Source organism: Marmota flaviventris, chromosome 8 (genome assembly GCF_047511675.1).
Source record: "Marmota flaviventris isolate mMarFla1 chromosome 8, mMarFla1.hap1, whole genome shotgun sequence".
NCBI lineage: Eukaryota > Metazoa > Chordata > Mammalia > Rodentia > Sciuridae > Marmota > Marmota flaviventris.
The window spans coordinates 11429342-11573520 of record NC_092505.1 but is presented as its reverse complement, the minus strand read 5'-3'; the positions used below and the strand labels follow the sequence as shown (position 1 = coordinate 11573520).

The 144179-nt window shown below is 46.0% G+C and overlaps 1 protein-coding gene across 1 annotated transcript; it reads left to right on the top strand.

Moving 5' to 3' along the window:
- The first annotated feature begins 23258 nt into the window (after positions 1-23258).
- Positions 23259-120422, top strand: Hunk (hormonally up-regulated Neu-associated kinase). Its single transcript, XM_027929314.2, has 11 exons — positions 23259-23519; positions 62326-62618; positions 74202-74257; positions 79949-80084; positions 89672-89799; positions 97931-98066; positions 103216-103378; positions 107283-107366; positions 112141-112188; positions 117168-117348; positions 119764-120422. Exons 1-11 carry the CDS (start codon positions 23259-23261, stop codon positions 120420-120422), a joined length of 2145 nt encoding a protein of 714 aa, XP_027785115.1.
- Positions 120423-144179: the final 23757 nt, after the last annotated feature.

The following is a 144179-nucleotide window of genomic DNA, read 5'->3' as shown; positions in this document are numbered from 1 at the left end:
TACACTACTGCTTGAGCCAAATCCCCAGCCTCCACTTATTTTTATTTTTTAAAAATACATTTATTAATTGTAGGTGGACACAGTATTTTAATTTTATTTTATGTGGTGCTGAGGATCAAACCCAGGGTTTCACGCATGCTAGGCAAGTGCTCTACCACTGAGCCACAGGCTCAGCCCAGCTATTGTTTTTTGGAAAACTAGAATTAATTTATAACTCCTCTCTTTGCTTGGTGGATATTATTTTTATTTATCTGAAAGCATTTTCAAATTTCCTGTGTGAATTCTCCTTTGAGCCATTGATTCAGTAGGAATGTGTAGTTAAATTTTCACATTTTTTTGTGAATTCCCCATGTCCTTCTGTAATTGATGTCTAACTTCATCGTGTTATGGTTAGAAAACAGACTTGTATGATTTACATCCTTTTAGGCATATGAGGTTTGTCTTGTAGCCTAACATGTTGTCTTTCCTGGAGAATTTGCCATGTGCACCCAAGAACAATGTGTGGTGTTCTCTCGTTGGGTGTGGTATTCTGTTGATGTCTATAAGGTCTAATTGTGGCATGATGTTGTTCAAGTCTTCCGTTTCCTCATCTCTTATTTTCCCTGTTTTTGCTTCACATATTTTGGGGTTCTGTTGCTAGGTGCATATATGTTTATCATTGTTATGTTTTAGTCATTACAGTGGCAGAAGCCTGTTACTCAGGAGGCCGAGGTAGGGAGATTCCAAGTCTGAAGCCAGCTACACCAATTTAGCAAGACCTTGTCTCAAAACAAAAAATAAATAAATAAATAAAAAGTGCTGGTGATATAGCTCAGTGGTAGAGTGTCCTTAAATTCAATCCCTAGTACTTCCCCTGCCCACACAAAACTGTTGTGTTTTCTTGAAGGATTGTTGCAAAACTTTGCTTAATTTCTAAGCTTCTGAAAATTTGATTTTGACTGTTTTTGCCAGTGTTCTTGTTGCTTTTGTGGGGGAGTGGTTTCCATCGATCCTTATACTGCCTTTCACAGTGATGTCTCTCTGTAGTTTAATAAGAGAAAGTCCTTGAAATTTTCAAAGAATACTGCAATATAAGTATATGTTATGTGTTCTTGGAAATAGTTTTTTCCCCTTGACTATTACTTTTAAATAAAATCTGAAGACAGAAAACACTGGGTCAAAATAAACTTTGACATGATTAAGAGCTACTAACCCGGCCATTTTTTACATGAACAGGAGGTGTGTCATGATCTGAAATGTCAGATGTCACGTGTCCCTGGAAGATTCAATCCAATGATTCTGTATAAACGTTTATTATCTTCACCACTTTTACATTTTGGGTGCTATTTATTGATTGGCAGTTCTTTGGATCCATCTCACAGAGTTCTGATGCTAAGACTAAGACACTCTGTCCTCTCCAATGGCTACGATCGTGGCCCTTTTAATAGCAGAGATGTTTGAGGGAGATTTACATTTACCATGTGTTATCCATATAGATATTCCCCATAAGTGGAGTGCTCACTTGGATTTTTTTTTTCTAGGACTACTTAAACCCTACAAAGACTAACAATGAATAATGGAGAATAATTACTCACTAAAATACTAAACACATGGGAGGACATGAAAATGGAAGTCCAGATGAAATCCAAGAGGCTGCAAATAAAGTCAACAAATGCTAAAAACTGTCAGTGATGTTGCAATAGTAACATTAACCTTTCTTCCCAAATAACTAGTAGATGCTTATATTTCTTTTAAAAGCATTAGCCTGAAATTCCAAATCAGCTGACTTTCCCTTGTACTTTTCCCCTCCCTGGTGGACCTTGCCACTTTTTAGGAAATGTTATTTTCTTAGGCTGCACGGGCTTTAGTAGCGAGGCCTAGGGCTGGGGTACACTCAGGGTGGGATGATTGCCAGGATTCATGATGCTTGGTTCCATCTCTGGCCTGGAAAGGAAAAATCAGTACTATGGCCTGTGCCAGCCATCTGTTTTCCTCCTAGAACACCAAGCTAAACCTCTGGTACCAAATAGGCATTAAACAAAAATCAGGTCTTACGTTCAGGAAATTGCACACTAAAGACAAGAAAGCCTGGTGGGAAAAACAGGGCTAGGCGTGGCCTACTCAGAACCACAAACTTTGTAACAGGAGCACTAGTGACGGCCAACCTGAGAGTAAAACTACTAACAAGGGAAGAAATGCCCCAGTGAGTAGAGTCATGCACCGGTGGTAGTATGACTTCCTTTTCAAACTGCTCTTTGGGTCAAGAGGTAAATTTTTTTTCTGATATGCTGGTTAGGGACTGAATGTTTTTTGCCGCCCACTCCCTGTTCGTGTTGGAGTTTAATTCCCAATGAGATGGTCTTTGGAGGTGGGGCCCTGGGGAGGCCATCTAGGACATGGGGGTGGAGTCCTAATGAGTGAGATTTGAGTCCTTTTGAAATGGATCCCCGAGAGCTCCCTCCACCTCCTCCCTCTCTCTGACAGTGCAGCTCCACCTGCCAGGGTTAGTTCTTCCATCTTCGTCTGGCCCAGGACCTGGACAACCGTCTCCACAAGAGCTCTGAGGCCCAGCGGCCTCTACCTGCAGCGTCAGCTCTCAGGCCAGCTCCCAGCCGTCTCCTCCGTGTGGCCGCCTTTGGGATTTCTTCTTTCTGTCATGTGAGCTCAACTGTACATTTTCAAAGAATTTCTGAAAGGCCCTGTTTAAGACAGTGTGTCAAGAAGTTTGATGAGGGGGTTTTGGAGGTTCTCTCTTACCTTAGTCTGCCATCTGGCAGGCAGAATCCCCCACCCTTGTTATTATTTTAAAAGTAAGAATAACGGGAATCTTGAGGGCTGGGGATAGAGCTCAGTTGGTAGAGTGCTCACCTTGCATGCACTTGGCCCTGGGTTCAATCCCCAGCGCCGCCAAGAATAAATAAACAAACAACAGGAGTCTTGGGCTTATATTTAGCAGGTCACAGTTAAGGGAAGGTGGGAAGGACATAAATTCTTTTCACATTGAAAGTAAAATTTTCTGCCAGTTCTTACCGGTGTTTCAGCATCTTCCCTTACAATCTAGACACAGAGGGTTGAATGGTGGCTTTAGGACTAATTATCCAACGTGTCAATTATTAGATATCTTGCCCTTTCCCTCTTCTGTATTCATCAGCGCCTCCACAGTTGGCTGGGTCTTGGGAAAAGACGTCTAAGGAAACACTGAACAAAACCATTTCAGTAATAACCATTAACATCTCCGATAGACCAGTGGGTGCAGAGATGTAGGAACAATCGGTTGGAGAAAGACCTGAATCTTTACAGTCTCTGCACTTGTCCTCTTGTTCTCTACCTATGAATAGGACAGCCACATCTGTGGCCTACAGGGACCTTCCTGTCACGAAAGGAAATTTTAAATTCTCTCCTGTGGAACTCGAGGTTTTTGTTCAGAGGGTCCTCAAAGAATTCGGCAAGAAACAACATATCTGTTTATTTATTCAACAAATATTCACCGAGGGCTGGCCAGATGTCTGGCACTGGGCTGTGTATGGTCCTTGGGGAGATGGATCTGCCAAGTTTCTTGTCCTCACTCCTTTTACCAGATCTGCTGGTGTCTGCATTATAGTTGAGTTCTGCGTAAGGGGGATTCTGATGCTGAAGGAAAGTCGGAAAGCTTTTGTGGCATATGCGAAGCCTGAATTTAAAAAGGAGTTTATATTAAGCAAAGCTCTTTGGGGGCCATGATCGAATAGGTGCAATGGTAAATGAATTACAGGCCAGCATACCGATAGCACATACTCGTCATGGGTGTTATTCAGGGCAGGCTGACTTTGGCTGCTGTAACAAATACCTCCAAACCTCAGAGACTTATGACCATCGCATGCTCATTGCTGTGATCTAAATGTTTAAATGTTTCAACTCTTTTGAAATCTAGTTGCCATCCTAAGAGTGATGAGGTGACTTTTAGGAAGTGATTAGGTCACGGGGGTTCCACCCTCATGAATGGAATCATGGCGTCGTTGGGAGAGTGGGTCAGTTATCATGAGAGTGGGTTTTTATAAAGTAAGATTGATCCCTTATGCTCTGCTTTCTTCTCTGCCAACCCCCTCCCTCCCCTGTTACCCCGGTACTAGGGATTGAACCCAGGGACACTCTACCCCTGAGCTACATCTTGAGTCTTTTCATGTATTTTTTTTTGGGGGGGGACAGGGTCTTGCTAAGTTACAGAGGCTGCCTCCAACTTGCGATCCTCCTGCCTCAGCCTCCCGAATAGCTGGGATTACAGATGTGGACCACTGTACTTTGTTTTTTTGCACGTGCTCACCTATTCTTCCACCCTGGCATGATCAAGCTTGAAAGGCCCTCACCAGATGGAACACCTTGACCTTGAACTTCCCAGGCTCCGGACCATGAGCTAAATACACTTCAGATCATTATAAATACCCTGGTTCTGTTTCTGTTGCAGCAACAAAGAACACAGAATAACACACTCCTAAATCCATTGTGCATTTTCTCTGGCTCCACTTCATGTTCTATGGAACTTGGGGGCTCAAGACGCCGGAGTCAGCCTTTACCTGGAACGGTGCTCGTCCTTGGCACAAGGACATGGGGACTTTCACATTGGCGTTTACAACTTCTGCCTGGGAGTTACACATGTCATTGTTATTGACTCCTCATTGGATAAATAAGCTAAGTGGTTTCCCCTGATATCCCTGGCACAGAGAGATTCATAATCTTTCCACAGGGAGGGGGCAGCAAATATTTGGTAACAGTAACGCAAAGTGCCATAGCACTTCGTAAATATTTGTCCATTAAACATCTCTAAGCAATAAATCCTCAAGTCCCAAAGCATTATCTGAGTCCAACTTTATAAAGTAAGCTCTCGGAGTAGATATATGTGATTGAGTGCTTTTTATGGCACTGAAAGAACTGAAATGACCTTAAAATAATCTCAAGATTTTTACTGCCACACCTAAGTCACAACTACCCTTGGACATTCCCCACCCTTGGGTAAGGAGAGCACAACCCCCAATTCCCCAACCTTGTATCTATTCTGCCTGTTTGAAATGTGTTGTGAAATGTTAGAAGGAAAAAGATCTGGAGCTTCTAAGGATTAAGAAGAAATTCGCATCAGCAGAAAGTCAGGCTATAAACCCCCCAGGAGTTGAAGAGCTTAGTTCCAGAGCCAGATTGTATAAAATGGGGCTTTAAAAGTAATCTGGAGCCGTCCTATGTAAAACAAATTGCCCGCCAACAGGAAGCCTCCAAGGGGGGCGCAGAGCATGAAGGAATGAAATGGATTCCAGACAACCACGAGGATTTTCTTGATTGAAACAAGACCAGCTTGTGGAATCCTTCCTTCTGGGAGTCCATCATTTCCCCTTTTGCTGCAAAAAGCATGAAAGGAAGCATGTGAAATTTTTGGAGTGGCTGAGTTGCATAGAGGAAAGATGCTTCTTGTGCAAAAAAAAAAAAAAAAAATACAGAAGGGAAAGCTGAGGGTGGACTCTGCAGCGTAAATAAAAAAAACTCCACTCAAGCCAACCTTAGCAAAAGGGAATGATGCTGGTTCTCGGAGCTGAAAAACTTGGAGGTAGATTTGGCTTTAGGTATGGCTGGATCCAGGAGTTCCTGGAATATTATGTGCATTCTGTCTCTTGTTGCCTGTTCAAGTTTGTGCTCCAGGCTGGGTTGACTACATCCAGATTTTCTCCACCTGTGTTGGCTGAACTTTCAAACATCTCTGGAGCTACCTGCAACAGAAGTCAGTCTACCACTGGCTGCTGGCCTGGGTTCGTTTTTCCTTTGCTGCTGATAGGGTCTCTTTGTGAGCTCCTATCCAGATCTCCTGGCTCCCATCCTGGGCCATGCTGGTGATCAGCCACCAGTCTTTCATGATCTTTCCACAGGGTGTCAGTGGGACAGCATTACTCAGCCAACCCGGCTGTCGTTCTAGGCCTTGTTTTCCTCCTGCCTCTGCTCTTTCAAACACCCACGCCATCACACCTGCCATTGCATTCCCTCCCGCTGGACATTTTCCCAGGCCACCACTGGTCACCTTTAGCAATTGAGCCATTACTTGTGACAGGGGTCATACTTGCTGCGCCTTCCAACCCAGACACCATCCTCTTTGCCCAACCGACTGTAGATAAAGGAGTCTTAAATTACTGGTTTGCTGCCTGTGCCGTCTGCCCTCTCTCGTGGCCATGTAAGCCTGTGGGTCCTCGAGGAAGCAGGCAGTGAAATGGGATTAAGTAGGCAGGGATTTTAAGTTTTTTAATTGGTGCATTATAGTTGCACATCATAGTGAGACTGTGCTCTGTTATCCACTCATGCACATAGCCTGATTTGATCAGTTCCATTCCTCAGGACCTCTCCTTGCCAGTCTTTGGAGGTCCACGATGCACATTCTCGAGGCCTCCACAGATGGAATTTGTGTGTGTGTGTGGTTTTTGCTTTCTCCCCCACCCGCTTCCTACAGTTCTTGGGGTTGAACCCAGGGCCTTGAGCATACTCAGCAAGCACTAGACCCCTGAGTTACATTTCCCCGTCCTTCTGGTCTTTTAAGAAAGCTGAGGATATACACATGACCTTCTATTTCTAGTTCATACTTTTAAAAATGTTTGGGGGAATAGCTGGGAGCGGTGATACACATCTGTAATCCCCAGGACTTTGGAGGATCACAAGTTCAAGGGCAGCCCTGGCAAATTAAAGAGACTCTGTCTCAAAATAAAACAAACATATAATTAAAGAAGAAGGTCTGGGAGTGTGGCTCAGTGGCAGGGCACCCCAGGTCTCATCCCTAGTACTGATGATTCGAATCCTCATGGGCCTTATCTGTACTAGACAGAGATAGTACTTATCTGTACTAGTGGTGTGAAATCAGGAGTTACTCAGCCATCAGTTGATATATGTATGTCCCACCATCATTCATTGAACAGCTGGTCTTTCCCTTCTGATTTATTATTATTGTTATTATCATTACTTGTGGTACCGGGGATTGAACTCAGGGCCTTGGGCAGGCAAGGCAAGCACTCTACCAACTGAGCTGTATCCCCTTCTAATTTAAGTGCCCAATGTGTCAAATATCAGATCCCCATACACATAGGCATGGCAGGAAGTGACGAATGAAGCTATTTTGGTCCTATTTCAGTTGACTCCCCACAAGAGCAGGTGTCGTGGCTCACATTCTGTGTGGAGGCACCATGGAGGATTGGAGAATGGATGTCTCAACGTGGGAACCCTTAAAAAGACAGGGTGTATAAAAGAACGAGGATTGGAGTTAGAGGAGGATTTTCCTTAGAGAGAGCGATTGGTGAAGTGAGTCCTGACCCCCAAACGGTGGTTGGGCTGCTTGTTCTTCCTCCCAGGTCTGGGAAAGAGGCTCCCTTAGAAGCACTTAGAGAACTCCCATATGATCCTGCAGCTGGGGAAACTGTCTCCTGGGGTTGGAAGGATGCCAGAAAAGACTTCAGTGCGAGAGTCACCTTGGCTTACTGCTCTACATAGCAGGGGCAGGTGACCATGACCCTCAGTTCCCCCATGCCTCCTCCAGGTTTGCCCTAAACATCACTCATCTGCTCTGGGCTTCACGGGGGCCGGCCTCACAGCAGCCACAGCTGGGCTCCCTGTCCTTGGGATCCCCACTGGCCTTGGCCATTGGGAGACCACAGCCAGAGCTGCGGTGGACAGAAGAGATGGCCCTGCTGCCTACCTCCCCACTGGGGGTTGTAGGCGCAATAGCTGCCGTTCTCTGCCGGGGGGCCACGGCTTGCACTGGACCCCGCTCCCTCCCTCCTCAGCTCCTTCAAGCCCAGGGAGTGAGGTGCTCCTCGGAGGACTTCCTCTCCCCTGCTTCCCTCAACCCTGCCGCCTTTTATTGCTCGGCCTCTCTCCATTGAATCATCATGCATTTCCCTTCCTAGCGTGCCATCTGTTTGCAATGGGAAGGAACCTCAATGTGACGCCCTTTCATTTTTTTAGATGACATTTTGGCTTCTTTTTTTTTTTCCTTCCCCTAATTCAAACTGTAACATATGATGACCACAGAAAACTTGGAAATTAGAGGCACACAGCAGGAAATTGGGAGGGATTGCTCTGAGTGTTCCTCTTTTCTGCTAAATGCCCAGCCCCTGGGTGGTCTCCTCCAGGTCCCGAGCTTCACCTCCCTGTGTTTGCTGTGAACACCCAAATGAATACCTTCAGCCACTCTTCTGAGTTCCAGTTTTGTGTGACCAAAGCCTCATGCATGCTGGATGAGGGCTCTGCCGTGAAGCTACACCCCCAACTCCCAACCCCCAGAGCCTTTTGGCTGTGTCTACCTCGTCTCCTTTCACCTCGATGTCCCCTGTTCAAAACTCCATTCCTCCTTCAGACGGCTTCTCTTAGGGCACCTGGTGCAGAAGGCTGCCTGAGTTCCAAACTTGGAGCCCCTGGTAACCATTTTCCCATTACTCCCTAACAGGCTGACTGTCTCCTCCTAAACTCATTTTGATCTTCTTACCCCACCTGATGGTGTAGGATGTAGGCTTTGGGAGGTGATTAGGTTATGAGGGAAGGCCACTCGTGAGTGGAATCAGTGTCCTTAGAAGGGAGTTTGGAGAGGTCTCTTGGGCCATTTGAAGACATGCAGAGAAAGGTGCCATCATAGGATGGGGGCCCTCACCAGACACTGAATCAGCCAGTGGGTTGATCCTGGAATCCTAGCCTCCAGAACTGGTGAGAAATAAATATTGTTTAAGGCACCCAGTCTGGGAATTTTTTTGTTACAGCAGCTCAAACTGACTAAGACACTCTCTTTTGATTCACCTCCCATATAATAAAAGCTATGTGAATGTGGTCTTCCTCCCTCAAAATCTTACTGTACTGGAGTGATTTGAGCTGATACAATCCTTACACGATGAGTGATATTGACGTCAATGACATAGGCTTGGTGACAGGCTATGACTGATTTTCTGACCAGGCATCAAAAGGAGGATGAACTACTTTGGGTGATCCTGAATCATTTCCATTTAATATTTTCAGATTGCCATTGACTATGGGAGCCTGAAACCTTAGAAATTGACAAGGGGGCCTGTTGTATTTGTGTGCATGTCTTTGTACTTTTTTTTTTTTTTGGTACCAAGAAGTGAATCCAGGGGCATTTAACCACCGAGCCACATCACCAGCCCCTTTGTATTTTTTATTTGGAAACAGAGTTTGCTAAGTTGCTTAGGGTCTTGCTAAGCTGCTGAGGCTGGCTTTGAACTTGTGATCCTCTTGTTTCAGCCTCCTGAGCTACTGGGATTACAGATGTGTTCCACTGCTCCTGGCTCTTTGCACACTTTTGAAGGAATTCTTTTAAAGATAAATACCTAGAAATAAGGTTTCTGGGTTAAGAAAGATTTATAAAATCTTTTATATTTTTTAATACAGTGTGAGTTTCTCATTTCTGAGGAACCAAAGTTGAACATTCAACAAAATTCTCCTTGTATATCTTATATTTATTTTTCCTTAACACAATAAAGAATAAATGTATTCTAAATATCTACCTTTATGGATTTTGCTTTGTTATAGTTGGTATTTCAATAAAATCAGAGTGCTTCTGAAAAATATCAGGAGGTTTTCTAAAAATATCACATCATGGCAAAAATGTTCAGATTCAAAAATGAAATGTGTCCATCGTAATTGAATCCCAACTGCAAACCAATTCATCTCAGTTCCAAGGAGCAGAGAACATTGCACAGTGAGAGTCGTGACTGTAGCACATTACCTGTGACTTGGAAACTTGCTTTATCAAAAATCAGGAGGCTAGAGGTACATAAAGAGAAAATTCAAGCTTTAGAGCAATGCGGGGATGCCATACTTCATCTCTATATACTATATACAATGGCATACTTTAGGTCTTAGTTTTTTTAGGGAGCATCTTGTTTGCTATGGCCTGGATATAGTGGAGTTCATGTACTGGAAGCGCAGTCTCCGGTGTGGCCGTGTTGAGGTGGTGGAATCTTTAAGCGTGAGCCCTGTTGGAGGAGAGTCAGGTCACTGAGGACACTGAACCCTGGTGAGTGACCCTGAGAGAAAGTTGTTGTATAGTAACTATAGAATCTGTCTTGCTTCCTGTCTTATCATGTGACTACTTTCTCCCTTTCTCATGGGATCCAGTGTGATAGTCTGCATTTCTGTGGTACAGTTAGAAGGCCCTCACCAGAGATTGAACTAATGTAACTTGATCTTGAACGTTCAGCCTCCAAACTGTGAGCCATATAAACCTCTTTTTGTTACAGAACTCAGCCTCAGGCATTTTGTCATAGCAACAGAAAGCAGACTAATTCATTGTCTTTGCATTTTTGCACAACTTTAGTTTTATATTAATGATGGGTGTTGAACTGATACACAAACTAATTTTTATAGTTTAACTAAACTTGTAAAGAAGCATGGTATCACATTAGATTGGATAGAGAGAAAGGATGGGAGAGAAAAGGAGGAGTAGGGGGGATAGGAAGGGCAGCAGAATAGAATAGACATTATGATTGATGTATGTACATTCCATGTATGTATTATATGTCAAAATACATTCTGCTGTCATGTATGACTAAAAAAATAAAAATAAATCGTATGGTAAAAAAAAGGAAGCATGGTATGATATAATACAATATAATATTATACATATAATAAATCTGATTTACAATGTATGGTTTTTGTATAATTTCTAACTTTGTGTTTTAAATTCTACATGCTTAAAAGTACACATTCCATGTTTGGTTTCATGGCATTTAATATTTAGTCTTTTCAGTGTGATGGCTACTTCAGGAAGATAACCATATAACAACTATGTATGTACGTGTCTTTAATATGTCTATCTATTCTCTTTAGAGTCAATATCAGTAGAGCAAAATGCCAAAGGCTTCAAGTGATTTAATAAGAAACAAACATGATTTATAGTGATTTTCTTCTGCAGTACTGTAGCAGCATCTTGGAGCAGGGTTCATCTTTAATGACACTGTTGCTATTACTGATGGCAGCCTAAAATGAACACTCATTAGATCTTTGCTCTTGACTTTTCAAGTTCTTGACTTTTTTCCTGTCTCTTTCCTGCATTAGTTAAGTGAGCTGGCATTGTGAGGAATTCTTTGAAACAGCTTTGATCTTGTTCAAGCCACAGCTTTGTCTACTTGAGTAGGTGACTATGGGCTCAAACCTGGCTTCTTTGTTTTCTCCCCTAGCACCTGGGGGACATTGGCACTCTCTCTCTGGGATCTGGAAGAAGATGAAAATTAGCACATGAAGACTTTGAAAGTTTGAAAAGATGAAATAACTAGTGATTTAAGGTCCTTTTATCCTTCTTAAGTCAATTCGATTTTTTTTTTCAGATGTGCAATAGGATGTATAAGTTTACTCAACAGATTTGGCAATACTTATTTTTTTTTTCTTAGAGCAAGAAAATTTCTGTTATATCAAGGTATGTGTACTTCATTTCAACTAGGATTTTGAGGGCTTCAATTATTCATGCACTTTGAACATGATGGGTCAGGTTGACTGGTAGGGTGCGTAGGGCATCTGGATTTTGAAGGACAACAGAGAGAACTGAGAAGTGTCTATCTTATTCATCTTATTCTCTTTCTCCCTCTTCCCTCTCCTCTCTCTCTTTTTGTGGGGCCAGAGTCCCTTAGGAAAGAATCTGACTCCTATTAATAGGCTCAATTCATAAGTCATGGTGGCATGAGACACTATCTCAGCATCTCCCCCAGCTGTGAAGAATTCCATAGTGTTCATGCTCAGGTTCATGACAGTGTTCGATGGTCCTATTTAGAGTCCATAGAAATTGTAAAAAAAAAATGCTCTTTAGATGTCTGAATTATTAACTAAAATTTCTGAAAGTTCAGAGGAACGTGGATATCTTAAGTAAATCAAAATGGAAATAGTCCACTATCTCAATTCACAAAAGCATTTCTTTCCTACATTTCTTTTTTCCTGAGGATTAAGTTATTTCTTTTTTTAAAAAATTTTTTTTAGTTGTTGATAGACCTTTATTTCATTAATTTATATGTGGTGCTGAGAATCGAACTCAGTGCCTCACACATGCTAGGCAAGTGCTCTAACACTGAGCCACAACCCCAGCCCTTAAGTTATTTCTTTTGAACATATTTCCACCGAGTGGCTTTTACCAAGGTGCCTGGCCATCTTCAGTTTCTCTTGGAGGTAAATACACACCGTAGGTTGGTGTCAAACTTCATTTTTATGCTTGTTTTCTTTTGTACTGTACACTGCACCACCAAAAGCTACAATTTTGATTTTAATTAAGGTGGACCTCATTGAAATCTTTTATTCCATTTTTGACACAAGGCTGGACTCTGAATTTTCTGTAATGCATCCTGATTTCTGTTGGTTGGACCTTAAATGTGGATACCTTTATTTGATTCTGAGATGGGTTTGTATTTTGAATAGTGTGCTTTTGCTCTAAACAGAGGATTTGGTTTCCACATTTATTTTACTTTTCATGTCCACGTTTCCTTGGAGCACTCGTTTATCTTCACTGGTGTAGGCTTGACTCCTTGCTTCATTTCCCTCCCAGGACTATTTCTCACCATTTGCACAAGCTCCATCTTCCCTGGGGAGGACAGCCCCTCCTACTCTTTCCTCAAAGCTCTCATCTCTGACAGACTGACTTAAGAAGGACAAAAGGATCTTATCCATCCACGAGGGCACAGAATCATCACCTCCTGCAGGCTCCACCTCTTACTACTGCTGCATTGGGGGTTGGATTTCAACATGGATTTTGGAGGGGATACAAACATTCACATTATAGCAGCAATGAGTTATATTCCACATGAAGATGCAGAGGACCTTCCATTTTTCTTAACACTAAGGAGTGTGCTGGTGAGAGGACACTTCTGCGATGAGAAGCTCTGTGGTGGCAGTTCCAGGGCTGCAGGAGGACATGCCATTGCAGAATTGGCTTATGGGATTAGGCATCAATAAGTTTCATGGGATTGTGAACTAACAGAGACCAGGAGGCAGTCCTTGGCTACCAGAAGCCAAGAAGATCAGTTATTGTGGGGAAAACTAAAGTGGAGAGGCGGCCGGGGAGTGCTCTCCACAGAGCCCTGTGGAATGTGATGTGAGGGGCAAGACAGATGGCAAGCAAACAAGGACATTATTTCATTTATGCAAATAGAAGAAGTCAAGGATGAATGATCAGGAGGCTGAGGGCAGCTGTCCAATCACCAAACCATGATCCTTTGTTCCATTTCCAGACTTACACTAGTTTTTCAGCCTGTAAACTGATGACTAAAGGAAAGTCCAGGTCTTTAGGAAGCAGGACTTTACCATATTACAGCTAGCATGTACAGTAATGATCCAGCCAATCTGTCACCAGAGAGACCTGTGGCCACTCACTTGGAGAATACAAAAGAGAAAGGTGTGGGGCAGCTGACCTTCAAAATGGAATCTGTGGTTCTAACCTCCTAGACTGCACACCTCTGTGTGGTCCTTGTCCATGCTAAATAAGGCTGAGCTGTGTCACCAACAGACAATGTGGAAGCAAGAGAGTGTGCCTTCTAATACTAAGCCATAAATACATGATGGCTTCTCCCTTGCTCTTTCTTAAAGATCAATGCATCTGGGAAAGGCCAATGGACATCTCATAAGGACACTCACATCAGCCTTTCCAACGGTTCAAGTGTTCTGGTCTCCTGGCAGCAGCCAGCATGAAGTTGCCAGTGCCAACTCTTGGAATGGGATGATTGAACCTCAGTAAAACTTTCAACTGGCAGCAATCTCATGAGAGATCCCTGAGCAGAACAACCCAGGAAAGTCATTCCCAAATTCCTGACCCATAGAAACTCTGTGAAGATAATGTTTATCGCTATTTGAAGCTCCTATATTGGAGAAAATTTGTTATACATTGATAAACAATTAATATAGGGAAATACCCAAACACTTCAATGACTATTAGGCCTGAATTGATACCCAAAGACCTGAAACCTCATCATGAATCCCCTGATGAAGTGGGGGTGGATAGGGGTGAGCAATGGAGTTTCGACCCAGGTCAAGGCCACTGAATCTATGGATTCATGGGGTGGTTTTCCCCACAGTTTCCAAATATACAATTTGTAATGGTCAGTTTGAATTGTCAACTTGGTTGCATTAAGAGATGCCAATGATCAAGAGGTTTATGGGTGTGTCAATGAGGGTGTGTCTAGGAGTGATTGGCATGTGGGATGGCCAACTGAAATGGAGACCCTCCCTAAGCATGAGCAGCACCGTCCAATAGGATGATGGCTTGGATGGAATAAAAGTTGGAATAACAAGGAAGCAGCAGCAGATGCAAGCTTGATTCTTCTCGGGTTCTTGATTGCTGCTGTGATCATCTGAGGATATTGACTCTTGATTCTTCACTCTTCCAAGGAGGACTCTGCCAGTGCTTCTCCGGAAGCCTTCTGTGTCAGACTAGGGTGGCACCATTGATCCCTCTTGTTCTGAGGCTTCAGCCTCTTGTACTGTGCAGCTGCTACTTCATCCAGCTCTCCAGCCTGCAGATGGCCACTGTGAACTATCCAGCTTCTGGTTATGTAAGCCAACCTAATAAATCCCCTTTTTATAATTATACTTCCTGTTGATTTTGTTCCTCTACAGAACCCTAACTAATACACAAATGGAATGGACATATCTGGTACCTGTTAACAATTGCTGCATTGATTATCTGGAGTAAAAGATATTGTAGGGAGGAAGGCCAAGTGGAAGACCCTAAAACTGAAAGACAATTGCACATCTCACGAGAAATGCCAGAGATTAGTACCACGCTTAAATACTTAAAGAATACAGGTGTGATTATCCCCAGCATATCTCCACGTCATTCAGCAGCCTGGCCTCTGCAAAAAAACACTGGATCCAGGACAATGAGAGTGACAATTGCAAATTCCAATAGAAGTAGTCCAAATCGCAACTGCCAAAGCAGCACTGTTACTAAAATAGGTGAATGCAGACTTTAATATGTGGTATGTGACTATCAATCTGGTGAATGCTTCCTTTTCTAGTATCATCAGAAAGGAGAAAAATTAAGTTTGCCATCACTCAGGTCAGATAATAGTATCTGCCCTCTCTCATGTATAGTCCAAAGACCAACTGGGCATCCTGTAGGACATTACCTGGTCCCCTGTTTCAATGCCTCACGTCAATGGGATGGATGAGTAAGCAGAAGCAAGTGGACTGGAGGTTTTAGAGAGACACATGGGCTCTGAATCCTGTGTTTCAGAAGCCTGTCACTTCAGCCCTATGAGTCTAGTGTTCTAAGGCAAGCTGGGCATTCACTTCGAGGTCAAGCACAAATGATTGCATCTTGCAGTTCCCATGATGAAGAAGAAAGCACAACATTGGTAGGTCTCCTCGTTTCTGGGAGCACCTATTTTATATGTGAGAATACTCTTTTGACACATAGACTGGGATACAAAGAAGGCTGCCAGTGGTAAGGTGTAGAAGAGAGAGATCTGTTGAGGATCCAGGCTATTGTGCAAACAGCCCTGCTGCTTGGGCCAAACGATTCCGCAGACCTTGGGTAATTAGTGACATCAGTGGCATGAAAAAGCTGCCAGGTGTGGCTTACTGTAAGCCTCACTGGGAGAATCAGAGCAGATCCCTAAGATTCTGCAGCAAGGTCCTGCCACCTAAAGTGGAAAACCTCACACTCTTCAGGGAAGAGCTGTCGGTGTTCTGCCACTGGCCTCTGGTAGAAAGGGAGCAGGTGGCAATGAACACCAAGTAGCCACTCTTCCTGCTCAGCACGGGCTGGGTCCTTCAGACTCACCAGGTTGTGAGGCTGGGAATGCTCAGCAGCATCCACTGCCAAGACAGAAAGACGCCAAGGAGAGGCCTGAGCAGGACCTGAGGGCCAAGTCAGATGCCCAAGCAGCCAGCCCAGGCTGCCCAGCCCCTGCCACTGCTGCCCCAAGGGCTGTCCCTCAGCTCAGTCTTGTGGCTGCATCCAGGAAGAGCCACTGATGACCCACTGATGAGGTGGAAGAGGCATGAGCTTGGATCTCGGATGGTGTGTGTGGGTAAGAGCCACAGTGCCTGCACTACAGCTGCACTGGGGTGGGCCTTAAAGACAGTGGGGGAAGCCCTGTGGATGGAGCTTCCGTGTGCACTGGGTCATCTTCCTGGTGTAGGTACAGAATATCCATTCCCTCCCTCCCTCCCAGTCTCTCTCTCTCTTCCTTCCTTCTTGTTCTAGTTTATCATCACCCATATATTTATCTATTTTCCCATCTATCTATATAGCTACTAAGTACCATCTAACTTTCTATTTCTTTATTCTTATCATCTATTTTCATCTGTCATCTATCTGTTGGTCTATGTATCTCTCTATAATCTACCAATTGTCTATATATCACCTATTATATCTATGATTCTATAATCATCTATTAACCTCTGTCAATCACCTATCATCTGTCAATCATCCATCATAGATAGATCTCCCTTCTACCTTTCTACACACGCAGAATGAACAACAGCAACAAATGGCTTGTCCAGAGGATCATGGGCCTGAAAGGGGAAAAGCTGCAAAGTCAGGGATCAGGGGTGGAGGCATGCATGTGGCTGTAGGCACAAATATAACGCTCACCAGAAAGCCCCCACCAAATAGGCGCTGAACAGCCATGTCTGTTTTATTTTATTTTTTATTCTTTAAATTTTTTTTCTTAGTTGTAGTTGAAAACAATACCTTTACTTTATTATTTATTTGTATGTGGTGCTGAGGATCAAACCCAGCTGGCACATGTCAGGTGAGCGCTCTACCGCTGAGCCACAACCCCAGCCCCCTCTGTTTTATTTTAAATGTATCATTTTCTGATTTACGTCGTAGACGCTTTCCACTCTGATGTAAGACTGTTGTGCTAAGAACAATAACCAAAATAGCTTCTATTTTTGTAGTATATTTACATAGATTTGCCTCATTTTGTCCTGGCAACCATCATGGGACTTCAGAATGACAGGAAAGTTCTTCCCTTTCCAGATGAAGAAAGATGACGCTCAGAGATGATGAGCACCCTGCCCAGGGCAGTGGGGCCAACTGGTGAGCGAGATTCTGATCTGAGCATAAGACCTGCTTCGTGGTTCCTGGGGCTGCCTCTCTGTGCTGTGGAGGAGTCGACCAGCAGGGGGCGCCTGCCTCTTGTCCGCATCCGTCTATCTGTGCTAGGCAGGCTGCTATGATCAGGTCAGCTGGGGTGCCTTCCCTGAATAGGGAATGGGGAGTGGGCTCCGGCCCAGAGTGCTCTTCCTCTGTGTCTCTGTCTGCGGGTCACATGGTAGAGTTGCCCGGTGGGTGTGCTGACTCTCTAGGTCAACTACTGCAGGCTGTGCCCAGTCCCCAGTAAGAAATGGACAGCACCCTGCCAGCCACCACCAATAAGCTTAGGGCTAACACTAAGCCTTCCTTTCCTTCAAATTTCCTATAAATATGGATCTCGCCATGGAGTCGCACCTTTGTGGCATGAATACTGCTTTCCAGTCTGCCCTTAGGTTGCATACTTCTCTGGCAGGACCCAGTTTTGTTGTGTTTCTGTCTTTTGCCTTCTCATTCATTGTGGTGAATTACAAATTCATAACCACCACAACATTGTATTGAATTCCTCCCAGGGGTCAGCACCATGCATAGTGCACATAACCAAAATCCCAGCCCTCATGGACATTCTGGAAAAGAAGACAAACAATAATCAAAATAAACAAACTATATGATTTGTGAGATGGCTGTAAGTGCCATGAAGAAAAACAAAGCAACCAAGGGGAAGAGGAAGGTGGGGTGCAGGGGGTGGGGAGAAGTCTGGGGATATCTGCATTGTAGAGCAAAGGTCAGAGAAAAGGCACACAGAGAAGGTAACATATGAGTAAAGACTAGAAGTTGGTGAGAGAGCAGCACTGTAGTTATTTGGAGGAAAGATACTCCAAGGATGTGAATATGTATTGCACCCACTGGGGGAGCAGCCAGTGTGGCTGGAGTAGAGTGGGTGGGAGGGGGAGGGGGAAGGGAGGGGAAAACCATGATGGGGGAGAGAAGCAAGTGGGGTGCAGATCCTGGGACCTTGTAGAGTCAGGGGAAGACGTTGGAGTTGATGTAAGATGGCACATTGCTTCCAGAGGAGAAATGCATGCAGGGGAGACTGTGTGATGGTGTCTTCCCCATAGAATATTCTAGATTTTATTCTTCCTCAATAGCCTCTACCAGGGATTTGGAGTCAGGGACCAAACACCAAGATGTGAAGTCCTAAAGACTTAGGCTGCCTTATAGTGGAATGTCGGGGTACACTCTTCTTCCTGAAATAGCCATTCCATTCAGCTCTGAGGGACTGAAGGAGGCACATCCATGGTGAGTGGTGCTTTCCTGGCGGGGAGGGGGGAAGCTATGGATATCCCTCCACATTTGCTGGAGCTGAGCATCTACAATGTGCCACACAGGCACAGGTGCTGGGATATAAGTCCCTGCCTTCTTGGACCTTAAATCCAAGAAGGAGCAACAGCGAACACATAGACAGCTGATGTGCATTCTTCTAGTGCCTAAGGATGAATAGCAATGGCAGAATGAGCAGGATGTGGGACACAGAGTGGTGACCAGGAAACCCAGGACAGTCTCCCAACTTCTTATGGAGAGACCAGGGACCTGTGTGAAGTGAGGAACTTCAGAAGGTGTACAAGAGCTGTGTTGCTGGCAGAGTATTATGGACTCAATATTTGTATCCCCATACTCCAAATTTTTATGTTTAAGCCTTAATCTGCAATGTGATGGTTTTTGGAGGTGAGTTTTTGGGAGGTAACTAGGATTAGTTGAGGTCATAAGAATGGTACCCTCATGACTCATGAAGGCTGCCTAGTCTAGTTATTCTGTTATGGAAGCCTGAGCTGATGGAGACACAGGTCCAAGGCTCAACAACACACAGGCAGCAAGGCCCAAGGCTCTGAGTAGGGAAGCGCTTGGTAGCTCTCAGGAGGAGCAGGAGGGTGGTTGATTTGCTCTCAGAATGTGAAAAACTGGAGGCAGGCAGGGGCCCCAGCAGGATAATGCAATTGGGGTATCTTTTCTGCAGGGGTCAACTGAACAGTTAAGGGGGCAGGGAGATAATGTGATCTGTTTCCCAATTTTAAGGGGTGGTTTTGGCTTGTTGTGGAGGAAGCAAGGGACATTGATTAGGAGGTGAGAGGATGGTGACTTGAATAGTGTGATACAGGTGGGAGTCTGAGATGTAGGATTTGCTGATGGAGGAGGGAGCAAAGGATGACTGCTAGATTTTTGGTGAACTTAGGTGAAGCCCTAGGACAGGAGCAAGAAGTAGGGTGTGTGTGTCTATGTGTGTGTGTGTGTGTGTGTGTGTGTGTGTGTGTGTGTTCCTAGGTGAAATCAGACAATGATGAAGCTTAGCCACAGGACTCTGGATTCAGGGAAGAAATCCATCCTGGAGGTCATGTTTGCAATTTATTAGTAACAGGGACTTCTGGGACATTCTTCAGTGACTTCTGTGTTGTGATGATGACTGTAGTATGGATGGAAGAAGTGAACTAAACACTTTAGATGCATGATCTCACTCAATCCCCACAATCCCCTGATATTTCAGCAGATTAATGAAACTGAGGCACAGAGAGGTGCGTTGTCATGATTCATTTTTGAGAAGTGCTTCATTGCAGGGTACTGGTGACAGCCTGTTCCCCAACATGACAGGCTGCCTACATATACTTTATGAACGAGGAATCCTATCTTCCTCAGCCTCAGCGCTGTGCACATTCCACTGCTGGGTCTCGTGATGGGAATCATGGTGGACATGAGCTCTGGGGACATGGGTTCGAGTCCAGAGTCTGTTCTATGAGATAGACGCTTTATTTAGGACAATGAACGTACAGAGTGCTCAGGATGTCATCCGGGTGCTTTTTTCTCATGCCTGCTGTCTTTGGTTTCTGTCTGTTCCTTAGCCAGTTACCAGGCAGCTTCTGCCAGCCTAACCCCTTCTAGCCAACTCTCATTTCCTGGCCGTGCCAGCCTGATTACTTCTAATTGTCTCTGACTGCTTCCAGCTGGGTCTTCTAGCTGGCGTTCTGTGGGAGCACACAGACAGCCCCTCAGCCATATGGAAGGAGATGGGGAAGGAGAAGAGGAAGACGGAAGCAGCTGGTCCCAGTCAACCGAGACGGCTCTGCAAGGTTCTGCGGCCCTCTCTGATCGGTCATGTTTTTTAAAGGGTTAACTCATCCAAGTTGGAGAATGGCCCTTCTTTGACAAATGATTATATTTGTTGGTCCCCAAAGACAACCAACAACGTAACTAAAGATGCTCTTAGAGTTATTAGTAACGTCTCCCCCAGGATAGATGGGGTCTTGCTACCACGAGCAAGAAAACTTCACTTGAGAGTTAGTGAATGATTGTTTTCATTCATTCAACAAATATTGATTGAATAAGGACCATGTCTCAGGCACTGTGATTTAGGCATTGTAGGGCAAATAAAAATAAAATCACACATAGCCCCATGCCCTTAATTATTCTAAAAGTGAAGAAAGACATTCACAATAAATACTATGTGAGACACGAGAAGCAGATGAAATGCATGCTATGGAGTAAGAGAAGAAAAGGGTGATTAGTTTCTTGCAGCTCATTGGTTGGAGAGGAGAATACCTGTGGGGAATACCTGTGCCAGGTGAGAATGGGTCAGAGACAGCAGACTGGTGGTGAGTATAGCATGGGTAAAGGTGTGGAAGTAGAGAAATCCAAACCTGCACGAAGATAGCTGGTATGTAATGCCCAGAGAGATCCCAAAGGTGGAGAAAGCCAGAATTGAGTTTGGGCTAGTTCTAGTCAATCAGATATTTCCTGCATCTCTAATATTAGGGCAATGCAATGTTCTGTGTACCAATTCCGGAGTCATTCCTTATTAAACATGCCCATTTCGGAAATCAGGACCTGTAGTTCAAAATGCAGTGGCTAAGCCTAGGCAGAGTAGGATTTGGACTTCTCTTTGGCATCCATCCCAGTTGATGGAATTAGCAGTGAACTTGAATCAAACCCAAGCAGCAGGCTTGAAAAAGATTTAATAGGCCTGGATTTTCTCTCCTTTTCACCCCTTTCCTGACCTCCACCTTGAAAGGATAATTGAAACATTTTAGGAAAGAAGATCTCTATTTCATTGTGTCTTCCACAATTTGCATGGAGTTTTGTTTTTGCCATAAAGATACTTTGATGAACAATCTCTGAAATTTGCCTTAAACTGTAATAAATAAATCTCTAAATTTTCATAGTTATGTCATAAAATTAAATTCTTTAAAAATGAATACAACATTGGAGAGACTCCAAAACCTTTTCTGATGGAAGATTTAGAATGGTTTTGATCCTAAAGTAACCTCCATATTCCTCATTCATTAAACATTTGTTGAACATCTACTCTGCCGCTGGTCACCATCTCTCTCCCACGTTGCTTGTCCTCTTAAAATCTGATTACTAAATTAGAAACGCGAAAGCCTGCAGAAATTGTAGGTGTAGACCAGGGATTAAAAAAAAAAAAGTCCCTTAAACACAGCAAGAGAAAAAATTAAAGTGTATCTTTAATATAGGAAAATGGGAACAACCGAGCGAACCAACAGAAACCACAAAATGCTCCATCATAATAACAAGGTTGGTGATATGTGGCACGAGTGGTTCAAAGTACCATATTCGAAATCATATCTATTTAAAATAGAAAATTGGTGTTTCTCTGGGTTACTTTTCAGATGGTCTGGGAGCCCCCAAGCCTGGATTAACGATGGCTCTATGCCCCTCCCCCAGTTTCCCAGCACTGAGGTGGATTGATGTCATACTTGTTTACTGAGGAGTAAACAATGAAAGGAACTTTGTTAGGACCAAATCCGAGGTTAAGTTTGCATTAAACGCGGGCACCTCAACAGGTAGCATTTTACAAATGTCTCCCTCCTACCTACTCTGCAGCTTCTCCCTTAGAGAATTCCTCATTTTTCGGTTCAGGAAGATGTTGGAGATCCTGAAGAGGGTCTGTGTCGTCAGAGCAGCTGCAATTGTTTATGCGAGATGAACATAGCCCCAGCGCTCTTAGAACAAAAGCTCCGAGGTGCGGCGTGCGCACGTCCAGCTCAACCTGCACTCAAAGGCAGCATTTCAACCCGAGGCAAAGAAGGTGTAAACGTACACGTAGAGGCAGCAGACGCCCTGATTCCTACGTTGCAGCCGCTACTATTACGCTGGCGGCTGCTCCTCCTTCAATACAGCAATCGGGTCTGCGTGTGAACAGGGGCACTCGTCCTGCCACCTCCCCCATCCTCTCTTGGACCCATCCATCTAGCCATCCATCCAGGGTCCAGCGGGTCCTGTCGTGCGCCAGGCTCTGAGCTGAGCACTCAACCCAATCCACAGTTCACAGGGTTCCCTCCCTTCCCCACTTCCCGGGTGGGTGCGGCTGGTGGGCGGGGGTGGGTATTTCACTGCCCAAAGGTCCAGAAAACCCAAACCCAGAATCTGGGTAAGCCGCAGAGAGGAAGACTGCCCGACTTGGGCGGTCCGGGAGCGCGCGTCTCCGAGGCCGCGCAGGGTCCCCCAGTCTGGTGCTCAGGTGGCTCCGCCGCCCACTTCGGCGCTCCCCTCCCCTTTCCAGCTAGGGGCGAGTTTGGCTGTTGCGCGCGGGGAAGGAGGGGCTACGAGGGATTTGAAAGTGCACAGGCTGCGGAGTGGAGCTCGCATCTGTTCCCGCCGCCCGCGACCGGATTAAATTTCTGCAAATTCAAACTGAATGGGGCTTTCTTCTACTGCCTTCCAGAGGGCGCTTGCAGCCCGCCGCGAGTTCCTCTCGGGCGGGAGCGTCTGCCCAGCGCACGGCTAGGAGCAAACCAGCCGGACCCGAGCCTGTGAGGGCCAGACGGCTGCTGCTAGGGCGGAGGCGGAGGCGGCGCCCGGGCTCCGGGACCCAGCCACCGACCGCACCTCTTCCCGGGCGTGCAGATCCCTGCGAACCCGAGTAGGGGGACTGTCATCAACCCCCTGGACGGTATCGGGGGCGGGATCGCGGGTCCTGAAAGGAGCCCGGGCGACCCTCGGAGGAAGAACTTCTTGGGGGCGGGTCCCGGATCGCCCCGTCGCCTGGGCGGCCGCTATTGTCTGCGCGCTGCTCTCGGTGGCGCGGGGGGCGTGAGCGCGGCGGCCCCAGGAGCTGGGCACCGAGACCCGGGCCGGGCGGGGCCGTGGTTGGGGTGGCGGCGGGAGGAGCTGGGGCAGCTTGGGAGCCGGAGAAGGAGGAGCTGCACGCGCGGGAGCCTAGTCCGAGCGGCGCGGGCTGCGGGCAGGCGGGATGCCGGCGGCGGCGGGAGATGGGCTCCTGGGCGAGCCGGCGGCGCCGGGTAGTGGCGGCGGCGCGGAGGAGGCGGCCAGGCCGGCGGCGGCCTGTGAGGGAAGTTTCCTGCCGGCCTGGGTGAGCGGCGTGCCCCGCGAGCGGCTCCGCGACTTCCAGCACCACAAACGCGTGGGCAACTACCTCATCGGCAGCAGGAAGCTGGGCGAGGGCTCCTTCGCCAAGGTGCGCGAGGGGCTGCACGTGCTGACCGGAGAGAAGGTGAGCTTCCTGGGCGCCGGCCTCTGGCCCGCGGGTTACGGGCTCCGGGAGGGAGCGGACGGCCGGACCCTGCAGAGAGCATGGCACCGGGAGTACCAAAGCATCGTCCCGGGCCAGGCGCCCCCCACTCCACCTGGCTTTTCTCTCTGGCCAAAAGAGGGGTCGAGCTAAACGCGCACTCAGCCCTCTCCGTAGGGGGTCATCTGGCACCCACTGATGGGTGGTCTGGGGTCATTTTCCTGGGGCGGGGTGGGGGGTGGCGACCGACTCACCGCGAAGTGGTCCCACGTATCCTTTTTGCTTTTCGAAAGGCGCCACCTGGCGGACACCAGAGCAGGAGGGTCAGGGCGCAGGAGTTCGGGGACTCTGCGCTCTCTGTGGGTAGGGGAGACAGATCCTTGGAGAGGCAAGAATAAGAGATAGAGGACCTGACTCTTACGTGCGAGGCGGAAGGGCCGATGTAGCCGGCCTTAGGGGTGGCTTAAGGTTTGATCCCTTTCTAGGCTCTGGGGAGGAGCTGGGGAAAGGCTGAAACCCTACAGATATTCCTCTTCACCTCTGGGCTGGGGCAGCTAGGGGATTTTTGTGCACAGAAGATTTCACATACCCTCCCGACACTCCACCAGTCTGTTCCTCAATCTGCATTTCTCTCCATTTGCCCCTCCCACATCTGCATCCCATGAGCACCAGCCAATGCTCACCCCTACCACTTTCTCCCCTCCCCACCCATCCCTGGATCCCTCCCATCCCTGGGTGGCAGCTTTCTTGCAGACCCTGCTTCTTGCAGGTATAGATCCACACAGACACCCCCCAGACTTTAGAGGTTGGGAGTTGTGTTCTTATCTTTTTAGAAAAGGGGCAAGTAAAGGAAGCCCTCCTCAAGACACGGAGGGACACCTCTCTGGCCAAGTCAGAGTGGGATGAGGTGATCCCTTTCCAGGCCAGGTGTAACTTGAGAAGAAACCCTAGAGACCACTTAGTTTTGAGGCTGGGTCAACCCCGGCTGTGAGGCGTCCCAGGCACGGGAGTTGTCCCAGACTTGGAGCTATTCCAGGCTGCTCAGCTTATAGTCATCTAAGACTCAAGATTCCCCCCAGGCTGGGACTTGCTCACACTAAAGGGGAGCAGCCCCTCTTGGAGGGAGGAGAGAAGCTCAGGGCTTCCTAACTGGGCAAGTAGCCAGAGAGCCAAACCCTTCTGGCCTCAGAAGTGGATCCTCCATCCAGACTGCTGTGAACCTGGTGGCCAGGCAAGCTGCCCTGCCTGCCTTCCTGCCCCAGCCGCTCCTCACCTTTAGTTCCCCTCCCTATTCCCCACCTTGTCCTGGAGCCCCTTGCATTTGAGTGCACACCCCCATCATCCTTGTAAATTGTCGTTTATTTCTGTAGCCATTTCAATTGGGGGACCCCTTTATTTTGGGTGAGTGGGGTAAGAATGAGGAGTTTTAAAACGTGCTTCTGGACTTCTATGCAAATGTGAGGGTCCAGTATGAACTCACTACAGTAATCTTCAAAGAAAAAAATAAAAAAGCAAAACCAAAAAACCAAAGCCCTCCGAATTTCATTCTAGTCCAAAGGGAGCAAGGAACACCTTACTTCTTGGTTCGAGTGGGCTGTCCTCCTTACATGTGGTGGGTCTGTTCAGGGCACATGGATGTCGCGCTAATTGGTGAGCTCACTTCTGTCCCTGTGTAAATGGGTGGTAGCATTTTATCTCATTTGGAACGTATAGGATTCTGTCTGGTCCTGATGTTTCCTCTCTAAATGTAGCAAAAAAAAAAAAAAAAAAAAAAAAAAAAAAGAGGTGAGTCCCATGCAAACCAGGTAGTGGCAAACATTACGAGTTCACTTTGGGAGTACACTCATCTCCCTGCCCTGCCCGCAGCTTCCCTGGCTACTCTCCACTTTCCCTTGTTGGGCTGTGCCTCTGCTCCTCACCGGTACATTTTTGCTTCATAACATAAAGCTCTTGGCCTTGCTGAAGTGCCTGGGGATGTATTCAGAGCTCAGCCGCTACTCTGCTACTCACTACTCTGCTACTCGGAGTGATTGGGTTCTGGAGCCTGTTGCTGGGCCCCCTGGAATGCAGGGAATTACAGCCCAAATGAGTTCCAAATGAGGAGCTGGGTGACACCCCCAGTGTTCCGCTCCTCCCCCTCCCATTTTATCTTTCTTAATTGATGATTCTCACTTCATCTTTGCAATGAGAGGAGGTATTAATTGGATGTGAAATTATTTCCCTGGACCAATTGATTTGATCTAGTTAAGGACAGTGGTTCCTAGTGGGGAGGCAGAGGCCAGGGAGGGATGTTCATGTTGAAAAACTTGGTTTTCCAGCTCTGTTTCTCTCCAGCGTGAGAACCAGTGCTTCTGTGGCTGTAAGCAAGCATTAGGAGAAATCTGGATTTTAGTACACTCTGTTGCTGGCTTTAAAGAAACAATGGTGTCATTCATAGCATTTATCTCCCAAATTCAGCACCTTTAATGCTTAACTAATAGATGTGGAGTTTAGCAGATTGTAGAGATTAAAATGTGTGGTGGTTTTGTGTGTGTGTGTGTGTGTGTGTGTGTGTGTGGGCACAGAGCTCTTGCATGCATGACTCTGCTTGGGAAGGATCACAGAGTTAATGAGTCTCCATTCCCACTCTTGTTTTGGGTATTGCCTTACTAAGTTCCGACCAAAACAAAGGTGAAAGCAACCTCAGGCTATTTGCAACCACAAGTCCTTTTTAGAAGGAGCAGGCTTCACCTGGGAAGCTGTACTAAAGTGAGCAGACCAATCAATCAGTGGCAGACCTTGATATGAAGGGAACCTGGAAGGCAACCCCCTTCCCCTACTTTTTCCTCCTTTCTTGGGGTGCATACTTTTTAGATAAAGTACTTTTCTCCTTTTCTGGGGGGGAGGGGTACCAGGGATTGAACTCAGGGGCACTCAACCATTGAGGCACATCCCCAGCCCTATTTTGTATTTTATTTAGAGACAGGGTCTCACTGAGTTGCTTGGCTTGCGAGGCTGGCTTTGAACACGCGATCCTCCTGCCTCAGCCTCTGAGCCGCTGGGATTACAGGCATGTGCCACGGTGCCTGGCTTCTACTTCTTTTTTAAAGGAAACAGGCTATATGGAAAGGGAAATGAAATCATGAACATGATTTAGAAATAGATGTATCCTGCTCACCCACCCCGAATGGAAGGATTCAGGGCAGGTTATCTTGGAAAATCAGTTCATGAAACAGGATAGGGAAAGAGAAGATGAGGGGGTGCCCTGGGTTTCTCCTGTAGCTATGATCTCAAACTGTGTACTTTGTGTTGGGTGATTTCTGCCAAAATCTGGAGTACTGGTGGTCGAAGGCATCTGGGGAGGTGGTGATGGTGGTGATGTTTGTGTGCCTTTTCAGTGTGAAGCACATTTCCAAAACGCTGTGAGTGAAATTCTCTGTGTTTTGCCTGGAATTACTGTGAGTCTGGATGACAAAGGAACCACTTTTTCCTGCCTTTCTTTCAGGCTTTGATCCTATCTTATGCAGAGGCCTCTGTTGCTACTGGTGCTTGCAGGACAGTCTTTTACCTGCTCTGTCCTCTGAAGTTTGGAAGTAATTTGAATCTAGATGGCCCTTTGACTGCTTGAAAAGAAAGGATGGCTTTAGGCTGAGACCTGATTTTGCCCCCTCTGGTTTTGAGTTAATGTAACCTCTGTAAAATCTGGCTTTAAAAATGAAAATTCGCTGGATCCTATGAAATTGTTAATTGGTACATTCTCATTCAGGGCTGAACTGAGTTGATGTTTAGATCAGGAAAATGATCATAGAATTAGATTCTGAAAAGTATCTCAATGACTTTGAGACGGAGAACCAAGTTGCAGAGCAGGAGCTTGGAGTGAGGACTTGGGAAATCCCGGAGCACGTGTGCTTCCTGCCCCTGGTATTGGTAACTGACACCTAATGCACAGTCTCTGGTCCATAATAGATTATTATTACATTTGACAAAATTGATAAAATATAGCTAGACAAGCATTATTGAGCAAAGTGTAAATGTGTATCGAGAGTAGAGCTGATTTGAAAGGCAGGCAAACTCATTATAAGGGCAACCAGAGTCACCCATTACCTTCTTTTGAGATTAAGAGACAAAATTGGGTACATAATGACTGCTTAGGATGTTTAAATATCTTGTTCTAACCTTTGGTTAAAGAAAAAAAAAGCCTGTTTATCACTTCATTATCTATTTGGGGCTAAAAATAAGGATTGTGCGCTTAGTAAGTTGCCAATAATCAGCATAGAGCATGACAGTGACAGATACCTGGAGTGAAGGAGTTACTAAAAATACAATTTACTATGTTTTGCAGAGCAGGAAATATGACTAATTTTAGAGTTGGCCTTTTGGCAGATCTCTTTTTAGCAAGTATTTCTGAAACAAACAGGTGTTAAACCCTGTATTTCTTTTTAAGTGCTAGAAATTTAAGGGGTAATAGCTCTGGGAACAAGAAATGCTTAGAGAACTGGAAATTCCTATTAATCCTCAGCAGGGACTTCTTGGCAAGAAGGAGGCGTTTGCAAAAGCACCTGCTCAGTGTGTCCTGGGTGACAAGGCAGTGCCTATAATTTCCCAGATTGCATGCTGCAGTTGCCGGCACATTCTTTTGAACTTTCTGCCTGCCTCATCTTTTTGAAGTACTTAGGAATGGTGGAAATTGGCACATAGAGCTGGGTTCCTAGTGTTCATTGATACAGGTCCCAGGGACTTCAAAGGGTGCTTCGAGTCAGCGTAACAGTGCAGAACGGTGCCCACGAAGAGGAGTACAACCCTACATTTTCTCTGCAGGAGTTGGTTCCCGTACCTAACAATCAGACTCGGGTCTGCAAGAATAGAGAATTGTGCATGCTGCCCATTGTCCCTGAGCAGCGTGGCAATCATCCATCCCAGAGCTTACCCTCCCAGGAGGGGTTGGGAGTGGCCAGACTTGCCCACCCAAAGACATGGGCAGGCTGAGTGTTCTCTGTAGGAAGGCAGTTTGGACTTGAAGTATCATTTCTCTTGGAATATACACCCTGTCTCGGTTATTCATGGAAACCTAGAGACTTACTCTCTCAGCTAATTGCAACCCAGTAGTCAAGACTTATTTTATCTAAGTGCTGCAGACACTTCATTTGCTCAGCGAGGGCGCTGGCCACTTTCAACTGCCGACCTGCACTGAATTTCACGCCTTCTGATGGGGGTGCTACTGACTGGTAAGGTCCTAGCAGGAAGGAGGGAGTAACTCATGGCCTGAATGCTACCTGTGCAGTTTGATGCCTTGGCAAACCTGAGGGAGCTTTCACCTCTCCTTTATCATCCAGTGGTATTGAGTTTTATGGCTTATTGAGAATGTGCCTTGCAGTTTCTCATTAGATGCTGGCAGCAACCTTGGGCAGGTGAGAACCAATTTGCTGGTGTTTTAACTTGCATTGCCCAAGGAGAGGGATGCTATTTTGGTTAGCCTTGTGTCACTGTGACCAAAAGACTTGACAAGAACAATTAGAAGAGGAAAAGTTTGTTTGGCTCATGATTTCAGAGATCTCAGTCCAAAGATGGCCGACTGTTGCCCTGGGCTCGAGGTGAGGCAGAACATCCTGGCAGATGGGTGTAGTGGAGGAAAGCAGCTCAGGTCACGGCAATCAAGAAGCAGCAAGAGCTTTGCTCACCAGGGTCATAATATATACCCCCAAAGGCATGTCCCTAGTGACCTACCTCCTCCAGCCACGTCTTACCTGTCTACAGTAACCACCTAGCTAACTTAATGCACTGGGTAGGTTAGAATTCTCATAACCCAATCATTTCACCTCTAAACTTTCTTGCATTATCTCATACCTGGGCTTTTGGGGGATACCTCATATCTAAACCGTAACAGATGCTCTGAGTAGATTTACTCTCTGACTTTCTTTGTTAGTTTGCCAGGATGACTATAACAAATGATCACCAACAGTGAGGTTTAAACCGCAGAAATTTATACTCACAGTTCTGGAGGCCAGAAGTCCACAATGAATGCCTGGAAACTGCTCTAGGGGAGAATCCTTCCTTGCCTCTTCTGGCTTTTCTGGTGCTTGCTAGCAGTCCTTGGAATCCCTAGTTAGTAGCTTCAATGCTCCAATCTGTGTTATCTCCTATGGTTTTTTCCTCTGGGTGTCTCCTCTGTTTCCAAATTTCCTTATCCATCTCCTTATAAGGACACCAGCCATAGGATTTAGGGTCTACCCTCATAGTATCATCTCATCTTAATTTGATTAACTGTACAAAGATCCTATTTGCAAGTAAGATCGCATTCACAGGTACTTGAAGATATCTCTTGGGGCTAGGGGGGAGCACAGTTTAACCCACGACCCCTTAGATCATTAGTATGGTGTTGCAGGTGACTTCCTGGCAAACTGACCTTGGGAAGGAAATGAATGTGCTTTCAGGGAGTACACAGCAGGACCAATACCTGTGAGGGAGAGGGTGAGGGGAGTGGGTAGGGGAGGGGGTGGAAGGGACAGAGCAGCAGTGTGCAGAAGGAGAAGCCAGACTCTCATGCAGTCTGGAGCAAAGCTCTGCCTATGCTGTTGTGAGCCCTAGAGCCCAGCTGGCCCTGGTCCAAGTTGGACCTTTATTACAATTCAGGAATCAGGCCCTGAGAAGGCAGCATAACCCTGGACACATAGATGTTAAGGGCAGTTCCTGGGAAGGTCTCACAGCTGAGAGTAGGAAGCTGGGCGAGTCATCTACCGCCTGCTGAGAGGGACTGGGCTGGAGCCTGGCTCTTCATCTCCAGCACAGCGGGGCAGTTTCCTCACTTCTTGCTCCAGTAAGGTGGCTGATGGGCAGGCTCCGCGTTCCACACGCTCTGATCTAAACTTGGCCTCTCCTTTCTCTTCAGTTTCAGTGTTCAAGACTCGTTCCTGTTCTTTGGTCCTTGTAGGTTGAAGTCTCCCTTTGCTCTGTGTATTTTCTCTGGAGAACTTTGTGGCAACAGACCTGGCTGACTTGTCACCTGTGTGCCTGATCCAGAGATGGTATCGCCCTTCCGTGGGAGAGACCCTTCTCCTCTCATCATGAGTTGGGCCAAAGTCGTTGAGGGGGTGGTGGGAAATGGGTTTTGACAACTAGAGTACCAATTCAGACCTTCTGATGGACACCGAGACGGCTCAGGGCAGAACCACCTTTGATGTCCTCTTATCGCCTTACTGTGCCCACTCTGCCCTAGCACGCAGTTCTAATTCCTGAGTTCTTTTTGTTTTGAGATCATTTTTTTGTGTTTTTATGATGCATTTGGTGACGTTTTGGGGTAGGTCATACAGATTCATGGTCTGGAATTCAAAGTCTTTGCGGGAGCTCACCGTGAGAAATAGCTGCCTCTTATATATGCGCCTCTGTTCCCAGGTCCTGTGTCCCCAGAGGTGACCCCAGGTTCTAGTTTCTCATGCATCCTTCTGGAGGTGCCCCATATACACACATGCCCATGTGCATGTCTGTAAACGTGTGAGTGTGGACAGATGTGTCTTTACACCGTACATGCTGTTCAGTACCCCATTTTTTTTAAACTTAGCAATACGTCTTCTCTAGAACTACTACAGAATTGCCTCATCCTTTTTAAACGCTACATAATATTCAGTATATGGAGATAATATACTGACTTAACCATTCCATGTTAATGGGTATTTAGATTTTAAACATTTTGGGAATTGTTATTTCCACATTATGCTGCAATACATATATCTATGCCCATTTGTTATTTCGTAAATGTTTTCAGTTTATCTGAGGGGTATTTTCTGTATATCTTAGTATTAGGCCAAATCACATGTCTGTTTTAACTGTTGATACATAGTGCCAAATTGTCTTCCATTGAGGATGTCCCAATTTATACTCATAACAACTTGGTTTAGGGGTGTCTGCTTTTTTGTGCATTTTTGCGAGCACAGGATATTTTTATACTTTTTGATCTTTTCCAATGTGGTAGATTAAACATGGTATCTTGTTTATTGTTTCTCTTATTTACAAGGGAATTGAGTATATTTTCCACATGTCCTTGGCAATTTACATTTCATTTCTGTTCACTTTTCATGTTTAGTCCTCATTTTTTCTCTTGGGTGTTTGGTCTTTTTCTTAGTGATTTGTCAGGCCTCTTTGTATATTAAGGAAATTAGTTCTCTTTGAGTGATATGGTTTGCAGGCTGCTTCATCTTTCCCTGTTCCTCATTTATTCTTTGTCTTTGTGTCTTGGTGGTTCTTGGTACCTGCAGCGGTTACTTCCTTGGATTATACTAACTAGAAAGGACCACTGATGGGTTGGGTGTCCATGAACCTCTAAAGATTGTATATGTAATCATATTTATGGGGAGAGGATTTATGAGGAGTTACTTGCTTCCAAAATGTTAAGAGCTACTGCTTCATTGTCAGCTGTACTGACTGCAGAGAGGTTTGTGGGTTACTGGGACAACGGTTTGGGTCTCCTTGATTTGTTAGCATTAGTGTCATTGGGCTAAAGTTGTAGATCATATTCAGGTTAGGTGGGTTGGTGGCACAAGCAGGACCCTAAACTAAGCATGTCTGATTATTGCCCCAGCCCTGCCATGATTGGCTTTCAGGGGAGAGACATGATCAAGAGTGGACATTGGCATATTTGACCCTAGCTGGGATAAGCCAAAGAGGCACCTATGTCTCATCACCTCTTCATAAAACAGGCAATACAGTTTATGGTGGATTGTTGCTTTGGTTGTCTGGAGATGTGATGGTCTTTGGAGATGGGGCCTTTGGCGGGTAATTAGATCTGCTTCCTATCTGTAATTAGTGTCCCTCCACTGTGTGTGGACAAAACAAGAAACCATTTCTATGAGCCAGGAAACAAACTCACCAGACACCAAATCTTCCAAAGCCTTGATCTTGGACTTCACAGCATCCAGAACTGTGAGAGAGAAATTTCTGCTATTGCCAAACCACTCACTCTATGGTATTTTGTTATAACATCCCAAAGGGACAAAGACAAAGAAAAAGGGGGAATGTAGAGGGAAGTGACTTTTTAAGGAGCAAGAACCACCATGGAATTTGGACACTGAATGCACTAAGTCAGCCGTGTGCACACGTGTTAAAATATGCCTTGGCACTCTGAATTCTTCCTACCAAGAGTCCTCCGAGGAGCAGCAGTGGTGGGGAAATCACTGGGTCCGCTGGTCGGAATCAGCATCAGCGTGGCCTCACTCTGGCAGCTGTCCCTGAAATGCCCGTGTCCTCTGTCACCCCTGCTCTCCTCAGAGCGTTTCTCACTGCTGCTTGGGCTGCAGTAAATAACTGCCTCAGACAGGGTGTCTGCAACAGCAGAGGCTGTGGGTTCCCTGGGGGTTAGAAGTCCAAGGTCAAGGTTGTGGGCGGAGGGCCCGTCCTCTGAAATCCTTGAAGGAGGGTGGTTCCAACCTCTTCCCATTCTCAATGGCGACTTCTGCCTGTGTCTTTTCACATTTTCTTCCCTGGAGGCCTGTCTGACTCTGTCATAACAAGTGTCCCCTTGTATGAGGACACTAGTCCTACTACATCAGGGCCCACCATAATGACCTCACTTCAACTTGGTAACTTCTGTAAAGACTCTGTTTCCAAATAAAGTCATTCTGAGGTATGGAGGGCTAGGATTCCTATTTATGAATTGAGGGGGCACAATTTGACTCTTACCTTCACTTGACCCTGTGTATATTTTATGGTTTGGATATGAGTTGTCCCCTCAAAAGCTCCTGTGTGAATGCAGGAATATCCAGAGGAGAAATGGTTGGATTGTGAGAGTTGTGACCTAATCAGTTCATCCTAGTTTGAATGGACTGACTGGGTGGTGATTGTAGGCAGGTGGGGCGTGGCTGGAGGAGTGGGGCGTGGCTGGAGGAGTGGGGCGTGGCTGGAGGAGGGGGCGTGGCTAGAGGAGGTGGGGCGTGGCTGGAGGAGGTGGGGCGTGGCTGGAGGAGGTAGGGACATTGGGGCATGCCCTGGAAGGGTGCATCTTCCTTGTGGCCCCTTCCCCCTCGTTCTCTGTGCTTCCTTGCTGCCTTGAGGGGAGCAGCTTTCCTCTGCTGGGTTCTTTCCCCATGATGTGCTACCTCCCTTTGGGCCCAGAGCCATGGACTGGCCGCCTGTGGACTGAGACCCCTGAAACCGTGAGCCCCAAATAAACTTTTTCTCCTCTAAGTTGTTCTTGTCAGATATTTTTGGTCACAGTGACACAAAAGCTGACTAACACAGTATGTATTTCTGTGTCGATGTGCTTTTCGTTCATCCCCCCACTAGACTGTAAACCTGGTGAAAGTGGACCACGGCTCTATCCCTGGTACCTAGAGTAGTACCTGGCACAGAGAAGGCGTTGGGTAAATAGTTTTGGGATGGATCTAAGCAAACCTTCCATCTTCCAGGACATGCGTACAGCCTCCTGGATGGCAATATGTAAGTTGGCAGGCTATGGATCTGCAGGCGCTTTCTGTTTCTCTTGCTCCTTGCTGCTTCTGGGAACGAGTGCCTGAGGTTGAATGGGTTGCTTGGCTGGAGCTCTGTAGAAAATGTTGTCCTGGAAATAACCATGCTTTCTGCACAGATTTGTTAAGGTAGGCACCTGAGGATCTGAGTGACAGGTGATCAACAAGAAGCAGACAAATATTTTGCAGTGTCACAGGACTGCTAATGGACCCTCAGCTCTTTCCTGAGAAATGTACCAACACTGCAACAGATGGGAGAAGCTGCTATTTGCAAACATACATTTCTTTGGATGTTTCCCATGGAGATATATGTAGGTTTGGCGTCTGTCTCTTTGACTATATTTTTTTTTTATAAGTTTATTAGTCTCCAAAGTCAAGTTCCTGCCAAAACATTTTATAATCCTGCTTGCTTCTCTTGCCCATTTTCTGAGCCATTGGATTCATTTTGATCCCCCTGCCTGCGGTACCTCTGCTCTAATCCCCTGCTCGAGTTGTAATTGTCTTACATCCTCCCTCATGGCTTTGGGTAAGTTGTCAGGCCATCTTCCTGACCCTGTTTGGACATTTTTGTTCCATGAGGCCTTTCTCTTGGTTATCTGCTCTTTGCCAGAGCTCTGTGTGCAGCAAGAATGGGTGTCCACCAAGCTCAGAGTGTCCCCACAGAGTCTGCTGTCCCAGTGAGGGATGATAGGAGAAAGTCCAGATTCATCTTCCTGGAGCAGGATCACCAAACACTGAACCAAGGAAAACCTTCCATGAACAAATGAGCTGAGGCTCTTTTCTTTGACCATGAGGCGGTAACAGCACTGATAACACGAATAATGATTAACCTTTATAGGTTGCATATCATCTGCTGGGCCTCGTCCTGGATGTTTGGCTGCAAAAGACAATATATGCCTCACACAGCCTTTTGTGGTAGGTCCTGTTGTCCTTATTTTGCAGAATAGATTGACCAGTGTCCTGATTTGCCCAGGACTATCTCAAGTTTAATACAGAAAGCCCCACATTTTAGGAAAACCAACAGATAATGGCAAAACCAGAGTCTTAACAAAGAGTTTCCAAATGAAAGAATTAGTCAGCAGCTAATTAGGTCACTAATCAGTGATGAATGAAAGCTCAAAGCCCTGGACATAACTGCTGGGATGGGTGTTGTAGGCAGTAACCTCCACATGGTCTGGGGACTGAGAGAGACTTTCCTGCACCTGCAGTTCTGGTCTGCTATTTATTTACTTTTGTGTGTTTACTATGAGATGAAGAGCTTGAGCCAATATGTATTTCTCTCTCTGGGTACACACCCACAAAGGTATCTGTGTGTAGCATACGTATGCACAAATGCATATGCACTTGTATGTATACTATTAAATATAAGTTACAGAATACCATGCAAAGTTTATCATGCCATAAATTTGTTGCAGGAGACTTTCTCAATGAAGGAAGCAGGGGAGACTGAGTCGCTCAAGTTAGCGTTCAGTCTAAATTTAGTTTTTCTTTTTCATTGGAGGGAGAAAAACCTAGGATAGGAGGGAGGTTTTTGAATCCAGTGGTAAGTGTGTGTCTTTAAGTGCAAGTGTGTGTCTTAAGTAGCACAATGTACAGGCCCTTCGAGTCTGTTTGTTCAACCCTCCTCTACAAGAATGGACACAGAATGTTCATTGAAAGCAAAATAGAATACCTGGTGCGTCTCCTAGTTTAATATACAGACCATCTGGAACTAGACCAGCTTTTTCAAGCCTTTGCATAGTTCTCATTTGAGCTGAGAGGGGACATCAGAGGCAAATGGAATGAGGAAGTGCCTGGGGTGAGAGTAAAACTTTAGGAAAGTTGGCTGTAGAGTCTGGGATCTGAATATTTTAGTGTTTTATCTGAGCCCTGCTTCAGTGAAGCCAAATGGATGAAGATAAGTGTTATCACTTATGTAATCGGGGTATTCATTGGAATTCCTGCTGCTCTGATATAGAAGTCTAGCTTTCCAAGTGCATTCTTTGTTCCAGATTAAAAATTTAATTAGAGAAACTAGTCTATGACTCAGTTCTCCGTTGAACATTTACATTTAATAATGCGAATAAAGAAAGCTTGTTTTGAAAACACTTCTGCAGGTTTGTAATGTGTCATTCCCATAGGATGACATTTTATTCTATTAAAAACTAACATTTGTGAGCAGTAGTTGCAGTTTCAAGGCCAATTTGATGTAATAAAACTTGAATTTCCCTCTGGAGGGCAAGTGCTATGTGACTATTGTGCTCCTATCTAATTCATTACTCTGAGATGCTTTTTCTTAGATCAGGAATGGAGTGTTGAAGTATTGTTTTTTTTTTTTTTTTTAATCTTTCTTTCTCGCTTTTTTTTTTTTTTTAAATCATAGAGGGCCATTAAAGCAGCTGATAAAGTACCTAAGAGTGTTTGGAATAAAAAAAATTTGTTTTTAAATTCTAATAATCAGATGAAGAATGTCTTCCAGATTTTGAAGGGATTTATTATTCAACAGCATATGTACTTAAACACAGATAAATTGTCCAATATATCAGTGTTGTTCCTATGATCAACTGTGATTTTTTTTCCCTTTGCTGTGGTGCAGGTAGAACCCAAAGCCTTGTGTATGCCCCACCTGCTGTTCTTCCACTGAGCCCTCCACCTAAATGTTTTAAAATAATGTTTAAAAAAGTATTTTTGACCAATTATTTAGCAATATAAGATTCCTTTAATCATTCAGTCACAGGTGCATTTTAGAATAGTTGAGGTTTTTAAACACATTCAAATGAATCCTGGGCTGATATTTGTTCCATGAGGCCTAATATTTGGTAATTGTAATGTGCTTTTTAAAAATACCCCCTACACCTACTCTTGGCTTGCCGTGCGCTTTACCCATCCTGCTTCACTATTGACTCCCCCTCTGTGTTAGATGACTTACAAAAAAATGTTAATTTTCTTTCTGGTGAATTAAATAGGACCCCTCCCCCTAAACCCCTGTTCCTTGTGGAAAATAAACAGGAACACAAATAAGAAAATAAAAATCATCCATAATCACACATTCCTTTGTAGACCACTTGATTTTTCTTTTTCCCCCTTTGAATTCATATGCTCCAAAATTGGAATACACTGTTCACATTGTGTTGCAAGTATTCTTTATTTCACTGATAATAGAACATTTCCCCATGTTCCTTTATAGTCTTTAAAAATTTGATTTTGATAGCATTCCATTCTTTGAAGTTACTGTTAAACCAGTAGAGTAGGGACTTTTTGCCTGTGTTCTCTAATCTGTTGCATAATGGTGACATGTACTAAAATATAGGCTTTAGGGATGACAGTTTTGGTTCCCATCTTTTTGCTCCTTAGCATTTGGGTACTCTTGGGCACAGCATTCAAAACTCTTTTTTTTTTTTTTGTATTGGGGATTGAACTCAGAGGCACTTTAGCACCTCCAACTCTTTATTTATTTAATTTCTGTTTTGAGTCAGGGTCTCTCTAAGTTGCTCAGGCTGGCCTTGAGCTTGTGATCCTCTTGCTTCAGCCTCAGTGGCTAAGATTACAGAGATGCCCCACCAGGTTTGACTTCAAATACTCTTAACTTTAGTTTCTGTATCTGTACAGTGGTGTTAATCATGGATCTTCAGTGGGTATTTGGTTAAAAAACAAAGCACACACACAGAGTTAGCTTGAAAACATTCATTATTGTTTTAGTGAACAAATGGCAGTGGGTTATTCTCTTAATCTCACAGCTATGTTTAAAATTTAAAGGTGTAAATTAGGCTCTTTCACATAGCAAGAAACAGATCTGCAATTTATCAGGGGTGATGGAGTTTCACTTTCGGGATAAAGGGGAGGAAGCTGATGGGGCCCTTCTGTTTTAATCACCCCCCTGAGGCCTGGAAGGCTTCTGGGGACCCCCAGAGGGGCCAGATGTCTGCATTCCTCAGATTCCACTTCCCTCCTATCTGCCTCTGCCTTGGAGCTGCCTTGGCAGCTTCTTTGGCTCCTAGAAATTATTCCTCCAACCAGCCTGCCCTCTGCCTCTTGGCTTCTCACTGTCCCTGACATTTCTGGGGTTGACGAGATAGTGCTGGGAGGCTATGATAACTGAACACTTAGCGGCCTCACCTCCTCCTTATCTTCTTAGCACTGCATGCCCTTGGATGGCAGAGTCATTTTCACAGTGGAAGAAAGAATACACCTATAGGCGATGCTCCACGAGTTCCCAAATTGGTATGGTTTGGACAACTTCCTTCCCCATGTTCTTGTTTTGGTAGCTGCCTCTTTGCTCCACAGTCACATTCCTCCACATTTATGATTTTGGGGGTACCTAGCTGCATCTGTTATCTAACCTATGATTCGCGTGATCTAAGTTCGAGTGATCTAAGATCTCTTTAGAGGTTGGGACTGGGTTGAGAGAATTTTGTCTTGCATTACGATGGCCAGATTTTCTGTGTTTCAATTCCTACCATGTCCCCAAGCCTCCCATCCCGCAAGGCTACTTTATTCCTGTACCTTTTCAGCTACATTTGGCCACCAATTGTTGTATGATGTGGATAGCGATTGTTTCCTGTTGCCCGTGGGACAGGAATGCTTCTTGAATTAGAACTAATTCTGGAGTTTAAAGTATTAAATGTCAAACTGAAAGAAAGCATGTCTGAGACTTCTTTGTTGCAGAGGGAAGGGCATCCCAGGCCTAGGGGAAGGGAAAGGAAGACAGGAAAGGGAAAAAGAGAGAAACACTGATGACTCCATCCTTTTCCGTGTCATTCCCTCTACCCTCCTGGGAAACTCTTTCTGTTTCTGTAGAGGTCATCTTAAAGTTTATTTCTTAATCTAAAGCCATTTGCTAAATGGACTGTGAGGTCAGGCTTCTCCTTACTGGGAAATTTCCCAGTTATAACTAGTTTTAAAACAAACTAAAACAGGACTGGGGATGTAGCTCAGTGGTCCAGCACGCGCTTTGCATGAGTGAGGGCCCGGATTCCGTCCCCAGCGCTGCAGAAAGAAACAACAAAAACCAAAAAAGTACCAAAACATATTACCTTTCCCTGACTATCAAGATGACAATTTATTTTTCATTCAAACGTGATTGCCTTCTTCTTGGGGAGCTGCTGATAACCTGTATAGGACTTTTGTACAGATCAGTAAAGCTATACCTAGGCAAACCAATTAGAAAGGGCATCACCCTGGGAAGACCAATTAGAAAAAGGCATCCTTTCTGAATAGGCTGATTAAAAGAAGGTATATCCTCAAGTGGACCAATTAGAAGTCTCCTCTTCTGGATGGACCAGTTGGAGAAATGCTTCCTCTTTGAGTGGATCCAGTTGTATGGTGCATGGTTTAGCAAGCAGCCCCATTTCAGGAGAAAAATCTGCCCTTTCCTCCAGGCACAGAAGCTGGCAAGCCAAGAGGGGTCTGGGTTTCTGTGCCCAGTAGTATTTTCTAATGGGTGCCGGCATCTAAAGCACCAAAGACTCTATAAATAGGTCCAAAAATCAGATGTGCTCTCATTGGAACCTGCCTTGTAGAATGGGAGCTGGGCATGAATCACAGACAGAACTCATGCTGTCACAGTGCAAAAGGAAATGTTTCCTACTAGAGTGACAGATTAAATACTCCAGGACTTCAGGATATCTTAAGTAAAAATCTGCAAAACTGGTCCTGGTCTGTCTTTGGCAGTCTACTTTGCTGCTTGCTTTAGAAGAGAAGGAGAAAAGCAAGACGAAGAATCTGGGTGAGAAATAAATTCACTGTGTCTGTGTCAGTCGCTACCAGGGAGACACAAGACATCTTGCGGCATATATAACAATCAGGGTCTTGGGGAAATGCCCTGCACTGGACCCTCAAGACCTATCACCTTCTGTCTCCGGAGCCATCACTCAACCTGATGCAGGGCCCAGGGCTCAGACTTCCTGTGTGTTAAGAGCCGAAGCAGCTGTTCAATCTGGCCTGAGAGACCCCTGGCTACAAGTTCAGGGAGAAAAATCTCAAAGTGCCGATTGCTCATGGGCCCCCCTCTGTGCTGTTTCTTTCTTGGATGAGCAAACAGTGTGACAATTTAATAAGGGACCTGTGACAATTACATGCAAATGGAGAGAATGGAAAGTCAGAGCCTTTGAACAGGGATTTTTTTTTTTCTCTCTGGGAAAGGAATGTGGCAGTTTTGGGTTTCTCTGTGTGTAATCCGAGAGGCACATCCATCTCTCTGTGACAGAGGAAAAATTTCAGCATTAGGAAAGGAACTTATGATTTATAACAAACAGCTGGGTGGGCCATGCCTCACTGGTGCCTAGGCAAAAGTAACCTTTTAAAAATAGCTGCTCAGCATGGCTTCCGCTTCTAGAAAGACTCCTAGACTGGTACTTAGTTTATTGCAGTGACCCTAGAGATGCTGTCATTCTGAGCATATGCACATGGAGGCCCAGGTTGAGCCAGGGTCATCCTAGACCTAACAAGTCTTGCATATGTCAAGGTGTTTGCCTTGCTGAATTGTGTCCCCCTAAAATGCAAAAGTTGAAGATCTACCTCCCAGGACCTTGGAATGTGATTTTTTTGTAGATACAGTCTTTAAAGAGGTAATTAAGATGAAGTGAGGTCATATGTATGGGCCTTAATTGATATGACTGTTGTTCCTGTAAGAAGAGGAAATTTGGCCACACATGGGGGCAGTGGGGGTGGAGTGTTCCTATGAAGACACATGGAGAAGGTGGCCATCTACAAGCCCAGGAGAGGCCTCAGGAGAAACCAGTGCTGTCCATGTCTTGATCGTGGGCTTCTGATCTCCAGAAGTATGAGGAAATACATTTCTGTTGCATAAGCCACCCTGTCTTTGGTGCTTTGTGATGGCAAGCACCAAACAAGCCAATGCCACGTTTATAGATCCAAATTCTCGGGGTGTACTGAATGCTCAGGCGAAGGCTTCCAGAATGAGGCTGGGAAACTGCAGTTAATTATTAAGACCTCTGGTGAGATCCTTTTCCTTCTTCAGTGACTTTTTTCCTGTGGGAAAGAACCTGGGGTCTGCCTCTCACGCCCTTGCTCGTTCATTTCTGCTTCGTACTGAACCACATTATGTCTAGACCCAGGACACCTGTACCGGAAGCAACCTCCTTGGAGTCAGGAATGGATCTTGCTGGCAGACTGCTGGTTTGCTGTGTGGTGTGGTGCCCTGTGCTGTCTGATTAAGTGGAAGGGGGATGGGGGGCACAAAATTCCTCCTTGAAAATATTTAGTTCCAGAAGTAGTTTCTTGATTTCTCTGGCATATTTCTACAACCATCAGAAAAAGAAAAAGGAAAAAGAAGTGTTTTAAGTTTATTGGAATTTCTTAAGGGACACAGTTTAGATATACGAAATTATTAGAATGGCCCATAAAGGCATTGATGTTAATTGTTTATGGGATATTTACATGTGATTAGTTTGCATATAATTTGCATGAATCTAAAAGGCTATGCTATGTGGCTCCTGAAGTGTTCACACTAAATAAAGTTGTCATTACCAGTAGCATGGTGTCATGGGTGATCATTCTCTGGGGTTCCTGTAACCAGCTACCACTGACTGTGTGGCTTAAACAACAGGAACTGATTGTCTCCCAGTTTGGAGTCCAGAAGTCTAAGATCAGGGGTTTGCATGGTTGGTTTCTCCTGAAGATTGGGAGGAAGGGTCTCTCCAGGCCTCTCTCCCAGCTCTGGTGGCCTCAGGTGTTCCTTGGCTTGGCATGGCATTCTGCCTGAGTCTTCACGTTGCCTTCTGACTGCGTGTATCTGCCTTTTATAACAGTTACATTGGATTAAGGCCTGTTCTGATGACCTCATCTTAACTAGATCATTTGAAAAGACCCTATTTCCAAATAAGGGCATATTCACAGATAGTGGAGATTAGGACCCCTGTGTCTGTTTTTGGATGAGGGACACAATTCAACCCATAGCATTATGCTGTGTTTTTTCTTACTATCTCCAAGAAGGATTGCCGGCCCCTCAAATCAAAGAGCAAGAGACAGGCAAGGTCCAGGGGCAGTGGAAGGGATGGGGTCTTAGGGCTCAGAGATACACAGTTGTTCCTCGGTATCTGCAGAGGGTTAGTTCCAAGATCCCCTTAGAGACCAAAGTCTCTTAAATACAGCAAAATAGTGTTGCATTTGTATATAACCTGTGCTCATCCTTTTACATACTTCAAATCATCTCTAGATAGCTTTTAATACAATTTAAATGCTTTGTAAATAGTTGTATTGTTTAAGGAATAATAACAAGGAAAAAGGTCTGTCTATATTCAGTACAGATGTGATATTTTCTATCCATGAATGGTTGAATTGTGGACGTACAACTGTGGATACGGCCTGACTGTCCTGTCCGGGCATTGGTATTCCTTGGACTTGGAGAAAGAGCTGTGCCTGGACCCCCAGGTAGCTGAGTTGCCCTCTGTTCCCTGTGTTCCAGAAGTATGGCAAGGATGACTGATGTCAGACTGCCTCTGCCTGAAGTGAAGTATTTGGAAAGTTTGAGAAAAGACAGGTTTTGTAAAAACTAAGAGATCTGATATTTAAGTGGAGCCTTCACCATCCGTGAAGCTTCCCATTGACCTGCCTAAATAGTTTGTGAGGAGCCTCATAAAGAAGACCGTTTATGGGCTGGGGCTGGGGCTCAGGGGTAGAGTGCCTGCCTTGCACGTGTGAGGCACTAGGTTCGATCCTCAGCACCACATAAAAATAAATGAATAAATATTTGTGTCCATCTACAACTAAAAAATTTTAAAAATAAAAAGAACACCATTGGTGAGCCTCTTGTCTTTTGTGGTTGAGTGTTATGAGCATTTCTAATGTATGTTATTGTGGAATCAGTTTTAATGATTCCAAGTGGCTCCTGTTATCACCCCCTTGCATGGTTCCCAACAAATATTTAAGTATAAGAGGAAAAAAGCTCATTCTGTCCTTGGCTCCATGGAGGAAAGGATTTTAAAAGTCAAGGCTGGCGACAATTCCCTGCTGGACCGACCTCACTACATTCTGTATTAATTTCCTGGGGCCACTGTGAGAAAGTCCAACAGATGAGGGGTATGGTTGGGCTTAAGGCCATGGAGATGGTGGAGACGTTTGCTCACCGTTTTGAAGGCCAGAAGTAGGAAATCAAGCTGCGCTCCCTCTAAACCTAGAGGGAGGCTTTTTGCCTGGTTTCTGGGGGTGGCCTGTGTATGTAGCCTTTGGTCGCCTTCGGCGTTAGCTACTGGGGGTGGTTTGCATATGTTCCTTGGAACTCACATCCTGGAAAATTAGTCCCCAGTGTACAGAACTGAGAGGTGGGACTCCAGGTGTTCAGTCATGGGGCTCCACCCATGAATGGATGATGCTGTTCACATGGGACCTGGGTGGTTAGCAGTGGGGTGTGGCCCTCTGTCTTCTGCACGCATCTGCTGGCCCTTCTGATTTTCTGCCATGTTATGACATAGTACAAGGCCCTCACCAGAAGCCAGGCAGAAGCCAGCTCCTTGCTCTTGGATTTCTCTAGGAACCATGAGCTAAAACAATTTCTTCCCTTTCTAAATTACGCAGTGTATTACAGCAACAGAAAGCCGATCGAGACCCTCGTCACTCTATCTCTGCCTCTGTCTGCACGCGGCCTTTCCTCTGTCTGTCTGCGTCTCCTCCTCCAGCCACATCAGATTAGGGGTCCACCTAAGTGACCTCTCTTAACTGATTATATCTGCAACCCTATTTCCAAGTGAGGTCACATTTGGAGGTCCTGGGGGTTAAGACTTGGTCATATATGTTGGGGGGAACCCAGTTCATCCCACAGTATGCTCTAAATCCAATCCGCTGTCCTTACCCCTGAGCATTCCATCTCCCCATTTCCCTCTTGGCCATTTTCTGCTTCTCCAGGCCTCTGTCTCACTTCCTCCATCCTCCCCAGGCCTCTGTCTCACTCCTCCATCCTCCCCAGGCCTCTGGGAGTTCCACCTCTGGCTCTCTTTGGATTTCTCTCCTGTTGCTCAATGACTCTGCCATGGTCTGGTCTACCCTCCTTCACCCTCTCCCCTAGTTGGCAGAATCCATCCTGTCTAGAACAAACCTTTGTCATGCCACAGTCCCGCCAAGAAAACCATGACCAGTTCCTTGATAATCGACAGAGCAAAGTCTGAATGAGTCCTGTGTCCGGGGCTCCCGAGGCAGTGCCTGTGCCACTTCAGAGTTTCTCCCCCAGCGCCGTTGGCTTGGGGCCGGTGAGGTGGGTTCTCCGCTCTCTGTGGGGACCCGTGGCTGCCCCTGCTCTCTGCTGTGCCTTTCCAGCCCCGTCTGCTGAAATGCTGTGTGCACCATGGACCCTGCCCCCATCCGCCCAGCCTGGAGCACTTTGTCCGTCTCCTTGCTCTGCCTCCTGCATCCCCCCTCACGTTCCTCATGGCATCTGGGCATTCATGAGTATTGTAGGATTGCTTAGGGTAGAACCAGTCTCAGTGATTAAAACAAACAAGCAGAACAACCACAATGATCCAGAGCACAACGGTGCTGTGCCTGTCATGATTTCTCACCGACAGTGGCTACTTAGACAATCTCGGGGTAGGAAGATCTATGTGGAAGCTCTGGCTGCACTTTTGAGGTTTCATCATGGTCCAAAGGTTTCCTCTTTGAGTTTGCCTCTCATAATAAGGCCCTCCTGAGCCCTGCGTGCACAGGGCAAAGTCAGTCCAGGGGTTATTGTGGTTTATTTTTTAACTTCCTGATGGCCTGGATGCAGAGGGGTTGGAAAGAATTTCCCAGACAGGTTTCAGGACAGACCAGCTGCCATAATCCTCAAGTGCTGCATTAGATTCCAGGCACTGCCATTAACAATGTACCAAGACGTGGGTGGCTTAGAACAACAGAAATGTACAGTCACACAGTTCTGGAGCCTAAAAGTCCCAGATGGAGGTGGTGACAGGGCCACATGCCTTTGAAGGTGCAGGGAAGCATCCTTCCCAGGCCTCTCTCCCGGCTTCCCATGGTTCCTCGACATGGCAGCAGAACTTCAGGCTTCCCAGAGTTCTCCCTGTGCATCAGCATCTAAATTTCCTCTTTTTGTAAGGATACCAGTCATTCTGGATTAGGCTCTGCCCTAATGACCTCATCTTCACTAATTGTCTGCAGTAGCCCTGTTTGCAAATAGAGTCACATTCTGAGGCCCTGGGGGCTGCACTTTAACAGGAGCTCTTTCAGGAGACACTATTGAACCCATAGCAAGTACTGGCCAGGGCTCTCCTGAGGGTCTGGGAGTGTCTGCTGGGTGATTTGTGCAGGGCACTGAAGTTCCTCAGGTCAGAGGGATACTCCCTCGGAGGTGAGGGGAAGAGGGTGACCATCTCCATCCACCCATCCTCTGCTCCTTGGGAAGACAACTTGGGGATTATATATCTGGTTGCTGGTACATAGCCGGCAGTTCTGGATGTGGAGGCCCCAGGCTGGTGACCAAGAGTGACAGGCCTGGACAGAGGGTGTAGGCAGTGGTCGGCCTGCTCTTCCAGCAGCCAAGAATAGTAGGCCCTCTTGGAAGGAGACTTCAGGATCTCAGACTTAAGAACTGAGCATCAGACACATCTGTCTTAGCTAAGTTTGTCAGTTCCCCTTTTCTGTGGGCCCTGACCCACCCATGCTGTCTCTTCCTCTGTAAACCAAGTTCTGATAACAAGTGACTAAAACAGATAGTTATCTCCTAGGATGCAGTGTATATAGGTTTGGGAATTATGCTTTTTAAGATAGTGCTGTTTTTCCTGCTTACACTGAATTATCCGATGTAACTACCTACAGTGACCTAGGGCCCCTGGGATGTCCAGCTCAGGCCTGACCCAGATCCGATCACACTGCTAGATGTCAAGAATCAGCTTGGCCATGCGTTGAGAGTCAAATCCAGGCCCAGTCATGTCCCAGCTGGGCGACCCTAGGGCAAGTTTCTTGCTCTGTGTAAACCAAAGAGGGAAAGTACTAGAATCTTCATTAGGTGGCACAGAGTTGACACGAGACATATAAAATGGGTCTTGCTTGTCAAATGCTTACTAAGTGGGACCAGTCTCAATTTGAGCTTTACAGGGTATGATGAGTGTGGCCCCAATGTGCTTCTTTTTGTTTTCATGCTATGTGGTTGACAAAGAAGTGTCCAAATCAATGTTATGCCCATTGACAGCTCCACCAGATAAGTTAGACCAGTTTGAATACAGTCATCCCTCGGTATTCATGAAGCATGGGTTCTAGGATCTCCCCAGCCTCAGTGGATACCAAAGTCTGTGGATGCTCATGTCTTTGAAGTCAAATGGCATAGGATTTGCATATAATCTACACACACCTTCCCTTATAGTTTAGATCATCTCTAGATTACTCATAATACCTAATACAATGTCAATGCTCTATAAGTAATTGTTGTACTATATTATTGGGAGATAAAGACAAAGAAAACAAAGTTTCTACCTGTTCAGTGCAGAGCAGCTGTAGTCTTAACTACAGAGGATGTGAATGAGACTCTAGGCCAGGGATGGGATTCAATGGTGGGAGACTATAGCAGGGAGTGGCTGCATGTCATTCTCATGGGTTTATTGTAGTGCTCGGTGTGTAGAGAATTCAAATTTTGCTTTTTGGAACTTTCTAGAATTCTCCCCACCTCCACCAACAAACATAGTATTTTCTATCTCAAATTGGTTTACTATTTGGAGGTGGAATCCAGGGATATGAAGGACTATTTACAAAGTTTAAGTTATATTGCTTGAGTGGTTCATTGATCTGTACCATGGATGGTGCTTAATTATATTGTTTATGCGATGATGAAAATAAAAATGTGTTCAGTATCATGAGATCCATACTACTGATCCATTTTTTAAAAAAATCATACAAATCAAAGTATCTAATTTTTCTTTCTTACTTTCTTTTTTTGATGGAGAGGGAGAGGTTAGATTTGCAACCAGTACATCTTATTTCCCATGAAAGCAACATTAAAATCTTTCCAACCTTATTTTGACATAACAAAGCTCCACTAATTGTGATGAAAGAAATGGATAACTGATGCTTGACCCAAATTCGCAGAGTGGGACCAATAGGATAGGAGATCACAGACTGAGAAGAAAAACTCTAATCACAGCTATTCCTCCACTTAGAATTTTTTAAAAATCTCAGAATTTAGAATGTGTTTTCATAGTTGGTGATCACATTCTTTTAAATGGGAAACATCCCTTTGAAGTCTGTGATAGTCTGCTTTCTTGAAATGATTCTTTCATCGGACTTGACTATATACATATTCATGTTGTTGTCTGTTTTTATTTCATATCATTTTACTAGTTTTTTTAACCATAGGAATAGTTTTAAAAAGTTTTCTAGGCACTGAAAATACTATTGAGTTGAAATTAATTCTTGCCCACTCAGGTTAATTTATTCTTGGAAAAAAATTACCTTTATAGGGAGGTGGTTGATTAAATGTTGAATTAGAATTCTAACATTTTAAATAGAGTTCTGAACATTAATTTCTTGGATAGAATTAAATGTATTTCAATCTTGGAGTAGCCATGGTGCCTTGTGTGACGCTATGTGAGTCCCCAGACCTCCATTAGAGAAAGCTTGCCCCTCCCATTAGTGGGGAAAAAAAAAAAAAAACCCAAAACCAACCAAACAAACAAACAACACTAAAAGCATCTAACACTAACAGCATCACTAAAAGCACTAGTCCTTCCTAAAATGGTCACGTTTTCAGAGGGATTGTTCCATTCTGCATGTTCAATGAGATGAGATTCAGAGGTGTTTGGAGAATGTAAGTGCACTGTTTCAAGTTAATCTTCCTAAAACATTCTCAGATTGTGTCTAATAGGATGAACAATATTGGTTTAACATGGTTGGTTTCCCTCTTTTTGTTTTCTGCTAGCTGATTTAGGTGATGTTACTCTTAAGTCATATACCATTTAAGAAAACTAAACAAAGTCAGTTAAAAAAAATTGCTTATCTGGTTGCTTATTTGGGTGAAGACTATGCATTTCTCATTCAATGGTTTCCTTACTGAACTTACAGAAAGGGTTTTAAAGGCCTCTTTATGGGATTTGTTACTAGTTTTTTTTTTTTTTTAACTGCTTTAATGGTTAAAATTGTTTCTTCCTATTATCAGCTTTGTCTGTCCAGTATTCAAATCATGGCCATACACCAATGAATTGCCTTTTAATGTTCCAGTGTGAAATCCAAGATGCTTTTCTTTTTCTTTTTTTTAATTTTCTCAATTGTTTTTTATTTTCAGTACCATAGATTTTTTTGCTCATCTTTATTCTTCCTTCTGCTTGCTTTAGATTTATTTCACTCTTTCTAAATTCTTGAGTAATAGTTTAGATTTTTTATTTGAGATTTTCTTCTTTTTTTTTAATTTTTATTGTTGGTTGTTCAAAACATTACATAGTTCTTGGTATATCATATTTCACACTCTGATTCAAGTGGGTTATGAACTCCCATTTTTACCCCGTATACAGATTGCAGAATCACATCAGTTACACATCCATTGATTTACATATTGCCATACTGGTGTCTGTTGTATTCTGCTGCCTTTCCTATCCTCTACTATCCCCCCTCCCCTCCCCTCCCCTCCCCTCTTCTCTCTCTACCCCCTCTACTGTAATTCATTTCTCTCCCTTGTATTTTTTTTCCCTTTCCCCTCACTTCCTCTTGTATGTAATTTTGTATAACCCTGAGGGTCTCCTTCCATTTCCATGCAATTTCCAAGATGCTTTTCGACATGGATTTGCTTTAGGAAATCTTCTTTTGGAGTCTACTCTTTTGGCCCCTTTCAGTGTCTTTATGTTTTTACTAAATTTTGTATGGTAAAGAGTAAAAAGGGCATTTATTTGATGTTTCCTAAACTTTGAGCATCACTAAAAGCAGATGATTAAAGGAAAACTCATGTGATGAAGGCAAATCAAGAGACGGTGGCTTCCTTTTTCAAAGATGAGCTGGAAGCATACTTGTGCAGAGTTGAGATACAAAAGATACATTTATTTGTGGAAAAGTTAATAACTTAAAATAGTAAGTTTGTTGAAATTCACAAGCTGGGAAAACGTGGGACAGAAAAGCCCCGGGTGTTGTGTTTGCTTGGAGATTCCTTGACAACTCGTTGGAGCTGAGTTTGCTCGAGTCACATGACTTTCTGTAGGCGCTTGGGCTTCTGTCCTGTAGATCTGTTGCTTCCTTTCTTATCACTAAAGTCATTGACAAGTTTAACTGGAGGTTATGGGCTGAGTTGTGTCCACCCCCCCACAAATTCATACCTTGAAGTCCTAACCCTGAGTACCACAAGATGTGACTGTGTTTGGAGATATGCTCTTGAAAGAATTAAGTAAATTTAAATGAAGTTGTGAGATTGGGCCCTGATCCCATGATGGGTGTCTTCATAAGAGGAAATCTGGGACAGACACACACAGAAGTCCATGTGACAGCGTGGCGAGAAGATGCTACAAGCCAAGGAGAGAGGCCTCAGAAGAAACCAACTCCGTTGGTGTCTTGTTCTCAGACACTCTGCCTTCAGATTAGTGGAACCGTGGATTTCTGTGCGTTTAGCCACCCAGTGTGTGCACCTTTGTCATGGCGGCCCTAGCCAACGAATACATGGGAGATACTAATGAAAGTGACCGAAAGAGCAACCTGGGTTAAAAGAAGAAAAAGGAATCAGGACCTGAGTCGGGATCTCAGGCATTCTCCCCGGCAGCCCCCGCCCTGTGCACACACAAGTGCAAGCACATGCCCACCTCCCACTGAGTGCCTTTGTTATCTGCTTGTGCATTCCATGCTCTTCCTGAGAGCCATTATCTGCTGTGGGTGGAAGCAGAGCTTCTGAATTCCCATCAAGCGGAAAGGAGGCCCGGAGGATTCATGGAGTCCTTGCAGGAACACAAATTTTGCTTTATTCAGACTGACACAATAAAGGCATATGAATAAATCAGTGCTGAGGGGAAAAAAGGCCTAGTTTTCCCTTTTTGATGAACACAGCATGGAGGCTGGCCCTGACACTGAGCGTGGGATTTAGGCGGAGGGGAGGGAATTCTCCTGTTCCTGTGACATAGTGGAGCACCTGCAGAGGTGTGCTGAGGACCTCCTCTGAATGGCAGCCAGTGGCTCGGACTGGGGGTCAGGCGCCATGGGAAGGACTCCTGTGCTCAGTGTAGTGCACAACTGTTATTCCAGCTTTCCTTTTCTGGAGCCACCACGTCTGTCCCTCCTTGGGGTTTTGTCCGTCCAGCCTCGCAGCACCACCTCCCTTCCTTTCCTCCTTCCCTTTCCTCCTCCTCTCTCTTTCTTTCCTTCCTTCCCTCTTAGCACCATCTGCTGATACCCACGGTATCATGATCCCACTGTGCTGTCAGAAGGTCCCCGTGTGCTAAGCGCCTTGTGTGATTCACCTTGGCTGCCATTTTTAATCCCCAGGTTGCTGATGAACAATCTGAGGTTTGATTGAGATGGTAGGGATTTCTCAGCACTGGAACTCTGACGGCAGGTGTGTTCTAAAAGGCATGATTTAATTTCACATGGCTTTGCCTGATGAGAAAATGGAGCACATCTTCATTTCTTTACTGGACTTTTTAGTTGAGTGCGAGGTATTAGGCAGGTAGTGTGCTGGGTCCCAGCACTTAGCGGGTAAGTGATCTGGATAAAGTCATGTGGCTAGAGCTTAGCTCTCTACTTACATTCACTTCTTGCCACAGGTGGCTGTAGAAAACTTGGAGTGTGCCTAAATGTAAAAGATGTGGGCTTGGGGATGCAGCTCAGTTGTAGGACACTTGCCTAATGTGTGCACAGTCCTGGGTTTGATCCCTAGCACTGGGGAAAAAAAAATTTGCTGCAGGTATATAAATGCACATCAAACTTCAAAGACCTAGTACGAAAAAGAGCTTATAAAATCACATGCTGAGATGATCATGTTTTGGATAAATTAGGTTACAGAAAATATGTTAATTGATTTCATCTGTTTCTCTTTACCTTTTTTATGTGGCTACTAGAAAATGTAAAATTATATATGTGGCAGGCATATTTTGATCAGACAGCACTGGACATGTGGCTGAGCTATGATTTTAATATATATATACATATTTTGGTACTGGGGATTGAACTCAGGAACACTCAACCACTGAGCCACATTTCCAGCCCTATTTTATATTTTGTTTAGAGAGAGGATCTCACTGAGTTGCTTAGTGCCTCGCTTTTGCTGAGGCTGGCTTTGAACTTGCCATCTTCCTGTCTCAGCCTCCCGAGCTGCTAATATTATAGGCATGTGCACCACCGTGCCCAGCCATGATTTCAATCTTTTTTTTTAATACTTTATTTTTTAGTTGTAGTTGCACACAATACCTTTATTTTATTTATTTTTATGTGGTGCTGAGGATCGAATCCAGGGTCCTGCATGTGCTAGGCGAGCGCTCTACCGCTGAGCCACATCCCCAGCCCCGTGATTTCAATCTTAATTCAAATGTTGTACCTGGAACTCCAGGGGCTTCTCATGTATCATTCTGATGGAGGAACATCGGGTTGCTCAGAGGTGATAGTGATTCCTCCTGATCAGTAATTGACTCCATAGTTCTGGGCTGGAGGTGAATCAGAACATCATGGCGGAGGGTGTGAAGGAGGAAAACAGCTCAGGACATGGCAGGCAGGAAGCAGAGAGCACTCCTCTAAACAAGCAAAAAATATATACCCCAAAGGTGCACCTCCAAGGACCTACCTCCTCCAGCCACTCCCTACATGTCTACAGTTACCACCCAGTTAATCCAAATAGGTGGATGAATCCACAGATTAAAAACTCTTATAATCCAGTCATTTCACCTCTGAACATTCTTGTGTGTCCCACAGTTGGCTTTTGGGGGACACCTCATATCTAAACCATAACAGGGTACATTGAAATTTGGTGTGGTGTTATAACAAGGTGAGCCTAGTTAACACTAGTGAAATTGCTGAAGATGGTAACTTTTAAATTATGCATTTTTTTTTAAACTGCAGTAAAAAAGTAAAAAAAAAAAAAAAAAAAAAACGATGAACAGAAATGTAAGGAGTGTCTTCTGGGACTCATATAAAAGTATTTAAAGAATGATAAGGGTTTGACCAATAGCAACAGGACTAAAGTAAAAATGGATAGAATATAAGGTAATCAGAATAAAATCTGTTTCCAGAACAAGAAAAGTGGAGGGGGAGGGGAGAGGGCCTGGGGCCAGATCATGAAGGACATTTATGTCTCATCAAGGAATCTGGCCTTCAGATTTGCTAGCACCAGTTGGTGCTATAACTATCCTTAGGAAGAAACCCTGGGGCCTTGACTTGAGAGGGAAGGGAAAGGGCAGAGGGCTACCTGGAGAGACAGGCTATGAGGAGGGGAGGGGATGAGGTACCAGGTGGGGATGGCAAGGCCCGAACTGCAGGTGGTAGGGAGGGCTGGGGTGTGGGCTGCCTGCTTGGGGTGTCCCCCACACAGTGGGGCCGCCTCTCTGAGTTCACTGTGGCTGGTGGGGGGCAGTCGTGCAAAACCAACCCCTTATCTTTTGGATTCCTTGCCTCTGTGTGCTTTTAGATTGTGTAAGTAGGTGCTTCCTGTCCCTTGTCACTGACTGACTTTGGAGAATTAGAAATGGGGCCCAGTTGGGAAAAAGTGGCGCAGAAAGAGCTGCTGGAGGAGCAAATGAGAATTTAAAGAGATTCATTCTGATTTTTAGCTAATACATTAATCAGTTGGCTTCAGAGACCAAGCGTGGTGGAGACTTCCTAACATGAATGACACAGGGTCTCTGGAAACTTGAAATCTGTTGTCTTCTGGGCCTTTTGCACTATTCCAAAAGCCAAAGAAAAAGGAGGTTTGCATTGCTGTTTTAATTAGTACCTCATCTTCCATTGCGATTACTGAGTTTTGGTGAACTCTGACCCGGAAGCAATTTGGGTTTTACTTGGCCTCACTTTTTCCTTCTGGATCGTGAATTCGTGTTGTTGACGACAAAGGAAGAAACATGTTGTATCCGAGTCATCGCGGGCTTTCTGGTAAGAGTTCCAGCGACCTGCAGACCGCCCTGGGATGTCAACCCGCCTCCTACCTGCTCCCTTTCACATTCTCTCCTCTCCTGCAGGAACATCCCACCAGCAGGATGTGTTTCCAGGGTGATTTGTTTAGTGACTTGGAGCTGGAGCAGGGCAGGCCCAGAGTGTCCCTGGGAAAGTGGCTTCACAACTCCACAGGGTGGGCGTGGGAGGGTTTCCCAGCCCTGCCCCGGGAGCCGGCTTTACCCAGCCCCAGGTAATGTCCGTGTGGACAAGATGGGTCCTAATCAGCTCTGAGATTTCAACTGGGGAAGAAAGCTTTTTTCCCTTCTTTTCCCAAAATGGGGAAAGGGTACTTTCTCCCTTCCTCATTTACAGAAGGAGAGATTTGAGCTCTCAGCAGGAAGGAGGCCCGTGGGGAACCAGGGGTCAGAAACAGATGAGCTTGACGATATAAATAGCAGCAATTAATGGGCCCCTATAACAGACAGCCCTGTGTGTTTGCTGTCTACCATCGTTTCTCTGCGAATCGGAGCAACACCGAAATTAATTATGAAGCCAGCAAAGGATATTTTCTGCTTCCTGTTAAATAAGTATCATCCACACAGGGGCACGTTCCACCCCGATGGTTTTGCACACATCTTCTTTGGAAGAAGGCGTGAAACCAATTTATTTTCAAAACGTCCCACCGGGTCACACTAATTAGCACAGTTTTCAGCCCTTTTACACTGAATTCGGGCTTAGGCTGCAGCGCAGAGCTCTTGGTCTCTTGCATTTTCTTCCTGGCTTTGGGGGCTTCCCTTTTTGCCCACCCTGCCCAATCCATTTCACCCAGCCTGGTCAACCAGATTTTCCTGTTTATAATGAGATTTACTAAGCAAGCTATACGAATAACTTGGTTAGTCTGCTCAGGCTGCCGTAACAAGATACCCGGAGACTCTGCCGTTGTAAACCACAGGAGTTTATTTATTTTCTCACAGTCTGGAGGCTCAAGTCCCAGATCAAGATGCCAGCAGGCTTGCTGTCTCCTAAGGCCCCTCTTTGTCCTGCATGTATTTCATCTTCTTGCTGTGTCCTGGCATGGCCTTATCTCTGCGTGCACACCACTGGTGACTCTCTTCTTATAAAGTCACCCGTCCTATTGGATGGGGGACTCACTCTGACATGACCTTAATTAAGACCTTATTTAACCTTAGTTCTTTTCAGATGCTTTTTTCAAATACATTCACGTTGAGGGTTAGGAGTTTGACCTATAAATTTGGTAGGGGATATAACTCAGCCCAGACAAGTTCTAGTTAATAGAATCTTTTTTTTTTTTTTAAATCCAAGTATACTCGGATTCTTTCATTTATTTAAGAAATATTCCTTGAGTCCTGTCTTTGTGCGGTGCTGTTCAGGATGCCACGTACACCGTCAGTAAACAGGACAGGACCATCCCTTCCTTCCTGGGGTCAGAAAGACCCCCACATCCAGTCATTGAGTTCTGAAGGATCTTAGAGGTGCTAAGTGGCTCTGGGAAAAGAGACTAGAGCCAGGGGACTGTGAGTGCAGGTTGTGTGGTTGGAAGTAGGGCCTGGGAAGCCTCTGTCTGAGAGGGGACATTTCCACAATGTCTTGCAGGTGAGCGAGAGAGTGTGTGGCTGAGGCTCCAGGTGGCAATGCACCTGTGTCACCCGAGGGCCAGTGAGGAGGTCAGCAGGGAGAGCTGGAGGGGAGGAGGACAGAAACAGTGAGGGGATCAGACAGCATCTTCAGGACTTTGGCTCTTGGGTGTGTTTTCATGGATCTGGGGAGTTTTCCTGCCCTCCTAGATTAGCTGCTCTGGAGAAGGTGGCAGATGGCTCAGACAAGTTTGGGAGGGAGAAAGTGTATCGGGCAGGAGCTCCACCCAGATTTAGCCGTTGGAGTGGGAGGGACTTTAGAGGGGCAGGAGGGGTTAAGGGTGAAGAATGAAGGTCCCTTGGCCATGGAACCCTGGGTCCCCCGACAGCCTGCTTTAACACAGGTGATGTAAGCTCTCCCCTAACCCCCAGCTCTTAGCCAAGTCTTTAGGAAGCGAGAAACTGCTTCCTACAGTTGAAAGGCTTGAACTTGGCAGCGATCTTAAATTTCTTTCTGGGCTCAGACTCATCCAGAGCCATGCAGGCTCCTGTTATCCACTTTCTAGCGTTGGCATTTAGCCAATGGCTGCTGTCCAGTCCAGTGTGGAACCCACCAGACACCCACATAATTGGGGAAGAGCGGGAGTGGAGCCATCCATCCATCCATCCATCCATCCATGCACATATCCATCCACCCATCCAATCCTCCACCCTTCCTCTCTTCCTCCACCCTCCTTCCTCTCCTCTTCCCTTCACCTGTATGCATTGGCTCTGTCATCATCCAGAGCATGTTCACTGAGCTCCATCTCTGTCCTGACACTGCCAGGCACTGGGCATCTGAGGGTGAGCCACCTTTTGGAATATCACAAGGACTGGTGCCAGAGGGGAGTCTGGAAGTGTGTTCTAGGGAAAGAATAAATGCCTTGAAGGGTGAGAAGGACTGAATCCAACAGGCCTAACCCCAGAGTCTGGGTGGGGTGGGGGTCTGGAGTGGGGAGAATTTTGTGCTGTGAAAAAATAATATAGTAAAAAAAATCCTTACTATAATCTGGTGAGGGATGGGGAAAAACTGAAGAGGGTAAGAGGATTGTGGATGCTGGGGTGGGCCACACTGTTGTAAGGCTCTCTCAGAAAGTGGCGGATTTCGGAGGGGGCTCCGTAAACTCTGCATCACAGTCACTCACTGGCTCAATCCATGTCCACAGGTGGCGTTGACATTTGAGCATTTCAGAGGTGGAAGGGAATCTTTGGTCTACCTATCTTGTAGTTGAGGAAGCTGAGGACTTAAGTAGGCAGAGGTGTCCAGGAACTTACACCGACCCCCCTGGGGGACTGGTAGCTTTTTCTACTCGGTCATTCATTCCTTCCCTCCCTCTTTGCTCTTGACCTGCTAGGTGCTGGGAGGCCAGATGCAATTCCTGCCTTTTGGAAAGTACAGGGGAGGGTGTCACAAACAGCCACGTGTGGGTGATGGATGTAACAGTGGGGGAGGAGTTGCAGGGGGAAGCAACATGTAACCGGAGTCCAGAGAGAAGGAGTGAGAGTTGGGAGCTCTTGTGGAAGGAAATTCCAGGCAGGGGTGGGTGGGAGTCAGAGGACATTAAAGGAGTATAACCCAGGTCTGTGCAGCAGTCAGGAAGGAACAGAAGAGGGGTGGTTAGGAGGTGGAGGGGACAGGGGCAACCCGGGAATGGGGTGGTAGAGGAGAGGAGGGGTTAGGGTTGAGGAGGGCAGCACGTTGGACCCACCTGAGCATGCCCTTCCTGCGGCCCCTGTGAGGCGCAGGGGGACATGGCCACAAGCATATTGGAGCTCAGGAAAGAGGTGTGAGCAGGACAGGTGTTTGATGGTGTTGGGAGTCAGGGCAATGGAGGAGGTGGACATGCACCTCCCTGATGGGAGGAGCGAAGAGGCCTGGGACAGACCTACCAGGCTGTTGCGCCATGTTGCTTTGCTGGGACACCCTGGACTTGCTGCAATGGGGACAGCAGGATGAGGTCGGGAGTGGAATCATGACGTCTGACCCCAGCCCTCAGTGAACGATGTCCAGCCCCCTGTTCCCGTTCCTGTAGGTAATCCTGTAGAATCATAAGATGCCTGATGGTCCATTAGTTCTGCTTGGTGAGACTATAGAGTAGCTTAAATAGCAGGCATTTGTTTTCTTGTGGTCCTGGAGGCTGGGTGTCTGAGATCCAGGTGCTGGAAGGGCTGGTTTTTCCTGAGACCCCTTTCCTTAGCATTCAAGTGGCCATCTTCTAGCTGGATTAGGACCCTCTTGGATTAGGACCCACCTTTAGCACATAATGTACATTAATTGCTTCTTTAAAGGCCCTATCTCCAAATACAGTCACACTGGGGTTAGGGCTTCAATAGATGCATTTTAAGGGAGACACAATTTATTTGAAAAGAAATAAATCTTGAACCACTACAAAGAATCAGAATCATCCCCCACAAATGGTCCTGAAGAGCCATGTGTTTTCCTAGCACATACTTGTTACCTAGAACAGGATTGGGTGAACTTTAAGTGCTTAATAAAAGTTTGTTGAAGAAGGGGGGGAAATTCTTTTCAGTTTAGCACACACTAGTCATTAAGAAACCAAAGTGTTCTGGAAAGAAAGCTCTTTTTTTGGCTCCTTTCCATGTAGAAAAAAAAAATTCAGTTGAACAGGACCTCCCATTCCCTGTGCATTTTGATTATTTAAAACATTACGGTATAAAAGTGCTTTGATGAAAGGATGAGCTTTCTAAAGTGCAGCATACATTGTATAATGCGTAAAACATGCATGTGTATTTTTGAGATATTAAAAAGGAGTCTCTTTGATCAGTACTTTTTTCTTCCTCTCAGTCATACGGAAGGTTCGTTTTACATCTGACTTTTCCTTTTGGAGATTGGACACATTGACAATTCTCGGTGTGGCTCAGAGTAATGAATTTTAAAGGCAAGGAAGGGTGATCCAGGGCGAAAGGATGAATTTAAAATCCTGTTAACTCGGATCCTATGTAGACAGTCTCCCCTAAGTCAATATTTAAAGAAGATGGGAGACTGGATGGTTAGGAGACCACTGTTGTGGGATTTAAATGCACTTTTACTCCAGAGTAAAAAAATAAAACCACTGGAATGTGGTTCAGGTTCTTGTTTCATATGCTACAACTGTGAGTCAAGGAAATGTACCATTTTTCCTCAGCTGACTCAAGCTTGGAGGCCTTTCCACTTTCTGTACAGGTTGATTCATTGAAAGTACAAAAGTAATGACAATAATGGCATCCATTTAAGGAGCATTTACCATGTGCCAGACCCTGTACTCGGAGCTTTATGTGCATCGTCTTGGGGACCAGTTGGTTTATGGAAGTGTGTGCCAGTACTGCTTCCCAGGGATTTTGTGTGTTCCTCATTCTTTTCTCCTAGTGTGTGACAAAGCCTTGGAGCATGAATCCGTTTGTTTTCCTCTGGCCCCTGTCCTCGTGGATTGGGACCCCTCTGCATCCTTTCTTCTTCCTCTCTCTTGGTAGAGCGATGCTCCCATTCCATCCCGTCTGCTCCTTTTCTTCCTCTGGGTTGTGACATCTCTCATATCTTTTATTTCTCCACCCTGTGGCTGCTGCCTAGTGATGGAGTTCTACTCTTTGTTTTTTTTTTTTTAAGCTTTGGAGGATTTCCATTTCTTTCTTATGAGCTTAGCCAATTTATTTAAAAGTTGATTTTGCTGGTTTTATTCATCATTGGAAGGCTTTTTTTTTTTTTTTTTGATGGAGAAAGGGGCACCATGGTGGACAGTTGCCATATTATGAGACATCCTATTCCTTAATTAATGAATGAAGTTGGTGGATAGTCTGTTGTTTTCTCCTGTCACATGTCAGAACCATGCAAGACATTGCTGCTTAGTTTGTTGGGCGTTTGGGGGCAATCTTGAAAACAGATTCCACTGTAGAATTCTGGGAGGCTTTGTAGCTTGGATCCATTGAAGAGCCAGGGTTATCATTTCACAGGAAATTGTTCTGCTAGGTGTGCACAGGATGGCATTGAGGCTTAGATATTGCCCTGAGCCCCCTTCCCCTGTACACACACACTCACACCCCCCAGACCAGACTGGAGTTCCGAGACAGCATTGCCCGTGACAGTCCCCCATCACGTCAGGGAATCTGCAGAGCTGGTATCAACCATAGGTGTTCTCTCTCCTGTTGTCTGAAACATGCTAAACTTGCTTATTTTACTGCCATTTGAGAACAGATTTATTTTTCCTTTAAAAAACTCTCCTGTCCACAGCCTATTTTAGTCCCCTCGTTGTACTGGGCTTTTACCCTGATAGAATCAGTGTTGGACCTGTGTTGCCTGCAAACCTGATTGCTGTCAAATTAAATTCCGTGTCTCCCTTGGCCTGCCATTGATGTTCTTAATTTCCCACTTATCCCCTCCCCTCCCCACTTTCAGTTGTTGTAGACGAAGCTGATAAGCGGTGTTGTGTCATCCAAGTGCCCTTGTGTTTTTCCCGGGTGTGGAGCTTGTGAGTGTAGAGGTGGATGGAAACAAGTAGGTGCCCAACTGGTTTCTGAAAATGGAGAGGGAGCTTAGGTGACACCTCCTCCCGGGGGGAGTGGCTGCCAGTTCAGGGTTTTCCCTGGGGGCCTCTCAACCAGTAGAACTTGGGACCTGGATATCAAATGATGGTGGGGCGCAGGCCTGGTATGTTGGCTTCCTGGGACAGCTGTGGCATATTACCATCAACTTGGTGGCATAATTACTCTCTCAGGGTCTGGAGTCAGGAAGTCCAAAATCACCGAATTGGGCCAAAACCAAGATGTGCACAGGACCACGCTCCCTGCGGAGACTTCAGGGCGATGTAGACTTTGCCCTCTCAGCTTCCGGCCGCAACTGGCATTTCTGGGCTCGTGGCCACACCAGTCTTTGTCTTCAAATGGCCTTCTCCTCTATTTGTACAAGATCTCCCTCTGCCTCTATTTTGTAAGGACACTTGTGAGGACATGTAGAACCCACCAGGGAATCCAATTTAATCTTACCTGGAAGTCCTTCACTGAAACCCGCATCTGCAAGACCTCTTTTCCCAAACAAAGTCCCACTGATAGGTTCCAAGGATTAGCACTTCCTATCTTTGGATGGCCATTATTCAACCTAGTACAGGCAATTAACGAGCTAAATAAATTATCCTGACCATAATCGTGTGCTCTGTTAAAAAAGGTGGATCGTATTCCCGCCTGGCGTAGTACTTTGTAAGATTTCATTGCCAAGGGGTGTAATTTTTAAAACATTGCAACACAGAGTCAAGCAGAGACAGAACTTAATTGTACTCTTCAGCATCTTTCTCTCCATCCCCCCTAAGATGATGGCAAAATATACTTGTGTGTGTGTATGGGGCGGGGGCTACAGGAAGAAGTGAAGTTTATAAGGCTTCTTTTATCTAGCATTCATGCAGCGAGTTGGGGCCCATCTGCGGCTGGAGTGTAACTTTAACTTCTGTGGGCTGGAAGTGTTGGCCTCTAGGACTTGGGGTGTTGCAGGTGCCCCTCTGTGTGGTGCATGCAGAGGGGGGCTCCCTAGCTAATTTGTTTCCCTCTGCTGATTGTCCTTGGCCTTGGCTGTTTTTAGGTCTTTGGATTAAGGGCCTGAGGTTCCCTAGTAAGATGAAACTTTGTTCTCCGGATGAGATAACAGGCGAAGCTGTTTATAGCTGTTTTTGCTCTGCTGGATCCAACCGTTAGTAAGCTGTTGGTCACCTATTGTGTACTGTGGCGAAAGGGGAGTGGGCCCCTGGGCCCTGTGTTAAAGTGGCTAGTGCTGTGCATCTTGAAATGCCTGTGTGCAGGGCAGTGGGCAAACAGGTGGCAAGGGGACCTGGAGAATGACGGACGTGTCCTGGGGGAGCACGAGACCCTCCCCTGCAGACAACCTGGAGACTCAGTGAGTCCATGGTGGTGCTGACTGGAGAGGTGGGGTGCTCCTGGGGCCGCAGAGAGCCCCGAAGTGTTTCAGCCTGAAATCAGGTTCCAGGCCCACGGATTTCGAGGCAGAGGGCAGGGTGAGTTCAGGAGGCCAGGATGGGTCACCGAAAAGAGGAAGGACATCCATGTGCTAGTCCAGGCTGACGGGTGGTGGCTTTATTAACTTATTTGACTTAAAGTTTGCCTCTGATTTGCACTTTTTTTTCCATTTTCTTTTTTAAAAAGTCTATTTGACAGCTTTATCAAGATTTAATTAACAGGTAAAAGTGCATATATTTCCTGCGAGTTGTGTGATGCTTTGATATGTGTAGACATTGTGAACTGGTTACCAAAATCAAACTCATTAACATGACCTTCACCTCATTTATCATCCTCCTCCTCCTCCTCCTCCTCATCATCATTATTATTTTTTTTGTGTGTGTTTAGAACATTTGAAACCTACTCTTTTAGCAGTATGAAGTATGCAACAGACACTGGGTATCCCTGGATACAATGGCCCCGGAGTTCTCTTAGACATAGTAGCCCTGGGTGTCCCTTGAACAGAGACCATGGGCATCCCTTAGACACAAGGGCCCTGGGCATTCCTTAGACACAGTGGCCCTGGGGTCCTTTGGACATAAGGGCCCTGGGCATCCATTAGACACAGTAGCCCTGGGGTTCCCTTGGACACAGGGACCCTGGGCGTCCTTTGGACACAAGGGCCCTGGGTGTCCCTTGGATACAGTGGCCCTAGGATTCCCTTAGACACAGTGGCCTTGGGCGTCCCTTGGATGCAGTGGCCCTGGGAGTCTCTTGGATGCAGGGGCCCTGAGGGTTCCTTGGACGCAGTGGCCCTGGGGGTCCCTTGGATGCAGTAGCCCTGGGCGTCCTTTGGATGCAGTGACCCCAGCCCGGGAGGCAAGGTGCCTAATCGACAGAAAGGAAGTGGGTATGGAGGAATTGACATTATGTCAGTGGCTGGTCACATGAGAGAGGAACAGCAGGATGTCTTGGGCCTGGAGGGTGAAGAGATGATACCCCAAAAGGAACAAGGAGAGTTGGGGTAGAAAAGACGTCTTCCCTCCCTGTCCTTCTCCTTCCCTGTGTCCCTGCCTCCCACTGTTTAGGACGACTTGCTGGTGGGGAAACTGCGCCAGAGCAGCTTCCTACAGGAGGCTGAGCTGTGGGGCTGGTCCTGACTGGGCGTGGGTTCACCTTAGTGACACACTAAGGGAGAGAGGTCAGTGTGGGAGGCCAGGGACAACCTGGGGGTGCAGGGCTCAGAGAGGGCCAGGAGGCCAGAGCTGCATCCTTGGACAGCACCTCCTGCTGCTGCCTAACTGCACCTAGAACTGGAAACTGGGGGCAGAGTTAGGTGTTTCTGAAGTGGGCTGGAGTGGGGGGAACCAGACCCAGGGGGATGATGGAGAGTCCTGAGAAGTAGTGGGGACCTTTACTCCAGAAGTTGGTATTCAGCTCCTGATACCCTCCCTGCAGACAGCGAAATTTGACATCAACCCTTTCCTGATCCTTCCAGGCTACCGTTCAAGTTTGCTTAAGTAAATTCCCTTCTCTCCTTTAATAAATGGATCTTTTTTTCCCCCCGATGATCTCCTTTTTTTCCCTTTGATGGCATTTAATTGATTAAATTAAATTTAATCAATTAAATTGATTGATCACAGGGCTGCGCTTGCTAGGCAGGTGTTCCCCAATGAGCGGGACCCCAGTCCTGATGGTTTGGGATCCAGTGTTTCTCCTGGTGCAGAGAAGTAGCTTGTGTTTCCCTAGAGATCCCGAGAGTAGTCGAGGAGTCTCCTTTGCCCGCAGCGTCTCTTAACACCCAAGCTCTTGGTTTGTCCTCAGGTGGCCATAAAAGTCATCGATAAGAAGAGAGCTAAAAAGGACACTTATGTCACCAAAAATCTGCGGCGAGAGGGGCAGATCCAGCAGATGATTCGCCACCCCAACATCACGCAGCTCCTTGATATCTTAGAGACAGAAAACAGCTACTACCTGGTCATGGAGCTGTGCCCAGGCGGCAACCTGATGCACAAGATCTACGAGAAGAAGCGGCTGGAGGAGTCCGAGGCCCGCAGATACATCCGGCAGCTCATCTCTGCAGTGGAACACCTGCACCGCGCTGGGGTGGTCCACAGGTAAGGTCCCTGAGAGGCTGAGATGGCTGAATCTGTGCTGAGTGGACGCTCCAAGAAATGCTAAGCGACCCATCCTGTTTTGCAATTTTTCTTCCATTGGATTGTTTTATGAGTTGAGTTCAAGCCAGTATCGGGGTTCAAAGAGAGTCCAAAGGCAGAGTACCTTTTCTTGTATCCTGGCGCTGCCTTTGAATGGTTGTTTGACCTTGCACAAAATATTTAACCGCCCTGAACTTCAGTCTCTTCATCTGTAAAATGAGAATAATAATACTTCACTTTCCATTGATGTGGTGGTCAGTGAGTTCTTATGTAGAAAGAGCTTGAATGGTGTTCGGTGCACGGTTAGTACTGTATAAACGTTAGCTGCTGTTCTTGTTATTTATGAAGTCATGAGACCAACCATAGAGGTGCCTGAAAGAAAACTCAGTGATAGATGATTTTTCAGCTAGGGAGAGGGCTTTCACGGTATTATTTGCTTTCAGATGGTAGCTGCTCAATAGTTGTCTTAGTCAACTGAATTGAATCACCAAATCATGGACTTGCCCTTGAAACCAAGGGGTATTCCCCATAAATCAAACCAACCTTGTGAATAATTATGAAAATCGAACTTGCCTAGCAACTTGTTCCCTCTGGGGAGGAGGCTTCCAAGAAAGTGAATGGAAATGATGTTCTTAGCAATCTTGTGGGTGCTTACGTTGACAATAAAATACATTTTAAAAAGTTAAAAAATTTTCTAAGAAACTGTTGGCTCCACCCATAAATGCATAGTTCTTTCTTCATGGAATTATAATCAATAATTACAATGATAATTGTAATTATTGAGAAAAATCAATAATTACAGATAAAAATAAAAAATCATGTTTAATTAATTCTCACTTAAAAAGTCAGCTGATGGCATGAAGTATGCATGCACACACGTATTTGAATATTTTTAAATGGAGATATAACTCACATCCTCTAAGATCTACTTTATGAAAGTGTATAATCCAACGTTTTTAGTGTATCCAGAGTTATTCAATCATTACCACAGTCTAATTTGGGAATAATTTTATTACCCCCACAAAGAAACCCTGTTCCCATTAGACACTCCCCATGCTTCCTTGTGCCATTCCTTGGCAACCATTAGTTGACTTTATGTCTCTATGGATCGGCCTATTCTGGATTTTTCATATAAATGGAATCATATAATATATGGTCTTTTGGGATTAAGGTCTTTTGTTTAGCATGATGGTTTTCAGATTCTGTCATATCAAGTATCAGTACTTCCTTCCTTTTTATGGCTGAATAACATTCCACCGTATGGATATACCACAGTCTGTGAATCTCTTCATCAACTGATGGACATTTGGGTCATTCCAGTTTTTTTGGCTGTTATGAATCATGCTTAGATGAGTGTTTATGGACAAGTTTTTGGGTGAACACATGTTTTCACTTCTCTTGTTTCTTTTGGAGAATTACATGCTTAGGGTGGAATTGCTGGGCAATTCTCAGTTTTGCCTTTTGAGGAAACACGTATTTTTTTTTAAAAGTGCACATCTAAGCCGGGCACGGTGGTGCACTCCTATAATCCCAGCGCCTCAGGAGGCTGAGGCAGGAGGATCACGAGTTCAAAGCCAGTCTCGGCACTGGTGAGGCACTAAGCAACTCAGTGAGACCTTGTCTCTAAATTAAATACAAAATAGGGCTGGGGATGTGGCTCAGTGTTTGAGTGCCCCTGAGTTCAATCCCTAGTACCAAAAAAAAAAAAAATTGAACATCTAATGGTACCTTCTCTCTGTCCAAAAGTCATTCATTTTCTGATCAGTGAGGGAAGCAGCTAGAGACCTTTACTTAATAGAGCTCTCTGTAGGAGCTCTGTAGGAGCTTTGCAAATGGAGAGGGCTGTCTCCTCCTTGGGAGCCCTGGGGAGTCTAAACCCAGGGGCGCTGTGGGGATATCCTTTGCTCGGGGCTTTTCCAGAGCCAGCCCTGGCCGGGCACTGTTCCCATTAGTCACTTCCTCCTCACTGAGGTGCGAGACCCTCTTCACAGACATATTCTTAGTCTCCCAGGCTGTCATGGTATCATCATGCTTTATTACAAGTCTTTGTGTTTCCATCAGCGAGGCAGGGAACACTCAGAAACTGGAGGTGAAGAACACTATTTTTGGCTCTTCCCCACAATACCCTCTTGTGGCCTGTGGTGTCACGGCTCTGCCATTATCAGGAAAATGATGGTCGTGAGGGTGCCTGGCACTGTCTTTGTTTATTAAGATGACAAAGCCAGAAACCTCATGAATGAATCAGCCTGGAATATTGACTCTGTGGGTCACAGCAGAAAATAGAAGCGGGGTGGAGCAGGGGGGCAAGTGGCAGAGCTTTCTGTGGGACTTGGGGTGTTTTTCCAAGGGTTTTGTGCTGTCAAAAATAAGATGGGAGAGGAGTTTCTCAGGATGTTGAGGACAGCAAAGCAAAACCAGGTGAAAGCCGGCATTGCACTCTGGTTTTCTCCCGCAGGAAATTCTCAACAACCCTTTTAAAGTAATTTTAACAAAATCCAATCCTTCTCAGTGCAATTACTGTCAGAATGTCAAAGGAATGAATTTAATAATGTTTTGATAGCAAAGACAGGACGCTTTTTCTTTCATCTCCAGCTTCTCCTTCTTACTCTCTCTCCTTGGAAATATATTCATAATCCAATAATGGTGAGGGCTCAGATCTTTCAAAGTTAGAAGAGATTGGAATCTAGATAAATATAGATTTAGGAGGATTTCTTTGCTTTTCTCTGTAGAAATCATGTTAATGTGTGTATAGCACCTGAACATAGGTGATCAGGTAGCTGAGACATTGCATTAAAATGTTTTCATAGGATACATTCATGGGTAGCTTCATCTGAAGATCTTGACTATCGGAGATTGTGATTTGGCTGGCTGCTGGTATTTTTTTATTTTTATTTTTTTACTGTAGCCTTCTCCAGTGATGGGGAATTTTCTTTGTGCTGCAGAGGAGGAATGAATTTCATAAATTATTTTGAGGTTAGATTTTTCAAATGAATAAGAGAGCCTAGCATTTCAGAGAAACCCTGGAGTCCCTGGTGGGGAAATTTCTGAGCAAATAGATTGGATTATTCAAAAGGAGCTAGAACGATTTTTGTTTTGTTTTGTTTTTTGTTTTTCCAGCGGCAGGGATGGAACCCAGGGCCTTGTGCATGCTAGGCAAATGCTCTCCAACCAAGCCACATCCCTAACCCTTTGGAATGAGTTTTTTTCTGGCTACGTAATGCAGTCACGTAAAGGCTTTTGGTTCTGAGTGTTAGAGGATGCTTTAAAACTCAGTTCTTGATTAGGCTGATACTGTGTGTGCTGTTAGGTCCTAATCAGCCTAATACGAGCAGAGCCCTCATTTCTTCTGACATTAAATCTAAATATTTAATTATCTACCCAGAAGTTCTCAATATCGTTTAAAAGAAGCACATCTTTAAAAGTCACGTGACTATTACAGGTAGACTTGGAAACAAGGAAACTAAGCCGCATGAAAACAGATTCCCAGCTTTACAGGAACCTGGACTTGTCTGGAGTCTGCATCTTTTGCTTCTGGGGGGCTCTTAGGAACTTTCACGCGAGCAGAGTGTGGTCTAACTTCACGACTCCAGTTTCAGGACTGCCCGAGATACTACACGTTTACAATATAAAGAGTTTGTTTATTTATTTTTCCCTTCCCATCCAGCGTGCTCTCCCAGCAGGATGCCCAGATCTGATGATTTGCCTATTGTATACAGAGAGTTGACTCTTACCATGAATCAATAAGACCCGCTGATTCTGCTAAGAGCTAATTTGAGATTCATCTGTTCATTCGAAATGACAAAGACCAATCAAACTGTACAGACAAAACATTGCAGGGTAATACAATATCCTTGTCCCTAAGCAGGAAGAGACAAGCCAGGGAGCCTCCGGACTAGGAGAAAGGGACCTCTGATCAAAGGGAGCCGGTGACTTGCTTGGATGTGTGTCAGCGCCACCGTCCCCCAGGGCTGTGACCTTACTCATTCATCAATGTTGGAAAAGGGTCCCCACACTTGGGAGGACAAGGAGCAGGCATAACCTGTGCTAGGAGGGGATTAAGAAGTTTTTTTTTAACTTTTAGGAGCCTCCCCCACTCCCCACAAAGGGAGGGTTGGGGAAGGCAGACGAGGGGGGAATAGTTTCTGCTCACATCCAGGAGCTGCTTGGGATCCTAGGCCTTCTGCTAAGAGCAAGCACGTATCTGGAGGTGCTGGTTCTCGAGCCCAGACTCTGCAAGGGTGGGGTTAGGTGTAATATTATGGATCCAGGTCCTGGGTGCTCCCAGGACCCATAGTCGTCCTCTGCTTCTGCCCACCTGGCCATCTTCGTTGGTTGAATTCTGCTTGTCTTCCAGGTTCCAGCTCCAAGCTCATCTTCTCCAGGAAGCCCTCCAGGCTGGGCCTTGGCCATGTGCCCCCAGGGCACCCTCCCATTGCCTTCTAAATATCTCTCAGATGATACTAACCTGGTTGTCGTCTCCTGCCCTTTGTTTAGCCCAGGGCCAAGGCCAGTGGGCACTGGTAAGACTTTGTGAAATGAAGGAAGGAAAATCGAATAAATACAGCCAGTGTCGGAGTTGGTACAGGGATGGAGGCTTTCTGGTAGGCAGACCCAGGTTCTTTCTGGAATATTCCATATTCTCCTTGGAATTTCAAGGGAGTTTTTTTCACTGACTTAGTGCCAATTGTTTGTTTTTCAGGTCACAGTCTACAGAGTGGCATCTCTTTAGTGACTCGCACTTTGATTTTATAAACAGAACTTGTTTCTAGAACACTTTAGGAACCAAATAAAGGTTTTGCTTTGAATAAATAAATCAGGTCCATGCTTGTGTTTTACCAACACAAGAATTTACCAAATGGTAAACAAATAAGAGATTTACAAATCACTTGGTTGTAATACAGTGCTTTTGAAGATAAGACCTAAAAAATCCCTCTCATTCACTACTAAATGTCTACTGCTTTGGGGAGTTACAGGCTTTTCTTGAATGCTATATTCTTAGTTTGTAACCAAAAATCCATCTTGTAGCCTCCCCACAGGCAAAACTCGCCCCCCACCACCCAAACGTGATCTGTGTGTTTGGTCTAGCCCTCGGTGGGCCCACCCCTCGGACCTTCCCCTTGAGGGCTGTGCCCCCAGCCCGGTTGGCTTATTGCCAAGTTAATCCCTCTTTACCTCTACTCTGGAGACTTCCCTCCCCACCTCATCCTAGAATTGCCCCCCCCCCCCCCCCCCCCCCCCCCCCGTGGTGCCCGGGGCCTCGTGCATGTCATCCTAGAGCCCTGACCACCAGCCTCTCGCCTGTCACCATTGGTGCTCATGTCCTCCTGGAAGGACACGTAGGCAGACGTCCTTTTCCTCCGCCATGGCCTGGCATGGGGTCCCTGGTATGATGCCATGTTTCAAGGAATAATCGGACTCAGGAGTCTGGATGACCTGCGCAGGGCGGGTGCACTGACCAGGCCCAGGAGGCGGCCTAAGCTGGTCTGTTCACTTCCCCAGGCTGCTGCGTCTTGCTCCTGGTCTCTGCTCTGCTCCCCGGTTCCAGGGATGCACTGCTCCCCAGGTCTTCTCGCTGGTCCTGGACTCCTTGCTGCTGCCATGGTGTTCTGTCACTCACTTCTTTACTTTCATCTGGGGTATCAACTTTGGTGGCTCCCTGGGCTCTTCTTGTCCCTGAGTCTAGGCCTCCTGTTTGATGGGGGCCTGGCCTGACCCTCATGGCTGGGTTGGGCACAGCATGCGAAGGCCCCGGAGAAATCTCACTCATTCCCATCTCACTGTCTTAAATGAACGCGCGCACGCGCGCACACACACACGCGCACACACAAAAAAACCATATTCACTGTGTTGCCACACTGCCACAAATGATTCCAACATGCATGTATGCATGCAGCACACGTGTGTATTTACAAAATGTGTGCACTCACACACACACATGCACACTCATGCTCTTCCCACACGCGCACTCACAGACATGCACACCCACATGAATGTGGGCTTGCACCTACTGTGTGCACTCACACACTCAGGTGTGTACCCAGCAGACACGTGCACATTCTCCGCCCCAGCTGTTCCCCTCCCCAGCATAGCTCTGGCTGCCTCTGCTCTGCAGGATGTGAGCAGCTGCCTCCCTGCACGATCCACCAGGACCCGGTGTTGGTTAGAGCAAGAGTCTTCCCTGAATCCCCTTATACCCCTCTGTCTGCCCGGGAGGGCAACCACTGGAGGTCAAGGTGGCCTTTCTCCAAACCTTTGAGATGACCATCTTTAAAGAAAGGTGGGCAGAGCTGGGTGGGTGGAGGAGAGAGGAAGGTCACCTAACAGCCTGTGGGTGAACTTCCAGTGGTTAGTGGTGACCTGTTGGTGCTAGTTCTTTCAAAAGAACAAAGGGACAAAGATTAGGTGGTGCCTGGGTGGGTGTGGAAGAGCCCTCCGCCCTTGGGTCCTCTCTGCATCTCTGGACCCCCCACATTCCTCAACTCAATGTTAGGTCTTCCCAGGGGCATCTCTCCCCGAATCCCGCCAATTAGCAGAGGAGCCAGAAGCCTGTTCTGTTCTGGTGTCCACTGTCTGGCCACCTCCTCCTGCTGGGCTCCCTCGTGCTTTGCCAGAGGGGTGCTCCAGGGGCTTCTCCCTCTGTGTGCCCTGGTACTTTCCTTTTTCTGATGACACCTGGTCCCCTCCAGTGCTGTCCTACAGACCTGCCTCCTGAAGCCACCTTCTCCTGTGGCCCGCCCCACCCCCTTTTTAAGTTTTAAAAGTTCTTTATTTTTCTTTATTTACATTGATTTTTAATCGGCACATAATTGTACCTATTTATTGGGGTGCAGTGTGCAGTGTGGACACGTGTGCAGTGTGGAAAGACCAGATGAGGGTAACTGCCATATCCGTCATCTCCACGTTTCTCATTTCCTGTGGTAAGAAAATTCAAAATCCTGTCTTCTGGGTATTTTTAAATCTGCCGCAAATTATTGTTAACTGGCGTCGCCCCACGCTGCTGTGCAACACCAGCCTCACATCTCACTGTGGCTTTGTTCCCTTCCCTGGTAGCTACTATTCTTTGTATTTCTATGAGGTCAGCTTATTTAGCTTCCACAAATGCTTGTGAACATGCAGTATTTAGCTTGTTTAAGGAAAGGAAATCAGCACGTCGAGGAGATGCCAGCACTCCCGTGTTTACTGTGGCACTGGCCACAGCTGGGGAATCAACCTAGGCGTCCATCAACAGGTGAATGAGTAAGGAAAAGGTATATGTACATATCAGGACACGACTCGACCATAAGAAGAAGGGACTCCTGTCATTGGTGGCAATAGGCATGAACCCAGAGGACGTTGTATTTAGTGAAATATGACTTGCTCCTCTTTTGAAGCCTGTAGGGCCAAGAAAAAGCTATTTTTCATCCATCCTGGGGCCCTTCCCTTTGTTTCCAGTTAGAAATTCACCCTGAGCTTCACGTTTACCTCCCATGGGGAGGAACTCTTCAGATTGCAAGACTGAAGGAAGAGCCTCCTAGGTCTCTCTCCCCTCTGCAGAGCGGTTGATGGGAAGATTGGTGTGACATGGGCGCTCCTCCCAGCTCCTATCACCAAGCGTGCACTGGTCTGCCATTCCTGCCTTCTGTCCCACAGAGCAGATCTGACACATAACGGAGCCAAATATTTTGCCCTTGGGATGGAGCTAGAGGAAATACCACACTTTCCACTTGGACCGCAGCAGGTTTTCTGATGGAGCAGTTTCCTGGATAATAGAGTCCTGCTAGTATTTTCTAAAGGTATATTGTAATACACTAACACCGAAACATGATGAATAACTTCCTTTTGTATTCAAGATGTCTCTTATTATGTGATCCCTTGGGATCATTTGATCGTTGTTGAATAGCTGGGCAGAGGGTCTGGGTGGCCCACTGTGCTGAAGAGACTCAGGTAATAACTTCAGGCACTAAGGATGCCCCACGGTGGGCAGCTCGTGGTAGCCACAGCATTCTTCATCTGGATTTCTTACAAAAGGGAAAAATTTCTAAGTAGCTTTGCAGGTCTCGCCCACTGATTGCCCTTTCCCATAAACTAGCTTCAGGCAGACAGACAGGTGATGGGAAACCTTAGACTCCTGGACACAGTGTGATTGGGTAAGTGCCCTGGTTACCCGGGCTTGTTCTCTCCACTTTTTCCTAGGGGTTGGGGTTGGTAACTTTGGGAAGCCGAGTGGGAAGGTAGTGGCTTTGAACTGATTTTATTTTTCTCATTTTTGCCTAATAATCATGTTTTTATACATCCTCCCCTGGTTTATGGCCTTTCCTGGATTTTAAAAATGGGTGCTTTTCCTGTTGTTGCTGCCTTATCTCTTCTTTTGAGTTTCCCATTCATACCATTCTTCTGATCATTGTTCTGGTTCTCTGGACTTTTTGCCGCCCCAGAATGACCCAGCTGACTTTTATTATTCTTGGCAATTATTTGCGTTTACCTATTCTCTTTAAGATGTTTTTCTCCTCCCTATTTGTTTTGAACCAAATTTTTCCTTGTGACTTAGTGTGCCTTCCATTCTTCCCAGGCAAAGAGGTTAAATTTCACTCAAAACACACTGTAGTCTCTCTTCAGACTTAAACAGCGCTGCTGCTATATAATCAATTTTCACAGAATTACAGTTTGGGCTGACACTCTTGTGTGTGTGTGTGTGTGTTTTAAAGTTACTGTTTGAGTAGAAGCCAGGCTTCTATCATGTCTTAATTATCTTTGGGAAAGAGGAAGCATGCTCATGAACCTCTCATGTTATTAATTAATTAATTAATTAATTCATTCATTCATTTATTTGGTACCAGAGATTGAACCCTGGGGCTTTTAGCCACCAAGCCACATCCCCAACCCTTTTTAAATATTTTACTGGAGACAGGGTCTCGCTGAGTTGCTTAGGGTCTTACTAAGTTCCTAAGGCCATCCTCCTGCCTCAACCTCCCAAACTGCTGGGATTACAGGCGTGAACCACCACGTCCAGCTCTCATATTATTTTATTATGAAATTATTTTTTCCTTAATAATGCAGTACTAGTTGGAGAAGACACATCGGCCTTGATTGGATTCTTTGATGACTTTGGATGCTCTAGATGTCACCCGAGAAATCTGGTAGGAAGAGAGGCGCTGGGTGGCTTTAATCACAGCTTCTAGAGGTATGGCCTCACGGGGGCAACGGTTTGAGACCCTGCTATAACAACATTTCCCTGAGTGGTTCATTTACATCAAATTTAAGTGGCCGTTTATGGACTGGGATCAGATTTCTAGCAAGTGTATCAGACTCAGACTCCAGAAATGCTTTATTGCAAACTTCTAGTCAAGAGAAAGATCACTTTCCACCAGAAACATCGTCCAGTGACTGAGGGAGCCACTTTTATTCTGCCTTGACAAATTTGAATAACATTATTTCATGAAACATGAGGGTATGTGGAAATAGTATTTTGAAAATTAAATTCTGCTAATAGCAGATAATCTAAATATGATGGTGTAGCTTCATAAATAATAGCAATAGTCCCCTGATGATTTCATTCCATTCCTAAAATTACGTATCTCTGTTTTCCAACCCACCCTCCACCACATTCTAGGGGGCAAGGTCTTCCTATTGGCAAAAGGAATAGGGGTCACTTTATATTTGGGTCACATTGTATTTGGACATTTGTGACACCTTTTAAAGGCAGCCGTGGTTTCGATGTACACTGTGTACTGTTTTCCTTGAAGCTGGTGAAGTAGACAGTCCTTTCCACTTGTGAGTGCATTTAGATGGGAATAATCCATTATAATCCTGAGCCGGGCATTTTTAACAGAGATCTTTCCTCTCATCCACGTATCCAACCCAAGGCAGCCTTCCAATTTCAAATCCTTTGGACACTTTGTAGAGCTTAGCTTTTTTCTCCATTTGACTCCTTAAATCGTCCTCCTGTCTTGAAATCCCACCCTTGATGGTTCCTTCCAGAACAGCCTGGCCAGCTGCTGTCCTGCCTCCCTGACTGTGGATGGCCCTGCCCTCCAGGTCACCTGTGGTTCTTGGTCCTTTTCTCTCATTCTTTCTCCTCTTCCTGGGCAACCACAAGTCCTTTCAAAACTTCAGCTTCTACCCATGTGAAGGTTGGGAATTGGTATTTGGCAGGCCACATCTTGCCTGCGAGGTTGGCTCACATAGTGTTGTTATTGTTTTAAATGTGAGTTTGTTGCCAAGATTTAAAAATTGAAACCAAATCCACAAATCTGGCTTCTCTTTTAAAGTGGGATAAGCTGGCAGTACTGGGACAGGCCTTTGAGCAACTGTCCCTATTAAATGGGACACCGTTTGTCCTGTTTACCACAGACAGCCCTAGTTACTATTCTCTTTGGTTTCTAGACATTGAAGCCTCATATCAGCTGCCATTTTCATTTTATCATGATTATGATACTCAGTTCCATACAACAGAGATAAGAAGAAAAGGAGTCCCCACCACCCCTGTCTCGCTATTCAAATGTAAAAACAAAAGCTGGACCAAGAGTGGACTGTTTCAAAACAATGGGGAAAGAGAATGTGTGCGTACGTGTGTTATGAAAGGGAAAAATATTCTTACATCATTAACATTCAGGGTGTGTCTGAGTTGGTAGGCTACAGTTTAAGGTGCCAGAGTTTATAATTGACATAGATTTTTTTTTTTGTACCTGGATTGAACCCAGAGGCCCTTACCCACTGAGCCACACCTCAGCCCTTTTCATTTTTTAATTTTGAGACAGGGTCTTGCTAAATTGCTGAGGCTGGCCTTGAACTTGCAATCCTCCTGCCTCAGTTTCCCCAATAGCTGGGATTACAGGTGTGGGCCACAGCTCTGATGAACAATCTTTATTCTGTCTGCAAACTCAGTTGCCTTTGACCATGTCAGGTTTGACATATCCTCAGGCAGAACACCAGGGATTAGAGCGCTGATCTCTCTGGACTCCATTATTCTGCCCCGTGATAATATTGACTTGCTAAATAGATTAATATTAATCTAGTTTCACTTGCCAATTTGTCCTGACACTTAGGCTGTAATCTGGGCGGTTGTCATACTGATAAGTCAGCTTTCTATCATTATTTTTATTATTGTGATGATGATGATGATGATGATGATGATGATGTACCTGCTTCTCCAAATTTATTCCTGCCTCTGGCTAAGGTTGCTCACTGTCACAAACCCACAGCCACGTTTTTATTCCCGACTGCTCAGATAGCCCCTGTCTGGAATGGTGTCTGGAATGGTGCGTTCTGGTTTCTACTCATTCTGGTTGTATTTAGCTTCCAGGTTCTAGTTGAGGCCCTACTTCTGGAAACTTCATGATTTCTTTTATGCTCTTGGCTTCTCTGAAATCCTTTAGCGTTTATAGTCAGTGGCAATGAATTGTGTCATGTTTTATAAATATTTACCTGAGTGAGTGAGTTTTGGCAGAAAGCTTTATGGGTTGGTTGGAAGGGACCCTAAAACAGTTCATTGCCCTTCAGAAGCAAAATGTCTTTCCACTATTTCAAATGCTTATCTGAAATATTGTGTGGTTTTGTTTATTTCAGAGACTTGAAGATAGAAAATTTGCTTCTAGATGAAGACAATAATATCAAGCTGATTGGTATGGCTTTTTTTTTTTTTTTTTTTTAAGCAACATTATCTTTTAAGGGTTGTGTTGTGAATTCTCAACTTTGAAAATTATCCATGTTCTATGTGTAATCCCTAGGTAAGAATTCTAGATTACCTTCTTTTATGTTTAAAAATATTTAATAATAGTTTTGAAAATGAAAATTAATTTTATAGTAATTCAACAATTCATTTAAATAATAGTTTAAACATAATTAGTAAGATAAAAATACCGTAATTTGTGTTGTGAAAATGAATTTCATCGTCCCAAATAAGTATTTGTTGGCCATGTGTTTCTTTGGATTATTCAAGGTTCAGCCTCTTCTGAAATTGAGATGGAGCTGAACTTTTATGAATGTTATTTTTATTCAGATTAATAAGCAAGCATCTTGAAAACAGTTGAAAGGGGGCTGGGGTTGTAGCTCAGTGGTAGAGAGCTTGCCTCACACATGTGAGGCACTGGGTTCGATCCTCAGTACCACATAAAAAATAAATAAATAAAATAATGATATTGTGTCCATCTACAACTAAAAAAAATTTTAAAAAATTGAAATTAGTTTGGCTCAGAAATGTAGCCTGTGACTTTGCCATGTTTCATTCCACTTTTCATTGAATCTAGGGATTTCCAAGATAAGCAGAGGTGAAACTTGCTTCTCTTTTGATATAATCTTTATCCAAGCCTCCAAGCCCCATGATACAGTGGTGGCCGTGCAGATGGATGATTAGAATCTGTACCAATTGCAAGGAGATTCCAGGACAGTGCGGGTCAGCACTGGTTCATAATTCAGGATCCACAAGGGAATTTGCTCTGTTGCTCCTTCTCTAGAAGAGTCAAGGCACTTTTGTCTGTTTGTTCAGGTGGTTTGCCGGTGTGGTTGCTCTTGTTTACTTTTGCACCCAGATGTTAGCACCATCTTTTTTCCTCTGTTTTCTCTTTTCCCACCTCAAGTAATTTCGCCTACCCCAATGGCTTGAAAAAGCTTTATGTTAAGAGGAAAGAGAAGGATCGATAGAACTTTGTGAATTTGGGTATTTTTGTACCTAAGATTTTTGTTAAGAAAATGTTGAAAATCATCTCAAGACTCTCCAAAATATATCACTGAAATGACTTGTTAGATACCTTGGGATCACAGCCAGCTCCAACAGAAGCAGGCAGAGGCTGCAGGGACTCCAGCCCCCTTGGCTGGGTGATTGAGCACCATTGATAGCGGTTGATGGATATACCCATTATTAGGAGATTAACAGTTAAAAGGAAACCAATCCTTTTTCCCCCAAAGCATTTGAAAGCATCTATTCTTAGCAGATTCATAAACCATCCTAAGGATTTTCATTTTGTTAAGTTGTTTTATTATTGCATTTAATTTTCCTGAGGACCAAACAGAAACAGTGAAATAAGACAAGGCCAAATGTCTGCAGGATGTTGTTCTGATCCTGCTCTTGGGGACCCTCAGCCCTAAACAAAGGACCCTCCTGGAGGGAGGTAAGGAATGGAGGAAAGAAGATTTTTAAAAAGGTTTTCTGGAAGGCTGACCTGTATTTTGGAAAATGTGGAGGTGAGAGTACAGAGTTATTGTAACAGCAGAGATTGTGAAGAAAACAGGCTTGGTAAATGCTGGATTTAGATTACAGTAAAAGATTGAGTCACTTCCACTGGGCACTGCTGGGCATCACGGACACCAGGCTGGTGAACCAAGTGAGGAGCAGTCTACCTGTGGGTAGTTTCCAGATCCCAATTGAACATTGCTTGTTCTGTGTCTTTCCTTCACTTTGCCCCCTCTTTCTTCTCCTCAAATAATAGCCCTAGATGACCATGTAAAAAAAACACCACCCCGTGGGATAAGCAATGTTGAAAAGCACAGACCTTTTTATTGATTAGAAGGTTGCTCTGATGTTTCTGGAAGAACCAATCAGCGTAAATTGCAAATGCATTTACAAGTAGCTTGCAGATTGGCTGAATAAGAAAACCTCTTAGAGGAAACCTGTACAGTAATATGAAGTAATTATGTACCTAAATCAGAGCCAGCAGTTCCCGTTTTAGTGAGTTGCTTTTTGGAGACCAGGAACTACTTTACTCGGATCCTTCAGAGGTATCACCTCTCCGCTGGCAACCCCTGGATGGGAACTTAAGCATGTATTCCAGGTCATTGGAATAAACAAAAATAAAGTGAATATGGTTTTCCAGATCTCATCTGTCTGTTTTTGTAATCTGTTTGATTGGGCAGCAGTCCCAACCCAAAATGGTTGTATTTACAGCTAGAGAAAAATGGAAGTGAGGTATGAGAGCCTGATTGGTTGCAGAGCTCGCAACTGTCTTACCTGAACATGGCTTGAACAGTTGGTGGCGTGTGAGTGGCTCAGACTCAGCTCCTTTGTACAAGAGTAGGTTGCGGTTTGTTTACAGGTCTTTAGGTTACACCTCACTATCTACGGGAAGCCTTTAGGCCAAACTTAATATATGCTCACAGGAAGCTGTAAGCCAAACTTAATTCAGCTCAACAGGAGGAAATAGGCCCAGTGCTTGGAAGAATGACCAGATGTTAGAAGCCAGGATTCTAGGATGGCTAGAAAGGAGGCTTTGAAAACTGGGTCTCCCTGTTAGAACTCTTCCATTAGCTCCCAGTTCTCCCATGATCAGCTAAAGAGCCCTGATGTAACACCTAAAAATGAAAGAGACGTTGGGGCAGCTGGGAATTGCATTCTGTTTAGCACAATCTATACTTCCGCCCTCCTGAGGGAAGAAGGCCCAGGGTCTTGTGGATTTTCTTGCCTCTGGGTTGGGCAATGCAGATCAAAGTCTCCCCAGCTGCCTTTTTGTGTCTGAAAGCCCTTTGAACCTCTTTCCTTCAAAGGAATTACCTGCTTGTTTTTCAAAGGTGATTATAGCTATTATCATTTCCTCTTGGTAGTTAGTAAGTTTCTCTTTCTTTGAAAGAATTTGGTTTAAATAAATCTAGTTAAGCCATGTTTCAAATTAACTAGAATTATCAGGAGTAGCATTTGATTTAATCAGGACTTTTCCCCCTTCCAAAAAAAAAAGCAGCCTGGTGTTTGTGAGTTTAATCTTAAAATGGGGAGCCACAGCTCGTAACAGTTTTGTACATATTTCAAAGCAGCATTCACTCGGGTGCTCTTTTGAGATTCATTTTGCAGTTCTCAGGAAATCGAGTGATAATTGGCTTATGTATTTACCAAATCTAATTGAGGCAGACCTGGGTGACATTACCGGGAGGCGGACTTCTCTTTAGCTTCACGATTCTAATTATAGGCATATGTGTAAAATTTTAATAATTTCAGTTACAAATGTGAAACACACTGGCTGTTCCTCTGCAATGCATTTTAGTTAAATCAACTTTTAGCCAGACCAACACAAGTCACTTAAAAGGCAGGTTCTGTTCCTTCCCTCTACTCCCCAAACCCTCTGCTAATTTATCTTCTTGAAACTGCTTAAGATAAAGCCAGACTTTTAACTTGCCTGGACAATGCAGGGTGATCTGGTCTCTTATCTGGTCTTTCCCACCCTTTTTTATATCCCCAGATCAGGGGTGTTAAGAAGTGAACTGAATGAAGGAGGCAGCCTTTTGCTCCGGGAAGGGAACCCTGCTGATTAGAAACCCAGGCTTTTGCTTTAATCTCTGAGATTTAGGGAGAGATTCTCTGAGTCACCTATGATGAGATTGGGCCTTTAATGTAACAGTACATGAAGCTTTCCTTAAAATGTCACCCCCAGTAAGACTACCGTCTTTATTCTGTGGTGGTATTTCTATAGTAGATGCCCTTTGGCAATGAAAGAATCCTCCAGTGCTAAACACGATATGATTTTTCTTCTTAGAAAAATACTCACCCTTCTTGCCTGGCGTGGTGGTGCATGCCTGTAATCCCAGTAACTCTGGAGGCTGAGACAGGAGGATTGCAAGTTTGAGGCTAGCTTCCGCACTAACCCCATCTCAAAATAAAAAATAAAAAGGGCTGGGGATGTAGTTCAGGAATAAGGTGCCCCTAGATTCAATCCCCAGTGCCCAAAACTAAACCAAAACCATAAAAGAACAAAAACAAAACGAAAAACAGCCTTCTACTGTTTCAGAGATATTATAGTCTAGGACACCAGGGTCTGAAAACAGGGTCTATCAGGTTCTTTGTAATAGACCGCTCCTCCTAAGATGGGAACCCAGGGACCCTCCGTGCCTCCTGAGGGGCTTTTCTGTCTGTGGTGTCTCCTGGTGTTTGTTGGGGCTGCTGGAAAAGGAAGTGGGGCAGGATGTGGGTGGGGGTGGGAAGACCAAGGGAGCAAAGAAAGGCAGCAGGAGGAGGATAAGACAGAAAACTCAAACTGGAGCCAGATGAAACCAAAGACCTAAGTGTTCAAACACGCAGCCTCCCTGGTTGGCTCCTTGGCCAATTCCTATTGCACGCTCTTCCTCTGAGGGAGCCAGGAGATGATCTTCAGGGCCTTACAGGGTTTTGGAGCCCTGATTGGATGGGGTTCTTTCTACAAAGGCTGGTTCATTGCACAGTAGAATCCAGTAGCAGCTGGGGGACCTTTAAGTCATGTCATCTTGATTCACAGTGTGGGGGGATCTTGGTGGGCTCCCCTGGGCTGAGTCTCTTTTCCAGAGCCTTCCTACGGCTTTCTTCATCACCGTGCTCTTTGCTGGTGGAGGCACGTTGCGGCATGTAGGGGGAACACAGGCATGAAACTCGGTGCCAGTTGAGAAAGTACCAGGGTTTTGTTCCAGACCCGGAGCCAGTCTCCAGCGGAGCCCTGCAGGCTGCAGTGCTGTGTCTCGGGGGGTAGGGCCGAAATATTTAGACTGAAGTTCAAAGGAGGAACCGTGATCTTAATTCTGAGATCAAAACAAAGATTGAGGAAAGATCAGGCGAGGGCAGGACACTAACAGCTCTCTAATTACCTGGCAGTTGTCTGTCTTGAAGATCAAACGTCAACAAGGCTCAGAAGGCGTAATAGACCCAGAGTTGCTTTAAATGCCCTGGGCTTGCCTCTGCTCGGCCCAGTTCCCCACCTCATCCAAGAACAAAGCCATGCCTGAGGTCACTGGGTCTAGTTTGCATCACATCTGGACAGGAGCGCTGGCTCCATTTTTTTCCCTCTTCAGATCCCTGTAGGTGCCACATACATTAGGGAGGAATTTGCAAAAAGACTTATGAAATGAAACATTCTGCTGAAGTCAGCCGTCAATGGCGGGATCGCATGTCACCCAGGGTGACGCCAACGACCAGCCAGAGAAAGCCCGTCCTCCTCCAGCCTTCCCCCGCTTGGCCCCTCGGAAGCCAGAACGTGGACTGCAGCCTCTCGGCCTGTTCTCGCTTCCTGCCTTAGTCCTAGAAAGCACACCTCTGCTTTCCCCGATGACTCATTTACAAGACTTGTTGGAAATATGTTTTGGTTCCACCCGCTGTGAACTGTATCTGGATTTTATGGTAGGAAGGGTGGAAAATGTTCAGCTCAGCAAGGGAACCGCCACCTGAGGCGCCTTTGCCCTGAGTCTCCTTATCCAGAGGTTGTGGTGTGCAGCTGCCGGCTTTCCTTGTGGGATACTAAATAACACGTTAGCCTCAGAGACTGTTTCCTTTCCTGCTATTTATTCAATTATTTTCCTCCTTCCCCCCCTCCCTCCTCATGTCCACATTTTGCTAATGCAGAGGCGATTCTATCCTCTCCTCTTTGCAGACTTTGGCTTGAGCAACTGCGCGGGGATCCTGGGCTACTCCGATCCGTTCAGCACGCAGTGTGGCAGCCCCGCCTACGCCGCACCAGAACTGCTGGCCAGGAAGAAATACGGCCCCAAAATCGACGTCTGGTCCATGTGAGTGATGGAGCATGTACAAGTCAGTGCTCCCTCCTGCTGTCTCTGCTGTTCTTCTCCGATGAGATAATTCTTTCGTATTTGCTGAGAATGTGTTTAGGAAAGGTTCTGGAACATGTCATCAGTGATTCTTTGGAACCTGGCTTTTCTTCTCTGTTCCTTCTAGTCTTTTCTGCATAAACTGCCAGAATGGCCATTACCTAAATTCATTAAGATGCTGGGGAGAGAAGAAAACCAGGTCCTGCACTCACGGACCTCACACTCTGGTTGCACGAGCCACTTAGGTCCTACTTAAGATCCAGCTGTGACTTTCCGAGCATAAAGCCTCATCTCACTTCTGCCTGCTTCTCTGGCCTCTCTGAGCCCTACCTCGCCCTCCACCCAGGATTCCTCAGACATTCCACCACCCTTTCACCTTGTCCACCTCTGGGGTTTGCACCTGCGATTTCCTGTGCCTAATCTGCTGTTCCTAGCTCTTCAAATGGCCCACCTGTCCCTGCATTCCAGCCATAATCCAACAGCCCCCCCTGCCACACTCTCCAGCACCCTGCTGGAGGACCCCGGGCTCTCCTCACCCTGTTCATTTCCTCTTTCACACCTGTCCCTGCCTGTCATTTCCTGATTCACAATGAAGGTCTGTCTCCGCCAGTCAGAGGGGACGGTTCTGGAACAGTTGGGGACTCTTTATGCTCAGTAGAAGACGGTGGAGGGTAGAGTTTGTGAATGAGTAAATAAATAGATGGGACTCTGGGAACCTGAGATTGCAGCAGAGCCTCCGAGGGTGTCCTGTGACTGGGGACAGGGAGACCTGATGACCAAAGAGAAAGAGAGGTTGGTAGGTTAGGGAGCAGGGGACCTAAGGGGCCGGTCCCTGCTGTGTGGTCTCTAATCCTCAGACTGAAGAGGCTCAGCCTGAGGAAGGGGACCTTTTCTAGACCGTGTCAGGTGAAGCAGGCATCTCCCCCAAGTCTAGAATGTGAGCAGGAGGAAGGGCCGCAGGAGGCACCCAGGTTGGGCCTCCCGACGAGAGGCACAGCAGGCTTTGTGCTCAGCCTGGGACTTCTGTCTCCTCCGCTCACTGCGACATGGAAGTGAATCAGGTATCTGTCTGGAGGGAGACGACGGGAGATGAAAAGCCCCAGCGGCAGAAAGGTCAGACTTTGTTCTTGCTCCTCCTGCCAGGTGGCTTGACCGGGGAAAAGAGTTCATTTTTAGTAACCACAGACACTGTGTTTCTCCGCTTCAGGCCCATGATTAAAAGAAAGCAGCCTGCTCCTCCGTGAAGGCTCTTTCCAACCCACGTGGCCCCTTGCCACCTTCTCTGTCTCTGTCCATTAAGCAGAAACAGTGACTCTACCTAGAAGGAATGGTGGCATCCGCTGAGAGGGACAGAGATGATACCAGACCCGGATGCCTGGACACTCTGGGGTCTGTTGCTTCCAGCCAGGGAGCAGCTCACTTCCCTCCCAACCCTGGCTCCTGGCATGGTGGGGTCACTCCTGGGGCAGCTGGACATTTCCGAGTTCCCCTGCTTTATTGCATTGTTTTTCCTCCAAGAAGGTAATGCACAGCTGCAGGTGCCCAAAAAAGCTCTAAGAGGTCACATTCTTAGTCCTGGTGAAATACAGTCGTGTATGCAAAAGTCCTAGACAAGTGGCAAAATACCATGTGGTTTTCCAGTTCGTGGAGGCACACACGAAAGCAGAAAATATGTAGAATTGCATTTATGTGAGAGGGCAAACTCAAGGGCACGAGACCTTTCCAGGTGAATCTCTCATGTTTGCTAATGTCCCATTTGGCCAAGCCAGTTGAACGAGTAGGCTTTAAGTCAGGAGGAGAGGTAGACCTCACTCCTTGTTGAGGTGTGGCCAAAAACTGTAGCTTTGCATATGTGTGTGTGGGGGTGTGTGTGTGTAGGTGTGTGCACGCGCACGTGCACCTGCGTTGTAAACACTTACCTACCTCTGTGAACTGAGTTGTACCCTCTACTCCCAATTTATATACTGAACCCATAACCCTCAATGTGGTGATATTGGAGATGGGGCCCTACATAGTTAATTAGGTTTAGATGAGGTCATAAGGTGGGGCGCCATGATGGAATTAGTCCTTATAAGAGACACCAGAGAGCTTATATTCTCTGTGCCTTGTGAGGGGACAGAAAGCTAGGAAGATCATTCTCACAAGAATCCAGCAGACTAGGAAGAGGGTTCTTTCCAGAGCCCAGCCTTACTGGTACCCTGATCTTGTGCTTACAGCTTCCAGAATTGTGAGAAAACAGATGTCTGTTGTTTGAGCCAGCCAACCTGTGGCATTTTGTTATAGCAGCCTATGTTAGTCAGCTTTTTATACTATAACAAAATATCTGAGATCATTAACTTATAAAGAGGAAAGGTTAATTTCGGCTCACACTTTTGGAGGCTCCAGGCTATGATTAATGGGCTCTGTTGCTTTGGGCAGTAGCGATGCAGCAGATTACTGTGGGCACATGTGGCAGAGCAAGACTGCTGACGTCATAAGCCAGGGAGCAAAGAGAAAAGAGGAAGGGACAGAGTCTCACAGTCTTCTTCAAGGATGTACCCGCAATGACATTAGTACCTCCTCAAGGTCACCTCCCAATAATACCACCCTGGGGACCAAATGTTTAGCATATGGACATTTGGGGGACATTTATTCAAGCCATAATATCATCCAAGCTATCTGAGGTAGCTACTTGCTTGTGAGTCTTAACTGTATACAAATACAGTGTGTCAGGTGGAGCAGAGGAGCAAACACAGGTGTACTTCTGGGATAAGTCAAGAAAGCATCAGAGGAGGCTTCATCTGCCTTTGCGGGATGAGTGGAGCTGGCCAGGTGGAGAAGGAGAGAGGATGCCTTCCAAGTAGAGGGTACAGCGTGTGCACAGGCCAAGAGGTTACGGGACATCCAACTACCAGAGCGCTTCATCTTGGTGAGAATCAGGACTTCAGAGCTTCTTTAAGAGATTGATTTTCCACTGCCTTAGGGTATTGTGTCTGAGATACAGGTAAGGCTTACCATTTGGTGCCCACAGCTTTGCCGACAGAATTGCAAATGGAAAACCCAAAGAGAATTTAATTTAAAAGCCTATTTAAGACAAAAGAAAAAATGGAGCCAATTTTTCTCCCTGGGTTAGACACTGTTGTTATGAAATATCTTCTCTTTTCATTGCTCTGAAACAACAACAGAATGAAGAGTTCCCTTCCAAGATCAAAATTCCCCTGTACAGAGGTTTTAGATTCTAGTGGCTGACAGGGACTTATTCTAAGACCTAAGTGGAACACTGACTCAGGAGGAAAACCAGCCTGCTATGCCAGGGAACCTCGGGAAGCTCTTTCCCACACGTAGGGTCCCTGGAACACTTCTAGTGAAATAGGAGTTAACTAGGGAAATGGAAATGTGCTCTTCCTTAGAGGTTTTCCATTATTTTCAGGACCATAAAAATTATCCTTAAAATTACTCACTTTTTTCCTTTACTTCGGATAAATAAAACACACACACACACACACACACACACACACACACATACACACACACACAATCTAAAATCTCCATTGAACTTTGAGACTTTACCCACAAAACCAAGATTTTCATACTGGTGCATCAAATCTTTACTGTTGCTAATTGATCTTTTTCTAGAATGGTATATATGCTAATTTAAAAAAAATTTAATGCAGATATACTTTTTGGTTGAAAAGAATCAAAATTAACTTTTTGTTTAGAATATGACAAGGCTTGTTTAAGAATATCTGTGAGCCTCTTAGGGTAAAGACAATGGACTGTCAGAATTCTGTCCCAAAGAATGGAGACTGCAACCTTTCATACATTGGAGCTGCTCTTTGCTGTCCTGGGGGGTTTCTGGAATGGGTGGAGCATTGTGTGAAGGCAGAGTGCCTCATGGAGAGTCATGCATGTCACACCCAAGTCACCTCCTTCGATTACTGAATTTATTTTCGCTGAGTGAGAAAAAAATCTCTGCCAGTCTCCCACGTCTTTGAGTAGATACATTGACCGAGAGGCGCCATCTTGTTTGTTCCCAGGTCTCCCATCTCCATGAGAACTGGACACCCAGGATGCAGAGTGAGAGAATTTATTTCAGGCCTCAGACTCAGTGCTTGGTAAAAGTACTATCAGATACCATCAGCTATTAGCAGGAATCAGGTGTAGAAGGATTTTTTCCTCCCCTCACACTCCCTCAAAATGAAGGACGGATGGAGAAGGAGGTGGAAAGAGACTTATGCTGCTTTTGGAAAGTTCAGGGCTTTTGATTTTTAAAAGTTATAAAAAGTCTGAAAGCTTTTGAGCTTTCAAAGTTATAAGACCCCAGCCTCCCCTCCCTTTTTGCAGCTCACATGAGCATTTCAAATAGAAGAGGTGAAGGGGGATAGGAAATGGAAACACAAGTCTTGAAATCCACAAGAAAATCCATAGAGCATTTATGGAGCAGGATTGAAGAGTGAGATTATCTAAAGAGATGGATCTGTTCCTCTTCTTCTTATAAGACCTTAAATTGAAAGTTGTATTATTGAAAATTGATAGTGAAGAATGGAAGGATATTGCTTTCAGGTGGAGTATATTCTCAATTTTCCAAGGAGGTTCCTTCCTGGAAGACTCACAGAAGCAAGGTGTCTGTATCTGGGAGCTTCTCTTAGCTGCACTCCAGCTCTCTCTGGGTGGTTGTCGAGACTCCTTTCTGTGTGTCCTGTGGGGACACAGGATCTGTTCCTTCCAGTGCAGTGCTGCCAGTTGCTCTGTCCCTTGCATCTTGGTACAGTTTCTGGAGACTTATCCAGGGAGCAGCGAGTCTATGTCTTTCCTCTCTGGGATGGCAGTTTTACCCCAGATTTTCCTTCAGGAAATGTCTTTGTGTCTCGACTAAACACCAGGACCACCATGTAGCTTCTGACTTAACTTCAAATATTCCACATTTGTGCTTCATGGGGCCCCTTTCCTTCCTTCAGTCCCTTAACCTCACTCTTTCTCCTTCAACATCAGAGGATTCCACTGTCCAGTCTCCTTTGGGTTTTTTCCCATCCAACAATGACTCACCCATATTTCTTTCTGCTTGGAAACATGCTAGTAGTATTAGCTGGTTGATCTCCCTCATTCCTGTCTCTAATTATTCCCTTTCTTCAAAACTATCTTCGATTCTTAGGAGTCCCGTGTCTGCCACAGAGAACCTAGGAAGCCCCTGAGCCATATTTCAAAGACCCGTCAGGAAATTCTGAACATGTTTGGAAACTCCTCCTAATTCCATGGGATTACAGAGGTTTATCAACTGCATTCCATGTTTCCCCTTGGTATTTCTGCACACTTGTCAAACGTCAAAGGGACTACATTTCTCTTCATCCAGACATGAAACATGTTTGAAACTCCAGGGGAGAGGAATTCAGATGCCCAGTCTGGTGGTTTCCTTTTTGACATCTAGAGCTTTCTGACTACTAATGTAGGTTTCCATTATTATTTGGCTACAGGACACAAATACAATGTTTCCTGTTGTTTTTTAAAAGATTTTTTTAAAAATGAAGCCACAGATCACATGTACTGAGCACTCAATTTTTACCAGGCTCAGCGTTTGGTTCTCTCTGTGGTTTCCTTTGTTTGACCTCCATTTGACCTGGGAGGTAGGTGCCATTGTTATTCCCGTATTTTAAATGGGATAAGAAAGTTCTTTCTAAGGATTGGTGATGATTGACTCCTCTAAGAGAAGTAGAATTCTGGTGTCAATTTGGTAATCAAGTGTTTCTATAGAAACCACTTGCTGGACCCTGTTTGGAGCTCCCTGGAACCATCTTTTAAGACAGCATCTGTCACCTTTATCTGTGGCCCAAGCCAGACAACAGAGAGGCAAAGACAACTGTCGTAGGCAATGACTGGAGATTCAGTCATCTTTAGAAGCCATTCAGTGACAAGGAGGCAAGCAGTTTGGCACCTCCAGGTCTCCTTAAAGAAACTTTCATGGAGCTTTAGAGCGGGCCCCATACACTCCCCAAACCCCTTCAATTGGGTTCCTGCCCCATGGCCACAGCATCCTGCAGGTTGGATCCACTCCACCCATGACAGGAAGTCACGTGACCCCTAAAGACAAAAGGGCATATAAAAGGTCTTCAAACTTTTGAGTAGTGCACACTCTCTTTTTAAAGGAATGATGTTCTTGATCACCTCACCTGTCGACTTAGGTTATTTTTATTTAAACGTTATTTACAAGTTCATGAATCCAGAATCAAACTCCTCTGCCCAAACCAAAATTTACAAGTTAAATATGACTCGGACTAAAAGAACCCCCAAGTTTTCCAAATAAGCAACACTAATGAGACGCAGTGGTGGATGGTCCGCGGTGCTGAGTTGTTGAGTGCAGTCTCCCTGCTGGCCTCAGTTCTCCACCACTTTTCAACTTCCGATGGCTTTCAAACCTGAGTGTGCAACAGAAGCACTTGGGAGGTTACACCACAAGCTCTTGCTGATGCTGCAGAAGTGGGAGACACCCTTTGGGAACCACTGCACTATTCCAGCTGCCAGGAATAAATATATCTTTTCCACAGATATAAGCTCAGAAGCCTCACTTCTGCTCTGTTCCCATTAGACTGTGACCATGAAAGGGATATGTTTTGGTAAAAATTGTGCATCCCTGCCAAAGCAGCACTGAAATTCTGTGTACAGGGGAGGGTCTTGGTTATGTGATAGTCCTGTTGGTGCCCTGGTTCTGGTTTACAAAATGTTTGTGTGTGTGTATGTGTGTACGCACGCGTGTACATCATCAAAAAGAAAATCAAAATAAGAACTGTTGAACCCCAGAGAACATGCCTGTGTACCTCAATTTCAGAAGCACTGCCTGGGTGGGACATTATAAGACACTGATCTAAGTACCACCAGCCTCTTTAGCTTTAGTGTGAAGGTTGGAGACGAGATGCACGCAAGTGAGCAGGGGTAGAATCCTTTAAAAACATTTCTATTTTACTTTTATTTTTTGCCCTTAAGTTCAATTCAATCAAATTCTGTTGCCAGATTAGGAATTTGTTCTATAGCATGAAAACTTTAAAATTCATTAAGTACATGAACCAGCTGGTGTGTTTTCAGGGCAGAGAGCCAGATTGTTGATAGGACTCTAAGCCATGGCACATGAAGCACAGGCAAAGGGCCTGGGGTGGGGAGGTCCTGATTCCAGCTTTCAAACGTGTCAAGTGCTGACCACGGAAGAGCAGCTGATCTTGTTCCAGAACTGAAGATGGGGGATGTCAACCTTGGCCTAGTGTTGGAAGCCCTTCCTCCTGCAGAGCTGTCCTAAGTGGATCAGGATGCCTTAGGGAGGGTGGGTGCTTGCCCTTGAGGCTGTTCAGTGCTTCCCATCAACTTTCTGGGATGTGCTAGAGGGTTACATCCATTAAAGCCTCTTCATATTTATAAATTTTAGAATTTTTCTGCTAAGTTTTTTCTCTTACCAAAATCTCCAAAAATTCTTCAAGGTAAAGGTGTTTGGTTTTATCTTAAACCTATCTTAAATGCAGCATTGTATAGTAGGTTCTCGAACGTGTTTCCAACCCTAACGCTCCTTCCCTCCACCCCCAAAATTGCTCTCTCAGCCTCCTCCGTTGTCCCTCTGTGGCCACCGTAGCAGGTGTCCCATGATGGCGGTTTTGCGTGTCCCCTTCACATGCTGCTGATTTGCTTTCTCTGTCTATTCTGTGCCATTGTTTTCCTTCTGACATCAATGGTGATTCACTGCCTCTTCGGCCAGTCTCCTGCTCCCCATTCTGAACCCCTTTAATCCATTTACAGGAGAGGGCTACTCCCCACTTTGGCCCTCATTTGTGTTCATTTCGCATCTGTCCATATCCTGAGCAGTGAGATTTGTTGAACCCACAGTGAGAACTGCTGCTGTAAATGGCTGCCTTGTCTGTTCTCATCTCCATTTCTTGATTTATGTCATTCCTCTCCCCCTCTTCACCTCCAAGCAGCCAGAGATATTTACAAATAGAAGCTCATACCCTCGGTACTCACCACCCGGGAGGCCTCCCTGTCTTCCGGTGCCTGTGGGTCTATCCTTCCTCTCCCTTCGTTGAACTACTGCTAGTGGCCCTCAAAAGCAGCTCAGTTCAGCATTTTCTTATTTCCTGTGCACTTGAAAGGATGTGCTTATTTATTTGTGTATCCAAGTGCCTGCTTCTCCCCAGCCCCAAATCCAAGATGGCGACATCCTTCTTGGGTACCTATAACCCTGTGTGGGCAGAGAGGCATCCCGCAGGAATTTGTGGAATGAACATTTGTGTAACTGTCTCCCTCACTCCGCTGTGAGTTCAGAGCAGGAACTGCCTTTTACTGTGTGTCTGAAATTTGAGAATGATTTCTAGTCAGAGCCCGTGGGCTCTGGTACCTGTCATTATCTGGAATGCCATAATTCAGAGGCGCCTCTGTGGAATTAGGCCTCAAGGGTCTTAATTTCAATCAGTCTCATCGGATTTGTTTTGACTGGCAATCCTACTGCCTGTTTTTAAAACATATTCCCCTGGGTGCTTTTGAACGGTGGAGACCTCTTGGCAGGCAGGCATTTCATCCCCTTCAGGAAATCTCATCAAAATGATATTAGGCTTGCACATCAGGAAGATAGAAACCCTCTGAGAAGATGTTGCTATTCTCTAGATTGGCTGTGGATATCAGCAGTTAAGCCTACTCAGAAGGTATTTTAACTGTAGCTGAGGTTTTGGGCCAGCGCTGGGTGACAGGGTCTCACAATAAGGAATAAAATAAGAATGGGGGTGGAAAGGAGTTTCCTCTAGTGAGAAACCAAAGAAAAATTCAAGAGAAGAGCAACACACTGGTTTTCCAAGGGTTGATTGTTAACCTGGTTTCAAAGGCCTGGTTGGTAACCTGGTGAGCTCATGGATCTGGGTGCTCACAGGCAGGTCTTGCCCCGGATGTTTTGGTCTGCCTGGCCACTTGTAGATTCCACCTTGTAAACCACACTTGGACAACTGCATCGTGGCAGGACCACTTCTGAAATGCTTGAGACCTGAATTTTGGGGATTTGGGATATTTTCCAGATTTTAGAATCTTTGCATGTACATAATGAGATATGTGGGGGATAAGGCCCAAGTCGAATCACTGAATGGATGTTTCGTGTCCACTGAAGGTAACTATGCCACACGTGTAGTGAACCTGTGTTCTGATTGACCTGTCACATGAGATCAGAGGTAGGGTTTCCACTATGGTGGCAAATTGGGGCTCGGTAAAGTTTCTGAGTTTGGAGAATTTGGGAGGGGGTTCCCGTTAGGGATGCTCAACCCATTCATGTCAGAGAGTAGAGAGGGATGTGGTTTCCCCTCCCGAGGAGGCAGATCTGGAAGTTCTTTATGCTCCTGTTCATCTCTGGAGTCCTGACCTCCCCAGAGCCCTTCAGTGTGGGTGCTTTGACATGGTGCTGCGGGTTCTAGAAAGATGACCGGGAAAGAGAACTGTGGAAGTAACATCATAGAAACTAACATCATGGAAGTAACATCATGGACTAAGCCTGTGTCCTCTTTGTCCTCCTCACCTGGGGCCTCGCCCTGGCCTCACGCTTTGGTGTCTCTTTTCAGAGGTGTGAACATGTACGCCATGTTGACCGGGACCCTGCCTTTCACGGTGGAGCCGTTCAGCCTGAGGGCTTTGTACCAGAAGATGGTGGACAAGGAGATGAACCCCCTCCCCACCCAGCTCTCCACAGGTAACTCACCTGCAGCTCTGGATTCAGGGTTGCAGGACCTTGGTTCTGACTGGCCTGAGTCCATTGGTGAAGCGGCATTTTGTCTTGCAGGGGTGCTGTCATGGCTGTCCGGGGAGTTTAGTTTCCACTGTTTAGTCTTTCCGGGGAGTTTAGTTTCCACTGTTTAGTCTCCAGGGGAGGCTGGGGTTCCCCTCTCTGAGCAGCCCCTCTTCTCATCTCACCTGTATCCTCTCCATTTCTGTTAGAATTCCAAAGCCCTAACTCCTTCCTTCTAAACAAGACACACATATCCAAGAATCTTCTGTTCTCCACTTGGAAAGTAATTGCAGGCTTCGTTGTTTTAAATCTCTCCATGTCATCACGTTGGCTTGAAGAAGAGGGTCTGTCATCGTCCCATTTCTATTATGTTTTCCACAGTCTGTTCTTGGTTTCAGTCACGTTGTTTTGTTTTGGGAGTTTTTGAGCCTGTTCAAAAGCTCTTAATGTATGTGGATGGGTTCAGTGACTTCATTAGACTGACTCATCAGGTGTGTTAGAAAAGTACTCTCAGACTTTGGCTGGTTCACATTTCTGTAAACAGTTCATATTAAGGTTTGGTTTCTGAGCCTGTGAGTTAGGACAAATTGTTCTTTTGTTTGGTTCAAAGTTCGTATCAAGTTCCTGACCTAAGCTTGGCTTTGGTGATCCTTTAATTGTTCCCTTGGAATCAACACAGCTTCATTGGGAGGTTGCTTGTGACACCCCCAACCCCTCCCCCTCCACAAAGTAATTTTTAAAATTCAACTGTGATACATGGTTAAAATGGCATTTATTTTACTACTGTTAGGTGTTTTTTTTTTTTTTTCTTGAGTTTATAAAGCATCCATGAAGCTGACCTTGAATTCTTGCTTGCCCAGTGGAATCAAAGCTGAAATGAGTTCTCAAAGGTCCTTTAAAAAGATTTTTTTTTTTTTTTTTTTTTTTTGTGATACAGGGGCTTGAACCAGGACCTTGTCTAAGCTAGGCGAGTGCTCTAGCCCTGAGCGGCACCCCCGCCCTGAAGTGAGTTCTTGTATGCAATCATGAACTCAGGCCACACTGTCACCTTCGTGAGGCAGGGTGGAATCCCTGGAGGTTGCAAGCTAGTAAAGGAGGCCTTCCATCCTTGGGAAAATGTGGTCCAGTTCTGTCTTCGAAAAGAAACATTTCTGCTTTGAGAGCTGTTAACTCTTAGAGGTAGAAAATGTGCAAAATGGTGAAGGAATGATTATGTGTACTTTTACAGCTTTCAGAAATTTGGAAAGTGCTGCAGAGCACCATGGGGAATTCTCATTCCTTCATTCAGTGCATATTTCATTGATTCACTTTTTTTTTGTGAACATGTATTATGCACCAGTTGTGAGCTGGGCATGTTCTAGGTGCCAGTAACACAAGAAACAAAGTCTCTGCCCTTATAGAAGTTATACTGATTTCAATGAGTAAGGGCAATAAATAAATAAATAAATAAATAAACATATATATATATATATATATATACACACACACACACACATACATTTAAATTGCGATATTTGGTAGCGTAAGTGCTTTAACATAAAATCAGCATAAGGGGATAGAGAGTAAAGGGGATAGTTTTTATTAATAAGATTTCTAAAAAATACTTTTCCTTGTGTGAGCTGAGTTTGTGACTTAGTGGTAGAGTGCGTGCCTAGCATGTGTGGTGTGAGGCACTGTGTTTGATTCTCAGCCCTGCATGTAAATAAATAAATAAAGTAAAGGTCCATCAACAACTAATAAGAATATTTAAAAAGAAATTTTCTTTGTGGCATTATTCCAGATTCACAATTGTAAGAATAACACGGAGAGGTTCATATAGCCTTCATTCAGTTTCCTCCAATGGCAGAACCTTGGATAGTGGTAGCATGATATCACTACCAGGAAATTAGCATTGATAAAATCTATTGGCCTTATTCAGATTCCACAGGTTTCACAGGCTTTCATGTTCGTGTTGGTGCATAGTTAGTTCTATGCAATTTCATCATAGAGGTAGGTTCATATTATGGCCACCACAGTGAAGAGACAGCGCAGTTCCATCTCAAGAATCCCTGGTGTGGTCCCTCTATAGTCACTGCTCCTCCCTCCCTCCCGTTCTCCCTGCCAACCACTGTCCTGTTCTCCATATCTGTCACTTTGTCATTTCAAAAATGCAATATATGTGCGTGTGTTTATGAATGTGTATATGTGTGTGTGTATGTGTGTATACATATGTCACTTTTTGTTCACTAAGCATAATTCCTTTGAGGTCCATCCAAGTTGTTGCATGTGTCAGGACCTTGTTTCTTTCTGATGCCGAGTAGTGTCCCTGGCATAGATATATCAAGGTTGGTAACAGTCACCCACTGAAGGACCATTGGGTCATTTACAGTTTGGGGCTGTTATGAGGGAAGCTGCTGTAAACATTCACATACGGATGTTTGTATGGATATGATTTCACTTCTCTGGAGCAAATGCCTAAAACTGAAATTTTTGAGTCAGATAGTAAGCACATGTTTAGTTTTGTAAAAAACTGCCACGCTCATGTTCAGAGTAGCTGCACCATTTTGTATTCCCTCTTGCAACCTTCATTTATAGCAACATTATATAGTCAACGAATGTTGTCATCTCTCAGGGTGATTCGGAAGTGACTCAGATGGTTTGGAACTTGCTTTGACCATAACACAGTACAGTAGCAATGTGTTTGCACTGCATGCCTGGAAAAGGCAGGCGGTGCTCACTCTGAATCCCACTGAGAGCCTGAGTAGCTGGAGAACTGCTGATCTGCTGCCTTCTCACTGTATTAGTCAGGATAGGCCAGGTTAAGCTTCAGTAACAATCATCTCCCACTCCCGTTCTTAGAGACTTGAGATCATGAAGGTTTATTTCCACTCATGCTATATATCTGTTAAGAGTTGGATCAAAGATTGAAGGGCTCTGCCCTCCTATAGCCCCAGGCTAGTGGAACAGCTGCCATTCCAAGATTATTGGTCCATGCAGAGGGAAGCAGGGAAAGAGGTGTTTCACCAAAGGTATTTCACCAGCAATGAAATCTCCTACAGTGTGTCCCTTCCACTTAAACCTCTTAGCTTTCTAAAGCATGGCACATAACTTCACTTAGGAAATGAGGTGGAACAGTGCCACTGTACCATGTGTATTGAAGGTGGGAAGCCAAAGAGATTTGCCAGGTGCCTTAGTGTGAGACACACACAGGCTGTGGCAGGAGGACTGGCAGTTCAGCCTGCTTTCATCATGGGCCTGGGCTGGGCAGCCACACAAAGGCAAGTGGGTTAAGAACACAAGAGAATCAGTCTCATTACTTCAGAGACGTGCCATGTTTTCCCTCCCAATACCCTTGCCCACCTACTAAGGCTGGTTTCTAAGTATTTTTTTTTTATTGGGAAAATTAAATTTTTCTTTAAAAAAGTAAAAAAATGCACACTTTGAAATGTTAAGAAACACTCTAGAGGTAATTGCAGAGAGGAAATATTGAAACCTTTCCAAGTGCTTTCAGGGTCACTGGAATTGGTGTCTCACTTTGTGACTGCACATGGCTCCTGCTTTGAGCAGAGAGCTTTTTACTTGGACCCTGTGCACAGCTCGTGAGCGTGCCTGTGAAAGAGCCTCATGTTTCTACAGGACTTTATTTTTTTGACTTGTCAAGCATGAATTGCATTTCTAGATCTGATTTTCCAGTTAAGGAGTCTGGTTTCCCTTTTCTGCTTTTAAAACTATTGGTATACATAAGGAACTCAACCAGGGCCTAATCCTCTACGCCAGGTGTCAGGTGTAGGGTTTGCCCACGGTTGATGCTCAGGGACTCTATGCTGCTGCCTCTGGATTTAAAGTGCATGTGTGGCCTGGGCAGACAGCCTGCTCATTCATTTGACTACTCAGGGCTGGGAACTGGCCCTTTGCAGAAGGGTCCAGCACCAGCTGCTAGGTAGCCCCGGGCATCATCTATTGTTTATGGACTGAAGGACTCGGGCTTTGGGCATCAGCTGCTGTCCTCATCGTCCCTGTTTTTCCAAGCTGTTGCACCCCACCTGGTTTATCTCCTTTCCCTTCCAACCAGCCCAGCTCACCTGTACCTGTAACTTCCAGGAAGACCAGTTTACCCTAAAAAAGAGTAGTTGCTGTTTATGGAATAACCGTGCGTAGGTGTTTTTCACATTTTTTTCCCCACTCAACCTCTGTGGTAAGTACCATCATTCTCAATTTACCAACGAGGAAGCTGAGTCTCTTGGGGATCACATCTGCCTGCCTGGCTTCTAGATTTTGCCACTGTATTGTGCTATTTTCATTTCCTTATTTTATTGAGTATAAGATGCCTCCCCTCCCTAAGATTTACTAGTATCTAGTGCCTGTAGGTCTTTGTGCTTTGAGTAATGTCAATCCAGATTGAAAATACGTCAATTTGATCGTGCCTCGGTAACACACATTTTTATTAATTTGACAGTTCTGTCACTCCCAGTTGTAATGATCATATCTATTTTATCCTCGTCATCTTTTTAGAATCAGCTTAAAGAATTTTTGAAATCTGAGTCGAATCAGCATTGTTATCCTTGCAAGTCCATGAAACCTGCCCCTCATTTCTGTCACCTCAGTGGACACTCAAGCTTCTGGGCCCTTCCAGTTCTCTCTTCTAGATGACTTCCTCTTCCCACGCATTGGCCCTTGTGTATGATAGAGCAGTGACTGCCTTTCACGGCTTAGAAATTTTGCCTCTTTGCTCTTTGATCGTTGCACCCCAGCTGTAGGTAGCATTTACAATACAGCCCAAGAGTCACTTCAGAGTTAGAGGGTTCTGTGCCATGGAATCACCGAAGCGAAGATGGAGAAGTGTTGGCATGGGTGAGGGTGAGCCCGTGCTAGTTAAGGTTTCTAAGAAGACTTGGCTGTCAGACTCAAAGAATCCCTTCTCCAGGGAGGTGAGGGGGCAGCAGCCCTGGAGATGGGGCTCTGCTCCACTTGTGTCCGACTGGAGTCACTCCTGAGTCTGACGGCTTCCTCCCTCTCGCAGCCCTTTGCCTAGGCACAGTGACTGCTCCAGAAGGAAAGAGGGTTCCACACCACAACAGCATGTGGCTTGTGCTGTGTTGAGGGTGACGGAGCCCTGTGGCTCTTCCCAACTCTCCCAGCCTGAATGGAGAGACGAAGGGTACCAGGGATAGAGGTGGCGTGAGGCCAGGCTCACTGTGGCTTTCTGGGACGGTGGGGAATATTTTTAATCCCTTTTGCCCCAGAGACCTAGAGATATTCAAGACCTAACACAGACTCCAAAGAAGTCGAAGGATGTGCTCAAAGTCCTTTTAGGATAGCAATGCAATGTCTGTGACGTCCAAGGGAATAAAATTCGTCAGCAGAGATTTGAACTAAAATTACTTGGGCTCATCAGCAGTTTGTGAAGATGCAGAGCGCTTGGTTGTGAAAATAGAACAAACACGCACATCCAGTTTATCCTTAGCTTTTCTGGTTAATCACACTCTGCAAAGGCCCGGCCGTAGTCTGGGAGGGTTGTTCAGGTCCTTTGAGGGTAAGCAACAGAGATGTCTCAGAAGTCATCCTACTCAACAGCTCCCCGGTTCCCTTCATCAAGCCCATATCTTGATCCTTTGACCAGTAGGTGCCCCTGGTTAAGATCCAAATGACTGGGCAATGGAGGGGTGCTAAGGGAAGGGAGATGGAAGGTCCCAAAAAAGGAACCTCTTCTTTTAGAGAGCTGTTTGCACTGAAGAACATTTTAGGAACATTTTACTTGGAGATCCAGCTGTCACCTTTATGACATTAAACATTCCTCGTGATTATTATGGTGTCTAACATATGTTCTTACCTGCTTCATTCTTAAAGGGACATGACCTTCTGGTGACCTTGTTAGCTACTTGGGAACCCTCCCTGGAGGAGTCACCTGGGGCATGACCTAGCAAGAGAGAGTTCCATTGAATTGATTCTTGTATCACAGGTGGCCCCTCATGATGGCCTTATTTTGGGGGAGATACCAGGGATTGAACTCAGGGGCACTCAACTGCTGAGCCTCATCTCCAGTCCTATTTTGTATTTAGAGACAGGGTCTCATTGAGTCGCTTAGTGCCTTGCTGTTGCTGAGGCTGGCTTTGAACTTGTGATCCTCCTGCCTCAGCCTCCCAAGCCACTGGGATTACAGGCATTAAATATTCCTTAATACGTTTTTAAGAACAGCATTAAAATGAAAACATAAAGGTGGTAAGAAAATGAGAGTTTTTAATGACTTTTCCTTGCAAAGTGGGGCCCTCTTAGAAAACTGGAAAATAACATTGGAGGAAAAGATACAAAAATTTGGAGACCAAGTAAATTCAGATTATTTTTCTGGGACTTACTATTTGGGATGTTGGAAATTGGATATCATGTACAAGGCTACATAAAAGACTATTTTTATATTGCAAGACATTACAATAATGCTCCCTAAAATAAGAAATATAGAATAAGAAAATATCGTAATCCCAGAACTCAAGCAAGTCAGAGCATCGTCATTTTGCAGTGATCCCCGGCATTCTCTGACCACAGGTGGACACCCTGCCTGTTTTCAAGCTGAACGGTTTTGCAGTCCATGACCTTGATATGCATATATTTATGTCATGTAGTTATCTCCCTTGTTATAATCTTCAAGGATGCAAATGCTCTGCTTGGAGATGAACTAGCTTCTGATCTCTAGAGCTCAGCAGATAGCAGGTGTTCTGTGACTGTTCAGCGAAGGCAGACCCAGCACATTTTAAAAGATGACTTTTGCCTACGATAGAAGGAAAGGGGGTTGTTGGGATTTTATAGTTTTGTCAACAGTTCTTCATATCCTGTCCGCTCACATCATGCTTGGCATGACTAATGTGACTGCGGCAAACTCCTGAGGCCAAAAAATAAGGAGAAACTTTATTGGCATACACTCTGCCCATGCACAAAAAGGAGGAAGTCCGCCTGGGCAGCGTGGTGCTTGCTGGAGCTCTGTACACAAATTAGGAATTGAAGATGCGAGTCGCCATTACTGAGTTTACTTTTAGCACTTTAGCCAGAGCATGTGGCTCTCTGGTGTCACATCAGCCTGAAGAGCTTGACTTGGTTGGCATGGACTCTGTCCAGTCTTGGCACTGTGTCATCTGTTTAGAGAGTCTGGGAAGAAGTGAGCAGCCGTGGAGATCTGTTTAAAAGAAAGGACCTGGGCTGGGGCTGGGGCTGGGGCTCAGAGGTAGAGCGCTCACCTACCACGAGTGAGGCACCGATCCTCAGCACCGCATAAAAATAAAAATAAAGATTTTGTTTATAAAAATAAAGATTCCACCTATAACTACAAAATAAATATTTTTTTTTTAAAAAAAGGACCAGAAAGAACCTCCTTGGGCTTCTGAGAGCTGGGTGCCTGCCCCATGGTAAAGGCCAAGTCTGGGGTCTAATTAGGCCTCTCCTGTCCCTCTGGCTTCCTTCTGGGGTTGAGTAACTGGCCTGGAGAGCAGGCATTTTCTGTTTGCTTTCTTTCGTCCTTCAAGTGTGTAAATACACACTTTCTTGGTTTATTCTAAACAACAGTAAGAGATCACTGGTTGTGCTGGGAAGCACACAACTTAGGGAAACCAGACTGGTTCTCACTGTTACATACCAATGTACCAGTTGCATCCCTTTTTAGAGAGAGAGAGAGAGAAGGAATGGGGTTTAAAACCCTATCTGGGTCGGGCACAGTGGTGTGTACATGTAATCCCAGCAGCTTGGGAGGCTGAGGCAGGAGAATCACGAATTTGAAGCCAGCCTCAGTAATTTAGCGAGACCCTGTCTCTAAATAAAATACAAAAAAGGCTGGGGATGAGGCTTAGTGGTAAAGTGCCCCTAGGTTCAATCTTTGGTACCAAAAAATAATAATAATAAAATAAAATAAAACCCCATCTTATGAGTGGGGTTTTATCAGAGGGGAGGTGGGGCGGAACTCGTACTCTGTGAATGATTGAGTCAAAGCTCTCCCTGGAGACACAGACAAAGATCCCAGCAGCAGTGGCCTGGGAGGGACAGGCGAGCTGGTGGGTCTCCTGCTGTGACTCTCATGGTGTCTGCATCTGCGTTCAGCCTGTAACTAGCGTGTTCTTTGCCAAATGTCTTCCAGGAGCCATCAATTTCCTGCGCTCTCTCCTGGAACCAGACCCCGTGAAGAGGCCAAATATTCAGCAAGCACTGGCGAATCGCTGGCTCAATGAGAATTACACAGGCAAAGTGCCCTGCAACGTCACCTACCCCAACAGGTAATTTAGTGCACACACAGGGACTCCGAAGTCCCTGGCCTTCAAGCCCTGGGTAGTCCTCTGGACAGCAGGTCGCACAGGATTCAAAGCAGAGCCGCATTTTCGGTGCACAAGAGGAAGAAGACGGGGCTAGCATGGGTGGTTGTTCAGAGGGGCAAGTGGAGGCTGAAATCAGGCCGTGCTCCCCCCTCCTAGACTTTCTTTAAGGGCCTGTGTCTTCCCTGAGGGGTGCTGCTTTTTAGTTCCCATGAAGGGACCATGTAGACAAACTGTGACGTGTGTATATTTGTGTGTGTGTGTGTGTGTGTTTGTGTGCATGTCTGTGTGTCTGTGAGCCTGTGTGATCCACCCCCGAGCTCTCCTGCCAACATGAGGCAGACTCCTGGGGAACTTTCCTTCAAACCACCCCTCAGAGGCCTCTTTGTCCTTGATGTTTCTTGCAGACCTGAGACCTCCCCTTAATGCACTGGGGGGCAGGGAGAAGAGGGGGTAGGGGTCACTCGCTTCCTGCGGGGTTTCCCTGTGGACTTCCTGTCAGGCTTGACCTGTCAGTATCCATGAGGAGGGCCTATTAAGGAGAGTGATGGACAGGGATCCACAGCCAGGAACACTCAGAGGCATTTTGTGTGGCCCAGGCTTCTCCATGCTGGGTGCTGACTACAGTTTTGAGAACAAGTACAAGAAAGCATGTCCTGACACTTTTTTTTCCTACTCATCTGACATAGTATTAACCAATGTGAGCAAGGGAGGGAGGGGACCCTCACCTCGGCTACTTTAGAGCAGACCTGGAGACCACCCGGCCCGACACCTTCCAGGTCTGAGAACCACTCTTCTTCTTTCAGACCTAGGGAGGCCTGCACATTTGACCACACTTGCATGGGGACCAGAGGACCGCTGATCGAGGGGGGGACTGGCAGGGCAAGGAAGGAGGTGTCCTCTGTGGTCATAGTTCCAAAACACCTAGAAAATTCTGAAAACACGCTTCAGGTCTTATCAGAGCTGAAATGCTGAGTAGGTCTAGAAGAACTGAAGGGGGGCAGGTGGACCCCTTCACACCACTTTGTCCACACTACTTGGCCAAACTTACACTTGCTGTGGTCAGGGAGGAGGTGGTTTTGCACAGTTGCCATCTAGAATTCTAGCATTTGGCTCATGGGCGGTAATTTAGACAAAGTCTAGATTACTTAGGTTACCAAGGGAACCTGAAAATAGATTGCTGTTTTCCAACACCTGCTCAATTTGGGCCAGTATCTGAAACACACACCAGAAATATTACCCTAACGTGAGACAGAAAGCAGAGCTGAGGGGCCGGGCCTCATTACCAATGGATAGCAGCACTCAGGTGTGCTTTCTGTTAAAGGAGGGGGCATTGGTGGCAGCCAGATGAGCCATTAAGCTAATGTAATCACCACCTAAATGAGCATAATCCATCCACCAGCTCCTCAGCTGTGGAAGGGGTGGGGCTAGTATTAGAAATCCAGCCAGCCTCCTCCTTGTTGGCCACATCTTTGTTGACAGAGAGTCATGATGTGGTGTCTTATTTTGGAGCTTTCTCACATTTGCAAACAGGATTTGGTAGATTAAAACTTAAGTTCAAGTTCCTATACTGGTTTTGCCAGATTGATATTTTAATTTTTTTTTTTTTCATTTGAACTTGGTCAGAAACACAGAGATGGAACATGTAATTGGTTAGGTAGGTTGTAAACATGGTTAAGATCTCATATATAAACCACCCCCTGCCCCCACAGCTCAGTGTCTTCTGTTTATGTAAGGCCCATTACTCATCCTATACTAGAGTCAAATCAGTGCTCGAGTTTTAAGACAGGAAGCCAGAATTCCAAACGGTTTGGGGGAGGTCCATGTTATTTATAGTCTTTATTTTGAAAAATGTTTATCTTTAAGGCGAAAATATATTTTTGATACTTACTTTTCTTGTTTTACTAACACATAGATAAAAGGAGAAAGAACATACAATTAAAGAAAGGACTATTTATAAAGTATGGTTTATAGTTTCCCAACATTCCTAGCCCCAGATTTGATTATTTTAGACATTGTCAGTGTTTTCCTTTAGGAAAGGAAGGTCCCAGGTTTTGTATCACTCTTCTGTGAAACCTTCTCCTATAAAGTTATTTGGACTTCTGAATTGATCTCTTAAAGGAAAGAGGAAAATAACTCTGGAAGTGAATTTTTTTATAATGAATATTCATGCCAATCAGTCCATACGTGTTTGTGGGGAGCCTGGCTGCCCCTTAGGTCTAGCACAGACATTTTTTAAGCCCACCTTGCTGCCTCTTGGTGCCTCCCCACAGGGTCCTGGACAGCTCCCCACCTCTCCTTTGGCTCTGGAGATGGGTGGGAGGAAAGGAGGTGATGGGTGATATAGAATAGTCCAAAATGGTATAAAACCAGATTTAATGAGATGTACTTAGTTTAAATTATACCTCACATTCTGGAACGGTTTGCTATTCTCTGTGTCATCCAAACATTCAGAGATGATACAAATTCAATAACAGATATTGGAGAATGCCAAATATATACATTATTTATTGGAAAATGTTTTAAATATGTATTACTTGCAGTCAAGAAACTGTTGACAGCCTGTTTTGGCAGGGCTCTCCTGTTTTTGAAGACAACTGATATAAAGGGAGCCATGGAGTATCTGCCCCAAGAACATCCCTCGCCACACTATCCCCCATTCCCCGGGCAGTGGCGCCTCACCACCTCCCAGGAACGTGCGCTGGACTAGAGGGTGGGACCGCGCTGGACTAGAGGGTGGGACCGTGTGAGTGTGGATGCGGTCGGATTGGCCAGGAGCAGAGCCACGCAAGTGTCGCTGTGATCTGATTGGCCAGGAGCAGGACCACACCCCCCTCTGCCCCTACCTTGCGTTTTCAAACAGTCTCACCCTGCGTGTTGAGTGGTTTAGCCAACCACAAGTAGTTTTATATATTTGAACTAATGTTATTAATACCTTTTTTTTTTTTTTTTACAACTAGTCGTTTCAACTTCCCTCCTGGCCATTACCTAGAGTTTGTGATTTTATAGCAAACAGGAGTGAGGAGAAGGGTTTCATTTTTCTTTGGGCCTGTTTTGTTTTGTTTTTTGTTTTTGTCTGGGATGAGGCAGTACCTACTCCCATCTAGTGAGAGGAGAGCTTAGGTGGGTCACACCTACAGATGGTAAATGATGGTCAGGAGGCAGTTTTACCCTCCGCACCGTGCCAGCTGGCCATGTGGACTGGGCAAGTGGGGCCCCTGCTTTTTACAATTATAGGTTGCACTGTGGGGTTCCTCTGAGGTTCCATCAGAAATGTCTTCAGACCTTCTGGTGGCAGTTATGGGGCTCTCCGGCCATTTGCTTTAGCCTTCTGCTCACGGAGGGCCCTATTTGTGTCTCTCGAGAGATTTAGGATGATGCACCCCACACTACCTGCACATAGTGCCTTAGGACCCTCAGCCTGATTTCTTGTGCTCTATAGCCATTCTGTGTGTCCTTGAGAGGCAGTGAGTGTAGAGATTTGACCACCAGACCCAGCCAGGCTGCCCAGGTCATAACTGAAAGAATTTCCCACGCAAAGACACTTTGCCAGGAGAATTCCAATTTTATTGCAAAGCTGTGTGCTTATATAGAACTAAGGGGGAGGTGGTAGGGCTTAGATAAATGGCAGGCCACCTGTTTATTGGCAAGTTCTTCCAGATATCAGCTCCGGAGCCCAGGAATTAGTTCTTATTGGGGGTAAGGTTCCCCGCCAGCGAGATTTGAAATTGGCGCCGGTGGGAGAGTTCACACAGGCGGGAACTTTTCGCGCCACTGCAGAAAAGAGGAAGGTAGGAAGAAGAGGTCCTTAGGCGCCATGTTGGGGTTTTTCTCTGGGGTACGGCTGCCGTTTATACTTTTCCCAACAATAACTCTGGGGCTGTTCTTTCCACCTGTGTGACTCTGGGAAAATTACTTCACTGATGTGGGCTTTGGTTTTCTTCTCTGTAAAATGGGCATAATGATGGAATCTACTCACAGGACCGTCAGGAGGACTGAATCAAGTTACATTCTCTCTCTCCCACTGGAACGTCAGCTCCAAGAGGCAGGGATCTGGTGGGTGGGTGAGTGAATGAGTGATTAAGTAAATGCCCAGGATTTCTTAAGCCTTCTGACTTAATGAGTTTTTCACAATACGCCTGTGATGAAGCTTCGGCTTGTCTTCCTCTGAGAGCACCCCACTTCCCAGCTGAGCCCCAAGTTCCCCGCTGTGAACTTGTGAGCCTTCGCTGGCTCCTGACCGTGGTGTGGGCCAGCTTCTGAATACCTTTATTTCCCATCCCAAAGACCAGAGTGTGGGCTCCACCCACGGGCAAGAAATACATTTTATGGAAAATGTTTATTTGTAAAGAGACTTGGGAGGCAGTTGGAGAATTTGAATGTGATTTGAGTATTAGAGGATACCAAGGAATTATTAAAATGATACTAAGGGAGCATGATTCTATAGGGGATATTCTAGGGGAGGTTCAAAGACATACACTGAAGGATTTAAAAATACAATGTTATGGTGCCCGTGATTTAAAATACTTTGGCCAAAAAAAAAACTGAATGAAGCAAGTGTAGTGAAATGGTAATTATTACATCCAAGTGATGGTATGACATGAGGCAATTATGATCATCCCCCTATATCTGGGGGACTGGTTCTAGGATCCTGCCTCGGAACACCAAAAATCAACAGATGCTCAAATCCCTATGCACAGTAAAGTACTATAGTTTTTGTATATAACCTATGCACATCCTCTTATATATTTGAAACACCTGTAGATTACTTATAATACCAAATACAGCATAAATGCTATGTGAATAGTTACAATATTGCCTTTGTTTAGGGAATCATCACAAGAAAAATGTTGGTTCACGTTCAGTACAGAGAAATTTAAAACATATTTTCCATCTGTATTAGTTGAACCTCACCGGTGGGGAAGGCCTGGATCTGGAGGGCTGTCTGTACACTGGTCCCTTCACTTTCCTGGATGCATGGAATTTTTCACAGTCAGGTGGATGAATGAACGAATAGACCTGATTGTCCACAGGGGGCCTTTGGGGCCTGCTGTGCCGCCATGTTTGTGAGCCATGCTGTGGAGAGGTGACCGCTTGTGTCTGTGCCTCGCAGGATTTCTCTGGAGGACCTGAGCCCCAGCGTGGTGCTGCACATGACGGAGAAGCTGGGCTACAAGAACAGTGACGTGATCAACACGGTGCTGTCCAACCGTGCCTGCCACATCCTCGCCATCTACTTCCTCTTAAACAAGAAACTCGAGCGCTATTTGTCAGGGGTAAGTGGGACCCTGGGGGAGGTTTGTTTCTGTCCAGCGTTGCCCAGTTGCTGACACTTGATCCCAGCTACTAACTTCACCTGATGCAAAGCTGGGTTTCTAGACGGAGGGACAAAGGGGTAGCAAACCCTGCTTCTCAGGTAGCGCATTTAACCTGAGATGTTTTTCCAAGATTCTTGCGCAGAATTAAGCCTGGGCAGAATGGTGAGGGGTTCCAGCCTGTTTTCTTTCAACTTCTTAGTTGCCTGTTTTTCTTCTGCCCCATTTAGGTTCCCTGGGTTAGAGCTGTTGAGGGCTTCTCTGGTCATAAAAGTTGGGGAGAGGATCCTCTTGGGCATTCATCCATACAGCATGGTATTTGAGAAAGCCATGACAGCCCTCTGTATGTGGAGAAAATTCTACTGAACACATACAAATTTTTTTCCTTGTCATTATTCCCCTAAACAATACAGTATGACAACTAGTTACATAGCATTTATCTTGTAGGTAGCCCAAGTAATCTAGAGATTCAAAGTAAATAAGAGGGTGTGCATAGGTTATATGCAAATTCTACCTTGTTTTACATAAACATTGGCAGCTTTTGTATGCACTGGGGGTGGGGGTGGGAGTCCTGGAACCTATTGCCCCAGGACACTGAGGGATGCCTGTGGTGACACTTACTTCTCCAGAAAATAAGAATGAAATTGAGCTTCACTAGCTTGACCCCTATCTTCAGTGCAGTCTGGGTGTCAGAAAGTTCATGCCTGGTGTCATGTGTCAAGTGCATTTGGTGTCCTGTACCATTCTGGCCACAAGCAGTTCATATTGTGCCTGGGAAGGAGAGCTGACGTGCTTTGGCATCTAGTTTTGACTAAATCATCTCTTTCCAACTTGACAATGACTTAAACTAATTCTACACCTAAAATGGATCTAAGACAATAAAGATCCTATACCAGACTATCCCTGCTTCTATTCAGCTGGGTTAGTGCAGACCGGATCTAACAGGAGGTCAGTAAAGAAATTCAGAATTGGTAGGAAGCCCATCTAAGATTTGATGGAATATTTGCTTTCATGAAGGATAACCTTGATCCTGTGTATGTGGCACCTGGAGATCTGATAGAGTGCAATTGTCTCTGTTGGGACACCATTTAGAATCTAGATGGTAAGAATAAACTTTTAGAGCTTTCTCAGTGCTATTGAAAGTCACATGATAGCCCAGTATGTCACAAAATTCTTCCAAGGTTTAGAAACCTTTTTGAATATTAGAGCAAAAGATTAAAATCCATCTGCAGCTGGGGAATCCATATTCTCCCTGCCATGGCACAAATGACCAAAATACTATCCATAAGGCAAGAGGGTCAGTTTGTCTCATTAGCGGATAGATTTGGGAGATGGCTAGAAAACATGGATTGATATATGAAGGAGCTCTACAGAAGGTTTGTTGAACAGTTGGATGAAAGTACAGATGTTTCCAAGCTGATTCAGCTTCAGATAGTTGCTAGATTTTGCTTCCGTAGGGAATTATCCACAGATTTTTTTTTTTTGATGAACCACCAAAAGAAAGAGAAGAAACATTCTCTACAGTGAAAGGCATTTCAAAATGAGAACGATGTTTTATGGGTGTAAAATATGCTCTGTGTAAGCAGAGAATCTATTCCACTGGGAATAGATTTGTAGCTTTGAGGTTGCATTTCAGTGTTGTTGCATCACTCATAGGAAAACTACTGTAGGAGAGGTGTCAAACCCAGAAAAACAGGACTTTTGACACATAGTGCATGTATCAGTCCATTTTCTGTTGCTGTGACAAACTACCCGAGGCTGGGTACTTTATAAAGAAAAGGTGTTTATTTAGTTCATGGTTTTGGAAGCTCAATGTTCAAGATTAGGCAGCTCCATCTGCTTGGTCTCTGGTAAGGACTCCCTGGCTGTATCACAATATGGCAGAGAATAGGAAAGAGAAGTGACCACACGGATAAAAGCCAAGTGTGTTGGGTGGCCTCACTTTGTAACTGCCTGCTCCTAGAGTACTGCCTCACTCCATAAGATAGAGTCTCCAGTGACCTAATTATCTTGCACTAGGCCCTGCCTCTTTAAGGTTCCACCACCTCTTAACTTGACCACGTGGGGAAACAAACTTTTAGCACATGAATTTTCACAGGTCATACCATAGTTTATTATTTTATATTTAGGATTTTACTAGGTGATAAGGAGAGATTAAAAAGATCTCTGTACCACACAGTGTTCCTCTAGTGTCATCATGAGCAATTTAAAAGACACGGGCCTGAAGCTGAATCATATGCTCCAAATTTCTTTTATCTTATCCTTTTAAATTCCTATTGCATATTTCATAATGCAGATGATATATTAGTACAGTGGTCCTTGCTTATGATTGATGGCTGAATGTGCATATTATCTACGTCCCTCTGTATACTTTTTCCTCTCCTAAGGGCTCACGGTAATACTCTTTGGAGACCACCATGCTAGAGAGGGCAGAAGTTTTCAAATGGTTCTCAAGTAAGAGAAGAGTTAACACACTGATTTTCTTTTTTAAGAGACAGTGTTATTCAAAAATCAAGAAGTATTTTCATGAAACTAGCCATATTATAAGGTTCATGATTTCATCTTTTACGGGATGACTGCTGCTTTCCTAAGTTAACAGATCCAAACATTCTGGTTTTTGAGTGCTTTACCAAGTAAGATGGGAGAGGTGTTCATTTTTAAAATAGTTTCCTGTGGCTACTTTCACATTTTCAGATAAAAAAAAATTTGGTCATTTGTGCACTTGTGAAACAATTACATGGTCCATCTGAATCAAGAAAGCTGTTTTGCTGAAAGCCCTTGATTCGTTTGGGTGTTTAGCTTTTTGCTACGCGTCTGTCCCTCTGCTTTGTCTAGACTTGGAGTGTCAAGTGTTGCTGGGCATGGTTTTGTCTGCTGAGAACATTCCCTGGAAACTCAGCTGACAGTTCAAACAGGAGGTTTTCATTTTTTTTGTGTTGGTTTCACATTTAACCCTTCAGTTGTAGGGCATGTCTGGTCTGATAATCCAAACTGTAGTCAAGTGGCTGTTTTTAATCCAAAGTGAATTAATCTCCACAGACAACTACGGCTGGCCTGCTCGGAGATTTCCAGAGGTGGCTAATTTAATTGCACCGTACGCACCATCCTGGTTACTAACCTTATCAGCCAATTACTAACCACCCACATATAATTTTTTAAATCTAATCCACTGGACTAAAAAAGTAGAATATGATACCTTAATTATTTTGCCTTTTCTTTATTTTCTCTTGGCTTCCTCTTTTTAAAACGAGGAAGCTAGAGAGTCTGTAAGGGCACTCTTGATTGTCTTCCCACCCCTAATCCATGCCATCATTCTTCTGCCTTCTCCACTTTCATAGTGATTGATTGATTAGTTAATTAGTCACTTCATTTTCTCTGTCTCCAGACAAAATTCCACCTTTATCATCTTAGGTGCAGTTATCCATCTTCTTCCTTAAGGCACAGGATGAATCGCGGTGGCTTCCCTTTGGAGGGATATGCTGTGCTAAAGTAAGCAGACAAGTGAGATTTAGACCCCATTCAATGCTTTCCAAAAGATAAGTTGTTTTGCCTGCTCACCCGTTTGGTTTCTGCTTTCCAGCCTAGAGCAATTGCTGTTACTCAGATGAAAGAACCCAAGCCCAGCAGTGGGTAGTGACTGGAGGGTCACCAGCCCTTTGCTTCAGAGCCCATAATAAAAACAGCCGCCAGACTCTGAGTCCAGTCCCCTCCATGCTTCGTCCTTGGATGAGACTGCACCTTGCCGTGACTTACCAACCATTCTTGGCCCTGTCCCAGACAAGCTCTGGTTTAAAAATGAATGACTGCTTAATGGACGTTTCCATTTCTCAGACTTAAGCTCTGCTTTTCTTCCCTCTGTTGGTAGAAGTCCGACGTCCAGGACAGTGTGTGCTACAAGACCCAGCTCTACCAGATAGAGAAGTGCAGGGGCCCCAAGGAGCCGTATGAGGTGAGTGGCCCAGAAGCAAGCCCAGACGCTCTGAGGAAGAGGGGAGGGTGGACAGGAAGCTGGTTACTGTGGGGACAAGAGGTACCAAGAGACGGACACCTTGTCACTGAGCCCTTGGGAATTCGTTTGCTGGAGCACCACGGCCCAGTCCCCGTGCTGCAGTCCTCCTTGTGGCCACATGTCAGAGTCACAGGGAGCATTTAAACATCCGGGTGCCCAGGCCCCGCTGCAGAGAATTATATCTAATCTTGGGTCGATATATTTTAAAGCTCCCTGAATGATTCCGATGAGCAGTCAAGGTTGGAAACCCTTGTCATCGATCCAAAAGGAAAAAACAAACAAACAAACAAACAAACAAAAAGGTGCCCAAAATTCAGCTGGATGTCAGGAGAGAGCAAGATGAGGAGCAGGGAACGTTCCGGAGGACAGCAAGCTTGTCCCGTCAGCTCTGTGGTGCCTTGATGCCGTGTAGAACATACCTGAGGGGAAACACCAACGGTTAATTTCAGGGTAAAAATCAGTGTCCCACGGCAAAAGGTCACAACCTCAACCCCACACACACATTTGTAAGATTGGGCCTGGGGATCCCAGACCCAAGGCCAGGAGCATGGGCCTCCCTCTTGTCTCCGTCAAGTGGGCTCTTCTTTCTCAGTTTTTTCCCAGGGAACCCACTCGCACTCTCTCTCTCTCTGAAACCTCTGCCATGTCCCCTGTGTCCCCATCAGAGGAACCTGCCCTGGGACACTCAGGAATTCCCTCATGGGAGGAGACATCAAAAAGGGATCTTCCTTGCCCCGGCCACCTCCGTTCCTTTCTCTGTGTAAAGTTTTCCTGGTCCCCCGAGTCCCGCACACTGCCTGCGAAGGATTCTCTCTGGGGTTCACTGGGTCTAGCTGTGCCCGGGACGAGACGATCCTGTGTGAATTGGTGGGAGCTCGGGACAGGGCTCATCCCCAGGCGCCGGGCGAGGGGCGATAGCATGGCTGCCCTTCCTATAGAGAGTGAGGGGCAGAGGGAAGGGGCAAAGACAGTAACAAGGAACGGCCAGGGAGGAGAGGCAGGGGGGACCCATGCCAGAGAGACCGTGGCATGCAGACCTGAGCAGAGCTGGCAGGGCAGTTAACGTCCTAGGGTGTTGGGATGGCCCGCCCTGTGGAAGTAGAGGAGGAGGAGAGTGATGGCGTGGGTTAGGGGTGGAAGGACTTGCAGGGCCGGAGGCGGAGCTGGGGCAAGCCTTTTCCCTGGGCTGATGCCTCTTCATCTGAGACCAGCTGTGGGGCACAGGACAACGTGGTGGAGAGGAGCTTTTGGAGGGTGGGTCCTGCCTGGCAGGGGCTGAGCCACCAGCTCCCACGTGGCCGTCGGGCGGAAAGCAGGCGAGCAGGGACGTGTGGGGACCCGAACCCAGCCCCCTGGCCAGTTCCTACCACATGTGACCTCTCTTGCCTGAGTGAAGATGTCTCAAATCTAGCGTGCCCAGAAGCAAGCTGTCCTCCCACGCGTCCTCACGGCCGCCCTGTCCTCCCCAGGGACACGGGGCAGAAACCTGAGAGTCCTTCTTGAAGCTTTCTCTTCTTTTCCTTATCTCCAGAGCTAGCCCCTCGGCTGACTGGGCTCCTAAGTCTCTCCTCTGCTTACTTGTCCCTGTCCCCCGCCTGGTCCCAGCTCTGCCCTGCCCCGCTGCAGTCTCCTCCCTTGTTCCCTGGGTTCCCCGATGGCTGCCCCCCACCCTCTTACCCACACAGCAGCCAGAGAGAGCTTTCACCCTCTGCTGGCATCATGTCAATCATGTCACCCCCTGCTTGAAGCCCGAGGGAGGTCCTTCTCCTTCTCCCTTGCTGGGGCCATCTGTGTGGGTCAGCTTCTGCCTGATGTCCCAGCCCCATGTCCTGCGCGTGCCCAGCCCTGCTGCTTGCTCTGTGCCTGCCGCCCTGGCCCTTCAGGCTTGCTGTGCCTCCTCTGCCCGCCAGGGTTGTGCACATACTGTTCCCTTCTTCCGGAAGTTTCTCCCCACCCCTCTTTCCCAGCCAGCGTCCATGTATCCTCAGACCCCAACATGAGTTCAGCTCCCCACGGACCCCTGCCTTCCCCAGATCTCTGTCCACACTCCTCGGCTGCTGTCACTCCACATTCTGCATTTGGCTGTTCACATGAGCAGTTTTTCATTTGTTTGGGGATTATTTGGTCAATGTCTCTGTCCCACACTGGACTGAGTTCCATAAAACAAGGATCAGGTCAGTATCTCTGGCATCTACATGATGCCTGGCATCTAGTAGGTGCTCAATAAATACTTGATAAATGAATAGATCAGAGAATCCAGTGAGCCTTGCCCCAAGTCTTGGGAAATGGATAGGACTGGGGAAGCAGCTGGAGAAGGTGGAAGGTTTCAGGTGGGACACCCCGGGGATTAAAGTGAGGGGGAAGGTGTGGCCCATGAGGCATTATCACCACCAGATGGCCATGTCTTGAGGCAGGGTGGGGCCTCTCCTGGTCGCCCTCACTGAGCGTGGCACTCAAGCTGGAGTCCGGGGGATGCACAATTAACTGGTAAGCTTCCCTGCCTGTTGGTTTGTGTTTACTTCAAATAATAATGCAAACTTAGCTGCAGCAAGTGCCCAATCTACATGTCCTGAGCAGCCCCGAGTCTCCTTGCTGACGCCCTTGCGATCCTCAGCTCCAGCGTTTCTCTGAAAGTGCCAGAATCCTGATGGGAAATGGCCCCTTCTTTCATTCAGATCCATTTTCTCTGGTGATTAGTTCACTTGGCCCAGAGACACATGCTGAACGTTTTAAACATTTGTTGAAATATTGAACGGTTAGGATTTAAATAGGAACACTAATGGGCAAACGGCATTTCAATTTTCTATGATCCATTTGTTTTCTCCAAACGGCAGCGATACTTCTGCTAATTAGATTACAGGCTATTACTAGATGGCACAACTTGTCTCGGTTGGAGCCTAGAAAGTGGAATGGGGCTTGTTAGAAAAAGCGTTCAGAAGGTCTGAGAGGACCCAGCCTTCCCGGTAAAGCCACCAGTTAGTTGCCATTGGCTGGCCCAGGAGGAGAGGTGACCCTGCATGGGCAGGGGGCAGGGCAGGGGGACAGGGAGTGTGGTGGACTGAAGTTGCAGGTCGTGTGCAGGTGACTGGGGTGTGACTCAGGGTCCATGTCCCCCAAGGATGTCATCAGGCTCTGTCCCTGAGTACAAGAATGGCCTCTTCTTTCCTATTCATTCCAGTTCTTTTTCTCCTAGGAGACAAATGAGCTGAATTGAATTTAAAAAAACTTCCCCCTTGGGATTCCAATGCTGTGATGTGAAGACTTACCCTTCTATTTCTTCTTGTGGAAGGCAGAGATTGTATTTGTAAAAGTGGGACACGTATTTCACCTGAAAACACCTGTGTGTGTGTGTGTGTGTGTGTGTGTGCCTGAGGGACCCTCTTCCTCAAAAGGGGGCTGTGCAGGACAGAACTTAGGTTGAGGAGGGGCTGAAGGCAGCATTTTTTTTTTTTAACTGGCTGTTAAAGCTGTGTGGAGCCCAAAGTCAGTCTTGTTTTTTGTTTTTTTTTTAAAAAAAAGTAGTGTTGCTTTATAGAAAACGTGAAACAGAAGTAGGAGGTCTTCTCTACCATGCGACATTGGGGTTTTGGAAGAAAAATTGTGCAGGAGGGAGGGGAAGGGCTTATTGTGATCCAGCTGCTGTGACAAATACCTCCACTGGGCCGAAATGTATTGCCTCTCGTTCTAGAGGCTGGGAGGCCAAGATCAAGGTGTGGGTTGGGTTGGTTCCTCCTGAGGGCTGCAAGGGGGAATCTGCTCTGGGCCTCTCTCCCTCCGTCAAGCTCCAAGACCTGCTGGCCATCTTGGGCATTCCTTGGATCGTACATGGCCACTATGGTCTCTCCCATGGGGTCCTCCCCTTCTTATGAGGACCCCACTCAGATGGCATCAGGGTCCACCCTAATAACCCCATTTTAACTTGATTATCTCTATAAAAGTCCTATGTCCAAATAAGACCAAATTCTGGGATCCTGGGGGTGAGAACTTGAACATGTAAATTTTGAGAGAGTGTAATTGAACTCTCAACATGCACTCTAAGTTTAAAGGTAAATAATTAAACGTTCACTTCGTGTTCACTTCAAGTCTATATAACTTCTTAAAGTAAAGTTCGGAACCAGGTCAAACAAGCTGCGCCGTTGGAGCTCAGGTTGGTAATTCCTTCTGGGGACAGAGAGGCTGGGAGAAGACATGGGGAGACCCTCCCAGCTGCTGGCTGGGTTCTGGTTGTCGACCTGGCCACCATTCCTGGGGAGTATTTTTGCTGTTTCAGAAACGAGCTGCTTACCTCTTTTCAGAGCCCTCTTGTTCTTAGTCTCAGCTTTTAATAAAAAGTTTACCTCACTGTACTGTCATGTGTAACTCATAAAGAAAAAATTTTTAAAAAGAAAGAAACGTGACTAACATTATACAGATGAAATATGACAGGGCTAAGATTCAAACCCGAGCTGTTTGACAATTTCTAAATTTAATAAAAATTATATAAAAAATGTAAAAAAAAAAAAAAAAAGTTTACCTAAACAATTTTTCCAGCACGTGAATGAGGACATCTGCTGCCTACTGCCATTATGACTTAGAGATTTAAATTTTTTTTTCTATAAACGTTGAAATGAATAATATTCAATCAGAGCTATAGGGGAAGTTGTAGGGGGGAGGGTTTAGGGAATAAATAGCAGTTACAGCTGCTTCAATTCCTGAAAAATGCTGCTCTTTACAGGCCTCCCTGGACACCTGGACAAGAGACCTTGAATTGCATACTGTGCAGGTAAGAGCATGGTGGATTCTGAGTAATTAGTCAAGCTCCCCTGAGAGGCAGACATATCTCTCTCTCTCTCTCTCTCTCTCTCTCACACACACACACACACACACACACACAGAGATAGAGATAGAGATGGAGGGAGAGAGAGAGGGAGGGAGGGGGAGAGAGAGAGAAATTGAGATGTATTTTAAAGAATTGGTTCATGTGATTCTGGCCTGGCCAGTTTGATATCTGCAGAGCAGGTCAACAGGCCTGAGACCTAGGAGAGTTGGTGCTGAGTTTCAAGTCCAAAGGCATCTAGAAACAGAATTTCTTTTTCCAGAAGATCTCTTTTTTTTTTTTTTTCTTAAGACCTTCAATTGATTGGATGAGACCCACCCACATTATGGAGGATGATCTCTTTGCTTAATATCTGCTGATTCAAGTGTTAACACATCTTAAAACTGCCTTCGCAGGAACATCTAGTCTGGTGTTTGACTGAATAGCTGGGTACCAAACTTGACTTAGCCAAATTAACACATGAAATTAACCATCACATAAGGGTCCCTACCGATTGCTCAGTCTCTGCCCAGGGCAGCAGACACTCTGCATGCCTGTCCTTATCCAGGATTAACCTGTTGTGGGTGGGTTTATCTGAGTCCCCTCAGATTAGATCGGTGCTTTCTATGCTGAGCTGAGATAGTTTCATTGTCTTGCATGACCACACACCCAGCTGTTCATGCCTGTTTACTGTATATGGAGTGGGGTTTGTTAAATTAGGCTCCGTGGCCTAATTTATATCCAAAGTCCCTTTTATGAATTCACTCTTGCTTTTTTTTCCCTGTGGCAAAACCATGCTTTCCATTACGTGATGGGCAGCAAGGAACCAAAACCAACCAGCCGATGCCACGTGGGCCCTGGGCCATCCCAGGTGGTAGTGGTCACATCTGGTTCTGTTGCTCCAACAGCTGGTTGAGGCTGCCCGTCAGAAAGCTCCAGAAAAGCCCCTGGTGAGCTGGACCTTATAGTCACTCAGGAAGGCAGCTTTGGCCGCCTTCAGCCCACAGGGCGCTGCTGCCAGAAGCGCTGTCGTAGCCTGTTTTCAGTTTCCCAGGCAGCAGCTCCTCCCCAGCCTGGGGTGACGGGAGGCTCCGAGCATCCATCCGTCTTAAGTCGGTGCCTTTGCTGTTCAGACAGTGAAGCAGGTGTCGCGGGGATTCTTGCTTATTCTCACCGAGCAGGGCAGGACCAATTTTCTGTTGCAGACCGGGAAACACTTCCCTCAAGGTGAAGTGACTTGCCCCAGGGTCACCCAGCAAATTATAGAGAGGACCAGGGATAGGTTCTAGATTCCAGACCTCCCAGCTGCCGCCATGGCTGGGATCCTGGGAGTTTCAGGAGCCTAGAGTCATTACAAAATGGCTGCACGCCCCCAGTGGCACTGCTGTAGGGGAAGAGTCCAAGGGGGCCACCTCTCTGGAGCTCAGACCTCAGAGGCGGAGGACTGGGCCTCCTCCTCTCACTGGCTGCAGGTCTTCCTCTAGAAGCCCAGGGGACCATCACCCCCATTTCCTTTCCCCCATGAAATAATACAAGACACTAAAAGAGTCAGGGACAGATAATCCTTTATGGGCCCATATTTCCCAATCATTCAGTTTCGTAGCTGTCCATGCACATTTCTAGAGGGTGCAAACAGTTTCTAGAAAGTGAGAAGCTGTATTGTGTGTGGCTCGCATCTGGGGCTTCTCTGATCTGCCATGGGGGTGCAAAGAAGATGTTCTCAGAGCCAAGAGCTTGAAGCCCTTTGCCGGCCCCCAGGCCCTCGTGGGTGCTGGGGAGCAAGTCCAGGGAGAATGGAGGGAAGCCAGGTCACCACAGGCTGCAGCACTGCTGGGTAGGGAGCATGCATGTGAAAGGGGGAGTGTAATTAGTCCCTCTGAAGATCTTTTCCTGTTACATAAGGCAGTTTAGCATCCTGCTCCCTAGGAAGTTTCTTCTGGAGAAAGTAGGCCATGCAGATGCAAAGGTATAATTGGGCGCTCGTTGCATTTGGTAACCTGCTCGGAGGGCAGTGGGCTCAGCTGGTTGTAAACAAACACGTTGACTCTGGGCAGTTGACCCTTCTGCATGGGCTGATGCAGGGTTTGTCCCCCTCGGGGAGTGGTCAGCAGTGAATTCTTCTTCACTTTTCCTAGAAACCAGTTACTATGAAACCACTGATTTTGTTTAGCCTGGGGAAGGATGTTCTGGGGGGGTGGGAGAGGAAATGCCAGGGTGCAGGATCCTGGGGTCAAGTGCAGCAAGAGTGGCCTTAGCCGGGTTTCCCAGAGTTTTCTGTCGGGCAGTGCAGTTGCCCTTCCTTCTGCTGCTGTAGAGGTCTTTCTGCTTGTGGTCACACATCCCTTGGTTACAGGAGAATTTTGGTCTCCCAGGCCAACCTTGGTCTCCTTCCAGAGCAAACTCTCACGCCTTGGATGCCTCTCGGTGCTACTGAACTCGATCCGGATGGCGATGCTGACCCCATAAATGTTTTCATTGAGCTTTAAGCTTTTGAGACCCCAGGAGGGTCGGAAATGAGCTGAACTGGACCCTTGTCACTGCCAGCAGCTCTCTAGTCATGGGGACACAGAACAGCTTGAGGGAGGCTTTGCTGATCATTTTAAAAAACAGTCTCCAAAAGGGTGAATGTAGTTTGATCTTTTCTATCAAGTATTGTTTCAAAAACATATCACAAAAGTACATTTGGGGTTTTTTCCTTCTTAAAGTAGAAATGGTGAGTTTCATATAAAAACAGAGAGAACAGAGCAAAAGGAGGAAGTTCTGCCCGACTTTTCAGGTCGGACCAGTCATGTCCCCTTGGATCCTGGGTAGGGATGTGTGTGTGAAAGGTTGTTCTCCTCTGCCTTAGAGGAGGCCTGTTCTTGTTTCATGGAAACAAAGGAGCAGAAAACAATTAAAAATTGTGATTGTCCTCTGCTGGCCTTGACCAGGGTGACCTGGAGCACATGGTCCCCTTGGTAGCTTCCCCCGTATCTTAATCCATTTTCTGCTGCTATGACAGAACACCAGAGACTTGGTCGTTGTTAAAGAACAGAGATGTATTCCTTACATTTCTGGAGGTTGGGACGTCTCAGAGCTTGGTCCAGCATCTGGTGAGGGCCTCTGCGCCACACTGTGCCGCGTGGAGGGCGTCAGGTGGTTAGGAAGTGTTTCCAAGAGACAGAGGAAAACAGCTGAATGCACTCATCCTTCATTAGGAGCCCACTCCTGCAACAGACAACTACGCCACTCCTGTGATAACTAACCCACTCGCAGGTTAACTAACCTGCTGCAGCCATAATTAACCCACTCCTGCAGTCACGACCATGATCCAGGCAGGAGGATAGTGCCTCTGACCGGATCACCTTTTAAAGGTCCCACCTCTTAATACTGAGACAGTGGCAATTAAATTTGAGCATGGGTATGGAGGGGACATTCAAACCATAGCACCAGATGGAGACCCAGAGCATATGCCTCTCCCAGGCATGCGTGTGGCTCTCGGGAGCCGGCTGCCTGCCTCTGGGCACCGCTGCATGCGGCTTTCTCTGCACCCCTGGCATCGCCCGACCCACCCCAGGACTTGCAGGCTGTGTGGAGTGAGGCCATCACAGCGCCCACTTCAGGGTTTTGGCAATCTCCGTGTTCAGCCTGCTCTTGGTGAATTATTTAGCCACCCAGGCCATTTCCTTGTTTCTAAAGGGGCTAACAGTCTGCTCATTGCAGGTCACGCTTGGTGCAGCACACGGCTGTGTGTGTCCCCGTCCAAGGCCGGTGGTGACAGTTATGGTGCTGAGGAAGTTTCACCTCTCCTTTGGTCCCACCTTGCCCCTCCATCGGGGACAAGCCACTTTGGCTAAGGGTTAGATCCTTAGGGATCTCCTGTCCCTCCAAGGGGCTCTGAAGGTTCCACGTCCCCACTTCCCTTTGTCCCCTGTTGTTCTTTCCCACGAAAAACTCGCCTGCTCTGCAAAGGCGCTAAAAGTCCTTATTGGAAAGGCACTTTTATAAAAGCGCAGAAGTTTCCTTGAGAAGCTTTTCAGTAACAGAAATGAAAAATAGATGAGCTCTCTTGAATTGCAAATGCTCTTGAAGTTGGAGGCAAAAACGTGGCAATATGTCTTTTTCCCTCACCCGGGGCGAGGTCAGGGATGCCACTGTGTGTTTAACAGTAAACATCAAGCTTCTTCTTAGTGGCATCATCCTTCCCAGAAACTTGAACTTGATTAATTTTAATCAGCTCAGCCTCTGCTGACCTTTTTCAAAAAAATTTCAATAACTATTTATTATGCTTTCTCTAAGTGCCTAGTTTTATGGCCGCGGCTGTGGAGCTAAAGATACATCAAATAGTCAAATTCTCTCCCATCGGAAGGATGATAATCTAGTTGCATATGGGTAAAATGTAGAGCACATGGTGATGCACATGCAAGCTTTAGATTCTCAAGTAAGTGCTCACATGCTTGAGGGCGCAAAGGGCCAGAGTCCCCCGCCCCAGGACCCCATGGGGCTGCATAGTTGCCCCGTTGTCCTGAGGGCCTCCTTGGCTTGACTGTACAAACAGGACCTGGTATTAAGATGGAAGCAGCTGTACCTCAACCTGCAAAGCTGCCCCTGTGTGCAGAATCCCAGGGCGCCACTTTAAATGCAGATGGGAGGTTCCCACAAGTCCTGACCTGCTTCGCTCTGGCTCCTTCAGCTTGTGCCAGGATAACAGGCCTCCTCACCCTCGCTGGGACACCTCGAAATGTCACAGTGCCAGGGAGCTGGAGACAGGCGAGGGCCCTTGTTGCCCAGGCAGAGGGACGCAGGCCCCGGTATTGGCTGGTCCTGGGCCTCAGTCCTTCCCTCATTCAACATGCCCTTGAGAGCACACAGCGGGAAGAGCGGAGATTCTCCAGTCTCCTTGGTTGGTTTTCCAAAGAGGAATCCCATTGTGTGTCTGAGCATGTATGTCTGCTTCTGATTTGAAGGACAAAAAGCCCAAAGAACAAGAAAAACGAGGGGATCTTCTTCACCGGCCATTTGCCAAGAAGATGGACAAGAACCCGCCCTCGTACAGACAGCCTTCCGCCTCGCTCGTCACACAGATCCAGAACACCAAGGCGCTGCTCAAGGACCGCAAGGCTTCCAAGTCTGGCTTCCCCGACAAAGGTAGCTCAGCTGGGGCCCCTCTCGGCACTCATGTGGAGCTGTGAGTCCCCTGTGCTCCCCTCACGGGTGGCGGTGCAGGCCCAGGACAGAGATGATTATTGTCCCCTTGGGAAAGCAGCTGTCCCATGTTTGAGGCAACGGGAGAACAGTTGAGGGCCAAGCCACAGGGGATTAGCCACCCGTACAGGAAGGATTGAGGAAACAGGGTTCGGGCCAATATAGAAACAGAGATTGGGGCAAATGGTATTGCAGGAGCAGAGGCTGGGGTATGGTATTGTGGGAGCAGGTGTCGGAGGGTGTGGTACCGTGGGCACAGAGAGTGGGGCACATGGGGCTACAGGAGCAGAGATTAGGGTCAAGGTATTCTAGGAGTGGAGGTTGGGATGTATGGTTCTGTGGGATGAGAGGTGAGGCTATAAGGTCTCACGGAGTAGAGAATGGGGTGTAGGAACAGGTATGCTGGTCAGAAGTGGGGCTGTGGAGAACACATGGTGTCCGGAGCCAGGGATGGTGCATAGTATTGCAGAAGAGACTGGGCTGCGGGAGCAGAGATCAGGGTGCAAGAACAGAGATGGAGCAGAGAGTGGCGGGCGGAAGCCTAGACTGGGACATGGTTTTGTTGGAACCTTTATCAGAAAAGTGGCCCCAGGGAGGCATGGCAGTGTGACTGAGTCTGGGCTACTGGTAGAGGTAGGATGCTCGGACCTGAGTTCAAAGCCCAGCTCTGCTGCTCACAGACCCTGGGTCCTCACTGGTGTCCTTCCCTGTAACAGCTCCCATCTGTTAGAGCTACCTGGTAGATAAAGTGAGATACACATGTAGGCCTCTGCTTGGTTTGGAATCCAGCCCATTGCAGAGAAATAATAAATGTGGGTCTGCAACCTTTAGATGGGCGTGGGAGGAAGTAGGAGAGCTCACCAGGTGTGGGCTTGACACACTGGGAGATGCTAAGAGCAGGGACACAGGAGCCAGGGGCCTCCTGACTCACAGCCATGAGGGGAAGGAGAGATTTCTGTTATCAAGAGGATATAGAGGTCACACTCTCTAATCCTTTTGTTTCAAATGTGAAGAAACCAAAATTCAGCGAGGGCCATAGCCAGCTGAGGTCAACTGAGGCTTGCTGGGCAGTAGTGGGACTCATGGATGACCGCAGCCACTGTCCTGGCCCCGCCAAAGCCGCCTGCCTTCTTGGTGCAGAGCAGCAACACTCCTTGCAGGGAGACCGTGTTCTCGGGCCAGCTGGTAGCACTGGAGGCCTCCGTGATGAACCAAACCCGACTCCTTCCTGCTGATGGGCCTCAGGGCCGTGTGCATCTAGGAGGAGATTTATTTTGGTGTCTGTGGGTTTATTTATGGGAGGCAAGGAGGAATACAGTGCCCTCCGCTGCTCCCCACATCTCTCCCCATGGGCAGCAGCTGGCACCTGCAGCTAGGCCTCCGCAGAGCCTGCAGACGGTTACGTAGAAGAAAGACGCTACCACGGAGCAGGAACTTGGCTTTATTTCCCTCGGCTCCAACTCTGGTGGGGGAGGGATCCCTCTCTTCTCTGGCATAGTCTGTGCCGACTTGAGATGGAAAATGCGGGGACTGGCTGGTGGATGGACTACCCCGTTCAGAATGGGCTGAGGCTTCGTGGGGATCAGAGTCATGAGGGAACCATGAAGGAGGGAAGTCCTGACACATGCTGCAGCGTGGGTGGCCCCTGAGGACACGAGGCTAAGTGGAGTGAGCCAGTCTTAGAAGAACAGATGCTCCGCACAGGAGATTCCTCAAGTGGTCAGGTGTGCAGAGGCAGATGGTAGAATGGTTACCAGGGGTGGAGGAGAGAACGAGGAGTCCCCGTTCACCCTGGGCACAGAGGATTAGATCTGCAAGGTGAAAATGGCTCATGGGGATTGGTGTCACAACAATGCGAGTGTCCTTAATGTTACTGAACTGTATCTAAAAGGTGATTGAGATGATACATTTTCTGTTGTATATTTTTTACCATGATAAATTTTCTAAAAATATACACGGGGAAATAGTCTTTCCCATGTCAGTGTCTGAGGACCAGGTTTGTGGTGCTCAGTGAGCCACGCTTCCTGCGTTTCCACAAGTTCCAGGCTTGTCCCGTCAGCTGGTGCACCTTTTTAATTCAGAAGTCCTTTGACAGGGTCTAGAATTTTAAGCCACCAAAAGGGGAGCAAGATGTTAAGCTGGGGCCTCCGTCACCAGCCTTCTGTTTCCTGCATCCTAGAAGGACTGTCACGGCCTCTGTGGGACAATCAGATGCCGTGGCTGAGTCCTTTGCTTCCTCTTCCTCCTGCCCTCCACGTGCTCAGCGTCTCAACCAGACTGGGGGGCAGTGCAGGCGGCAGAGGGGCCACGTCCTCGTCTCTGTGGCTGTCTTAATGGTTTTGTTTTCTGGGTGTGCAGATTCCTTCGGCTGTCGAAACATTTTCCGCAAAACCACTGATTCCAATTGTGTGGCTTCTTCCTCCATGGAGTTCATCCCCATCCCACCCCCCAGAACCCCCAGGATTTTAAAGAAGCCGGAGCCCCATCAGCAAGGGCCTGGGAGCGCCAGCATCCCGCCAAAGGAAGATCCCCTGATGCTGGACATGGTGCGCTCCTTCGAGTCTGTGGACCATGACGACCACATAGAACTGCTGTCCCCTTCCCATCACTATAGGATTCTGAACTCACCTGTGAGCCTGGCTCGCAGGAATTCCAGTGAGAGGACTCTGTCCCCAGGGCTGCTGTCTGCAAGCACGTCACCTCTGCAGACTCCTTTGCATCACACTCTGGTCTCCTTTGCTCATGAAGATAAGAACAGCCCACCCAAGGAGGAGGGCGTGTATTCCCCACCTCCAGTTCCCAGCAACGGTCACACTCAGCCTCTGGGGAGCCCCAACTGTGTGAAGAGCCGGGGCAGGTTCCCCATGATGGGCATTGGACAGATGCTGAGGAAGCGGCACCAGAGCCTGCAGCCTTGTGCAGAGAGGCCCCTGGAGGCCAGCATGCCCCCGCTGCAGCCCACAGCCCCCGCAAGTCTTTCTTTTGACATGGCTGACGGGGTCAAGGGCCAGTGTTAACCTGGGTCCGTGAGATTCTGAGCCTCTGTAAGGAAAGCAATGGAACAGGGCTCCACACGTCTGCCAGGACGTGAACCAAGACCTCGCAGAAGCGTCCTCCACGGCCTCATCCACTCTGCCCTGCAGTATCTCACCTGTGGATCAGCCGAAATCCACAGGCCCAAAGCCTGCACCACCCAGCCTTGCTTAGGGACCCCCGAGGTGCGAGAAATCACTAGGAGGGTCAGCTACAGAGGCAGCCCATTCCAATTCCAGTCTCAGACCCTCCTTCCTCCCGCCCACTCACCAAGCCTCCTCCGTGTACCCCTGCTGGACTCGGGGCCGAAAACCACACTCTGACCTTCTGGGCCACTCAGATCTATAGACTGTTACCAGATCTTTCTTCACTCTGTGCTACATGCATGCCTCCCAGTGGATTGCTCTCTGTTCAGCTGTGGGTCACAGTCTCACGGGGACCAGTAGTGTCACAAGGTCATTCATCCAGAACCTGTTCCTAGCATCCAATCCCTACAACCTAGCAGAAGCTGTGACCAGGAGCACCGGGCCCTAGGAACCCCAGAGGAAGACGGGGCAGAGCCTCAGATAAGGATGGAACCCAACAGTATGAACTCTAGAAGGAAAAGACTGACAGAAACACTCATTCCCAAGCAGAGTTTTTAGGCAGGTTTTAATTTTATTTGGTCAAAACTTTCTGATGGTTGAATGATCTTGTCCAAAGAGATTTTTCTTTATATCATGTTGATAAATCAATATTGCATAATTTTTAAAAGCCCAGATGGAGAGATGAAAAGCAGTTCCACCAAGTTAATGTCTTCATGAGAGGATTCAGCATGGAGGGCTGGCTGGGGTGGTGTCTTTTGTGGTGTGGGACCGCGATGGCCTGCAAGAGGGGGCAGGACCCAGCCAGCCTGTCTTCATCCCATTGCATCCACAGAACCTTGATCCTTCCGGAAGGCGTAGAACACGGTGACAGTTGGTTCTTTAGAGACAGAGAAAGGATGTGGTGGCAGAATTCAACAAGAAGGTAGCAGTTTTTAGGTTGCCCAGAAAACTTGTGCGGGTTAGAGCTGAGCTGGTTAGCTGTGAGCCGTGAAGAGCCTTTTCAGGAGCCCGCTCAGACACAGGACAGCTTCTTCCTTGAGGGAAGCAGCATCCTTCCAACAGGGTTTCAGTTCGTGTTGTGTTTTCACACCTTTTGCCAAGGATCAAACCAAAGACGCGTTTCCCGTCTCGTGACTGTGCCGTCCCTGTGTGTGTGCATTTTGTGGCCCCCCCAGTGTTGTCTGACCATGTCCAGCTGGAGCCTGACGGAGGCTGTCTCCACGTGGGAACTGGGTCCTGGCACTCGGCAGGGGACTCAGTCGTGAGCAGAATTGCAAGGGAAAGTCAGCGCAGGCTGAATATCAGTTAATTTAGGAGACAGGGTTACAGAACAGCCTAGAGTCTCTGACTTTCGACTAGTGCGAAAAGTGACCATCCACCACTGCTTGGCCACCTCCTGGTAGTCATCTCAGTCCATTGATTCCAGTGATTCCAAAATAGGCCCGTCCCTTGAGAGTCGCAAAGCCAGCCTTCATTTTCCTGCAGCTAACCCTGAGCCAGAGAGTGGTGAGATTGACCTTTACCATTTTCTCGTTTCCTGGTGGAGACTTCCTCTGGCCCCTCATGACTCTTATGAGCAAGGAGAAAACAGACATTGGCTGTTGCTGGAAGCCACTGAGATGCCCCAGTCTGGGCAGACCTAGGCAAGACCCAGGGCTGCCTAATCCCTCTCGAGGGGCTCCCTCCAGCTCTAGGGCATGTTAGGAAGAGGTCAGGATCCTGGCTGCTGGTGTTATTCCTTTATGTGCTTCAGACTGGGTTCCAAACTTCACATTGAAAATAGAACTTTATAAGTGGAGAGAAGAAAAGAATCATCTGGCAGAACCTCCAGCCATCTGACATGAAAAGTGGACTTTCTGGTGGTGAAGGACCCTTTTTTAAAGATGGCTTCCAGTTGCAAGCGCTTTGCTCTGCAAGATGGCAGACACCGACCTGTGTGTTGTGAACTTGTTGTAGCCCCTGTGTCTCTTTCTTGCATTTTACTTTCCTCGCACGTGTGTGTGCTTTTGTGTCATTGTTAGTGTGTGAGAAACATGTTTCCCCTTCTTCTCACACTTCAAGAAAGGCCGCAGATGTCTACCGCTAGCTGAATCGCGTTGCCGCTGGTAACTTGGACTCTGAACTCAGGTTTACTCTGAACCCAGTGAGAGGAAAGGGAATAGCTGTATTTTTTGGTGTGTGTGTGAGCACCCGGCAAATCTATGAAACCAAGTGAAAGAAGAAATGTTAAATTCTTTATTATATTATTATATTTATATGGAAAACTTGACTATCCCTTTGGTAAGTACAAAGTGTGTTGTCTGTTTGACCCATGACTGTCCCCCCTCAGTCTGTGCCTGTGATTTCAGTAGCTACTGATGGGAATGACTGAACTGTCAACTGGTCACAAAGTCTTGGAGGAAAAGTCCATTGTAATTGTATGATTTGGTCATAAGTAAGTTTATGTCACCACTGTTAAATATATGTACTTTTATAATGACTGTGAAATACACTTTTTCCTCACTATGACGGCTTCTTTATTTGCTCATACATCTTAAAATAAGAAGATTGTAAAGAACAGAATCATCCTGGGCATTTTCTAGTCCAGTGTTCCAGCCACATTTCACCTGCACCAGGTATGTCTACAAAAGCCTCTGTCACTGACACACTGCAGATGGCAGCTCAGGATGAATCAGCATTTTACAGTGTTGAGGGGTCAAGATTTCCCATGGCAACTCAGAAAACAGCACTTGCAGAATGATGTCTGTGAACATTGCTTCTGGATATTGTCCTTCCTTCAGGCCTGGCTCAAGGTTGGGGTGGGGAATGATGGGAGGGGATTGAGGGGGTTCTAGATTAGCTGGGTGGATTGTCCCAATCGTTGCTTCATTCCTAACTGTGCACAAGACGTTTTTCACACGTACCAGCTTGCTTAAGCCTCGTACCCCTTTTACAGTGATGAAATGAGGCTTAGTGGAGAGGCCTCCATTTCTACCACACAAAGCTCACTCTGGATTTGACGCCGAGATAAAGGAACAGTATCTAATTTTGATATTTTCTTGTAAGAATCACAACATTTTAGAGCAGAAAGAAAACCTGAGAATCTCTGGTTCAATCACAGCCTTTTTTTTTTTTTTAATGAAGAGGAAGTGGGGGCCCCAGTAGTTTCAAGACACCCAGAGTTCCCAAGTGAGCTAGCATCAGAGCTGATCTGGAACATATATTCTTCTCTCAAAGAACAGAGAAATTTATATGTGGCCACTATGTTTAGAGGGTAAAGTTGACAGCAGATGAAGCTGTCATTCCAACAGAATTTCTGAGGTTCTACAAGGATCCAGTCTTCATTTTTAAGTTATGTGCAAAATTGGGCAGCTTCTTGTGATTCTGCACAATTCGAGAATAGCTGTCCTAATTGTGCAGATTCTTGAACATCCCACTCTTTCCACCCTCCATCACCAGGTATCGAAGCTCTTACTGGACTCTTGTCTTCCTTGAGAGAGCTCCCAGGTAAGCAGCAGCCTCTTGATAGCTTGTTACTACTTTAGCCATTCTAAGTCTATTGGGTTTAACTGGGTGAAATCGATAAAACGTCTCTTGCATACAGCCATATCACAAAGTTAGACAAATTCATAAAGGACGCAAGACTGATGTATTTTTTTAGGGGGGTGGGTCTGGAAGTCTGTTATTTTGTTTGTTTTCTTTGTAGCATCCTCCGTGTGCCATAGGCACAGTAAGAATAATTCAGAGCAGTACTGGGAGCTGGTTCAATTTAATGTCATCACTTTTCAATGAAAGGAGCGTGTTTCCTGAGTAGTAAATGAGTGTATTATTTGTGGCAGCTTTTTTGTCAAGGGAGCTTTTCAGACATCTGGTTCCAAAGACAAATGGGGCATATATTTGTTCTTCTTTTCTGCGGATGTGTTTCCGCAACGCACGGTTATGCCTGGGATTTGCTGCCTGTGGGCATCCAGGAAGGGGGAGTTGGGGAGGTGGAGCAGAGGTCTTTGAGAGAAGATGAGGAGCATCTCAGGCTTTGCACCCCCCCACCAAGTATCCACATCTGAGCTGGTGTTCAGATAATAAGGCATTTGGGGACCCACATCTGGGGGCATAGAATAGCTTGATGTGGAGCAGCCTTGGGGATCAACTGGAGTGGACTGGTTTACGTTGACAGGATGGCACATTGTGGAAAGGACAATGCCAGGTAACTGTTACTTATTGGTGAAAAAATTAATAGCTCTGATTCAAGGGCCTCAGCTGCTTGCATTCCCTACTCAGAAAATGACCTGAAAGCTATTTTGAAAGCAAAGGCTTTAACTTATATGTAAACTCTATATGGTGACAAAAATTCATTTTTTCCTAGACCTGTGGCCACAGTCAGGTGGAGAAGGATAGACTGCCGTCCTATCACCAGAACAAGGCTTCTTGTCTAAAACAGGTGACGGATTCGTGGCAGGTCTCCTTCCCGTGACCGTGACCCCTTCGTTTCTGTTCTCCCCTCTGGCAACCAGGCTTTTCTTAGGTAACATATTTAACCCCGAATCTCTGTGACCTTCCCAAGGAAGATTTATTTCCTACTGAAGTTTTTATGAGGCTCACTGACTCCAAAGCAGCCGTCTGTGGTGACTCAGGGATCCTGGCTGCTTCCAGCCACTTACAGCAAGAAAGGGAGAGCTGGGGAGTTTCCCACCAGCCCTGAGTGCTCTGTGAGGGCCATATCACTTCCCCTCACAGCTCACTGGCTTCAACTAGTCTTACGGGCTAGGAAATGGGGAAAGCAAATGGCTATTTGGGATACAGATGATATTTCTGTCACTTTAGGGAAGGTACAAATACCTGCCGTGTATATGTGGCCACTATGTTTAGAGGGTAAAGTTGACATTTAAAGGTACCCTACAACTAGACTGGCCTTGCCCCATCGTGACACCATTTATAGCATCTCTTGGTGGGTGCCGCTTTTCTTAAATAAGGGGATTAGCGTTGGGAAATTGTAATGTCTCGTTTAAGGGGTGTGTTTGGGGGCTGAGTTGTGTCCTCCCCAAGTTTATACATTGAAGCCCTATCTCCCAGTACCTCAGAACGTCACTGTATTTGGAGATGGGGCATTTAAACGGCCACGTGAAAGTGAGGCTGTTTGGGTGGAACCTAATCTGATCTGACCAGTGTGCATGTAAGAGGAGATAAAGAGGGCGCCGGAGAGACCAGGGGTGGCAGAGGGAGAAGGCAGCCAGCCGTCTGCCAACTGAGGAGAGAGGCCTCGGGAGAATCTCTGCCAGCACCCGATGTGATTGGCAGCCTCCAGAACCGTGAGAAAGTACATTTCTGTTGTCTAAGCTGCCCAGACTCTGGTATTTTGTCATGGCAGCCCTAGCAGGCTGTCCTGGGGGGGAAGGCCAAATAGTAATATTTACATAGTCCACATATCTTAGAAGTTTGATCTGCTGAATACATTTACCCTTTTCTGACAACTAAATTACTCTTAGAAAGTTTCCTATTTGGGGAGTGACCTTTTATTTATGTTCCCTGAGTGCTAAGCTTAGTGTCCCAGTTATTTTCAAGAATATTTCCTCCTTTGACCCCGAGATCTGCAAACTTTTTCTGCAGAGAACCAGATAGTGACTAGAGGATCACCATGCAGACTGTTGCATATTCCTGTGGGTTTTTTTTCAGTTTAGTTTTTATACTACAGCCACTTAAAAATGTGAAACCCATTCTTATCTTTGGTAGACATTAAAACAGATCACAGCAGACTTCTACAGCTCCCAGGCTATGATTTGCTAACCCTGATTTAATCTTCACAAGAACTCTGTATCGTGTCATATTTTCTCCATTTAGAAAATTCTGTATAGGACTCAATCAACACACAGAACAAATGATCACTTTAGGAATTCACCACTTGGAGACAGAGAGAGATAAAACTCTTTTTGTTGTGTCTGGGACCACGGGCTGGCTTTCTGGACTCTGCAGAAGGGTCTGTTAATAATAGTAATGAACAGGTCAGGAGTTTGGCAAAATGATTTGACTTAAGTGAAAGAGGAGGTGGGCAGAGAGCCTGGCTTATCTCTTTAACACTCTTGTGTTGCTTTGGGTAGATGTATTAGTCTGTTTTTCATTACTATAATGAAATACCTAAGGTAGGTTAACTTTATAAAGAAAAGAAATTTATTTAGCTCGGGGTTCTGACCCAAGGCCAAAACAAGCTTCTTGTTGGCAGAGTGTCAAGGTGGCACAAGGCATCACGTGATGAGAGACAGGGAGTGTGCATGTGTTCCTACATCCTTGGCCTCTCTTTCTATAAAACCAATAGTAGTCACCCAAGGGGCTGCACCCCAATGGCCTTATCTAGTTTAAGTCACCTCCCAAGGATCCCACCTCTAAATACCATAGTTGGATTAAGCTTCCCCCACTCCTAATGCCTCACAGTGAAACTAAACTTCAACATGCACACTGGGGAACACACTCAGACCACAGAGGTGGATTTCCAGCCATCCGCTGGCATGGCGAGGCTTCGGGAGGCCGCCCGGTTCACGAGTCCACCTTTGCCACTGAGTTCACACTCTCAGATTCATTCCTGCCTTGTCTGTACAGTTCAGTTTTTTTGAGTTCTTTTCCATCTCAAGCCCATTTCCTCTTTTGAGAATGGATTCTTAAAAAAAAAAAGAAAAAAGAAAAGAAAAGAAAGAAAAAGAAACGAAAGGAAAACAACGACAAAATGGCTCATTTGCATATGAGAAGGGAGAGTCCTGGGGAGCAAGGGGAAACCTAGAGTGGATGTGGAGCCCAGTGATGCTCCCAGACTTATCATGACCATTACTCACAACTGTGTGACGTGGGCCTGCGGGCTGGACAGTCGCCCCCTCTGCTGAAAGATGAATTGTGTCATCTGAGTCAGAGCGTCCAAATAGCCCTTTCAGTGTCCCTCCCACCCACGGCCACTTCAGTTACGTGAGCCATGCTCTCTCACAACAGTCAGGCCCACGTCAGAGAACCACAGGGACTCTGGAGTTTACTCGCCTCTGGGCCTAGATCCCCAGGAGTTTGGAGAAGCCCAGTGCAGCTCCTTGAGCATGGTTTTTGTAACTGCTAATTTAACAACAAAACCATTTTCCTTAAAACTAATGGGTCACACGTACTGGTGTAAAATTAGTGTGAGTTTTGCGAGTGCAACCCTCATCATCCTGTCTGATTTGGGACTTTGGGGGAATAATTTGAAGAAGCAGGGGCCAGGTCCAACTGCCCTCATTTACTGAGGCTGCATTTGAGGCCTTGAATGGAGAAATGATATACTGAAAAATTCATGGTTTGTTGGTGGCAACATCTGTCTACAAGTTCAGTTTTCTTCTTTCTAACCCAGGAGAACCTAGAATTAAAGGAGTCCCTGTGGATTGTCAGATGGATATATGAATAGGTGGATGATTGGATGGATGGATGGGTGGGTGGGTAGATGGATGGGTGGATGGGTGGGTGAGTGAATGGATGTTTGGGTGGGTGGATAGATGAACAAATGGTTGGGTGACTGGATGAATGGTTGGGTGGATGATGGGTGGATGGAGGGTTGGGTGGGTAATGGATGGATGTATCTGTGGGTGATGATGGATGGGTGAATGGTTGGGTGGGTGATGGATGGATGTATCCGTGGATGGATGGATGGATGGGTGAATGGTTGGGTGGGTGGCTAGCTGGAGGAATGGTTGGGTGAGTGGGTGGATGGATGAAGGGATGGTTGGGTGGATGATGGATGGAGGGATGGTCGAATGGGTGTATAGCTGGAGGGATGGTTGGGTGAGTGGGTGGATGGATGGATGGAGGGATAGTTGGGTAGGTGATAGATGGAGAGATGGTTGGGTGGGTGGATGGATAGATGGTTGGGTAGATGAATGGACTGATAGGTGGATACATGAATGGACTGAGAGTAAATATTAAAAGGAATTATATGGCTTACATTTGTGGATTTCTGGAGGGGCAGTTAAGGGAAAAGAATATACTCCCATAATCCAGAGCATAAGTTTTCAAATATGTGATTTCTTTTAAAGAAGGAAGGCCTGACTTTGGGTACTAAGATCCTTTACAGATCCTTCTGACATAGGTCCCTTCACTGCCCTAGAATTAAGGAATCAGGGACCTCAGTTGTATGATAAAACCTCTATTAAATGCATTTGATTGTTTTCCTTTGATGAGCCTGTAGGGATTTGGCCAGATGAGGCTGACCATCAGATAAGCCAGAACAGTCACCTTGCCACTCCCTCCACACACCAAGTTGTTCATCAGGCTGGTGTCTGGAGACCCAAGCTCCACAGTAAAGTAAAAGGAAACTGACTTTGAAAGAGTGTCATCCTCAATTTCAGTCTTGTCAGCCCAAGCTCCCAGCTGTGCTGTGCACGGACCACCCGGGTCCACAATCAGCTGGACAACGAGTTTTCACAAGGAGGCATGGAACCAATCCAGATGGCATCCACACAATGCCCTCTTACCCCAGCTGACCTAGTCACTTCCCCACTGTTTATTGCCTGAAGTTTGTCTCCCCAATTTCATATTGAAACCCTATCCCCTCCTGCTGCAGACTTTGTTTAGAGGTAGGTCCTTTAAAGAAGTGACTAAATTAAAATGAGGTCCTTAGGATAGGTCCTAAACTAGCCCAACTGGAAATTTGGATGACAGAGATCCACACGAGGGATTCAAGGTCAGAGAATAGGGCCCATGTGAAGACCCAGTGAGAAGGCTGCCATCTGCCCGCCAAGGAGAGAGGCACAGAAGGAACCCAACCAGCAACTTCTGGATCTTGGACTTCTCATCCTCAGAACAGTGAGAAAATAAATTTGTCATTTAAGCCACCTCATCTGTAGTATTTAATTATAGTGGCCCTAGCAACGTAACACACCCACAAACCCCAGGTGTAGAAATAATGAAGCCCATCCCCTGAGAACAGACAGGAGTTCACTCAGACCTGACTGTGCAAGGGAGTCGGCCACCATCACCTGCATTTGGCGGAGACACAAGGACAGACGGAGCACGGCAGCTGTGGATGGTAAAGCCTGTATCATTGTCCCAATGTCTTTGTGTAGAGGAAGAGTGTGCTCTGAGGGGAGCCTGCTGACAGGAGGAGCCTAGAGGCAACCCAGCCAGAAGCAGGACATTGTGTGTGACTAGTTTGGGGAACTTATTTGGCTTCTTTCTGGTTGGAAAGCAGGAGGGCAAAACTTAGGGAAGCTGATGGTCCTTGACCAAGTCCTGACTGTTCCAGGACAACTGCTGCAAAGGTTTGGCTCAGGGCTGCAGAGCTAAGGATCAGAGTCCCCTTGTCACATTATATGGCCTGGCCATCATCCGTATGTGTATTTAGTGCCTCCAGGAGTGGCAGGATGTCTCCATTGTATTTGTGTCTTAGGTCTGCCCTAACAAATCGCCGTAAACTTGGTGGCTTAACACAGAAATTTATTCCCCTGCGTTCTAGGGACCAGAAGTCTGAAAGCAAAATGCCAGCAGGGCCACCCTGGCTCTGAGGTTCCTGGGGGAGCCTCCTTCCTTGCCACTTCCTGCTTCTGTGGTTCCCAGTGGTGCTTGGGGTTCTCTGCCTCCATCTTCATGCGGTGTTTTCCCTGGTGTGTGTCTAATGACATTCATGGGTGGACATTGGCCACCCTCCTCCAGTATGACCTCATCTTTACTAATTGCATCTGCAGTGACACTGTGTCCAAATAAGGCCACTTTCTAATGGACATGAATTTGGAGGGAGACACCATTCAACCCACTCCAGTGGTAAAGGGCCCTTCTGCTGTCACCAAGTCTGAAAGTTACCCAGGTTTGGACCTGGCATGGCACCTTGGGCATGGTGGGGGATTTAACTCAGTGAAGTCTTGAGATGTCCAGGGAGTAGATTTTAGGAAGTGGCCTTTTGGGTGGAAACTTTAGGGTCTTTTGAAATGGGAGAAGAATCCACATCTGACCACGCAGAGGGTTTGGCAGGCCAGGGAAGGCCAACGCTGGAGTTCAGGGTCTGCTGATCTCCTGACAGACTTTTAGAAATGAACAGAGAAACAACTGAGGGTCACTTAACTGTGGAAGTACTATACCGAAGGTTTATAAAATCTTAAGGTTGTTTGTGATTCCTTTGCAAAGCCCAGATTATCAACATGTTGCTGACCCCAAAACTGAATCTTCAAAACAGAATGGACCCTGTGGCATTAGGCACGTTTATTAAATTCCAGAGAAAGTCCACATTCAAGGCAGGATGTCTAAGACCAGTGATCTCATTTCCCCAGAGACTCTCTTCTGAGCTCCTTCTTATGGTGAAGGGCATCACAGATTCCAACTGGCCCTGATCTAGCCCATTCATATTTCCCAAATCACCCCCACATCTAGCCCGTTCGTATTTCCCCTCAGTTCTTCCACCACCATCTTTCCAAAGATGAAAGGCTAGCAAAGGTCTTCCTATAACCTCCAGATGGAAGGCCTGACACCCACTCTCTTTCCACCATTGCTATTTAGCATCGTGCAGTGGAAGACATCAAATCAGGAACCCTCTGCCATATAGGGATTGGAGAAAGAGTATAAGTGAGAATTAAATAGTTTATACCAGGCTCAACTTTCTAGTACAGGAGAGTGCTATAGAAATACTACTTACTGTACTGTGTGGCTACATTATGCTATTGTATAGAGTCAGAAATCTGAGTTCTCAGCCTTGATTGGTATTAAGGAGTTTACAAAGTCACCTTTTTCTTGAAGGACCAATCCCACATCAACAGCACAAGAACAGAAATTAGAGTTGAGTTCATCCCCTTGAGACTGAACACCTGTTTTCCTGCTACTACCACCTTTCAAAATGCTTTTGTGGGATTCTGTTTTGACCTTGGAGTTTGCTGTGGTTTGGATCTTGAATGGCCCCAAAAACCTCTAGGTAAAGGCTTGGTACCCAGCCTTGGCACCACTGGGAGGTCATGAAAGTTTTAGCAGGTGGGGCCTAGTGGAAAATCTTTAGGTCATTGGGGGTATCCCTTGACCTAAAGGAGGTCTGTGGGATGTCCTAGTCCTTTCCTCTTCCTCTTTAGCTTCCCAGTTACAAGGAGAAAGGTTTACTCAGCTCACAATCCCATCATGATCTGCTTCCACAGGCCCAAAGCAATAGGACTAAAACCCCTAAAACTGTGAGCCACGTACCCTTTTTCTCTTTATAAGTTGATGCTCTCAGGTATTATACTAGTGGAAAGCTGACACAGAATTTACCTTTTTTTAATGAACTTTTTATTTTGGAATAATTTTAGTTTTACAGAAAAGTTACAGAAAGTTCAAAGAGTTCTTGAATACCCCTCCCCCAGTTTCTTCCATTGTTGACATCTCACCCAACCATGGTAACATTTGTCAAAAACAAACAAACAAACAAATGACATTGGGGATTAGTGTACACGCAACTCCAGACTTTATTTGAATGTCATGAGATTTTCCTGCCCCTGGATCTAATCCAGGACACCCCATTGCAGTTGATTGTCATGTCTTCTTCCTACGTTTTGTGGTCTGGGGCAGTTGGTCAGTCTTGTACTGTTTTTCCTGAGAGTCTTGAGAAGAACTGGCTTGTGTTCTGTTTATTGGATGTCCCCTGCCTGGGGTTGTCTGTTATTGTCATCGTGAGTAGACTGGAGCTATGCATGTTTGTAAGGAATGCCACAGAGGGGAAGTACCTTCTCACCACGTCACACCGGGGAGTCTGTGGCAGGTGCATGATATCACTCAGCATGTGAGCTACTCTTTCCAGCTGGTTAAGTGTCCCTGGGACACGCTTTCCTCCCCTTTGCTTTTTGAGTACTTCCTTAACTCCTAAAACTACCAGATGCTCCAGGCTCATCTAATATTTTCCTTGCCCCGGCCCTGGAACCAACCATTTCTCCAAAGAATTCTAGTCCATCATGTTCTTTTGACATTTACCAGTAATGGCAAATCCCATTCCTTTGTGGGTGCATTTAAAAAACCTAGTAATGACTGCAGGTCATTTGGAATTGTATCTGGCAAAATCGACTGGTGATTGAGTGCATTAAGTCATTTATTTCACCAAAAATCGTGTGACAGAAAGTTAGTGGCAGGCCAAAGTATTCTCATTCCTGAGAAATGAATCATAGCAGGAGTTCTTTAAAACGAATTTAACATTTACTAATCACTTTAGTATTTATGCATAAAATAATCTGATCAGCTCTGCTTTTGTGAAATGAACTGAGCATGAACAATGTCACTGATGTTAAGAAAACAAATTAGCATTCTCTGCACTTTCGGTTTTGAAATGGGTATTTTTTTTTCTAAGTCTCAATGTGGAAGTTTTCTGCTACAAATCATGAAGCCTTTTTTCTGGGTTATAATAGAAACACCATGTTCCGTGATCAGTGACTATTTTTTTTTCTCAAAAATGCGTGTGCTTTTTATTTATTTTTATATTTAAATCTCCCTCAAAGAACCAGAGCAAATGCCAAGGCTTCTTAGTTGAAGTTCATCATTCAAAATCTTTGGCAAATGTTCACAGAAATTTCCCTGGTGTTCAAGTTTTCTTCCATCTAAATGTAACATATCAGCCTCCATGCGTGAAACTCACCGTCCCACAGGCTGAACTTTTCAACATCTCCCCTGCTCTTGTGAGTGACAGGGAAGGTCCTTTGTGCTTCACTGATAGCCCTATCCTTCCTTCCTTAAACTTTCTGTGACAACCACAATCACGCTTGTCTTGGCCGTCTGTTCTTGGCATTTTCTCCAAATATTTCATTTTAACATGTCACATATCTTGTGTGCCCAATGTTTTAGTTTAATAAAATTGGAGAGCCTTTGCTCTTGAAAGTGCTCTCATTTATACAGAGGTCTGAAGCCACATGCCACCTGTCTAGCCTCTGCACAATTCCTCTTCAGATCAGTCTTTGATTTCCACAAGCCTCGTAGGATACCCCTTTGGGGGCACAGAAAGCCACTGCAGTGGATGGACAAACAGTCGTGGTACAAAGAGTTAGAAATATTTATTCTGTCCTTAGATGGACTGCATGTGATCCAGCAAGGAGATACCCCAGAAACCTCCACCAAGTTGTATTTCATGAGCCTTCATAAAGGATATAAGCTACTCCAGTACTACCCTGGCCTGACCCAACACGGTTCTTCCCTTGTCATCTTTACCTACCCAAACTTATTGGAAATGTTGAATTGAAGCTTATTGAAATCAAAATTGCTACCTCCATTTCTTAATGTTGTCTGGTTCATCTTGTAGTTTTGCATTCTGGATTCTTCTTCTGTCACTTCATTGAAATTATTCTCGAGCGTCACTAGAAACTTCCTCATTGCCAAATGTAATGGACATTTTTTTTCATTTCTTTCACTGGACTCCCATCTGTTATGGCCTGAATTCTATGTAGAAGACACAGAATTCCCTTTCTCTGTAGGAGTCCTAATCTCCCATGTAACTATATTCGGAAATGGGTTCTTTGAGGAGGCAATCAAGACTTAATGAGTTCTTGAGGGTGGGGCCCTAATCCAATAGCATTGGTGTTCTTGTAAGGAGAGCAGCCTCACCCCCAGTTATGTGCTTTGCAAGCTTAGGAATATCTTTTTCATATTGCATTCCCAGTGTCTAGCTGTGCCTGGAGCACATTAGGTGCTTTGCAAATATTTGCTGGATGCTGCATAACTAGACACCTGTTTTTGGTTTTAAGCTCTGTCCTATGGCTGGGATAGATATGTGCCAACATTGCTAAAGAATTTTCTGGTTCAGAGAGGAAAGGGCACAGCTCATTGTTTGCCAGTCTCATGTTCTGCCTCCCGGGAAGGCCAGAGAAGCAACATTCACCTCTTGACATGCACAAGTGGGACAGTCCTGATAAGGAAGGCTGAGGACTCTTCCTCCATGTTGCTAGGGAGTCAGGCTTATGATCACTGTCAGAATCACTGTCTATATGTTATAAGAAAAATACAGGGAACTTTAGGAAAGTAAGCCCCCAATCCCACCATTGTGATAATAGGGCTTATTCTGCAAGTCCTCAGAAAAGTAGAAGAAGAAAAAAAAAAGGTACCCCAAACCCCATGAGCTAAAACATTTAGAGTATTCTCCTAATTTGTTCTTGTGTGTTTATAAATACATTTGTTACCCCTTTGTATAGTTCCTCCATTTGTTTTTTTAAATTTTATCTTTTGTTTTTTTTTTAATTTTATCTTGGAATAATTTTAGACTCAAATTCCAATTGCAAAATGAGTACAGCAAATTCTCATGTACCATTCCCCAGATTCCCCAGTGATGGTTACGGGTTGTTTTTTTTTTTTTTTTAAATTGTATCTGTATATGTATAACATAAAATGTGCCATTCAACCATTTTTAGGTTATGACATTCCCATTTGTTGTACAACCGTCACCTCCATGCAGGTGCATCTTGCAAAACTCAAACAGCTGGCCAAGCTCCCTCCCACCAGGCCCTGGCAACCACCATTCTACCTTCTGTCTCTGTGAACTGGCCACTCAAGGCATCTTGTGTCAGTGGAACCATGTGGGGTTTGTCCTCTTGTGACTGGTTTATTATACTTAGCGAAATATCAGGAATGTCTTCAAGATCCACCCATGTTGTGGCCTGCATCAACATTTCATTCATTTTTCTTCCCTCCTTCAGTGCTGTAGATTGAATCCAGGGCCTCACACACACCAGCCTGCCATTTTATAGCAGAATACTAGCCCATCGTATAGATCTACTGCATTTTGTTTACCCATTCATCTGTTGACGGACTCTCGGGCTGCTTCCATCTTTTGGTTATTGTGAATAACACTGTTATGAATTTTGATGTGCAAATACATGTCTGCATCCCTGCTTTTATTTCTCTTCATCATGTACCTAGAAGCAGAAATCCTGGATCATCTGGTAATTGTTAGGGGGTTGTTTGTTTGCTTGGGTTTGGTTGGTTGGTTGGTTGGTTGGTTTTTAATCCACTCTACTGGGGCTTGAACAAGGGTTGCTGTACCTTTGAGCTACATCCCAGCTCTACCTCACATCTATTTATTTATTTATTAGAGTACTGGGATTGAACCCAGGGCCTTGCCCTTGGTGGCCAAGCACTCTACTGCTGAGCTACATCCTGAGCCATTTTTTTCCCCCTTCATTTTATTTTATTTTTTAAATTTTTTAAAAATATTTATTTATTTTTTTTTTAGTTTTCGGCGGACACAACATCTTTGTTTGTATGTGGTGTTGAGGATCGAACCCGGGCCGCACGTATGCCAGGCGAGCGCGCTACCACTTGAGCCACATCCCCAGCCCCCCTTCATTTTATTTTGACGCACGGTATTGCTAAGTTGCTCAGACTTGGTCTTGAACTTGTAATCCTCCTGCCTCAACCTTGGCAGGGACTACAGGCATGAACCTAGTGTTTTCCACAACAGTTGCACCATTTTATATCTCCACTAGCAATGTACTAGAATTCCAAATTCATTCATATCCTCACCAACACTTGTTACTTTTAATTTTTTAAAATAACAACCATCATAATAGGTGTGCCCAGGGGTAACATCATATGCAACTATCGTATAACAACATCAAGAATATCCGTATTTCAAGACTTTTAAAAAGCCTTATTTGCACATGCAATCTTTGTTGCCCCCATCTTTACTTGGTAAACAAGACATTTATACATAGCAAAAGCATTTGACCCTGACACTAACACCTCTCCATGAATACTATTTATCTAGTAGCCTCATATTCCCACGAGGGACCATGGCTTGGCTCCTAACAATGATGTCATGGGGAGCAGAGAGGAGTCCCTAAAATGATGTCATGGGGAGCAGAGAGGAGTCCCAGGTTGGGAGCTCAGCATGTCACGGGGTTTACTGTGCCCTGGGCAACTCGCAAGCCTGACCTGGGATGGTACAGAGACTTCCTGGAGTGCTGGAAACACAAGTCTCCTTTAGCTTGTTGACACAATAAGTTGCCAGACTCGGCAGTGCCAGGAAAGGAGACGAGAGGGAGCCCTGGTTTCCATTATGTGTTCTTGAGGCTCAAAAAGGAAGATAGCAATTTGGGGTTTTCTTAGGGAATGAGGCTCAAGCTAACCATGGATGATGGGAGAGTTGTGCCAGTAGGGACTGGGTTTGACCTTGACATCAGGACACCAGCACGGTTGGACCTCAGGACACCCCAGCTGCCCGGGGACCTCATAGCGACACCCTCCAACCCACAGTCCCAGATCCCTTCTGTCAGGTCCCTGTGGCTGTAACCCAGCACCACACACTGGGGGGTCCAGAGCAGCAGGGGTTTCTTCTTTCACAGTTCTGAGGCCAGATGTTTGAAGTCAGGGTGTGCAAAATGAAAACTCTTTACCCTTCGGCAAGTTACTCTCTCTGCACCTCACTGTCTGCAAAATGAGAGGATAATAACCCCAGGGGACAGCCTGGTGCTCTGCCCAGGTCCCCGAGTTCCCTTTCCTGATCTGTGTGTGCTTGCCGGGCTCCTGTGTGCTTTCCGCCTGTACCTGTGACCCTCTTCTGAAGCCTGCTTTGGACCTGGCTCACCTTCAAGAGCCTGGAACTAATAGTCCTGGGAGTTCACATCCGCTGGGGCAGCCTTCAGCCCAGGGCTGATGGGTGTTCTTTGGACTGGGTTTGACCTTGACCTTGGAGATGATGCAAAGAGCACTGGCCCTCCCCTGGTCGAAGGAGGGCTCGAAGTATTGACACCCGAGGCTTTATAGGAAGAACGATGGAGGGCGAGGGACACCTAGGTAGGATGACCACCTTGTTTCAGTTTGCTGGAGGGGCTTTCTGCCTTTTAGCACTGAAAGCGCCTGTGACCAGTGCCTGTGGCCACAGACACACCAGCCAGATGCAGGATCCTAGAAGGCAGCCCTCCTGGGTAGTGCTGTAGATGGGGTTGCTGTCACTACTGACACGGATGATGGGGTACCCTCACCTTGGAGGGGATCAGGAGTCTCTAGGCTCCTGGGGATTTTCCACCAGTTGGACCTCTCTTGGGCTGCTGACCGCAGTGGGCTCACAGTCAGAAGTGTGAGTGGTGGGGTGTCCTGGGTATTGCCCTCTCAGAGTCCCTGGTGGGGACATTCCTGGAGGAACCATGTTGGCAAAGCTCAGGGATTATGAATGAGAGGCAGGTGCCAGACACCATCACCTGATGGCGGGAACAGGCACGCAGCTCTGGCGCCCAGCCTGTCCCCGTCCATGTGGTGCCAAAACAGCTCCTGGGCGGACACAGTCGGGAATTTCAAGGCAGGTCAGTGTTTTTGGACCTCTGTGCTGGCCACAAACCCCAGCTTGTAAGTTTCAAAGGCTTCAGGCAAAATATACCACTACAGTTTATAAAAGAAGCCCAAGCTGAGAGGTTTGGCCAGTGTTTCTGTTTCACATGGTCCTGCTCTGTGGTTTGCAAGTTTGGGTAAACTTCCCTGCCTGTCATGATACTGGTGACCAGTGAAATTCTAGAAACCATCCTGCACTAATTCTGCCCAGAAAATGGTTGGGAAAACCCAAATGATGACAATGCAGGAATTTTTCTCTCTTCACATTCAGAACTATTGCTCCATTTCTATGAGATCTATGGAAGATCTGTACCCCTGGCATCTTATAGAGCTATCGCTTCTGGAGGTAGAATACAGACAGTCCAAAGCACAAGGAAATGCCTTATGGTGTTTCTGCCACACAGAAGCTTCAAGCATTGACTGACATGTCTTTCCTAGTGGAGTCAGAGGAGCCTGAGGAAGAGGGGGAATAGGAAATTCCTTCCAGCACGCAGAATAAAATCTGTCCTTCAACAAGAGTCGGGTAATGAGATCATGTGAACATTCCCTTCTGGGTATGTCTTAATGATGCCATTTCAACTTCATTTCACGGGGAACCAGACTCAGCTGTACCTCCAAATCCCAATTTTCTCTGTTGGGGAGAGAAGAAAAGGTGCTAGCAAGAAAGGAACCTGGGTTCTGAGAGCTTATTGGTCCTATTTTTTTCAGAATGTGGAAGACATGCCGACAGCAGGTCAGGGTTGGGGTGTGGGGTTGGTGGAGTCCGAGCCAGGCAGAGAGAGTCCAGGGACTGGATAATTTCCTTAGGCAAAACAGTGCTAGTTGTCAACTCTGCTTTCTCCAAAGGAAACCTCCAAATGATGGAAGGCAAAGGCAAGAGGCTGTCATCTCACAAGACTGCATTGGGTCATGATTTTGACAAATCCTAACTATTGTGCTTTTATTAATTTTATAAATGCCTGCAACTTTTGTTGGTATAACAGTGTTATTTCACAATCATAAGAAAAAAACCCTGAAATCAGAATCCTTTACATCTTCAGGTCTACCCGGCGAGTTATGAGTGTCTTGTTGGCTCAAGCAGAGATAACTTCCCCCAGTTGTTTAAAACCCTCCCAAGGGCTTGCGCTATTGGTTTTGATTCCCCATTCCTGGAATGACTTAGTGAGGTCATTTACAATGCTCCAAGGACCTTCATTCCACATCTATTTCCTTCACTCTCTCCTAGGATCATTTTAGTATTAGGGGGCCTAGAGGAACATGGTGGCACAGGCCTGTAAACCCAGGGGTTCAGGAGGCTGAGGCAGGAGGATTGCAATTTTGAGAACAGCCTGGGCAATTTAGTGAAACCCTGTCTCAAAAACAAAATAAACTTTTATAATAATTTTTTTTTAACTTTAAAAATGTTTAAATGTGGCTCAGCAAGTGGTAGACCATCCCTGGATTTGATCCCTAGAACAAACAAACAAACAAAAGGATGGGGAATTATTAAGGGGAAAGTAGTAATCTGCCAACCAGCTGACTGAACAACTGAAGATTTTATCTGCATTTCTTGGGCAAAGCACATGGGATTCAGAATGGATCCAAAACGCGCCATACTGAGCTCCACCAATGGGCGCCCAACGTAAGGATGGCAAACCATCAGCTGGGAGGTGGCATGATACATGCCTTGAAACTTGGTCTTTCTGTTCCTTTCGATATAGAAGTAGCTAGTCCATTTTTTCTTGCTAGTTCATTTTATTTAACCACATACATCTCATACAGGTTGCCACTATGGTTAGACTCTCCCACGGTCATGCTGAATGTATTATTCCTTTGGTGCTGGGGATTGAACCCATGACTTTACACTTGCTAAGCACGTGCTTTACCATGGAGCTCTACCTCCAACCCCGTCATGTTGAAATTTAATCCCCATTATGAGCTATTAAGAGGTAGATCCAGGTGGGACTTTTGAGCCATGATTAGTACTGTCCCTCGTGAATAGAATGATCCATTATGCAATTAACTCGTTCCATGGATTAATGGTTATCTTGAGAATGAGCCTGCTATAAAAGTCAGTGTGGCCAGATTCTCTCTCTCTCTCTCTCTGCTCCCTGACTCTTGCTGTGATGCCCAGCACCACCTTGGGACTCTGCCACCAAGAAGGCCGTCCCCAGATGTGGCTCCTTGACTGTAGACCAACCTCTTTTCTTTATAACTTTCCTGTTTTGTGGTATTGTGTTACATCAGAAAACAGACTAAGACAGTGCCAACCTGTTATCTATGCTTAACATTACTTACGACTTCTGCTTATCTCTCAAAAGCTACTTGCTAACTTATTCTCCGTACTTCCCTTTTATCAATTTCACACAACTCATTTTCTTCCTTGTCTTCTATTGCAGAAACGAATATCCTTCAAGTACTGGACAAATTCATGTTATACCTGATGGTGACCTTCACTTTAGGTGACAAATTCCTAAAATTAAAAAATAAAAGGAATCAGACTTGGCTTATACTTAAGGCATCTAGGCATCACCTACATGGGAGGTTTTATAAGGTGCAAAAATTTCAGTTCTTTCCAGCCTCTGCTCACATCCATGGGCCCATAGATTCAGGACTTACTAAGATTAGAATTTGGAGGTGGCATCTTTGTTAGTAACAAATACGTGAGACAATCGATTCATAAAGAGAACAGGTCTATTTTGGCTCATGGTTTTGGAGGGTTCAGTCCATGTTCAATTGATCCCCAGTGTTTTGGGGCCTGTGGTCGGGCGGCACATCATAACAGGGAGGATGGGGTGGAGCAAAGCCATTGACCTCATGACCAGGATGCAAAAAAGAAAGAGGAAGGGGCGGGGCCCTACTATCCCCTTCAAGGCACAGCCCCAATAATCCAAAGATCTCCCTGCAGCCCCCACCTCTTAAAATTTCTATCACCCTCCAACAGAACCAAGCTGAGGACCAAGACTTTAACACATGCTCTTTTGGGAATATTCCAGATTCCAACTATAGCAGTATCTGATCTAAAAAAGACACATGGGTTGAGGGATTTATTTAGCCTGCACTGACAAGGCCAAGTGAAGAGAAGTAGATGGGGTTTCTGTGACGGGAGAAGGAGATCTCATCTAAGGTGTAGTGAAATTTCAACCTTGCCTAAAGAGAGATCTGACTTTTGCCACTGGCTTCTGGGGAAGTGATCTCTAAGTCCTTGGGATTTCATTTTATGGAATATCTTTGTTTGCCTAGAGTTTTGAGCTTTACCAAAAATGTGATTCAGGGTGGAGATTTGGGTTTTTGAGTTCATCTCATATTAGATAACCGTGGAAGGACTGGAGTCTGAGGTTAGCCATAAAGGGTGGCCCACCATGTTTAAGTGATGGAGTCCCCCAAATCAACTCTGGATGCTGATGTTCAGGGAAGAATCCTCATTGGCAATACTCCTTGAATACTGTCCCACATCAGGGCTGGGAGAGTAATGCTGCCTTGACTTCCAAGAAGAGGGGACAGTGGATGTCCCACATTTGGAACACTCCTGGATTCTGACCTCTTCCCTAGGCTAAGTCTAATGTGAATCATTTCTCTGTAATAGCCAATAAACATGCATATAACAGCTTCCAGTGAATCCTGTGAGTGTGCATGATTAATTTTTGAGCTCCAGGGTAGGTAGGGACTGTGCCTCCTGAACTTGGAGTTGGTGTTAAAAGTGAGGTTGTTCTCCTGGATGGTTCTCGCACTTCGCCTCCTCCCAAGCAAGACCTGAACCGTAGAGAGAAGGCGAAGCATGAAGCTTAATTTCTCCCTTGTGGCTTACTTTGGGTCTTGGCCCCCCTTCATCATCCTTTCTCCTTCCTCTTCAGTGGTTCTTCACGGGCCCTGCTGGAGCTGAGTTCCAGTTAACAATGAGGAACTGCAGGTGATTTGTAGAGCACTCATTTTCATGTAAGCAGAGAATTTTACACATGAATCAGTTAAGCCTTTCCTCTAATAGAAGTTGAATTGAGAAGCCTTCATATCAGCATCTCTTATTCGCTCTCAGACATGGAATAGTTTTGCGATTTGGCCCAAACTGGGCGCAAGCCTCTCAAGACCTCCGTGAGGGCCATCGCCATCTTCGAAGGCAGTTTCTCCTCACCTGGGACCAGCTCTTCTTTAGATATGTCTCATCCAGCATCTGAAATCAGGACTGCCTGGGCTTTATTTGTGTTCAGGTGTTTTTATTTCAATAACCAAACACAGAAACGAATTAAAGAGAAGCAAAGCTTCAAGAGAAATATTGAGTTTAGCCATATGGAGCTGCCACTTTTGTAGGCCTGTTTTATATGGTTCAGCTGAATCCATACAAGTCTGCTAACAGCTAAAGCAGGGGTTTTCAGTTTGACTGCATGTGAGATTCACTGGGGAGCTTTAAAAACAAAACAGAATGAAAACAAAACCCAGGTCATATTACAGACCAATTAAATTGGAATCTCCAGGGTTGGAATCCAAACAACAAGATTTTTTTTTTTTTAAACTTCCCAAGAGATTTCCATAGACTGTCAAGGCTGGGAATTTCTAAAATAAATTAAAATGTGTAGTTTCTACTAACTCATCATAGTCCCTCCTTGTGGGTGACTGTCACTTAGCAGATGCTTACAGGGGGCTCACCGTAAGTGAGAGATTGATTAGACCTTGAGAACTCAGGAGACCCTTGTGTTAACTGCTGGTAGCTCCACTTCCTGCCCATAGCTCTGCACACCTGTGCCAGGTCTATGCCACTGGGTGACCTTCAGATGAGGTGAGGTCACTGTGACTGTGCCTTTTGCAAGAGTTCTCTGGACTGGGTTATATTCTCAGGTGAGCCCACCTGTAGGCTCTTAGCTCTTCTTAGTTCTTTGCAACTTCTTAGAAGACTACATGTTTTCTGTGACCCCCACTTGGAAGCATAGACTTCTCTGCTCTCTAGGAACCTGGTTTTCAGGGCCACATGGAAACCTGCCGGGAACCACCTGTCTTTGAGCCACATGGTGATGTTTCTTGGGCCCACCCTAGATCAATTCAGGCTCTACAGGTATATCCCATGAGCTGCAACTTTAGACAAGACCCCCTCCCCAACCAAAGTGACTGCAATTTCCCAAAAGTGTGGGAACCAGCTGAGACTCAACCTTGGCCACAGGGTCAGGGACCACTCTGTTCCCACTTCTCCCTGGGTCTCCGGCCACCCTAACTACTCTGGGGTACATGGAGGAGACTGGGTCCCCAGGCAGCAATGGCGGCCCATCTCTCTGGCTGCTCAGTTCACATCTTTGAAGCCCCAAATGCCTCAAATCTCCCCTCATGTGAAGGGAGGGATATGTTTCCATGTACAGTGGTCCCCATTTATCCATGGAGGATGCATTCCAAGACCTCAAGAGGAGACCTGAAGTCTCAAACAGTACCAAATCCTGCAGAGATTATTATTTTTTCTATGATGAAGTTTAATTCATAAATTAGGTACAGTAAGACTTTAAAAATAAGTAATAACAAGGTAGAACAATTATAACCATATACTATGATAAAAGTTATGTGAATGTGGTCACTCTTTCTTAAAAAAAGCAAGATACATATTAATATTTTCAGACTGTGAGTAACTAACACCTCAGAAAGTGAAAATGTGGATAAGAGGGGACTGGTATGTTATCTGACTGTTCATCTATCCACCCACCCATCCATCTATCTATCCTCCCATCCATCCACCCACATATCCACCCACCCATCCATCCATCTATCCTCCCACCCACCCATCTATCCACCCACCCATCCACCCATCCACACACCTATCCATCCAACCATCCACACAACTATCTATCCACCCATCCATCCATGCATCCACACACCTATCCATCCACCCATCCATCCATGCATCCTTTTTGCCCCCTTCCATCCTTCTCTCCCCCACTCCTTCTTTCCCTCCTTCCTCCCTCCCTTCCTTTCTTCATTCCCTCTTCCTTCTTCTCAGGGCAGATGGAAAGCATCCAGCTTGAGCACTGTCTGGGGCCATGTGCAGCCAGACCTTGTCTTCTCTTCTCCCCCTAAGATATAAAAGAAAGACCTGCCCATCTGACACAACAAGTGGTTGGGTTCCCATTTGGGGATGTGGGAAGGTGAGGGTGAGCGGAGGGGTAACCTGCAGGACTGGTCTATAGAGAACTCAGCAAATGGAAGAGTGAAGGAAACGTTTCCCAGGACCTAAAACAGACAGGTCTGTGCTCTGACAGCAGAGTCTAGAATTTCTCTTTTAGAGGCCCCTTGCCGCTTTTCAACCCCCTGAGAAGAAGCATGATGTCATTGACGCCCCAGTTTGAATGCGTTTATTAGGTTGCTTGTCTCCAGATGGGGGGCAGGGCCCACAGCATGAGCTCCAGGCCTGGGAGGAGGCCCGAGAGGCCAAGGCTGTTCGGGGGCCCTCCTCCATCCTGGACTTCACCCAATCCCACCAGC

Excerpts from the sequence above, each read along its gene's own strand:
- Hunk (XM_027929314.2), top strand. The coding sequence starts at position 23,259 with ATGCCGGCGGCGGCGGGAGATGGGCTCCTGGGCGAGCCGGCGGCGCCG. Across the intron at positions 98,067-103,215 it reads AACGTCACCTACCCCAACAG|GATTTCTCTGGAGGACCTGA; the intron begins GTAATTTAGTGC and ends TGTGCCTCGCAG. Across the intron at positions 107,367-112,140 it reads GCCCCAAGGAGCCGTATGAG|GCCTCCCTGGACACCTGGAC; the intron begins GTGAGTGGCCCA and ends TGCTCTTTACAG.